The 104,107-nt window shown below is 46.1% G+C and overlaps 1 protein-coding gene and 1 pseudogene across 1 annotated transcript; one reads left to right on the top strand and one right to left on the bottom strand.

Moving 5' to 3' along the window:
- The first annotated feature begins 1,867 nt into the window (after nucleotides 1-1,867).
- LOC128066247 (heme oxygenase 1-like) lies at nucleotides 1,868-2,674 on the top strand (annotated as a pseudogene).
- Nucleotides 2,675-35,467: 32,793 nt separating this feature from the next.
- MTMR12 (myotubularin related protein 12) lies at nucleotides 35,468-101,111 on the bottom strand. The gene is made up of 16 exons (XM_052659171.1): nucleotides 100,944-101,111; nucleotides 73,713-73,773; nucleotides 71,153-71,295; nucleotides 69,724-69,796; nucleotides 68,763-68,893; nucleotides 66,901-66,994; nucleotides 63,134-63,263; nucleotides 56,381-56,456; nucleotides 51,725-51,831; nucleotides 50,659-50,783; nucleotides 48,627-48,705; nucleotides 47,020-47,090; nucleotides 44,470-44,642; nucleotides 41,926-42,093; nucleotides 40,878-41,039; nucleotides 35,468-37,784 (listed from the first exon to the last, which is right to left on the bottom strand). Exons 1-16 carry the CDS (start codon nucleotides 101,109-101,111, stop codon nucleotides 37,215-37,217), a joined length of 2,331 nt encoding a protein of 776 aa, XP_052515131.1. The 3' UTR covers nucleotides 35,468-37,214.
- Between the last annotated feature and the right edge of the window lie 2,996 nt (nucleotides 101,112-104,107).

The following is a 104,107-nucleotide window of genomic DNA, read 5'->3' as shown; positions in this document are numbered from 1 at the left end:
TTTTAATTCTTGCAGCTCTACTATCTACATGTATGTGTGATCCCCTCTCCTTCAGTGGGAGCAGATTTTGTAAATTACTTCTAACCACTGTGTGTGTGTGTGTGTGTGTGTGTGAGTGTGTGAAAGTCACTCAGTTGTGTCTGACTCTTTGCAACCCTATAGACTTGTAGCCCACCATGCTCCTCTGTCCATGGGATTCTCCAGACAGGAATACTGGAGTGGGTAGCCTTTCCCTTCTCCAGGGTCCCAACCCAGGGATCAAACCCAGGTCTCCCGCATTACAGGTGGATTCTTTACCATCTGAGCCACCAGGGAAGCCCCCTTCTAACCACTAAAATATGGCAAAAGGGAGGGGATGTTGCAGGTGTAATTAAGGTCCTTAATAAATTCACACTGAGTTAATCAAAAGAGAGATTATCCTGGGCGGGTCTGCATAATCAGGTGACATTACTTTCTCTTGAAAGTGAAGTCATCTCTTCTTTAATTAGAGAGACTTGAGTCAGCTGAAACACTCTCTTGAGGAAACAGCTGCGTTGTGAACTGCCTATGGAGAGGGGTAATCAAGAGCTGATGGCCTCAATCTTAGAACTAAAGCAACTAAATTATGCCAACAGTATGAATGAGCTTGGAAGAGGACTCCAAGTTCCAGGTGAGAATATAGCCCAGCCAACACTTTGATCACAACCTTGTGAGACTCTGTGCAAAGAATCCAGTTAAGCTATGCCAAATTACTGACTGATAGAAACTCTGAAATAATAAATGTATGTTGTTTTAAGACACTGAACTTATAATTTGTTATGCCACAGATGCAGGTAGGTTGGGAAAAATAGAGTGGTAAACTATATATCATGCAAAGAGCAACCATCACACAAAATAGACTTTAAGACCACACATACACACAACATTGTAAATCAACTGTACTTCAATAAGAAAATAAGCATAAGACCACACATACACTAGAAATACACTCTCACAAAAGTTAATAGAAATACACTCTCACATTTGTGGTCAGTCAATTTTTAATAAGGTTGCCAAGACAATTCAATGGGAAAGAACAGTCTTTTCAAAACAAATGGTACAGAAACAACTGTTTATCCACATACCAATAAATAAATAAAGTGGAAACCCTACCTTACACCATATACAAAAATTAAAATGGATCAAAGACCTAAATGTATAGCTAAAAATATAAAGTGTTTAGATGGAAATTGGCATAAATCTTCCTGCTGTTGTTTTCGGCAATGGTTTCTTAGATATAACCAAAAACCCAAATTAGAAAACAAAAAGAGATAAATTGAACATTATTAAAAGAATACCATTAAGAAAATGTGCTTCAAAGGACACCATCAAAAAAAATCAAAAGTCAACTGGTGTAATGGGAAAAAAATTTTATAAATCATATACTTGATAAAGAACTTATAACTAGAATATATAAAGAATTCTTACAACTCAATAATAAAATCACAAGTAATCCAATTTAAAATAGGCAGAGTAGACAGTCGCCCTGTTGCCTCCTCCGTCTGAGTGGTTAGAGCCAGAGTCCTCGAAGCCGTTCCAGAGCCGGGACGAGTGCAGCCACAGGAAGGAGCACCTGTAGGCCAACAGCATGCCCCAGGATTTGCAGAGGCCCTGAAGGAGGCCGGGCTTCCCAGGTGGCTCTGGTGGTAAAGAACCCACCTGCCAATGCAAGAGACTTAAGAGACATGGGGTTCATCGCTGGTTGGGGAAGATCCCCTGGAGGAGGGCACAAGCAACACACTCCAGTATTCTTGCCTGGGGAATCCCATGAGCAGAGGAGTCTGGCGGGCTACAGGTCACAGGGTGGCAAAGAGTTGGACACGACTGAAGAGACTTAGCACGCACACACATGAAGGAGGCCACCCCGGAGGTGCACACCCAGGAGGAGAATGCAGGGCTCATGAAGAGCTGTCAGAAGGCCGAGGGTGACCCCAGAAGCCTTTAAGCTGGTGATGGCGTCTCTGTGTCAAGTCTCCTTGGCCCTGGAGGAGGAGATGGAACACAACCAGGAGAACCTGGTCTACGCCCCACCTCAGCTCCCCGAAAAGCTGCACTGCAGGGCTACCCTGGAACAGGACGTGGACTTCCGGTACGGGTGTGCGGGCAGGAGGGCATCCCATATGCACAGGCCACCTAACACTCGGTGCCGAGACTCCAAGAGATCAAGCTGCTGGTGGCCCATGCCTATACCCGCTACCTGGGTGACCCGTCCGGAGTGCCACGTCCTCAAAAAGGTCACTCAGAAGGCCCTCGGCCTGCCCAGCTCCAGAGGGTCTGGCCTTCTTCACTTTCCCCAACATCACCAGCGCCACCGAATTCAAGCAGCTAGTTCTACAGCTCCCTCATGAACATTCAAGGGGACCCCCGAGGTGGAGCAGAGGGTCCTGCACGAGGCCAAGACCACCTTCCTATGCAACATGCAGCTGTTTAAGGGGTTGCAGGGGCTGCTGACCCCACAACGCCAAGGACTAGGACCATTTGTGGACACCAGACCTCCACAGGCAAACAGGCAGCAAGGTGCAAGACTCCATTCCCACCAAGGTGGACCAGAAGGAAGCCCCAGCCCAGCGTCATCTCCCAGGCGCTGCTTGTGCGATGGGTCCTCGCAATCAGCTTTCCAGTGACCACGGTCAACTTGAGGCTTTATGCCATGTGAATACAAGCGTGCTGGCTCCTGGAGGCCATGAACTCTTTCTGGGGAGGGGCTCAGCTAACTTTCTCACCGTGGGCATGGGGCGGGGGAGGGGCAGCCGTTGGGGCCCCTGATGTTTCCCTGCGTCCCTCTCTCTGGAAGGAGCCTGCGACATCTCCCCCAACCAAAAGCACTCCAGTCAGTGACCTGAACTTCAGAGTGGGAGGAGGGGTCCTGCCCAGCCCCTCAGCAGCCTCCCCTTCCTGTTCCTGCAGCAGAGCCCAGAAGATGTAGCCAGAAGGAACAGCTAGCTGTCCTGAACCTCTGAATGGCCTAGGTCTGAGGTCTCCTTTTGACCCCTTGCCCTGTGGGCCATGGCAGTTGTTGTTAACTGTTCAAAGATGTTGTGTCTTGTGTTTCTGTCTTGTTTTTGCTGGAGCCACTTTTTGTTCCCATCTCAGACTGAACTGTGGTATTTTGTTGTGTTCTATTATGTTTTTATAGCAGGGTTGGGATGGAATGTGAGGGCTGGGGAGGGAGATGTTTAACAGGACCATGGCCTTGGTTGCTAACGTTTATGCCAAATAATAAGCTACATGACCTGATTGAAAAAAATAGACAAAGTATAGGTATATACTTTCCAAAGAAGATAAAAGAATAGCCAATAAGCAAATGAAAAGATGTTCAATATCATCAGGAAAGAGCAAATCAAAACCGTAATGAGATACCACTTCACATCCCTGGAATGGCTATAATTTAAAAAAAGAAAAACCTATATTAACAAGCGTTATAATGTGGAAAAACTGGAACCCGAGCAGTACTTGTTATAAGATAAAACTGTGCACCACTTTGGAAAACCATTTGACAAATGTTTTAACATCATGTTACCATATGACCCAGCAATTCCATGTCTACGTATATACCCAAAATAAATGAAAACATATTTTACACAAAAACCTGTAAGTGAATATACATAGCACCATTATTCATAATAATAGGGGAAAAAAAGTAGGAACAACCCAAATACATCAACTGATATCGATAAATAAAATGTAGTATAAGTACATCATGAAATATTAGGCAACAAAAAGCAAGTGCTGATACATGTTACAGCATGGATAAACTTTGAAGACTTAATGCTATCTGAAGGAGCCAGTTACAAAAGATCACATACTGTGCAGTTCTCTTTATAGGAAATGTCTAGAATGAGCAAATCTATAGAAATGGAGAGTGGATTAGTGATTGCCCAGGGCTGGGGAGACTGGAAGGGCATGGGGAATGACTGTTAAATGGGTCCAAAGTTTCTTTGGGGGATGATGAGAATGTTCTAAAACTAATAGTGATGGCTGCACAATTCTGTGAAGATACTGAGAACCACTGAATTATAGAATTTAAAAGGATGAATTGTGTGGTATATAGATTATATTCCAATAAATCTGTTATTAACAAAAGGTAGGGATCTTTGAATTAGGTCTGGCTACAAGCATGTTCCATACATTATTGAGAAAAATATTTTTGGATTTTTAAAAAATGTACTTTTTGTAATAGGGGCTTCTTAATTTTTCAGTTAAAATGTCTTGAACAAGGTTTGCTCTTTGGTGATGAATAATAAACATACTTTTGAAATAATAAAACATAAGCTCATATTTTAACCAATAAATTTGGATGAAGATTTAAAATTTTAAACAAATGTAGAATAAGTTATTTTTGTTTACTTCATTGAAGATTACAAGTAAGAAAACAGATAAACATCAAAGAAATACACAGACTAGATAAACTATAAAAATATTTTTAGTTCTTTGTGTAACAGTCTGTCACACAAATTCTAGGATTATGTGGTTTAAGAAACTCTCAAGGGATCAACGGAGAAGGCAATGGCACCCCACTCCAGTACTCTTGCCTGGAGAATCTCATGGACGGAGGAGCCTGGTAGGCTGCAGTCCATGGGGTCACTGAGGGTTGGACACAACTGAGCAACTTCAATTTCGCTTTTCACTTTAATGCATTGGAGAAGGAAATGGCAACCCACTCCAGTGTTCTTGCCTGGAGAATCCCAGGGATGGCGGAGACTGGTGGGCTGCCATCTATGGGGTCGCACAGAGTCGGACACAACTGAAGTGACTTAGTAGTAGCAGCAAGGAATCAAAGAATAGCAAGGAGAGATAAGAAAGCCTTAAGTGAACAATGCAAAGAAATAGAGGAAAATAATAGAATAGGAAAGACTAGAGGTCTCTTCAAGAAAATTAAAGATACCAAGGGAACATTTCATGCAAAGATGGACACAATAAAGGACAGAAACAGTAAGGACTTAACAGAAGCAGAAGATTAAGAAGAGGTGGCAAGAATACACAGAAGAATTGTACAAAAAAGATCTCAATGATCCAGATAACCATGGTGGTGTGGTCACTCACATAGTGCCAGACATCCTGGAGTGTGAAGTCAAGTGGACCTTAGGAAGCATTACTACCAACAAAGTTAGCGAAGGTGATGGAATTCCAGCTGAGCTTTTTCAAATCCTAAAAGATAATGCTGTTAAAGTGCTTCATTCAATATGCCAGCAAATTTGGAAAACTCAGCAGTGGCCATAGGACTGGAAAAGGTCAGTTTTCATTCCAATCCCAAAGAAAGAAAAAAAAAGTGAAAGTGTTAGTCACTTAGTTGTATCTGACTTTTCGTGACCTTGTGGGCTTCAGGCTGCCAGGCTCCTCTGTCCATGGAATTCTCTAGGCAAGACTACCTGAGTAGGTTGCCATTCCCTTCTCCAGGGGATCTTCCTGACCCAGGGATTGAACCTTGGTCTCCTGCACTGCAGTCAGGTTCTTTACCACCTGAGCCACCAGGGAAGCCCAATTCCAAAGAAGAGCAATGCCAAAGAATATTCAAACTACCACATAATTACGCTCATTTCACATGCAAGCAAGGTACCGCTCAAAATCCTTCCAACTTAGGCTTCAACAGTACATGAACTGAGAACTTCCAGATATACAAACTGGATTTAGAAAAGGCACAGGAACCAGAGATGAAATTGCCAACATCTGTTGGATCATAGAAAAAGCAAGAAAATTCAAGAAAATCATCTACTTCTGCTTCATTGAGTACACTAAAGAGTTTGTGCAGATCAAAACAAATTGTGGAATATTCTTAAAGAGATGGAAATGTCAGACCACCTTACCTGTCTTCTGAGAAACCTGTATGCAGGCCAAGAAGCAACAGTAAGAACCAGACATGGAAAAATGGACTGATTCAAAATTGCAAAAGGAGTATGTCAAGGCTGTATATTGTCACCCTACTTATTTAACTTCCTTGTAGAGTACGTCAGAGAAGGCAATGGCAACCCACTCCAGTACTCTTGCCTGGCAAATCCCATGGACAGAGAAGCCCAGTAGGCTGCAGTTCATGGGGTTGCCAAGAGTCGGATACAACTGAGCAACTTCACTTCCACTTTTCACTTTCATGCATTGGAGAAGGATATGGCAACCCACTCCAGTATTCTTGCCTGGAGAATCCCAGGGACGGGGGACCCTGGTGGGCTGCCGCCTCTGGAGCCACACAGAGTTGGACACGACTGAAGCGACTTAGCAGCAGCAGCAGCAGTAGAGTATATCATGTGAAATGCTGGGCTGAATGAAGCACAAGCTGGAATCAAGATTGCCAGGAGAAATATCAATAATCTCAGATATGCAGATGACATCACCCTAATGGTCCCATCACTTGATGCTATGTAAGATGATTTTACAGAATAAATGCAACAATAATAAATACATGTAAAAGCATCATTGTACTTACCAATCCTGCTGCATACATGGGCACTATAACAGGTTGCTTCTTATTGCCCGTGAAGAGAATGTTTCAGGTGTCTACTCCAACTATAATCCTGAAACCTTCTGTTGCACTAAACATTTTCCCTTTTTCTCAGCTCAATGGAATCTGAATAGCTTACTTACTGATACCTAGGAAAACAGTTCCTTATACACATATACAAATTTAATGTGTTTTCTGCCCCACCTTTGCTGAATAAATTATCCTTAGTTCCCTGAGTCAACCAGGAAAATAAATGCCTTTCTTATCCAAGATTTTAAATAAATCACAGTGTGATAAGAAAGAACTGACCCTTAGGAAAAAAAAAATTATTGGAGTATAGTTGATTTACAATGCTGTGAAGAACTGACCTTCTAAAGAAGGTCTCCCTCTTTCCACAAACCACAAATTTTCCTTCTAGGAACAAAGGTTGCTTTCCGGTCAAAGGATTGAATGCTGATGCTTCCTGAGCAGCTCTATTAGCTTTCTGTGCTGTAGAACAAATAGAAGACCTTTCAATATTATCTCACAGTTTCTGTGGGGCCGGCATCAGGCACAGCTTAGCTGGATTGTCTCCTCTGGGACTTAGAGGGAGGCCATCACGATGTCAGCTGAGGTGCATTCTCATCTGAAGACTCAACTGGGAAAGAACTGCCTTCCAAGTTTGCTTGGGTTCCTGGCAGAACTCATTTCCCGACGACTGTAGAACTGAGGGCTTCTGTTTGTCGTTGGCTGTTGGCTGAAGGCCACCCTTGGCTCCCAGAGGCTGCACGTGACTTCCTGCTGAATAGCCTTCTTCAGCGTGGCTGCTTACTTCATCAAGCCAACAAGGAGAATGCCTAGCGTGAATCTGTCAGCATCATGCAGTTTTATAGAATGTAACATTGTCGTGGGAATGACACCCTGACACTCTTGCCATATTCCGTTGGTTAGAAACAGTCATTAGTTTCAGCCCAAACTCAGGAGGACAGGATTACATGAATACATGAATACCAGTAAACAGGGATCACTGGAGATCACCTTTGGGTCTGCCCAGCACAGCCGACTTGAATCCTTTCTTCATAGAGATGGAGTATGTGACTGAACAAATTAATACAGAAAGGCTAACCTATCTTTCAGTATTTTATCTATTTTCTTTCTTCATTACTCCTCAGAATGGCATTTATATGAGTTATTTATTGCTGTTTAACAAACCATGTCCCCCAAATAGTGGCTTAAAACAGCAACTATTTGCTTATTATTCTGAGGGTCAGCAATTTGGGCTGGCCTCAGCTAGGCTGTTCTGCTGGTCTCCCATGGGGTTACTTGTATGGCTGGAGTCAAACTACAGCTTGATGTGGGTTGGTTGTTTTAACACAGACTCACTTGCATCCGTGGAAATTGGTGCTGGCTGTAGGTCTCCAGTAGGCTGGCCTGGTCTTCACATGGAATCTGAGTTCCAGGAGGCAGAGAAGCTACAAAACTCATATGTTGTACAATATTATTTCTGTCACATTCTATTGATCAAAGGTGAGCCCAGATACAGCAAGTGAGACAATAGACTCCACCTCTTTTCCTTTCTAGACTTGTGTGAATTTCAAAACTGAAATCCCTGCAAGATATTTACCTGAGAGCTACTACAAACTATCCATCCTCACATACAGAGCATTTCTTAGCTGGTTAAAGATTCAGTGGCATTTAATGTTTGTTATTGCTAAAGTAGTTAATTGATCTTTGCTTAAATAAGCTACTATCTCCATATATCTTCACATGTTAGTCTGAAATGTTGCTAGGTTTATTCTTAAAAAATGTCCATTTTAATATTGCTAGTTGTTTTCCTTTTTCTTTCAACTTTTTATTTTGATAAATACTTCTAAGCGTTTAGTAAATAAACCATAAAAGTTTTAGATGAACACTCTGTAGGTGAACTCTTTTGTAACATTGAAAAGGAGAATCTTTTCTTACTATCACATAAAATCCAGAATCATAAAAGAAAACATTAATAAATTCAATTCCATAAAAATCACACATTTCTGAATGGAAAAAAAAATCACAGTCAAGACACATGGCAAACAGGAGCACAACAGGTTAACAGATCATTCCCATAAAAACAAAGAGTTGATTCTTAAATATGACAAAAAGCTAACTTTATTAATAATGAAGGAACATTAAAAATACACCAATAAAACCATTTCACCAATTAATTTGGAAATATAACATGTAGACAAAAGCATGGTGAAACCATGTATGAAATGACATATGTAGGTGGTTGTTCATTGTAACGTAGAAGTGAAAGACTGGAAAATAATAATCAAATGGTTCCTCAATGGGAGAGTGATTAACACACAATGGAAGACCATATCCTCTGAAAATGAGTGAGGAAGCTCTGTGTGCTAAAAAGAAAAGATCCTCTGATATACATTGTATAGAGAAAAATACAAATAGCAGAAAGGTTTACATAGTATGCTGCCTTTCCTGTAAGAAAGGGAAGAACAAAAGAATACATATTCATATTTTGTTTATGTGTATTGTTAAAGCCCTGGAAAGATACAGACAAAATTAACAAAAAGTAGTAGTACATGATGCGGGAGAAAAAATAGGACACTGTGGTGACAAGTAGATGACGTATTAGGTTTTTCTATGCAGCATAACACTTTTTTAAAAATCTACACATACATGTATCTTTTATATATATTCAATTTTAGATTTACTTTTTCAAAATGTCAGCTCTATTGAGATATAATTCATGTATATACAATTTACCTATTTAAATCGTACCAATTCCTATTTTTTAGTGTATTCACAGAGTTGTACAACCATCACCACAATCCATTTTAGAACTTTTTCATCACCTTCACCCAAAGAAGCACCTATTCATAGCAGTCATGCCCCTCTGCCCCCAAACTCACTCCCTTGGCCCTGGACAACCATGAATCTACTTTTTAAATTTTACTTAGTTATTTTTGACTGTGCTGGGTCTTTGTTGCTTCATGCTGGCTTTCTTTAGTTGTGGCAAGTGGTGGCTCCTGTTCGTTATGGGGCAAGGGCTTCTACCGAGGTGGCCTCTCTTGCTGCCGAGCATGGGCTCTAAGTGCGCAGGCTCGGTAGTTATGGCTTCCAGGCTCGAGAGCACAGGCTCAGTAGTGGTGGCTCACGGGCTTAGCTGCTCCAAGGCACATGGGATCTTCCTGAACTAAGGATTGAACCCATGTCTTCTGTCATTGCAAGACAAACTCTTAACTACTGGAGCTCCAGAGAAGTCCTCCTACCCATGTTTTAAAAGTTAAAATTGTGGTATTATTTTGCATTTATGTAGCCCCTTTTCTAGAAGCTCATGATACCTCTTCAGTACCATGTGTCAGTTTTTACAATATCCTCCTGAGGTTTACCACAACATTTCTTTCATATTTGTTGCTACTCTCTTATCCTCTCCCCAACAAAGCCCCTCCCATCAATTCACAAACAAAATTCAGAAAGTATTCCACATAAATTGAACAGGGAAAGCTCTTCTGAATAAAGCATACTGACCATATGAAACAAGATTCAGATACAAAACACTAATTTTACCAAAAGTTAACCTACTCAAAATAGAAATGATGACTTCGACTAGATTATTTCTTCCCACCAAAATGAATTGAGAATGCAAGAAAGTTATCTTAATAGGTAATTTAGCAATGTTCATAATAATCCTAATAATGACTACATCTTCTTTAACTCAAAATCCCAGTAAAACTTTACTTTGTAGTGGGATGTAAGTAACTCTATTTCCTCCTTTTAAGAAAGGGATGTTCAGATAAGTCAAAATTTAAAAAGTAATAAATAATCCTAAATTTGACATTGAAATTGGGGTCTTTGCTTTTTTTTTTTAACAGTTGCTTGATTAGGTAGGTTTGGGTTTTGGTTTTTAATTATTATTCTTTTTGCATTTGTAGAAGAAATAGGCTTCGGAAATTTTATATCAACCAACTACAGAAGATCTGGTTGAGGAAGACCTGGGAAGATCAGTTTCTCCGTCTCTGCATTGCTTAACTGCTATTATAGTCTATTGATATTTCAGATCCAGTCATCAGCTCTTCTCTGCTACCTCTCAAAACCAAGCCGTAGACAATAGCTGGCCTACATCTGCCCCCCCCACCCCCAGTCAAGAGAGGGACTCTATAGCTCCTCTTCTTAAACCTGAGTAGAACTTGAGACCGCCTCAACGACTAATGTGTGTGTACTAAGTCATTTCAGTCGTGTCTGACTCTTAGCGACCCTATGGACTGTAGCCCTCTAGGCTCCTTTGTCCACGGGATTTCCGAGCCAAGAACACTGGAGTGGGTGGCCATGCCCCTCAGCAAGGGATCTTCCCTAGCCAGGGATTGAAACTATCGCTTACACCTCCTGCATTGGCAGGTGGGGTTTTGTTTTTGTTTTTTTACCACTAGCAATACATACTTCTGCTTTGTTCTCTAAGGGTGATTGTTCTTGGAATCAACCGCCATACTGTGAGGAAATCCAAACAGTCTAAACTGTTCAGAGGTCCCCTAGAAAGAACAGAGGTCCCTGGTCCACGTGTCTGGCTGAGCTCCCAGTTAGCAGCACAGTTTGCAAGCCATGTGAGGCGTCCTGAAAGTGAACTCTGGCCTTCAGCTGAGCCGTCCCAGCTGATGCCACGTGGAGCAGAGACGAGCCATCCACTCTTAAGAAACAGAGAACTGAAACACCAGGTAGGAAGGATTCTCCTGGCTGGAACTGCTCTAGAGTGGAGTCTGGTACAGATTCAGATTCACAGGACTTCCCACTTTCTGAGGTAAATCAACCAAGCCAAGAATCAAGAGGAATTGCTAACTGCCAGTAGAACTCTGAACCTTCTGTCAGCCTTCCTCATCCCAACAAGTAATTTAGTGAAAGTTGACCCTCTGCTAATTTTACAGTCCGGAGGTTTTAAACAGGAAGTGAAGTCATCAATGGACACCAGGGCCAGGAGCAGTCTGCCTGAGAAACACAGGCAGGTTCATGAGGCAGTCTGGAAGAGAAGAAAGTGGATAAGCTCTCAAGAGACGGGGTGAGACCCCTCCAACTGTGAGGGCAGGACCGAAAAAGACAAGCTAGTTAAGTCACCTCAGCTGATTTTGAGTAGCTGCCTCAGAAACCGTCTCTTGTTTTTTAGCTCTCGAAAGCGGGTGTGGGTGGGATGAAGTCAGATGCCAAAGAAGTTCAATGAGTTTAGTACTTCTTGTTTTTAGAAGATTGCCTGCACCAATCTTTCGAAAATTACGCAAGTAACAAACACATTCTTATGATAAAAGATTCAAACTAGAATCAATTTCAGAGAGCACCTTTCATCTTCATCCCCATTTTCACATCTCTGCTCCAAATCAGCCAGGACTGTGGTGTGGTCCCCATCCTTCCATCCCCATCCTATGCGTTTATGTGTGACACATACATGTATGTTATACAGATTCATGTAAAAGGGTTGTGTTGTACCGGTTGTGCTGCGTGTTGTTTTTTTCACATAACAGTGTGTCTTCGGAATCTCCCCATATCAGTGCGTTTAACTCTCTCATTCTTTTTATTTTTTAAATTACCTCTTATTGGTGTATAGTTGCTTTAGAATGTTGAGTTGGTTTCTGCTGTACAGAAAAGTGAATCAGCAATACATACATCCGCTCTTTTTTTGGATTTCCTTCCCATTTAGGTCACCACAGAGCACTGAGTAGGTTTCTCTGAGCTATACAGTAGGTTTTCACTGGATATCTGTTTTATACATAGTATCAATAGGATATATATGTCAATCCCAATCTCCCAATTCATCCCACCCACCCACTTCCCCCTTGGTGTCCATAATATTTGTTCTCTGTGCGTGTCTCCATTTCAGTTTTGCAAATAAAATCACATATGCCATTTAGATTCCACATATATGCACTGATATACAATATTTGTTTTTCTATCACATATTTTTTGCTGTACTGTATTTCACAGTATGAGCAAACAGTTTAATCTGTTCAGTAATGATGAGGACACCTACCTTATTTCTCAATGTTTACTATCCCAACAGTGCTGTGAGAAACCCCTCTGTGCAAACATCTGCCTGCCAAGTGTTTCTGTCAGATTGATTCCAAATCTCAGATTGAATGTGGGCTCATGAATAAAGCAGCTCATGTCCTGGTTTATTTCTCTCATTGACATAACATTCACATAGTCTCTAACATCCTTTTCTTCTCAGCCTTTAAGGACTGTTTCTTGAGTGACTGCTCCGAGGAACTCTAGAAGGGCTACTCCCTAAAGAAACAGAAGACTCCAGTGACAGGAAAATTAAACCCTGCAGAAGCTGAGGTTAAATAAGACAGAGAATTTGAGATGAGCCACGGGAAAGCAATTTTGGTCTTCCCAAGAGTTTCTTAAGAAAGATGGCCTTGACATATGTTTACCTTTCTTGGTTCCCCTACTATTTTTAGTTATTTGGGCAAAGTTAAGACTTGATTATAAATATATCCTTTTAAAATAAAAGAAACCTTATAACATGAATGTAGAAGGTTTCAGCTAAAAGTAGCCGTCTTCTGCCCCTGTAGATGACCATCCGGGCTGAATGGCATATACCCTCGGAAGCATCATTAACTCCTTTACCCTGTTAACCTCCTCTCAGACAGATATATTTGCCTCATGGTACTAACTGATGCCTCATGACCTTAGAATCTTAATGTCTCTTCCAAAGATCATCTGGCCAAGTCTAAATCTAATCACCAGGCTTCCCAGGTAGCTTAGTGGTAAAGAATCTGCCTGCCAATGAAGGAGACACAGGTTCGATCTCTGGGTTGGGAAGATTCCCTGGAGAAGGAAATGGCACCCCACTCCAGTATTCTTGCCTGGAGAATTCCATGGCCAGAGAAGCCTGGTGCTCTACAGTCCATAGGATCACAAAGAGTCAGATATGACTTAGCAGCTAAATGTTAACAAGAAAATCATAGCTATAGCAGCCTTTGGATCTGGCTTACCAGCTTTATTTATTTAACAGTTTTTTGGTTTTTTAATATGTATTTATTTGGGTGCACCAGGTCTTTGTTGCTGCAAGTGGCATCTAGTTCCCTGACCAAACCTGGGCCCCCTGTATTGGGAGCATGGAATCTTAGCCATTGGACCACCAGGGGAGTTCCGTTTTCAGATCAGTTCAGTTCAGTTCCTCAGTCATGTCCGACTCTTTTCGACCCCACGGACTGTAGCATGCCAGGCTTCCCTGTCCATCACCAACTCCCAAAGTGTGATCAAACTCATGTCCATCGAGTCGGTGATGCCATCCAACCACCTCATCCTCTGTTGTCCCCTTCTCCTCCTGCCTTCAATCTTTCCCAGCATCAGGGTCTTTTCCAATGAGTCAGATCTTCACATCAGGTGGCCAAAGTATTGGAGTTTTAGCTTCAGCGTCAGTCCTAATTTCATGCCTGCAGTCACCATCTGCAGTGATTTTAGACCCCAAGAAAATAAAGTCTGTCACTGTTTCCATTGTTTCACCATCTATTTTCCATGAAGTGATGGGATCGGATCGCATGATCTTAGTTTTTTGAAAGTTGAGTTTTAAGCCAGCTTCTTTACTCTCCTCTTCACACTTTTACCAGTTTTACTTTTATCTATTTGTCTCAATAAGGCTTGAGGAGGGGAGGTAGAAAACCAATAGGTTAGGTTTGCCTTTTGCAAAGGCCAGACCAGTGGGAGGTTTCAAAGGCAAAGCTAATTATAAGTCAACCTTTGTTCTGGGGCCTGACATAACTGAATTGAATTCCACCTATCATGTCAGTAAAACCATAGCATTTCATCCAGTTATGTCAAAGATACAGCTACCATTCTAAGAAGGGTTTTCTTCCTCAACCGTAATTCCTCAGAGCTGTGATAGTCCCACTCCAGCTGCCACAGACGTCTTCTGTCCCTCATGAGAAAAGTCTCTTTGTAAAGGTGGTCCATTTGTTTGCTTGTTTATTGAGAAGCATCTTTCAAATTGTCTAACTCCAAAAAATTGTTTGGTTGCTTATAGTAGAAAAATAAACCTAAAAAGGCCATTGCAATTTGAACTAAAATTCATATCTCGGGAATAGGAGCTTGGTTAGGAATCAACATTTCGAGAGATGACATTGAGGACATCAGTTTGCTGTCTAACAGGACTGATACTGAAAGAAAGGAGATGAAGTGGCCGACATGGACTGGCTGTTGTGCTCTCACCACTGTGCTTAGCGTTTCATCAGGGGAAGAAGAGACGGGAGAAACAGGTGATGTACTATAAACAAGACCCCACCGTCTTCCATTTCCTTTTTCTCTTTTTGACAATGAAGAAATAGTAGTTTTATGAGACAGTTAAGAAGCCACTAAGATACTTCGAAGGTATTACCTTCAATGATGCTCCCTATCTTCTTTTCAGGGAATATTCATCCCCTACAGCTACCACCAATGCAGCAAACCCTCATTTGAATTTTTTTAATAATGCACCAACAAAGAAAACATCATTTGCAAAGTTGCTCTGGTATCCCTCAAGCTTCACTGTGGCCCCACAGATCCCTTAGCCCTGGGGGCCAACTTCTCTTGGACAGTCTCGAGTGGGGTTCCTTCTATCTTCCATTATTTATAATCAGAAACTTTCACTTTATTGTAACCATGTTCATATCCACATTCATGGGCCATGCCTAACCCATGGCAAACTGACTTCTCAGAACACTCAATATTCAGTCCCCAGCCAGAGCCACCATATTCTGAGACCCATTACCATGCTCGTTCATTAAGCAAGAGCTGTGAAGTGAAGTGAAAGTCACTCAGTTGTGTCCGACTCTTTGTAAACCCACGGACTATACAGTCCAGTGGAATTCTCCAGGCTAGAATACTGGAGTGGGTAGCCTTTCTCTTCTCCAGGGGATCTTCCCAACCCAAGGATAGAACCCAGGTCTCCCACATTGCAGGCAGACTTTTTTTTTTTACCAGCTGAGCCACAAGGGAAGCCCAAGCAAGAGCTGTAATGCTCCCAAATTATCCTTTTGCTCTTCCTCAGGCATCTCTTCCCACATGGCCCACCCAACCATCTACTCTTACACCCCTGGGTGGACCTGAGGGGAGTTCTCTGAAACACACCTCTTCCTTAAGTTACAGAGGGGCCTAAGACATAGGCCTCTTCTCCTCTCTTGTGTGCGTGCTCAGTCGTGTCTGACTCTTTGTGACCCCATGGACTGTAGCCTGCCAGGCTCCTTTTGTCCATGGGATGCTCAGATTCCCTAAATCAATGTTGTGGGTTCTGGGGGAGTGGAGTCCCCACCTTCCTCTGCTCACACTCAGGGAGTTCAATGGGTAGGAGTGGGGTGCTTCCCCCCATCCCTTGCTCTCTGCCGACTCTTTCTTCCTAGCCAGGGGAGCTTCAGTCAAGAGAGGCTGGGGAGGGTATGTTTGTGTGTATGTGTGTGTGTGTGTGTATGTGCCATGAATTCTTCAGGGTTTGGCCACTTGGAGTGGCCAGCAGAATTGCACATGGGGAAAAAATATCCATTAACTGTATAAAGTAATCTTCTCTCTTTTTATTCTGTGCTCAGCTGTTTCCAACTCACTGCAACCCCATGGATTAGGCCCACCAGTCTCCTCTATCCATGGGAGTTTTCAGGCCAGAATACTAGAGTGGGTTGCCAATTCCTATTTCAGGGGACCTTCCCAACCCAGGGATCAAACCCACATCTCTTGCGTCTCCTGCATTTGCAGGCAGATCCTCTACCACTGAGCCACTCATTGGAAAAGACTAAAAGCAAAGTACTAGCCACCACATTTTCTCCAGTGGTTTGAATCAGACAAGGCATGACTTACCTCCTGTATGAGCTGTTGGGTCCTACTCTGCCCAGGATTTGGAGGGGAGGCATCTGCTGCCCTAAATTCCATATCATCATGCAGTGTTCTTCAGGCAGATTACTGCAAACTGGTTCACTCAACACCTTCTCCAGCCTCCTCCTAGCACACAAATACTTATAGAATCCTAAGTACATGTTACATGCTATTTTAATTGCTTTATATTTATTTATAATAATAATTATTATTCGCCATGCAACGAGGGATGTGGGATCTTAGTTCCCCAACCAGGGATTGAACCTGTGCTCCCTTCAGTGGAAATGCAGAGTCAACCACTGGATCGCCAGGTAAGTCCCACTTTATTAATTTGTGCTCTCCTCATAAAACCCCTATGAGGTGGATACCATATTATCTCCATTCTCCAGATGGGGAAAGTGAGGTCAAGAGAAGTTAAGTAACTTCCCAAAGTCGCAGAGCTAGTAATTCTAGTAACAAATAACTCTAGTCACCAGCTAGTGTCAGAGTTGGAACTGACACAGTTTCAGGATTCCGAATCTGTGCCATTGATCACTGCACTGTGCTGCCATGGGCCAAAACCAACCATTAGCTGAAAACAGGGAAAATCAATCTTCCTAAATATTTAGTCATTAGACTCAAAACTATTTTACTTCACAATTTTCCTTAAACAAGAGCCTTGTTCCCCAAAGCATCATGCAAAAGCAAAACAGAACATTTTAAACTAGGAATTCCTTGGAGATCTGCTGATAAGAATATGGCAAATTCCTTATCAGATTTGTAGTAACTGTTCTACTAAAAAAGATCTGTCAGCTCTTGAAAGATCATTCTCCTTTAAATTTCTCTTTCAGCTTATGCATCCAGACTGTCTCCAGCTCAGCAGTAAGTAGCCTTTAAAAAATTTTTATATTTTATTCATTTATTTATTATTATCGGCCCTACTGTGTGGTATGTGGGATCCTAGTTCCCCGACTAGGGACTGAACCCACAACCCTGCATTGGAAGTGTGGAGTTTTAATCACTGGACCCCAGGGAAGTCTCTGCTACTGCTGCTGCTAAGTCACTTCAGTCGTGTCCGACTCTAAATTTGTGACTTGTTCTCCATATAAGGAGCTTCTGACTGAGTGTATTAGCCAACTATTGCTGCATAACACATGATCTCCAAATGGCAGCTTTAAATGACAAAGCAGTTTTATTATCTCATAGCTCCTAAAGATCAGGAATCTGGTCATGGCTTAGCTGGGTGCTCTGCCTCAAGCTCTCTTGCAAGACTGCTGGTTTCCAGTAGGGCTGGACCTTAATATTCAGCTGGGGGACGGAGGGTCTGTTTCCAGGCTTACCCCTGGTTGTTATCTGACCTTAGATCCTCAATACCATTAACCAGAGACATCAATTTCTTGCCATGTGGACCTCTTCACAGATAGCTCACAAAATGACAGCTTGCTTCCCTAGAAACCAAGTGCTCCGAACATGAGAGAGAGAGGAAGTCACAGTCCTTTGTAACTAATCCCTTTTGCCATACCCTGTTTGTCGGAGGGAGTCGCTAGGTCCAGCCCACACTCAGGGAGAGAAGATTCACAAGGACATGACCATTGGGACCCATTCTAGAGTCTGTCTGCCACTCTGAGTAATTTTCTTCTTCCCGATCCTTGTTGTCCTTACCATCTTGTCTTTTTAAATTCATTCATTCATTCATTCATTCATTTGGCTGTGTTGGGTCTTAACTGCAGCAGGCAGGACCTTCACCGCATCATGCAGGATCTTTAGGTACAGTGCAGGAACTCTCCAGTTGTGGCCCACAGGCTTAGTTGGTCCCTGGCATGTGAGATCTTAGTTCCTTGACCAAGGATCAAACCCACATCCCCTGCATTGCCAGGCAGATTCTCAACCACTGGACCATCAGAGAAATCCCCCATCCTGTCTTTATAGAATAATCTAGGTCAGGTAATTTGGCCAACCAGTCAACCCAGGCCTGAGAGTCCATACTTGAAGCACATCCTGCATCCTTCCACAAATACAACGGTGTGCTTTTTACAAATGAATGCATAATGAAGCCTTGCGGGGATGGGGCGGGTAGGGTAGTGGTAGAGTCTTCCACAGCCATCTCCTTGTTTGGATGTGTTCAGGTATTAGACTCCTAGATCTACAACCTGTAGCATTTAGAGGCAAGAAGCTCCCCTGCCTCAGAATGTGCCTGTATCCTCTCTGGCATATCCTTGGAAGCCCTTTGTCCTATGGGTGCTTTACTGAGCAACACGGAGTTAGAGTAATTGGGCAGGAAAAGACTCAAGTTTTCCCAGTGAGTGTCTAGGTCTAGCAAAGGCAGCTGAATAGAGAATAAAGCAATGGGGCTGTCAGGCTTGCTGTACTCTTAATTAAGCCTTTGTTCTGAGTAGTCTTGGAGACACAAGTTGAGATGTGGAGAGGGCTTATGAAGGCAGGTGGTTTGGGTAGAAGAGAGGAAACGCAGTGGACAAGAAAGGTGAAGATGACATTCTGTTATTCTCCTGGGGGAGCTCAGTGATTCCTGTCATCCCTCTGGGCTTGAGTTTGTCCTCTCAGAAATAACAGGGCTGAAGCAGATAATCTATACATTTTATGGGTAAATGACCAGCAGGAAGAATTCATGAGAAGGCTAGACAGGAATGTGTTTAGCTGTTGCAAAAAGGAAAGGGGGATAAGTCAGTGCTGAGTTACAAGGAAGCTACTGAAAATAGTTTATGAGATTAAAAAAATGTCATACTGTATACTTTTTCTAACTTTAATAAAATTTCATTTTGGTGTGAAGATTTTGTTTTGTAAATACAGAGCTCCTTTCCTTCTGGAAACAACCACCTACTGTTACCAAAAGGTACGTGTGGGGGTTCCGGCTGCTCACCTTTCAACAGCCAGTAAACAGGCCGGCTTGGTGGTAAGGAAAGTTTGCCTTATTTCAGATGCCAGCAACTGGGGGGAAGGGTGGTAGACATCTGTCCAAAGGCCGACTCCCCACCCTGACAAGTAGGGGTTGAAAGCATTTACAGGCAGAGTGGGGGATGGGCAACATGCAGAAACAGCACAGTCATCTTCAAATTGGTCATCAGTGGTCTGACTAACATCACCTTGGTTGTTTTAGGTACAGTTAATCTTTAGTTCTGGCGTGCACTTGTTCCCATTTCTTTGCAGTCAGTTCTTGGAATTGTGGTAGTTCAAGTCCTGGGTACAGTCCGGTCCTCACGTAGTTAACTTCTCCAACCTGGTGTTTTGGTATCTATAAGACAGCTCACAGGATATGGCTCAGAGTATCATCTACAGCCCTTGAGAAAGAACTAAAGGTCCTTGACTGCGTATAATGACGGCATTAGTCTCCTTAGTGTTTTTCTTTGTTTCAGCATTTCTCACTTCTCTGATTAAACTTATTTTTTAACTAAAGGTTTCCACCAGTAATAGGTAGGCAGAGGACATGTTGGAGGGGCCAAGGACCATATGGTCCTGCTCCATTTCACTACTTTTTTTTTTTCATTTCATTTCATTCATGCTGCATGGCATGTGGGATCTTAGTTCTTTGACCACGGATTGAACCTGTATCCCTTGTATTTGATGCACAGAGTCTTAATCACTGGACTGCCAGGGAAGTCCCAACCACCTACTATTCTTCTTTTCAATCCTTTCCCTACCACACACACATATACACACCACTCACATGATAACCAGGGAAGCCACCATGTTAGTGCATCCTGCCTCTGTCTGCAGGGGACCAGTGCCCTTATCTGAGCTGGGACAGTCCTACTCCTTAGCTGATTTGGATCTAGAGACAGGTGGGCTAGTCTGTCTTAAGAATCCCAGGACCATGAACTGTGAAGTCAGGGCATTCAAGGTCTACATTTTCTCTTACTGGGACCAGAGAAAATTGGTCTGAAAATTAAGGATGAAACTAAGCAGACATACAGAGGAAAGCCACTGAGATGGAGAAAGAACATAGGCAATGTTTGCATTTCTGGTTCCAGTCATGGCTGAGGCTGGTTGGTTTCCAGTCATTTAGTTTCGGAGATACAACAGGATTCTCATAACTTCCCCCTCTGGTTAAAGTATATTTGATTTGAGTTTCTGTCTCTAGCAACCAAAGTGGGGAAAAACTCCTGATTTATTCACAAGTTCATTATAGAAGCAACTGTCAAATTTTTAAAAATATAAAGTGAAAGTGTTAGTCGCTCAGTCATGTCCAACTCTTGGTGATCCCATGGACTGTGGCCGCCAGGCTCCTCTGTCCACGGAATTCTCTCATGCAAGGAAACTGGAGTGGGTTACCATTTCCTTTTCCAGGGGATCTTTCTGACCCAGGGATCAAACCCAGGTCTCCTGCATTGCAGGCAGATTTCTTACTGTCTGAGCCACCAGTGAAGCCTATAAGGAAGAATATAAAAAATGACCAATAATTCTACGGGTTTGAGTATTCCTAACATTTTGGAACCAGTCCATTCTAAAGGAGATCAGCCCTGGGTGTTCTTTGGAAGGACTGATGCTAAAGCTGAAATTCCAGTACTTTCTTTGGCCACCTCATGCGAAGAGTTGACTCATTGGAAAAGACTCTGATGCTGGGAGGGATTGGGGGCAGGAGGAGAAGGGGACAACAGAGGATGAGATGGCTGGATGGCATCACCGACTCGATGGACGTAAGTTTGAGTGAACTCCGGGAGTTGGTGATGGACAGGGAGGCCTGGCATGCTGCGATTCATGGGGTCGCCAGGAGTCGGACACGACTAAGCGACTGAACTGAACATTTTGGAATATTTCTCCTGCTACCTTTTCCATGCATTTTTGTAAAGGAAATTAGAAATGTGACAGAAGTTTTAAATTCAAGCTTTTTTCACTTAATGATGATGTTGTGAACATTTTCTTGTGTCAATTAATATACTCTTCATAAACAACATTTTTATGACTGTATGACAATTTATGTTCATGAGAAGTGACTGGATTTGGTTGACATTTTGGAAAGATTCTGGCTTCAGAGTGGAGATCAACTTGGAGATTAACATCCATAAACACAAAATGAGAGACACTGAGAGAGCAGTCCAGGTGCTGCCCAAGCTGGTTAAGACGCGTGTGGTGACAGTCAGGATGGAGAGAAAAGGAAGGCCATTCAGAAGTCACGTAGTAGGTAGACTCCATAGGGCTTGGGTTTAATTAGGGTCAGGGAACAGGGAAAGAAGACACCCAGAGCAGTGAAGTGAATGGCACAACCATTCATGAAGACACGACTCTGGAGGAGAAGCAAGTTTGGAAGGAATATAATGAGTTTAATTTTGGATATGTTGAGTTCTAAGTGCTTTGCAGACATTCAAGTCTTGCTACAGGGTAGCAAGCAGGATACAAAGATATGGAGTAGAGACAGGAGATAAGGACTCGGGAGTCATTCATATCCACACAGTGATTAAAGCCACAGGAATGAATGCCATCATCCAGGAAGAGGGTTAAGAGTGAGAAGGGACCTGAGGAGGACAGAAGAAAGAATCTCTGTCAAGGAGACTGGGAAGCAGCAGCCGGAGGGGTAGGAAGAAAACTAGGAGAGTGTATTATCATGGCACCCAAGAGAAGAGATTTACTCAAGCAGGAAATGGCCGACAGTGCTGGCCACTGAGGGAGTCAGTCAAGGTCTGGCAGGTGTTGATGGCCACCTCCCCAATGCCCACTTCCCCCTTCTTGGCTTGTCATGCTCAGTCCTAACTGCTCCACAAGATGAGAACTGAAAAGTGTCCTTTGGGCTTGGTGACATAGAATTCACTGGGTTCTTGAGATAACAGTCTTAGAAGTTTGGGGTTGGGAACTTCCCTGTGGCTAAGGGAAGTCCAGTGGCTAAGACCACATGCTCCCAATGCAGAGGGCCTGGTTCCATCCCTGGTCAGGGAACTAGATCCCACACATCACAACCGAGAGTTTGTGTGTCACAATGAAGATCGAATATCTTGCGCGCGGCAGCTAAGACCCGGCACAGCCAAATAAATAATTTTTTTTTTTAAAAGGAAGTTTTGAGTGGACTGAGAAGTGAATGTGAGATGGGACAGTACTGGAGGGCAGGCATGGGGGTGGGGAACATAGGTGGAGGAGGAAGATAGGATCAAGACATGGGTTTTGTTTGTTTTGAGATAAGCTAGAGTGGGGCTCATTGTAATACTGATGGACAGGATCAGTAGGGACTAAATGACCAGTGTAAGTCACTCTGTTGTGTCCAATTCTTTGTGACCTCATGGACTGTAGCCTGCCAAGCTCCTCTGTCCAGGGGATTGTCCAGGCAAGAATACTGGAGTGGGATACTCCAGGGGATCTTCCTGACCCAGAGATCAAACCCAGGTCTCCTGCATTGCAGGCAGATTCTTTACTGTCCAAGCCACCAAGGAAGCCCAAGACCGTCTCCCTAAACTAAAGGACCAGGGAGACAGAAAATAATAGAGAGCAAAGGTTCCTGAGAAGATAATAGGTAATGGTAGCCAGTGTTCAGGTCATGGAGTCCTGGGATTCCATGTGCGTAGAGGCAGTCAAGTCTTCCAGAGCAACAGAGAGAAAAACAGTGGAAGAAAGGCAGTGGAAAGCCAGGAATGATGGGGAGTCTAGACTGGGAGCCACAACCTCCCTGAACAATGCTGAGTTAGGCCCATAGAGCTAGAGGATTTCCTTCCTATCTTCTCTATAATAAATCCTATCTTCTTGATGCGGTACACATATACAGTGGAATATTACTCAGCCAGAAACAGGAACAAAATTGGGTTATTTGTAGAGCTGTGGATGGATCTAGAGTCTATCATACAGAGTGATATAAGTCAGAAAGAGAAAGACAAATATTATATATTAATTCATGTATGTGGAATCTAGAAAAAATGATACAGATGAATCTGTTTGTAGGGATGCAGCCATACAGAATGGACATGTGGGCACAGGGGTGGAAGGGGTGGTAGGATGGATTGGGAGAGTAGCACTGATGTATATACACGGCCGCGTGTACAGTGGAGAGCTAGTGGGAAGCTGCTGCATAGCACAGGGGGACCAGTTGGTGCTCTGTGACAACGTAGAGGGGTGGAGTGGGGGGCGCTGGGAGGAAGGCTCGAGAAGGAGGAGATATGTGTGTACACGTAGCTGATTCACTTTGTGGTACAGCAGAAACTAACATCACATTGTAAAGCAATTATGCGTGTGAGATATTACTTTGCCGACTAAGGTCCGTCTAGTCAAGGCTATGGTTTTTCCTGTAGTCATGTATGGATGTGAGAGTTGGACTGTGAAGAAGGCTGAGCGCCAAAGAATTGATGCGTTTGAACTGATGTGTTGGAGAAGACTCTTGAGAGTCCCTTGGACTGCAACGAGATCCAACCAGTCCATTCTGAAGGAGATCAGCCCTGGGATTTCTTTGGAAGGAATGATGCTAAAGCTGAAATTCCAGTACTTTCTTTGGCCACCTCATGCGAAGAAGTTGACTCATTGGAAAAGACTCTGATGCTGGGAGGGATTGGGGGCAGGAGGAGAAGGGGCCGACAGAGGATGAGATGGCTGGATGGCATCACTGACTTGATGGACGTGAATCTGAGTGAACTCTGGGAGTTGGTGATGGACAGGGAGGCCTGGCGTGCTGCGATTCATGGAGTCGCAAAGAGTCGGACACGACTGAGTGACTGAACTGAACTGATGCTCAGCTGTGTCCAACTCTTTGCAACCCCCTGGACTGTAGCCTGCCAGGCTCCTATATCCATGGAATTTTCTGGGTAAGAATATTGGAGTGGTTTGCCATTTTCTCCTCCAGGGGATCTTCCTGAGCCACAGATCACACCAGCATCTCTTGCGTCTCCTACACTGGCAGGTGGATTCTTTACCACTATGTCACCTTAAAGCAATTATACTCCAATAAAAAAATTCCTATCTTCTCTGTTAATCTCCAATGATGGCTCTACTCATAAATATCAAAGCCAGTCTTTCATAGTACTAAACAAGTCCGAGACCAAATTTAGACTAACTTCATCTCCTCCTGAATTAACTTCTTCAACATGTATTTATTGGGTTAGAATTATACAGTAAGGTTACAATGTCCAGGCACATCACTTCTGTATCCTATTGAAAGTCTCTGAGTAAAAGGAACCTCAACTGCCAGAAGCCAGAATGGAAAGAGAGAAGCCTCAAAAAGAGATCTGCTGGGCTTCCTTGGTGGCTCAGTGGATAAGAATCCTCCTGCCAATGCAGGAGACACATCCACACACTGCATGGATATCCACATGGAAGGCAGTGAAGTCGGATCCTTACCCTATTTCTGGGCGTTCTATTCTCTTCCATTGATCTGTGTGTCTGTTTTTGTGCCAGCATCAAGTCATATACCTTATAAGGGGCTGGTATCTAGAACAAACAAAGACTCTTGACTCAAAAAGACCACACGATTAACAAATGAACAAAGAATCTGAACAGACATTTCTCCAACTTCAAGGAAGATAGACCAATGGCCAACAAGCCCATGAAAAGATGCTCAACATTGCTAGTCAGTCATTAGGGAAATGTAACTAAAAATACCACTTAATATCCACTGCTGCTGCTGCTGCTGCTGCTAAGTCGCTTCAGTCGTGTCCAACTCTGTGCGACCCCATAGACGGCAGCCCACGAGGCTCCTCTGTCCCTGGGATTCTCCAGGCAAGAACACTGGAGTGGGGTAACTCAAATAGGAAAGTCTGATAATAACCAATACTGGCAAGGTGTGGAGAAATAGCAATCCTCATATGTTGCTGAGGAGAGTATAAAATAGTGCAGCCACTCTGGACTACAGTCTGGCAGTTCCTCAAGAAGCTAAACAGACAGTGACTATGTGACCCAGACATTGCATTGCTAGATACCTATCCAAGAGAAATAAAAACATATGTCCACAAAAAAACTCGCACAAATGTTTCTAACATCATTAGTCATAATAACGTGGAAGGTGCAAAAACAACCCAAACTAAGGAATGGGTAAACTTGGTGGTTTGGATGGACAGGGACCCATCCAACAGGTGAAATGCCCAAACTAGTGAACAGATAAACCAAATGTGGTATATCCATACAACAAGCTATTATTAGGCCATGCAAAGGAATGACGTTCTGATACGTCCTATATATACTGATGAACCTTGAAAACATTCTGCTAAGTGGAAGAAACTGATCACAGAAGACCACATACATGATTCTGTTTATATGAAATTGTCCAAAATAAGCAAATATACAGAGACAGACAGACTAGTGGTTGCCTAAGACCAGCAGATCATAAGTGGTTGAGAAGTGATAGCTAAGGGTAAGAGTTTCTTTTGGAGGTGATGGAAATGTTCTGTAATTGTGGTGATGGCTGCACAACTGTGAATATATTAACAACTATCGCTTGGTACACCTTAAATGGGTGAATTGTATGGTATGCGAATTATATCTCAATAAGGCTGTTACCTGTTACCACCTCCAAAAGAAGAAACTCTCAGCTAAAGACGCTTGCTCCTTGAAAGAAAAGTTATGACCAACCTAGACAGCATATTGAAAAGCAGAGACATTGCTTTGCCAACAAAGGTCCGTCTAGTTAAAGCTATGGTTTTTCCAGTGGTCATGTATGGATGAGAGAGTTGGACTATATGGACTATCCACATATGGATGTGAGCGCCAAAGGATTGATGCTTCTGAACCGTGGTGTTGGAGAGGACTCTTGAGAGTCCCTTGGGCTGCAAGGAGAGCCAACCCGTCCATCCAAAAGGAAATCAGTCCTGCATATTCATTGGAAGGACTGATGCTGAAGCTGAAACTCTAATACTTTGGCCACTGATGTGAAGAACTGACTCATTTGAAAAGACCTTGATGCTGGGAAAGACTGAAGGCGGGAGGAGAATGGGATGACAGAGGATGAGATGGTTGGATGGCATCTCATGTCCACCAAAGGACATGAGTTCCAGTCAATTCTGGAAGTTGGTGATGGACAGGGAGGCCTGGCAGGCTGCAGTCCATGGGGTTGCAAAGAGTGGGACACAACTGAGTGACTGAACTGACTGCAAGGGCAGCTTCCTTCTACCCAGCCTATTCTCTCTGGGAGTCATGAATACTCTAAACCACCTGGTCTGAGAACAGGGGTACCCAAAAAGGCGGCTCACTGGGACACAGCCATGGAACTGTATCTCTGAACTGAGAAGCCATGGGTGTCAGGCTGGAGTTCATGGAGCTCAGTTGCCCTTTGTCTTGACAACTTGGCTCCCTTCTGCCTGAGTTGGCCCAGGATAAGTTCTCCTTGTGCCGACAACACACTGAGCCCTTATTCCCTGGCATGTGCTATGTTATTGCGAAGAAAACCGACAAATTTTGAAGCTGCTCACACAGTAGAAGCATAGATCAAACTGGTTAGGCACAGGCAAGAAATGCCATGTGTTACATTACGTTTTTCTTACCACCTACTATAAACAGAGGCTGTTTAATGTCTTGGCATTTTGCTCTTTTTTTTTTTTTTTTTAAATCACAAAACATTTATTTCTTGAATTCTGGTTGTTGTTTCCTGGTGTCTCATAGCTCAGAGGATTTGGGGGTGGTGGTGCATGTTTGAGAATGTTATTGCACTTGAAAAGGCTAGTGGGGCGCCTTGGAACTGGATGAATGTATGGGTGCTCTGGGAATTGAAAACACTACAGTTATTTGATTTTATTTAAGTAAACAAAAGGTTCTAATTCATAGTAAGGACTGAATCACATACTCATCTAGTTTAATTTCGCCACTTCCTGGGAGGCAAGGGACAGGGTGGGTCAAATATTCAAGAAATCTGGGAAATCAGGCCCTGTAACCAGAAGCTCTGGGGCAGGACGAAATTCAGCCTCCCAGTAGAAATAAGAAGGGCATTTAGAAATGTCCACAGGCATTGAGGATATATAGAAATAGTACCCCTTAAATAAGAGGGGAGCCACAGGTAGTCCCACATTTGGAATCTGGGGAGAAATCAAGGAATTTATCTTGAGGTAGGAGAGAGCAGAAAGGGTTAGTTGTTACAAAAGCCCTTCATGATGCTCTTTGAGGTGCTATTATATAAAATGCATTGGAACTCTACCTCTAATTTAGAGGAATTTTCACAAGACCATGCTGAGTGAGGCAAGATAAGGAGATACGGGGACTTCCCTAGTGGTACAGTGGATAAGAATCCTTCTGCCAATGCAGGGGATGGACACCGGTTCAACCTCTGGTCTGGAAAGATTCCATACGCTGCAGAGCAACCAGGTCCGCACAGCACAGCTTCGGAGCCCACACATCACAACTATTTGGAGCCAGTGTGCTCTCGGGCCCAAGAGCCGCAACTACTAAGCCCGTGTGCTGAGGCTACTGAAGCCCATTGGCCTAGATCCTGTGCTCTGCAACGAGAAGCCACTGCAATGAGATGCTCACACATCACAACTAAGAGTAGCCCCCACTCGCCGCAACTAGAGAAAGCCGGCTAGCAGCAACAAAGATGCAAAGCAACCAAAAACAAATTGTTTTTTAAAAAGAGATATGGGGGAATTCCCTGGTGGTCCAGTGGCTAAGACTCTGAGCTCCCAGTGCAGGGGGCCCAGGTTTGATCCCTGGTCAGGGAGCTAGATCCCACATGCTACAACTAAGACCCAGAGCAGCCAAATAAATAAATAAAAAATTTAAAAAAAAAAGTTTAAAAAAAAAAAAAAGAGAGAGATGGGTATAATCAACACCCTCCTAAGTTCATATGGTCTCTCAGAGGGTTCCTAGCAGGGCTGGGCCCCATTGCTCGCTGCAGTAACTTACGTGAACCTTTCCTAATTGCCCACTCATTCACGCTGTTACTTGGGATCACCTGCCAGATAAACAAGTTGCATTCAAACATTTGTCTCAGAGTCTTGGCTACTGGGTAAATCCAAACTAAGCCAATGAGTAACTTCCCTGGTGGTCCAATGGTTAAGAATCTGCCGGCCAACGCAGGGGACACAGGTTCAATCCTTGGTCCAGGAAGATCCCTTCTGTCACAAGGCAACTAAGCCCGTGCACCACAACTACTGAAATCTGTGTACTCTAGGGCCCATGTGCTGCGATTACTGAAGCTCATATGGCCTAGAGCCCGTGCTCCATAGCAAAGAGCAGTCTCTGCTCAGCACAAGTAGAGAAAGCCCAGGTGTAGCAACAAAGACCCAGCACAGCCAAAAATTAATTAATTAAAAAAAAACAAACAAAGACATAGAGACCTTAGGTGGCAGCCACAATGAACCAAAAACTGCAGGCTGACTTCATATGCCCTAAGCCTCCCATATAACTGTAGGGAACAGGGAGGAGTTCCCCCAGATACGACTATGACTGAACACCCAGTAAATCTTAACTACTGATATATGTAATGACTGAAGTCATGACTTGATCCAAGTCAATTTGGCCATTATATAATTGTGACACTCTTCTGCTAAGTCGGTAGATTCTGGAAATCAGCAGTGGGCAGAGGCAAGAGTATATCCCAAGTACTGACACATCTTACTGCCAGAAGATGCTCAGCAAACCTTTGGAGGTAGATTTTGAACATCTGAAGTGCTTACGTAGCCACCTTTGGAACTTGGATTCCTGTTTGGGGTATTTCAAATGTTAACTGCTCCTGGTTAAGTTTACACACACACACACACCTCTGTTTACATAAAGTATTTAAATGACCACATAACAATAGCTAACATTTGTTCAACATCTACTATGTAATAGACACTTAAGAGGAACTCATCATTAATCCTCCAAAGCTTCAATAAGATGGGTTCTGTGAATGCTGCCATTTTACTGGGAGGGAGGGACAGTAACTCCCTCAGCCAAGTCCCACAATTCGTAAGTTGTGAATCAGGGGTTCAGAAATTCAGGTAGTTTGGTTCTAGAGAGGCCACCCCTTAACTATCCCACTCCTCAGCCCCTGATAAGGGCTGCTGTCAGTCAATGTAAACACAGAAATGTGACATTCACAATATGACGAAACTTGAGAATTTGACAGGGAATGATGGCCTCACAATTAATAAGCAGTGAGTAGCTGGCATCTGTGCTGGGCAGGCAAGCGCACAGCACACTCAGAGCTGGGGGGCATGGCCCAGCGAAGACCCCGCCCCACAGCTGGCTGGCCCATACTCTCTGCCCTGGATCTGGAATGGGACCAAGATTCCAATTCAATCTTACTGGTCTCTTGAAAAGTTGCTGTGGGAGTTTCATTCCACTTCATCAACCAGGAAGACAAGAAAGCTAGTATGCAGACCCAAGAATAGCAAAGAATGCTCAGAATAGACTACATGGGCTTCAGGGAGAATTCCCTGGTCATCCCATGGCTAAGACTCCACACTTTCAATGCAGGACCCAGGTTCGATCCCTGATCAGGGAACTAGATCCCACATTTTGCAACTAAAGATCCCATATGCTGCAATGAACTCACCTGCTCCAACTAAGACCCAGAGCAGCCAAATTAAAAAAAAAAAAAAAAGACTACATGGGCTTCAGGAACAGAGATCCAACAGCATCTCTGACCCCCACCTTCAAACTCACGGTCTCTCTTTTTGCCTTAAGATACTGTAACCCAGAGCTCTAATGGATGCATCCATCACATGTTTTCAGGTCAAAAAGAAGAAAAAAAAATCACATGACTACTTTAGGAAGATTCACTGGCAACATGAGAGAAGGGACCAAAAGCAGAGAGAAAGGAGTTTAGAATGATGATCCCGGCAACAGAAAATGATGGTGCAGAGATGCTGGAAACAGAAATAGGGGGCTGTGGGCGGTGGGGGGAGGGAGAACATGAACATTCCGGTTCCGTCTCTGAGTTTCATTATATCTTCCTGGTGGCCAGGTAGTTTTATAAGCATAGGGTTTCTCTTCTCTCATAAAACACTAATATAGTCCTAGGCACCTTTCCCCCCTTGTTTAGAATTAATTCTTGTAGGGTTTATTCTACAAATTTTCCATGGAATTCCCCGGTGGTCCAGTGGTTAAGATGCCACACTTCCACTGCAGGGGGCACAGATTCAGTTTCTGGTTGGAGAAACAGGTTCCTGCATGCTGGAGGCGTGGCCTCCTCCAGAACAATCCAACTTTTTTTTTTTTTTCACTTTTTGGCCACGCTGCATGGCATGTGAAATCTTAGTTCCCTGACCAGGGATTGAACCCATGGGCCCTGAATTGGAAGCAAAGAGTCTTAATCACTGGACTGCTGGAGAAGTCCCCAAAATCCAACATTTTATTACAAAAACTTCCAAACACAGTCAGTTTTAAAGAATTTTGTGGACACTCATACTCCCACACACCCAGCTTGAGATAACATCACTGTCATTTTATCTACTGTTATTCACTTTATCACATATCCGGCCATGTCCATCCCTCTACCCAGCCTCATTGTGTTGATGCCACTCAAAGTAAAACGCAGACAACAGAGCATTTCCCCATAAATAATTTGTTGGCAGCATCATTAACTAGAGTTCAAGATTTGCTTAATATTCTCTCAATGCAAAATTTAAATACAGTGAAACACACAGCTTAAATGTAATTTCACCGAGATTTGTCGCACACCTGTATAAGCCAAATGCTTATCAAGATGTAGAATGCTGTATACCCTGAAGAAACCAAAATTGAAAAAGACACATATACCTCAACGTTCACTGTAGCACTATTTATAATAGATAGAACATGGAAGCAACCTAGATGTCCACTGACAGATGAATGGATAAAGAAGCTGAGGTACATATACACAATGGAATATTGCTCAGCCATAAAAAGAAAGGCATTTGAATCAGTTTTAATGAGGTGGATGAATCTAGAGCCTATTATACAGAGTGAAGTCAGTCAGAAAGAGAAAGATAAATATCATATCAGTTCAGTTCAGTTCAGTCGCTCAGTCATGTCTGACTCCTTGTGACTTCATGAATCGCAGCACGCCAGGCCTCCCTGTCCATCACCAACTCCCGGAGTTCACTCAAATTCATGTCCATCGAGTCGGTGATGCCATCCAGCCATCTCATCCTCTGTCATCCCCTTTTCCTCCTGCCCCCAATCCTTCCCAGCATCAGAGTCTTTTCCAATGACTCAACTCTTCGCATGAGGTGGCCAAAGTACTGGAGTTTCAGCTTTAGCATCATTCCTTCCAATGAACACCCAGGGCTGATCTCCTTTAGAATGGACTGGTTGGATCTCCTTGCAGTCCAAGGGACTCTCAAGAGTCTTCTCCAACATCACAGTTCAAAAGCATCAATTCTTCGGTGCTCAGCTTTCTTCACAGTCCAACTCTCGCATCCATACATGACCACTGGAAAAACCACAGCCTTGACTAGATGGACCTTTCTTGGTAAAGCAATGTCTCTGCTTTTGAATATGCTATCTAGGTTGGTCATAACTTTTCTTTCAAGGAGTAAGCATCTTTTAATTTCATGGCTGTAATCACCATCTGTAGTGATTTTGGAGCCCAAAAAATAAAGCCTGACACTGTTTCCCCATCTATTTCCCATGAAGTGATGGGACCAGATGCTATGATCTTCGTTTTCTGAATGTTGAGTTTTAAGCCAACTTTTTCACTCTACTCTTTCATCAAGAGGCTTTTGAGTTCCTCTTCACTTTCTGCCATAAGGGTGGTGTCATCTGCATATCTGAGGTTATTGATATTTCTCCCTGCAATCTTGATTCCAGCTTGTGCTTCTTCCAGCCCAGCGTTTCTCATGATGTACTCTGCAAATATCGTATACTAACGCATATATATGGAATCTGGAAAGATGGTATTGAAGAATTTATTTACAGGGCAACAGTGGAGAAACAGACATAGAGAATAGACTTATGGACACGGGGAGAGGGGAGGAGAAGGTGAGATGTATGGAGAGAGTAACATGGAAACTTACACTGCCATGTGTAAAATAGATAGCCAATGGGAATTTGCTGTATGGCTCAGGAAACTAAAACAGGGCCTCTGTATCAACCTAGAGGGGTGGGATGGGGAGGGAGATGGGAGGGAGGTTCAAGAGGGAGGGGACATATGTATACCTATGACTGACTCATGTTGAGGCTTGACAGAAAACAACATAATTCTGTAAAGCAATTGTCCTCCAATTAAAAAAATTAATTAATGAAAAAAAAATGTAGAGTGCTGGACTTCCCTGGTGGTCCAGTGGTTAAGAATCTGCCTGCTAATGCAGGCAACACAGGTTCGATCCCTGCTCTGGGAAGATTCCACATGCCCCGGAGCAACTAAGCCTGTGCGCCACTCCTGAGCCTGCACACCCTGGAGCCCGTGCTCTGCAACAAGGGAAGCCATCACAAAGAGTAAGTAGCCTCCACTCACCACAACTAGAGAAAGCCCACTCGCAGCAATGAAGACCCAGTGCAGCTAAGAACAAAAAAAATAAAGATGTAGAATGCTGCCATCATTCTGGAACAAGTCCTCCTGCCCCTTTCCCAGCCCGTCCCCGCCCCCACACCTGCACCCTCCTCACCCCAATCTGCTGTTCTCCTCTCTAGGTATAGTTTGGCTTGGGCTGTGTTCAGCTCCCCCTGCAGCAATGCATTCCAGGCCAAGGTCCTCAGGTCAGTCTGAGGGATGAAATGTCGCCCTTTCGCATTCCTTCCCAGCCCAGGAATGGCACGCCCTATGCCCTTTCAGTGTGGGAAGCTGTGCCCTTTCAGTGCTGGGAATTAGCAGTGCACTTGCCTGCCCCAGGCCTCTGATTATTTGAAAAGTTCTCCGTTCAAGACTAAAACAAACAAATGTCACATAGCTTTTCACAAAAGGAATATTCAAACCTAGTTTTTAAAAAAAAAATGTTAACAAAAACTGGACTGACCAGCAAAACTAGATTTTTTTAAAAAGCCACAGACTTCTCTGGCTGTCCACTGGTTAGGAATGTGTATATTTCCATATGATTACATACCTTCATATCCTTAAACTGCTAAAGGCAGATGGTGTCATGGGAGGATTAAAGACGAAAGAATTTAAAAGAACCTGGGCCTGAACCACAAAATAGACCAAGTTGTCTGTTTTTAGAGATACAGAACCATCATTCTAACAAATAACTTTCCTGTTCAATATATAAATGACCCTTAACCAGTTATTTTGTTATTACCCATGGCCGGCCTGATTGTCAGTACATTCCCATATAAGCCCTTGCACAATACCTGGTTACACCGGAGCCCAAGGCACAAACAGGGCCTTCTCTTTCCCACCCCCATCTAATATTTTTATGTTTGGGGATGGTTGCTAGAAGGGTCCATGTGGAAGGACCTGTCACTGAAGGCCCTGTCCCCTGGCCCTGCAGTGGTCCTGCCCCGGGGTGGGCTTCACAAATGCCCTAGGGCCCAGCAGGGCACAAGCACAGCTGAGGAGACTGTCCTCCTGTTAAGGAACAGTGAGCACAACCACGGGAGGGGCTCAGAAAACAAACGAGAGTCCAGGTTCCCTCTGCCCGTCCACTCGCCTTCCAGGCCAGGAGGTGACACAGGAAGTAGGCAGTCTGTCCTCAGCAGGAGCCACCTCTCCCCGCTGTTCTGTTTCACACTGGATGGGAAATGAAATGCTCACTCTTTCCCGCCCTGCTTTCCCTCAGTCCCCCCATGGCCCTCACTTGGAAATCCAGGAACAAGCAAAACATGGAGACAGGGAGTCCCCCCCAAGACCAAGAGCCAGTTAGCAAATGTGGAAAACAGGACTGGAGTTGGCTAACCTCAGGGCTTCCCAGGTGGCGCTAGTGGTAAAGAACCTGCTGCCATGGATCCCTGGGTCGGGAAGATCCCCTGGACAAGGGAAGGGCCACCCACTCCAGTATTCTTGCCTGCAGAATCCCATGGACAGTGGAGCCTGCCAGGGTCACAGTCGGACACAACTGACGTGACTTAGCATGCACGCACTGCTAACTTGTAGAGGCCGGAACTTCTAACAGGAGTTTAATACAAATATCAAGTACCTGGCACACGTGAGGGCAACGTGGCAGCAGGGGGAGCACACGGAGTTCCAGGGATGGCTCAGAACCGGCCCCGTGCCAGGCCTGGCCCAAGGCAACAGAGGGGTGAGCAGAGCCAGGGGAGAAGGCCACGGGCAGGAGCGGGCAGAGAACAGAGCTTCTCAACCAACAGCGATAGGTCTCAATCTCGCACACAAATGCTGAACAAATGAATGAGGAAAAAGTCCTCCTTGTACACACCATCCCGCCCAGGCCAGCCTGCTTACTCTCTGAGCCAGGAAATGAAGCCTTTTCTCTTTCATCAAACCCCTTCCATCGACAGTTATTCTCATTTTATATATCCCCACAAAAGCAAAGAGGCAGTGATATTTCAGGGATTAAAAAACTCTCTCCCTTTACTTACCCTATAGGCATGGATGCATGCCGTCACCTCAGCTGTGTCCAACTCTGTGTGACCCTATGGACCGTAGCCCACCAGGATTCTCTGTCCATGGGGATTTTCCAGGCAAGAACACTGGAGTGGGTGGCCATGGCCTCCTCCAAGGGATGGATCTTCCAACCTGAGACTCTTGTCTTCTGCACTGGCTGGCAGACTCTTTACCACTAGCGCCACCTCCTTACCCTATAGGGTCCTACCTGATTTTATTTTTGTCATAGTATTTTATCACCTCCTGAAATTTTAAATCTCTATTTGGTTATTGGTTTTCCATCCACCCACTAACCAATCAACCACCTCCCCCCATGACACACACAATGACTAAGTGAAAATAATTATTCCATGTTATACCAACCACACCAAATACAGTATTGTAAATTGTGCTTTAATTTCTGCAATCAGATACGATGCAGTGAAATACAAGTATAAACTTTCATTGTACATCCAGAAAATAAAAAGAACATTTATACAGATTTAGCCCAACAGCTTATTCCCTTAAAAAAAAAAAAAGTTTCTAATGTAATTAAAGCTAATTTATCTTCAGTGTAAAAACTTGGAGGTATAAACAAACTCAAGATATTATATACAGGAAATTAATATACATTTCCAAACGTGCACAGTGCAGCATTTTAGACAAAGTAAATGATCCCATTTTAGCTTTTACTGTTAACCATAATCCATATCTCAATCTTGAATAAAAATGTCACAATATATAAATCCACTGAGAATTCTGTACACAAATACAAGTTTATAGAAATCTCATTTCAGATATAAATACATAAACTGTCATGACCTTACATGTTAAAACAGCTTATTTTTCTATTGTAATTTTATTTTTTAAAAAATCATAGAAAAATATTTCAATGCACATTCAACTGCTATGAGAGGGGCCATGACCTTGTGCCTTTGAACCACTTTATGGACTGTAAAGCATCACACCGGGCATTTTTGGAATGAAAATTACTAAAATCTTAAGACTGAAGAGGCTACTGTATAAATATTCCCATTATAATATGATCACAACACTAGTTAACTCCATAGTGTATCTGGGAGGCAGTGGGGCAGAGAAAGGAGGTTAGTGCTAATTTAAGAAGGCCCACAGACCATAGCCAATGAATTAGGGTCATTTTAAAGTCCCCACTGCAAGCCTACACTGACCTTACTAGTAAGACTCTTAAGGCAACCAAGACTGGGCATGTGTTTGGCCCCAGATGCATAAACCCTGCCCTCCCCTCAATCTCCATCATCTTAACAGACCAACAAGGCTTGAGCATCAACTCAGCGTGGGGAGGACTGCAAAGCAATTTCTTGTGGTGTACAAAAGACGATTCAGTGCAAACTGAGAAATTCCTCTTTGTCAACAGTTTCAAATTTTCTTATTGCCCTTCAGCAACTGAAAGCTTTTCTAAATAGGTAATGTTCAAATTGGAATCCATACTGGAGAGCAAACAGATATAAAAGGCAAACTTCTGATAGGGAACATTCTGACGTGAGATCGATCATTTTTCCCACTTCCTTTTGTGGAACTGAACAGGTTTCCACGGAGAATGAAAAAACGGGTCCTCACTAAATGTGCTTTTCCGGCACTTAAAAACTATAGATCATTTAAACAGCAGATCCAGGAAGGTTACCAGGCATAGTCAAGTTTCTTCTATGGCTTTTAAAATCGCTGAGGTACTATGTGGTCACCATCACTTCTGAGACTTATGCTTGACCGCTTCCCTATGATAGCTGCGTTTGACAGTGATCTTCTTCACTGGTCTGTAAGGTAGCAAAACTGGGGAAAACGCCTGAGGACGGCGGCCACAGATGCTCTGAAGCCTCGGCATGCTTTTGGAAAAAGGCGAAGCAATCTCTTTCAAACACTGTGAGCCTCCGGGACAATGGAGGCTCCTTTGGGCAAACCTAAGAGATTCCCCCAGTTTGACCCACAGGCTTAGCAGCAAGATCCCAGGACGAGGTACACCAAGGCGGGGATAGCGAAGGGACAGTGGAAAGCAGTGCACAGCCAGTGGCGGGGTGGGGACCTGGAGCTGTCGGCCGCGAGCCAGACCCTGCCCCCACATGAAGTGACACAGTCTGAGGATGGTCGGAAACATCAGGACGGTGACACGCATGGCAAGGGGACAGAGGAAAACTGCTACAGTTTGGAAATGAAGGCTGCACATCTTAACACCGCTATCTGAATCTGTTAATCCAACACACACACACACATCTACACATCATATAAAGCTGAACACACACACACACATATCATGTAAAGCTGAACTTCGGGATGGGCTAGAGAGACGCTACTCCTGACGACTGGATAAAGCACGTTGGCACAGGAAAGATGTGAGGACCGTACGGCATCCAAGCACAGCTTACCAAAGCCCTTTCTAAGTAGTAAAGTGGCTACCGTGGGGTCTGAGTGATGCTAACACAGAGGACACTGGCCACAGCTGTATTACGGGTCACGTACTAACTCCTTTCAATAATACTCGAGATACGGGTTTCAACTGCATAGTCTTTCAGAACTGGGGGGCAGAAATGAGAACCAGCTCTTTTCCAGAAGACCCAGGCTTCCCCTGGCAGTCGGCTTTAGCGTGATACACCGACGTGGAGAGCCGACGTGTCCAACCTCCTGTCCCAGCCTGCGAGGGTCCTCTCTCACCGCCATCGAGCAGGCCAGTCACACGTCCCCTAGGTCCACAAATTCATCTTCTCGCTTGGCCAAGTCGTCTTCATCTCCCAGGGCTTTCCACCCGCTGGTGGGCAGGACAGGCTTAGAGGAATGGCGCTGCAGCAGCGCGAAAGGGAACAAGGAGGACAGGCGGCCCGAGGTCCTCGGTGGTGAGGCAGCCTCCGCCTGGAGGGCTTCCTGGCTGTGGTGTCTCGCCTCGACTTTCTCCTGTAGGCGCTGGACTTCCTCCATCATCTCCAAGAGTTTGCTCATGGTGGCCACTCCACCGCCACCCAGGATCTGGGCCTCCGGAATCCAGCGCAAGTAGCGCTGGGCCCAGACTTTGATTTCCGGGCCCTCGAGGCGAGGCAGCAGCAGCCCCTGGTAGCTGGGGGGCCTGCTGTGCCAGCCGTCATAGAACTCTCGGAAGCCGTCCTGCAGCTCCTCCGAGGAGTTGATCAGTTTGCTGATTCTCTTGCCCAGCAGGTTTTTAATTAAGTGATCCGTTTCTTCCCTGAAAAATCCTCTTTTGGGAGATGATTTCGATTGGGTGAGGGGCAGAGAAAGTTGTCTTTGATGCTTTGAGAGAGAACACATATAAAAAAGTCTCTGGTTAGCCCAAGAGCACAGTGACGGTTGTTTCCATCCAAAAAAACAAACAAAAAGCATAATCCTACTTTAAGAAGAGTCATGAGAACTGCCCTGTGAACGCAAATTCATTACAATGCCGTCACACACAGAGAGAAAGCAGCAGTGGGTGGGTGAGGGATACCTGTTTATTCCACGATGAGCATATCAGATGCACGCTGGGTTGCTAAACAAATGGGCGAGACCAGGCGCAGGGTATTAAGGACTCGTGAAGAACAAGCTGAAGTTAAGACAGGCAGATGAGGACCTCTCTGGTAGTGCAGGGGTTAGGAGCTCGCCTGCCAATGCAGGGGACATGGGTTCGATCCCTGGTCCAGAAGGATTCTACATGCCAAGAGGCAAGTAAGACTGTGCACCAGGCTCTACAGCGCCCAGGCTCTAGAGCGCTGCGACTGGAGAGGCCATCGCAATAAGCCAGAGTGGAGCCACAAAGACCCAGCGCAGCCGGTAAATGAGTGAATAAGAAGAGAGGCAGATGATGAGTCAGGGGAGTCTGGAGATGAGGCCTATTCATTTGTGAAGGGAGCAGAATGTTCCTTCTCTGAAAAACTTAGGGGGCTCGCTTCCACAATATTCTGAACACCTGTGAGGAAAGTGCCAATGCCCTGAAGAGCCTGTCGCTCCAACGAAATAACTTACAGGCTTAACTTGTGGGACGTCAGACATCCAGGGGGAGGTCAAGCCTAAGTCAGAAAGGTTCTTTTGGACAAAGAGACAGATGGGAGCAAAAGGAACTTGAGGACTGTCTAAATGGGCCAGGTGTTCTTGTCGACGAGCTGCACAGGGTGGAAGATGTTGAGAGCATCTATACGCTTGTCCTCCTCAGGAATTCGACCTGAAGCCAAAGCTAGGTGCTGTATTTTGGGATACACTGGGAGAGGGTTGTGAGGATGGTCAGACGGTTGCAACAGATCCTTGGTGCCTGAAGATAAAGGTAAAAATCTGCGGAGGAGCTGTTTCTCCCCATCTCTTTTACTCCTGAGGTGTCATGTGAAATAAGACGAGGCAGAAGTTTTATTTTGGGGCTACGCTCCTAACTCTGTAACATGTTCCTACCAGTGCTTCGTATTTATTATGGAGTGTAGAACAAACAATAAAAGTATACCGTAGAAAGCAAAGCCACTCACAACACCCCGAGTCAGAGACGGCCAGGATTCCCGACTTTCCATCTGGGGGCAGGAGAGCTGGGGGCCGGCCTCTCCTGCCCAGTGACCCAGATGAGTCAGGGATAAGGGAAGCAGGCGGGACCTTCACTGCCTGCCGGGCTCCACGCTCAGTGCTGAACATGCAACCACTCACCCGGTCCTCAGAGTCACCATTACTGCCCCCATTACACACCAGAAAACTAAGGCACAGTGGTTAAGTCAACTGCAAAGGCCCCAGCTACCAAGTGCCAGGTGTGGTTTCACACAGACTGGCTCCGGAGGGAGCCTGAATTCTTAACAGAGCCCTCCCTGTCTTGGAAGCCCTTCTCTCAAGCCCAGAGTGAATGGAGCATTCTGGACAGGCCAGGTGGGGGCAGCACTGTGTCCCTGTAGCCTGGTCAAGGCCTGGGGCTGAGGCTGGGACCCCACACCTGAGCGGACCCCACAGTCTTGAGGGATAATTCCCGGGGCAGCCCATTGGGCATTCCCAGGGCAGCTGTGGTTGGCCATGGCTCTTTGGTTTCTACAGAACATCTCCAAGGCTGCCTGTCCCCCCAAGAAGAGGCCCCAGGCCTGACACCAGGACTCCTTACCCAACGGCCTCAAAGGTTCTTGTCGGCCCACCGCTGGCCCTGCATAAGCTAATACAACCTCAGATGCCCTGACCTGTGGCTCAAGCCTCTCCCACGGGCCAGCTCCTGCAACCTGGGCCCTTAGGTTCTCCACTCCCACCTATGAGAAGGGACCCTCAGAAAAACATGGCCTGGGCAGAGAAATGGACTTACAAGTGGAGCTTTCATTTCTTCCCTCAGACCTCTGAGTGCCCTCGCCCCTCTGGTGGGGGCAGCTGGGCCATCGAGACCCGGCGGGAGGTGTGTGTGCAGCCACCAGGGGGCACAGCACACCGACAAAACTAACCTCTGGCTTGGCTATGCCGGAGCACAGGGCGGTTCTGGCCCAGCAGACAGAACAGAGGTTGAACCAAGAGCACTAACACCCAGCCTGGGCCTGCGGACCCTTGAAGGGGTGAAGCGGCAGCCAGCAGAGGCATCTTCTGTGAGTGTTGGCGTTGACTCATGGGTCCCCAAGCCCCTTTAGAATGGAGAACTGGTCAGGCCCCCAGGAGCCCCGCAGGACGTCTGAACCAGAAAGATGGTGGTGGAGAAGGCAGTGACATGCTGACTTGCGAGTGACCACCACTGAGCACCCTGCTCTCCTCTTTGTGGGGGGCTCCCAAGTCAGGAGGCAGAACAAGAAATGCCATGTACATCATACATCATCTAGGGAATGTCGGAGTTTCAATAAGTAGTAAAATCAGGAACAAATATCTAAAGGGAAACCCAAATAATTTGATGTTTGTCATTTAAGCCCAGGTCCGCAAATAACAGCCCACGGGCCCAATCTGGCCCGTGCCAGCCTCTGTAAATACTGGAACACAGCCAGGCCCGTCTGCTCACGTGGTGCCCATGGCTGTCTTCCAGCTCCAACAGAATGGAGCGGGGAGGTGGTTGTGCCAGAGCTCTGTGGGCCCTGACAGAACATGTCAGTCACAAACACCATTTTTAGCATGAAGAGAGGCCTTGCTAGTGAATACCTAAGCTGGTACAGATGACACAAAACCCACCCTGTGATCAGCGTTCCCTCTGCTCTGTCAATCACACTGGGGCAGGGCTGACACCCTCGATTCCCCGTGGCATCCCCAGTGACACTCAGGACAAACGTGCATCTGCCAAAGCAAGGATGCTCAGGGGCCCTGACAACCTGCCCATCACAGTCTCAACTCTGTGAGACTGTGCCCAGAATCCACAGATTAAACGTAATCCTTCCAGACAAGGAAATCTCTGCACAGACGAGGGGGTTAGACATGCACAAATCTTACTTTGAAATGCGTTCCTTTCCGCTGGACTTTCTCCAGTTTTGGCTTCTCCACGTAAAGAGGGTTTGTGAACAACGTCTGGGCTTTGGGTTCAAACTGCACGGACCAATCCCACACGGTGAGAAGATTCAAAGGCTTGCTTTGTGAGTCCTGGCTCTCCCTGCCCTGCCAAAACAAGCATAGGTCACAGTGTTTCAGGGAGGGCTGAGCAAAGCAGACCGTGCGGAGAGACAGGCTCCAGGACGGCGCACCCGGCCTCTGTGGCGCCGCATGTGAAGGCTGTGGCCGTCGGTGGTCGCTCCCCGATGGCTTTCGGTGGGGAGGAGGCAGGACACGTTACTTCCAGCAGAACTTGTGCCAGCCACTGTGCTGCACACGCTCACCACACCCCTCATGAGGTCGCTCCTATTTTTCCAATTTACCTTTGGGGAAATGGAGGCTGGGAAAACGAAGTGAACCACCTGAGGCCATGAGGCTGGTGAGCAGCAAAGCTGCGTGACTGGAGGCCCGGGCTCTGTTTCCCACTCCCTGTGGGATGTGGTAAGATCCACCGGGAGGGCAGCTCCAGCAAACTCCAGGCCCCCAGAGGGCTAGTCGGAGCCCTGATAGTGCCAAGTTGAAGCCCCGGGAGCAGGGCCTCAAGAGAGACTATAAAGATGTTTAAGGCAGAGAGCGAAAGCCAAGCTCCCCTCCTCCGCCTCTACTCTCTTCTGAGTCACTCCTGGCATCCGTCAAGTGGAAGAGAAGGCATCTGAGCTGTTCATAAAGACCACTTTTAACGTGCTTAATCCCCAGCTCTCACACTGGCTCCCAGCCCCGATATTTACCCTGTGACCCACAGTGACAGCCTCACTGTCTCAGTGACTCACTCTCAGAGATAATAACAATTCGGACTTGAGGATTACATATCAATACCCAGAGAGCACTCAGAACAGGGCCCTCTGTGTAATCACTGTTATAAAGAAAATATTATTTTCATCATCGCTCCTCTTACGTCTTACTTGTTAGACATGGCTTCTTCAATACACAGGTTCCTAAGAGCGACTCTTACCACGTTTGTATCTTTTTGATGAGGCGAATTGAAGAAGAAGGTGCTAAAAATAGGTATGTACAGGCTGTCAGACAAAACAGTCAGGTACGTCTCTGTGAACTCGAACGCTGGAGGATGCTGGTGCACCAGCTGCCACACGCAGTCCAAGAAGAGCAGGAACACGGGAGCCTACGTGAAGAAAAGACGCGTGTGATGGAGGGGTGCCAACGGTCCGAAGCCAGTGGTCCCGGGTACAGTGCAGCCACCTGGACAGCTGTGGAGTGGCCTCTCTGGGCACTGCATGCTCAGGGAAGCACATTCCAGGTGACTGCCATTCCCAACTGCATCCCATCCCCAGAGACAAACATGCTTGACTGAAAAACCACACACCCGTGGATTAACCTCGGGACTCGGCAGTAGCTCCCTATGTGAAAGACATTCCCAAGATGGAGAATCTCCTTGCCCACCGACACTGGCAGAAGAGCAGTTGCAACTGAGCCTGAGGACAGGAAACGCTAACTCTGAACCTCAAGTGAAACACTATTCCGCACCAAAGAATGCCACTCTCCTCACTAGTAGCACTGTATTACCAAAAAAAAAAAAAAAAAACACAAACTACTCGGTTTCTTTAAATTTTGTGATTACTCCTTTCTCCGCCCTGACAACAGGGCTTCCCTGTTGGCTCAGACGATAAAGAATCACCTGCAATGTGGGAGACCTGGGTTTGATCTCTGGGTTGGGAAGATCTCCTGGAGAAGGGAAAGGCTACCCACTCGAGTATTCTGGCTTGGAGAATCCCCATGGACAGGGAGGAGCCTGGCGGGCTATAGTCCATGGGGTCACAAAGACTGAGTGACCGCCCAGACAATGAGGGCCCAGAAGAGAAAGCGGATGGGAGAGAAAGCAGAAGCGGCAAAAATGAGTTTCTAACATTTTTCACAAATGCATTTTTTTTTCATCGATGGCCTCTTTTATTAGCTTCAGAGGCAAGCTCTTTCTTAGTAGAGTTTCTGAGGGCACCCTGTCGTTCCCCAGTGCTCCTCCTCAGTCACCAGTGACCCCGTCAGGTGGACAGGCAGACTGCGTTACGGTCTCTCCATTTCTGAGCCAGGCTGAGGTGTCACACACAGCTCCTGAGAGGCAGGAGCTGGCAGTCCAGCTCTTGACTCAGTCCAGTCAATTGTGATGTGTCAATTACATCATAAACTGGACCACCCAGTTTTCTGTCAAAACTCCATGGTGTCGATGTTGAGATATGAAGAAAGGTCTACGTGGCAACTTTATCTCACACCTCATTTTACGTTCAGTGGCATTAAATAAGAGTCGAAAATATTTGAATCTCATAGCATAGTCAGGGAAATGGGCTCAGAAAGTACAGGTGATTCCTCCCAGCCCTGGGTGAGCGGGTGGATCTGTTCTGGGGCTTCTTCCCCTTTAGACACGGTGCCCGTCAGTCCCCCTGCTCTCAAGATACACAGACTACACAAGACGTGCAAAAATACCCTCTTCCCAACGCAGTACCAACTCTGTTATTTGAGTGCCATCAACCTTTCGAATTAGTGTCTCAGGAAGGCAAGTCCCTTCTAAGACGAAAGATGGTGATGCATATTCATCATCAGCCTGACGGGACACGGATGAGTGCAGACCAGTCCTCAGAGAAATCTGCAGGCCCAGCAAGGGTGGCCTGGTCTCCCAGGACACACCAAGCCTTTATGGGCAGAAGCCTCAGCTCTGTTTCCAGAGCCGCTGTGTCAAGCTGCCCAGCACCGCAGACAGACATGCCTATTATCTGGGGGAAGAAAAACCACCAGCCGCCCTGCTAGCATCTGTTAGCTCTGCAGGTGATTTAATTACAGTTTACATGTTTTCATTTTTCCTTCCATGGTTGCTAATAATGCAGCCAACACAGTTGGCACAGCTGTAACCAACACAAGTACATCCCAGTTTGGGGGTGGGGGGACACTCATTTTCACTAACTGAACTGTCTCGCTGTCTCTCCAGTGGTTGAATTCAGAAGCCCAGGCCTGCAGCTATCATGGCGAAGGCCCAGGTAATGGATAGCATTCACATAACCCTGGGCTTTATTTTGAAAGGGTTCATTGCAAGGGAAATTTACTTTGTGTTATTATGTATTTTCTTATTATTATGTGTTATTATGTATTTTGTATGTATTATTATGTATTTTCTGGTTGGTATGCGTTATTATGTATATACAGGGAAACTTGTACCCTATTTACTTTTTGCAAAGACTAACTTACCAGAAATTGTGGGAGTCCCACTGAGTTCATTTTTATTTAAGTTTTACAAGTCAGCATCACTTCCACCATGAACTACAATATACCCTTGGGACATACAATTTAGAAGAGAAGTTTCTGAACACACTTCTTAATAAATATCCCTTTTCCCTAGGAAGGGTTTCCAGTGTTTAAATCATTCACACTCACTGACCAGTGACCTGTCCTCGCCTTCCTGACAAGCTCCTAAGGTGTGCGCTGTGCAGGTATTTAAGGAGAGATAGGGCTCTGTGTGCCCGAGGCTGCCCAGGTCTGTGCCGAGGACACTCACCTCCTCCTTGTCGCTCTGACGGAGGTGGTTGCAGCGGTCCAGGAAGCAGTGGCCACCCATGATCCATTCCTTTTGGACAAGGCTCTGGAAACCGAAAACCGTTCGGCAGTGGGGGTCCATCATCACTTGCGCCAGAGACGAAACGAGGCAGCAGAGGTCGGAGGCGCTGTCCTCTGTGGTGGTGGGGGTGGGCGGGGGTTGCCGGGCAACAGTGCAGAGAGGAAAGAGGGGACCAAGTGTTAAAAGAGCTGCGGAGGGCACAGGCAAAAGCAAGGCCCCCACACCACCGTCTACCCCAACAGTCAAGTTCTAATTCCCAAAAATAGCTGGGCCATTGGTGGCAAAAGGTAACATGTTCAGCTTGAGAGACAAACTTCTAGCCTGGCTGGTACCGGCTCCAAGGGACACTGGCACTAACGAGGGACTCCTTACTGGTGAATAGACGCAACTCAGCAAACCCAGAGTCAGCATGGGGGTGTCAGATGCACCACACAATGAGGGCACAGTATGGCGGCTTGCTGGGCTCCACAGACCAAGTTTAAAACCCTTCCAGCTGGGGCATCAGGATCGCCATCCCTGAGCTCATTGTTTCATGGCTCAGCTGCTTCTCAGCCACCTTTCCTCCACTACCTCTGCTTCGGAGAAAGGGTAACACTCTTGGACTGCACCAAACTGCTCTGATTGTCAGCTCCAGGGCTCTTGCCATTTCCGTCTGAGCACAGACGGGCCTGCCTAGCCTGGAGGTGAAACTCTCCCTGGTAAGTATAAGCCACGTGTCCACCCCTTGGGCGACGGTACAAAACTCACATGATGAAAACTCCGCTCACATCCTTGTTCACCATCCACCACTCATAGCAAATAACAACATACGTCTACATCTGGGCATCTGTCTTAAGAATTTCCCAGTCCTGAAAGTCAAGGTCTACATCCTCGTAGTTTCTACTTTACGAAAAGAAGTGCCACTCAAGTTGCTATTTTAAAACGTCCATGAGGACGATGGTTCTGGTTAGAGAAACTTCAGAATGAATCCTAAGCAGGGAGGTGTTTGCACTGTTAACCTCTCCTGTGACCGCGGGGCCAGGAAGCATTCCAGGGCCAGGCTTACTGTGCTCCTATATCTCCTCCAGAAAATAAGTCTAAACTATGGGAACACCAGGGTTTAGAAGAAACAGATTTTTATATTCATCTTTCTTTTGAAATAAGTTTTGGTTTTCAAGAGAATCTTCCTTCCTGTGTATGAAGTACGTTATCAGTACACCTACAAGCCCCAGGAAGAGTGGCTAGCGAGTGAGATTTCAGAGAAGACACAGCTCCACCGTCCGTTGGGGAGTGAGGCACAGCTCAACCTCATCCGCTGACCATTCACACCTCACTTTGCGCACCTCTGGGGTTGGTGCAGTCTGGCCTGGGTACTTGTACTTCTCAGCACCCCCAGCCTTTATCTCTCCTTTTCACCAGTTACTCAGTACTCTGTTCGGCCGCTGTAAACCAGATCTTTTTCAATAACACTCTTATGCCAGCTCTCTCTCAAACTCAATAGGGTGTAAACTTTTAGAAGGCAGAAGCATAGAGCTCTGTATGTGGGAGGTGCTCAGTCCACGTGTTCAAATTTAAGTCAGAGGATACAGAAGCCACAGGCTGACACATTTCCGGTCTGCTCACAGAAGCTAAGTCCCAGGAGTCAGACACTCTCCTAGAGAGTGTCAGAAAAATGATAAAAGCTTGAGGGTGTGGAAGCATGAGGCACTCTGCTTAAAGCATGGGGCCACAAGAAACTTCAAATATTCAATATGGCAGACAATATTTTAGCTCAGATCTAACCAATCCCAGCAACAATCTTTGTTGAACGAGGCTTATACACACTGGGTGTGCATGTCCAGCCCACATGTACAGCAACTTCAGTCCACTGCGGAAAAGGAAATCGTGGACCACAGTTTCTGCAACAACTGCACAAAGTTGTCAGACACAAAGATGCAGAAATAACAAACTATCCATGGGTGTCTTCATACAAAAAAGGTCATCCAAACTTTAACCGAGTTAGTATAAAACAAAACCCCAAAATATCACGAAATGTGAGCTTTGGTAAAGATACCAAACAATTCCTTCTTGGGCTGCAGATACGTCTGCCAAGTTCCAAGTGAAGGAATGTATTTTTAAACTGTAACAATGAAATCCAAGGCAAGGATTCCAAGGTCAGGGTAAAAAGTATGAGAAGGATTTCTACACTAGCTCACTCCTTTTATAAGACAATCTTCCCTGGTGGCTCAGATGGTAAAGGATCTGTCTGCAACATGGGAGACCCGGGTTCGATCCCTGGGTCGGGAAGATCCCCTGGAGAAGGAAATGGCAACCCACTCCAGTACTGTTGCCTGGAAAATTCCATGGATGGAGGAGCCCGGTAGGCTACTATCCATGGGGTTGCAAAGAGTTGGACATGATTGACCGACTTCACTTTATAAGACAATTCCACTTACATAAATCTCTATATACAGAAACAGAACCCCAAGTAAATGAAAAAGGAAACCACCCTTTGTGCTTTAAATGTATTACCTAAAAGAAGAACGTTCATGTTTTGGGCTTCTAGACATTCTATAATCTCTACTGCTTTTTTCAGGCAGCGCCTATAAGGAGAGAGACAAGTAAAACAGATAATAGATCTTGAGCTTGGTATTATGAACAACAAGAAATTTAGAGGCAATCTAACTTGATCTTCAGTTTTCCATTTCACTTACTGTATCATACTAAAATTCTCTAGAAAAGAAACAAATTATTGTTTACACTATTCAGGTACTGCAAGACATTCATCTGCTTATAGTTTTTATATAGTTTTTATATAGTTATTATAGTTTTCAGAAGGGAATTCCAGAGTCGGACGTAAAAATGCTCTTAGACGACTCCTAAACTGGGAATTCTTACTGCAGATTTATACCTGAGTGTGGCAGTGAGTCCTATTAAGACCCTAAAATGTCTATATCTGGAGGCTGTGCTACAGGCCCATTTTGTTTAATTCAGGATCATTGGCTAAATGTATCTGCCTGTCTGGAAAGGCCCATGTGTCCCGAAATCCCTTTGTCTCTCTAGACACACTATGCCCTTTGAAACTGTTGCCACCATCAGCAGCTCCATCTGCTGGACTGATAACCCTGCCACGGGGGTGCCTCCCCCAGGCTCTTCACCTGGTTAGGGACGCACACCTTCTCTACAAGCCCCACAGAAAGAAAGGGCCTCTTATTTTATAACATCTATGACAATACTTGCAATTACATATTCAAATTATGGGACATGCAGCAGGCTCTTCTAAACCTATTCACTAAGAAGGGTTTGGAGGCCTGCGGCTCCTCTGTACAAACCAGGCAGGTCGGAGGGAGAATGCAGAGCGAGGGGAGAGGGGGGCCCACCCTTTCCTCAGAGGTGCCCTGGGGCTGGAGCCAATCTCTCACTGGCTCTCACCCAAGCGTCATATCTGTTCTGCGCCTCCCTCTGCCCTCGCCACTGTTTAAGGGCAATGGAGAGAAGCTATTCAAAATAGGAAGTAGGACAGGGAAAAAAGTTTTGTTCTCTCAGAATCTCTACTTAATCCCCCAAATGAGAAAGACTAATTGGCACTCATTATAGTAAAAAACAATTTAATACGTAAGAGACATAAAAGATAGAGAATTCTTTTAAAAAGTATGCAATAAAAACTCAGCACCTGGGAATTCCCTGGCTGTCTAGTGGTTAGGACTCCGCACTTACTGCAAGGATGCAGGTTCAATCCCTGATTGTCACCAAACCACACCCTGCCCAAAACAAAAACCAAACCAGAAAACTCAGCATCCCCCCACCTTCCCAACCCTCTGCCTCCTCCCTGGAGGTGAGCAGAGCAGCTCAGTTAGAATGCTGGGGTCCCACACCCCCTTTTCCGCAGCCTTCCCATCCCTGGTCCATAGTCTCAGGAGCAGATCTGTGTGGGCAGGTAGCATATTCGTAAATTCTGATCAGACATGCACAGAAATAATAAATAACAAATGCAAAATCCAGCTGAGCCCTGAACAGAACATGTGACCTAAGAGTATTTAACTGTGAAATAGAAAACAGTTAAATTATTTGTCAGTTTGCTTTACTACTTTGGTTTACAGATCTGTGAAATTTACAAGCAAAACAACACCTTGAAATACCTGATTATGTCCAGCCAGCTGCTACTTTCCAGCAGGGAAAACCATTTGATGTCTGTGTCCCAAAATTCAGTACTATTATCTGAAAAGAAAGGAAACAGAGCGAAGAAGTCGGGCACTGTTTGCGGACACGCCGCTGTGGAACCTGTGCTGCTCAGTGGTGTGGCCCTCCGCTAGGCTGAGAATCCAGCACCGGGCTCCAGTTAAGTAAAGCGCATTCCAAGCCTTCAGCTGAAGTGGTTTTTGAACTGTAAACCTCTGGAAGGGTGTGGTAGTCAAAAACAGACTTTTTTTTGCACAAGTAAAAAAGTGCCCTAAAATCTGTCCACCAAGTCACGGTCACCCCGTAACTTGAAAAGGAGAAAAATATGCATTAGGCAGACACATCGACATTCAGCCTGCTGCTCTTAGAAGCGGAAGATGCAACACACCAAGTCCTATGCCGCTGAAACTTCCACTGGAGTCTTAAACAAACACACATTTATCCTGCACACTGGACACAACCTCCCAATCCAACTGGAGACAGAAGCACTGCATTTTACAGAAGTCTACTGCATGTGAAAGCTGCAAACTCAAATCAGTGAGAAGGCAGATACCCCTGCCAGTACTGGATGGTGACAAAAGAAGTGGGAAATCACAGTCCTGGGTCAATCAGTGCAATTTCTTACTTCTCCTCCACATGCCTGCTTTTTGTCGGTGTGTTCCAGTTAGAGGTGTACACTGGTTTCCCTTGGTGTCACAGTCATCTTTGTCTCCAATGCCTGGCATAGCTGGTGTGTATAATGGAAATGCAATACACGTTGGCTGAATGACTAAGTAAATCCTAAGTCAGACCACTAGGCTAAAAACGAAAAGCTGAGAAACTGGCAATAAGCGTGACAAATATCAGAGGGGAAACACGCGTTCAAGAGTAAAGAGAGAGGGGGACATATGTGCGTCAGTGGCTGAATCATGTTGATGTACGGCAGAAACTAACACGACACTGTAAAGCAATTATCCTTCAATTAAAAATAAATACACTTGAAAAAAAGAGCGAAGGGAAGGGACTTCCCTGGTGGTCCAGTGGCTAAGACTAATCTTTCCCAGTGAAGGGGGCCTGGGTTCGATCCCTAGTCCAGGAACTAGATCCCATATGTTGCAACTACAGAGTTTGCACACCTCAATTAAGAGTTTGCATGCCACAACAAAAGATTTCACATGCTACAAAGAACAGCAGAGATCCTATGTGCTGCAACTGAGATCCAGTGCAGCTAGACACATAAATCAATGAATAAAATATCTTTAAAAAAAAAAAAGAGTGAAGAGAATCGGGAATTCCCTGGCAGTACAGTGGTTAGGATTCAGTGCTTTCACTGCTGAGGGCCTGGATTTAAGCCCTGGTTGGGGAACTAGATCCCACAAGCCACGTGGTGCCACCAGAAAAAAGGAGTGAAAAGAATCAACAGGTGACCAACCTTGATTAAATCTGATCCAAGGTCTGAACCCTTCACACTGGGCAGCCTGGGCAGGGAAGGAGGATGGCAAGGATGGACATATTAATTTTCTACTTTGTACATTTCTGATTAACTGGGATTTTTTACACTGGAGTTTTATATATATATATATATATGCTCAATCAGAAAAATAAAATACTTCCACTCAGTGGAGGAGGAGTCCATTCAATAAGTGACTAAGAAAAATAAACAGATCATCGACCTTACAAAACAGCTGGGGAATACAGGTACTGCATAGTTTCACAGCTTCTAGAGGAAGAAGCCTAACGCTCACTGCTGGAGAAGGAAGAGAGGAGAAGGGTGGCTCTGTGTTTCTTGCTCTGAGAAGGGGCAATGGGACAAGAGCCCAGGGGAAAATGGTGGGAGGAAATGTGGCAAGGGCCACCAGCCCCATGGTAACCAGCCCCTCTGTTCTGTGACACCCACCCCTATAGCCGTGTCCGACCACGAGGAACCCAGGGACAAGGCACCACCTTTCACCCGAGCCATGTAGCACGTCTTTTTCCAGGTAACAGCGAGTTTTGGCTCAGGGTTCTTCTCACCTATCAGAAACAGCTGTTTGAACTTAGAGTATGCCATCTGGATTTCCTGCAGGGACAGGAAGTTGCTTGAGAGGTCTTCAGTCTTAGCAGTTTCATAGGGGGGCCTGTGGACGGTCTTGTAAATCCTAGGTACCAGAAAGGAACGAGACATTAGAAGAGCAGGCCTGAGTCAGAAACAGTTTCTCCTGAGCACTTCCTAGGCGCCAGGATCTGTGTGCAGAGCTCCCACCGACTCCTCCCCAGTGAGGTAACTGCTGCCCAGCAGCGGCCACTCCTGGTCAGCCGGGGCCAGGAACTCAAGAGACAAGGAGCAGGACCACCAAGTCTATAAACTGAAAGAGCCAGGATATGAACCAGGGCAATTTAACTCCTAAGTCCACTCCTTTTCTTGTTTTTAAATTCATCCAGTTTAGGGGTGAATAAAAACGTTTAACTTTTTTATTTTGAAAATTTTCAAACATGCCAGAACAGAATAGCACAGTGACATCTATACTTTGCCCCAAATTTGACAACTGTCAATATTAAAGCCATTAGACTTCTGTTGCTGCTGCTGCTGCTGCTAAGTCACTTCAGTCGTGTCCGACTCTGTGCGACCCCATAGACAGCAGCCCACCAGGCTCCCCCGTCCCTGGGATTCTCCAGGCAAGAACACTGGAGTGGGGTGCCATTTCCTTCTCCAATGCATGAAAGTGAAAAGTGAAAGTGAAGTCGCTCAGTTGTGTCTGACTCTTAGCGACCCCGTGGACTGCAGCCTACCAGGCTCCTCCATCCATGGGATATTCCAGGCAAGAGTACTGGGGTGCCACTGCCTTCTCCGAGCCATCAGACTACTTTCCCCTAAATGCTTCAGCCGTGTGTCTCTCAATACAATGCAGCTGATGCACTTCAGGATCATGTCATCCCGACTCTTTTCAAATTAAAAATGACCTCGCTGAGCTGTATTCCCAGCACTCGAGGGCTTTATCAGTAAGTAAACTGAAATGGACTTACTCCCGAGAACTGTTCCCAGCTTCCTGGAAAAGAACCAAGCCAACTAAACAATACCAAGATGCGCGACAGTGCTGACCTATCCGAGAAGTTCTTCTGGATCTGCAACACGCCATCATCCTGTTCTTTGGGCAGGGCCGACATTTTCAAGAGGGCACATCCGTTGTGGCATGACCAACACCATATCTGCAGAAGAGAAGGAAGGTTTTCCAGACATGATGTAAACCACCTTACAGAGGACAGGTAAGCTTAGCCATGAACTTCATACAGGGAAATTATACCTTCAATACAAAAGACCTGAATATGGCCAACTCTGTTATGCCAAGGAATCAATGTGTTACACTCACAACATAAAGGACTGATCTAGTCTTAACACCACCACCACCACCTCAGGTCTAAGTAGTCACATTCAGACTCACTGATGGTCTAACATATACCTTATAACTTGGCTTTAGTGCTGGGAACCTGGAGGGATAATAAAATCATCATCATCATTACTGTTACTGTTGTTATTATTATAATAGAGACTATTATTACTATAATCATAGAGGTTATCACTGGGGTAAAGCTATTTCAGGATTTTACATGAATTAAGTCATTTGATTCTCACAGCCACACTCAGACAGGTTATGAGTACTAGCCCCAGTAACAACAGGAAATAGGGCTGGAGAGACTGAGAAACTTCCCCAGGTTGCACACAGTACAGCAATGACTCTGAAGGCCCTACTCTACTGGGATGGTCAAACGCGGGCCGCTCCCGTCATTACAGAAACTTCAAACTAGAAAACACGGACAGCTGGTTACTCAGCATAACACTGCTAAGAGACTTGCGCACGCAAGACACTGAATTTGGTTGTGAGAGGCTGGAAAGAAGGCTATGATGCTTTGTCTACCGTCAAAGCGCTTTATACTCCAAAAAGAGAAAGAAGTTTGCAAATCTAATAGGAAGCAGAATGTGGTAAACCACAGGAGAAGGGAATTTCAATGAACAACAAAGGGTGGCAACAGAGCAAGAAATCAAGTGACTGCGCATAAGTGACAGAGTCGACCGTTTTAAGCATTTTGCTAGAGACAGGGCGAGTTTCCTTTGTTTGTTCTGTTGTACAGGCCCAGAAGGAGATTAGACGTGATTTGAGGGCAAAGTAATGTAATCTGCCAGTAGAACCTGAAATGGAGAAGGCAGGCTGGTTGTAGCAGCCTGTGTAAAGGTCTGGTTAAGGGTTTGACAGTGGCTAAAGCCCAGCCCTGCTCTGCTGACCAAGCTTTCGGGCCCGAGGTCAAAGGTCAACCAAGAGGATTTCAGCTGTCTAGAGAGGGCATCCTCTTGTGAGTCACCTGCAATGTAAGTATCAACCATACACGGGAATACCAGCAGCAGCCTGGGCTGGAGATGAGCATGCAATCTAGCCGATACTCCGCACTACCCTCAGAAAGGGGAACTGGTTTGGGGTTTCAGAGGAAGATGGTAAATTAGTACTGGGTGTGTTGGGTGTCTAGTGCCCACAGGACATCTGTGTGGAGAGACCGAGGGGGCGCCAAGGTGAGAGGAAGGCCGGGCTGCCACTGCAGACACAGGAGCTGACTGCTGGCTATGGAGGGAGAGCTGTTGAGGGACACAGACCTGCCTCATGAGCTGCCAAAGTGAGCGCAGACCCTGTAAGACTCCTGGCGAGGCAGAAGGACTCCAACACAGACAAAGCAGAGGCCCCTCGCTGCCCTCTTACTCCCCTCTCCAGGTCACACTCCGCCCTAGCCCAGGCACTCCTGCCTGCTGCAGGGAGCGGCTCACTCTGAGAAAGGGGAACCCTCTCAAGCCATGACTGGTGACAGGTTCTAGGAAGTCATGTGTTCTCATCCTCTTTATCTTCTCTCCCGGGGCAGAAAGAATATGCTCTTGGTGACAGCCAACCATAGCTCATTTCCCCACTGGGGCTCAACTGTAACCATCTCCTCTTAGCTCAGGCACGGAGGGGCCTTACATTCTCCATTTGAATCAGTAAATAGAAAGCAAGCAACATTCCTGGTCAGAGAGAAGACTTCTCACAGGAATTCAGCAGAAGACACATGAGTTCCCCTATTATTATCTGTACAATTTCTGTCTGGGGAAGGGCCACAGGTTCCTCGTATGAAGGACTTGACAACAGACAAGAATTAGTTGGATGATCCTGTTTATCTTAAAAAGTGGATAAATCCCCCCATTATTTGCTAAGTCTCCTTTGGTATCGGACTTTTTAACTGAAGTATAGCTGATGTACCATATTAAGTTACAGATGCACAATAGAGAGAGACAATTTTTAAAGGTTATACTCCATTTAAGGTTACTATAAAATTTTGGCTATATTCCCCATGGTGTACAATATATTTAATACTAATATCTTTTATGTTCTGTGTGATGGAGTAGAAACCAAGCATGAAAGTGTCTGTCAAAGGGAAAAGCACCCATGAGACTGACTGAAGAGCTGAGGCAGGTGCTGTCTTCACGGAACTGAAAGAGTGAACGACAGACAAACCAGGGGCGTTTTGACTTTGGTATCTGGCAGACATGCATTTTTAGAAAAAAAGAAGAAAGCCCAACAACTTTAAGGAAAACATCTGCTCCTCGTTCCTTGGGAGAAAAGCTAAGACAAACCTAGACAGCGTATTAAAAAGCAGAGACATCACTGCCGACAAAGGTCTGGATAGTCAAAGCCATGGTTTTTCCAGTAGTCATGCATGGATGTGAGAGTTGGACCACAAAGAAGGTTGAGCACCGAAGAACTGATGCTTTCGAACTGTGTGCTGGAGAAGGCTTTTGAGAGTCATTTGGACAGCAAGGAGATCAAACCAGTCAATCTTAAAGGAAGCCAACCCTGAATATTTATTGGAAGTACTGATGCTGAAGCTATAATACTTTGCCCACCTGATGTGAAGAGTTGGCTCAATGGAAAAGACCCTGATGCTGGGAAAGATTGAGGGCAGCAGAAGGGAGTGACAGAGGATGAGATGGTTGGATGGCATCACTGACTCAAAGGACTTGAGTTTGAGCAAGCTCTGAGAGACGGTGAAGGACAGGGAAGCCTGGTGTGCTGCAGTCCATGGGATCACAGAGTCAGACACGACTGAGTGACTGAACAACAAGGAGAATAACTGACAATTTGTTGCCAATGAAAAAAGCTTAACTTTCAAGCAAAAATTAGAATTTTGGAAGACTAGTCTCTGCCTTTTTAGCTGAACAAATTCCCAATATTCAAAGACTTTTCTAATGAGACAGGGATGATATTAACAAATGTGATCTGTATCTAAGAAAGCATGTCAATATTTGAACATAACCTAGTGAGTTAATATTTTATAAATGACCAACGTATTATGCTTTTAAAATCATGCATGGTTTAAGATCCATTAAGAGTACAAGACAGACCAATGGATTTAATGCAGTGAATGAAAAGTTCATTGATTATGTTTTCAGATTCTTTATTGCAATTAACCTTTACAAAACCACCATTTATCAATTTTTTGTGTACCATCATATTATCTGACAAGGCTATTAAATACACCTTCCTTTCCTAAATACACATCTATGTGAGGCTGGATTGTCTTCATACACTTCAACCACACCCAACACAGCACAACAGACTGATTGAAGGAAAGGGGATAAAAGAAAGCAGTTGTCTGTTTTCAAAAACGTACAACAGTACTATCCTACTTTTTTGTTTTGGACGATATAGTTATTTATTATAGAAATACTTATGTTAACATCTAATGAGTTTACTACTAAAATAAACATTAAACAATTTTCCAATTTTAGTTTCTAATATGGCAAATATCAACAGATACAACCACATAAACAAAAACTCTTCGAGATCCTCAATGATTTTTCAAGAGTGTAAAGAGTCCTGAAACCAGAGAGTTTGAAAACAGCTGCATACATTTAGAAACAGGGAAAACTCACATAAAAACCCACATCTCTGATTTCTCCTGAGAAGTCCAAGCAACTGGCAAGATCAGGCCCATACTCTGACATGGCACAAACAGGCTGGCACAGAAGAGCAGGCAGCCCTTCATGCAGGCAGAGGGTCTCCTTGCCTGCCCAGCCTGCACGCACTGCTGGGGCTGGGGACGCTGCTGAGACACCTCACCTCCCATTACAAGAGTGACCTCGGAGGGGCACCAGCCATGTGCATGGCCCAGCATTTATCTGTGATTCTCATTCTGTACTCAATTCCCTGCAGGCTTGGCAACTCCCAACCACCAATTAGAAACTGAAATAACTGCCAGAGTCTTGCTTTCTTTGATCAGCGACACGTGAAATATGGCTCCCATCCCAGTCTGTTCTGTGAAAACTAAGTAAGTCTCCACGCTGTCTCTGGGTGGGAACTCAGCCATGCCCATTCAGGATTAATGGAGAGGCCGAAAAGGATTTGAAACCCTACAACCCTTGGAGGGGACGGTTCAGCCTCGAAACAATTTAGGTGTTAAATTAGGCTGGCTTTCAACACCAGCTGGGCCTGGAATCCTCCTAAAGCTCTTTAAAGATGTCTCTGCTAAGAGCCCCAGGGCCTCGGGAAAACTTCAGAACTCTGTTCCCCGGGAGCCTCCTGTCGAAGGGGCTCCTCTGGGGAGTCCCGAAGGTATTTTTAGATTGCTCTCGGGCTGAGGACAAACTGTTTAATACCAAAGCCAAGGGCTTTAAGTAGGATAATCTGCCAGAATGGACCAATGAGTAACCCGTGCTTTCAGGGTTTCCAGGTGCACTTACTGGTATGCCACGACCCTGGAAGAACACGATGTCCTCTTCGAGAAGAGCGGCGGGGACGACAAAGTATGCTGGCAACCTAGAGGAAAGAGATGTCATTGGTTTTCGTACCCAAGTTAATTCATTAAATATGAACGCTCGCCGTCGATGAACACAGGACGTTGAGCAGACTGTCTTGACATGGACTGTATCTCCCTGTTAAGAACTAGAGCAGATAAACTGTCTCTGTCCAAATCAGTCAGGAATCTGAGTTCAAATCCCATCTCTGCCTCTGATTCTGTGTAACCCTAGGTAAGTTACCCCACCTCTCTGGGTCTGTTTCCTCATGTATAAAATGAAGTGAATTGGACATCTGATATCTAACAGTATATGAATTCTTAAAAAAATTTTTTTTAAACTGGAGGAAAATAATTTTACAATATTCCCTCCCTCTTGAGCGTCCCTCCCTACCCCCCATCCCACCCCTCTAGGTCATCACAGAGCGCCAGGCTGGGCTCCCTGTGTTTCATAGCAACCTCTCACTAGCTACCAATTTTACACATGGTAATGTACATATGTTGAGGCTTCTTTCTCCATCTGTCCCACTCTCTCCTTCCCCTACTATGTCCATAAGTCCGTTCTCTAAACATCTGTGTCACCATTCCTGCCCTACAAACAGGTTCATCAATACCAATTTTCTAGATTCCTGAGTATAGGAGTTCTGAAACTGGGAGGGATCTTTCTCATCATACAGAGACAATATACCTGTGTGGATCTGAGTCAGACTAACATGAAAACCAATAATTATGAAGACTACTGCCCAGACATTTTATCAAGTGCTCGGACAACATTTAACTGCTTACCGTATGTCAGACTGTTCTAATTACTTAACGTGAATTATTCATTGAATCCTCCCACCAACTCTATGAGGTATGTGTACTATTATTCATTCCCATTTCACAGATAAAGAAACAGAGCTCTACTCAGGCCCTTCCCAGGTTATACAACTAGTAAGAATTAGTGGAGCTGGAACCGGGCCCCAAGCAGTATGACTTCAGTTTCTAAAGAATAAAATAAATTTAGGTTCTAAAAATAACAAATCCGTTAATTAGCAGGATGTAAGAGAGATAGGTTTTTAGAGCTGCAGAGGTCAGAGACATACAGGGACACTATCTCTTCCTCTAATTAGGAGATGTAGGTTTCTATTAAAAAGACCTCCTGAGTTCTACCATTGTGGGGCTATAAACAGCTTTCACTCAAAAAGCTTGAAGGAAGGATGAGAAGGCACAAGGTGCCTATAGTGTAAAAACTACAATGGCAAACAATCAGATGGTATTTGTGTGCACATCCCTAGTTTGAAGTAAGTTTCTTAAGTACCAGGTCATGGAAAAGATGGACTTTCCGAGTTGAAGAGATCGGAATTTGAATGGGATCAAGTCATTAGATCTAATCAATTCATAGGGGGGTGAAGCAACAGTTTAAACATCACCATGGTGATGTAATCATCAAATCCACACTGTAGGGAAATGATCAGACAAATGACCTGGTTTCTTCAAGTAAACAAGCAAGAAAAAGATAACAGTGTGAGAGTCTATAGATTATCTGAAAGTTGTAATAGTGTTACAATTATGTTTATAAAAAGTCCTTAATTCTTAGAGATGTAAAACTGAAATATTTATGAATGAAATATGATGAGCTCTAGGATTTATTTCAAAATAGGGCGGGTGGTGGGGTGGGGGCAGAGTAGGTAGAGGCAGAGACTAGCCATGAGTTAATAACTGTTGAAGTTGGGTGATGGGTAAAAGGAATTCATCAAATTCTCTTTTATACTGTTTGAAATTTTCCATAAAAAAAAACAACAATTCTTAACAGTGATTAAAAAGAACAAAGCTTCTATAATATGTGAGGCAAAATCAGGTTGAGAACTACAGGTCGAGGCTAAGATATTAGCACATCAAACCATTAAAACTTAGAATTATTTGACTTTTTGAGATTTTGAAGTGTTCAGGGTATTTCCTTCAGGTCCGCTGAGTAGGTGGGCTTCTTCAGGTGCTGTTACTGACGCAAAAACATCTTCACAGATCAACAGCTCTCAAACTCAAGCTACCCATTAAAGTCACATGGGAAGACCAAAAGACTCCTAGTATCCAGGATCCACTCAGAACTACTAAATAGCAGAGACGTAAAAGCTCTCCAGGTGTGCACAGAGGATGAAAGCTGTTGTTCTAGAAGCTTCTGCACATCAGGGGTGCACAGGGGAAGAGAGCTGTTGTTCTAGAAGCTCCTGCACAGCAGATGTGCCCACAGGATGAAAGCTGCTGTTCTAGAAGCTCCTGCACAGCAGGGGTGCACACAGGATGAAAGCTGCTGTTCTAGAAGCTCCTGCACAGCAGGGGTGCACAGGGGATGAGGGTGCTTAGAAGGAAGCAGATTCTTCAGCCCTACCTGGACCTCTAGAATCAGAAGCTGTGCTTTCACCAGCTCCCAGGTGACGGGGCCACACAGTCAACCATGAGAAGCATGGCCCTAGATGGCAACTTACAAACAGACCACTGTTCCCCAACCCTTTCAGGAGAACCACCCGTGGCCTTCATTTATAAGCAGGTTCTCAGCTCCTTCCCCAGGGGCCCATGAGGTGGGGCCACACTGCTTTAAAAACCTACGTGCCCTCCTCTACTATGGTGGGGGTGAATATTTTACAATGCTGGTGAACCAGTTAATTTTTTCTTCTAAAGTCTTTCACGTGGGGGAAAACGTCAGAACCCAGTGTATCAGCATGTTTACATGCAGTCGCTGGGGATTCCCATGTGGCACTAGTGGTAAAGAAACTGCCTGCCAACACAGGACACATAAGAGGTGTGGGTTTGATCCCTGGGTCAGGAAGATTCCCTAGAGGAGGAAATGGCAACCCACCTGTTTTCTTGCCTGGAGAACCTCCATGGACAGAGAAGCCTGGTGGGCTACAGTCCATAGGGTATTAAGGAGTCGGACATGACTGAAGCGACTTAGCATGCAGTCACTGAGAAAAGAGGCTGCACAAATGGGCAGCTCTGCACCACTGGGGGGGGTTCTGTGACATCCCTTCCTGTCCCAGTGAACTCGAGGTGGCTCTACGGAGGCTCTGCCGTGAGACTGCCAGCGTTTACAGGCAACTCACCCTCCTCCTTGGAGAGTGCTCATTTTGTCATTAGGATGAGTTCTGAAAACAAAGTAATCAGCCTCTCCAAACACAAGCTGACTTCCTCAAGGAAAGTTGTGCGATCCTCTTAGGCACCACCTCCAGCAGGGTAAGGGAACCCCCAGACCAACACCCTCAGGCCAGCAGTGTCTTCCTTAGCCGAGTCAACTTCTTGGCTCCTCTGTGTCACACACTCCCTACAGGGCTGGGGACCTTCTTCTGCCTTCTCAGGGAGGTGGGAGGAAGAAGGCTTTTCAGGAGAAGGCGAAGCAGACACTCAGTTCCTGATTCTTATCCAAGCTGATTAGGGTTCCTCCTCTAACCACTGGGCTTTTGTTAATTTATTCATTCTGGCCCCTAAGTGGGTCTTACGAGTCAGGCACTACATGTGGTACTGAGGATAGAAAGATGAATAAAGACAGTGTCCTTGATTCCCCAGAACTGCTGGGCTGCAGAAACAAACATGAACCAAATGGTGATAAGTGCTTCAGTTCAGTTCAGTTCAGTCGCTCAGTCGTGTCCGACTCATGTCCAACTCTTTGTAACCGCACAGACTGCAGCCCGCCAGGCTCCTATAGATAAAAACAAACTCCAAACCAGAGGAGCTGCAGGGATAGAGGCACATGGTGCAAGGAAAGCTCTCCCAAAAGACCTCACCTAGTCCTGGGAAGACTCCCTAAAAGAGATGCCTGAGCAGAGATCTGACTGATGACGTGGAGGTAACTCACTTGTGCATCCCAAAGTGAAAGGAGCGTCCCAGACAGGAGACCACACGGGCAAGGCCCACAGGAGGGGTCAGGGGGCTGGAGGGGTGGTGCACGGAAAGCTGATAGCTAGGCAGGAATCCAACCACGAAGGGCCTTGGAGGGCCTGTCAGAAGTTTCATCTTCTCTATCATGCACAGTGAGGAGCACTGATGCAGAGGAGAGGACGGTGAGAAGCCTGCTGGATCCACCTGCTCAACGTGCTCCATGGAGCACGGATGCTGGGGCCAGAGTGGCTGGGGGAACCATGCAGGCAGCTACCGCGTGGTCCAGGTGCGAACCAAAGCATAGCTTCTCCTGTATCATTCCAGTGGGGCAGAAAAGGGGAGTGGTGCTGAGTGTGTGTGCCGGGAAGGGGAACCTGGCTGGGGCAGTGTGGGGGAGTGTGTTTGCACTGAGTGCTCTGAACACCAAACCTTGCTGTGGCTCCATCTTCCCTGCTGACCACTAATTAGAACCCCCCACTCCAACCCCGACACGCTGCTCTGCCCACCTTCTCCACCTGGTGTGTTTCTGCTGTGCTGAGACCTGTGCCAATACCAGGGACTCTAATCAGTAGGCGGCAGGATTTTAAAAAACAACCCTGGGAGTGGGGCTGCCTTCTCTCAGTCAACATCACATTATAAAACATCACCTCCGAGGAGCAGGGGTTTCTGACCTCCTTCTAACCAGCTCTCCCTTTATACGCTTTGTGACTGTAAAGAGAGGAAGAGGGGCAAGAAGGCGTGAGGGCTGTGTGTGATCCCACACTTGTCCCGCAGGCCCCGCCCCACTGCCACCCTGGTGTGTGCCGCAGCGAGAGGGCTAACCGTACCAACGTTTAAGACTGATCAAAGTCAGCACAAAACACCAATACAGTGTATTAACGCACATATATGGAATTTAGAAAGATGGTAACGATGACCCTATATGCGAGAAAGCAAAAGAGACACAGATGTGAAGAACAGACTTTTGGACTCTGTGGGAGAAGGCGAGGGTGGGATGATTTGAGAGAAGGGCATTGAAACATGTATATTATCATATAATAGATCGCCAGTCCAGGTTTGATGCATGAGACAGGGTGCTCAGGGCTGGTACACTGGGATGACCCTGAGGGATGGGATGGGGAGGGACGTGGGAGGGTGATTCAGGATGGGGAACACATGTACACCCATGGCTAATTCATGTCAATGTATGGCAAAAACCACTACAATATGGTAAAGCGATTAGCCTCCAATTAAAATACATAATTAAAAAAAAACTGATCTGCTGACGAGGCCCCTCAGAATCACGAACACGAAATGCTCTAGAAAAATATGGATTTTTGGAAAGTATTAGCAGGGTGTTGAGGAGTGTGTTCCAAAATGATAAGATTCAAGTTTCCAAAAAAAGGGTGACGCAGAGTCATCCTTTAAAAATGTAGGTCAGACCACATCAAGCCTCTCTGCTCAAGCTCCTCCGCTCTGCCCTCTAAACTCTGGAAACTGCTCCAGCCATCAGCACCCAGCTGGCCCTCTCCTCCCTGATCGCACCCTCTACCGCTTCAGCCGCTCAGTCCCCTCCAGCCGCTCAGTCCCCTCCAGCCCCTGGGCCCCTCACTGCTTCTCACGCCACCAGACTCAACCCCACCTCAGGCCCTCTGCCCACACTGTCCCTCTGCCTGACCCACCCTCCCACCAACACCTCCAGCGTGCCCCAGCCCCTCGCCTGATCTACTTTTTTCTCCATAGCACTTGAAGTGAAAATGAAAGTATTAGTCACTCAGTTGTGTCTGACCCTGTGACCCCATGGACTGTAGCCCTCTGTCCAGGGGATTTTCCAGGCAAGAATACTGGGGTGGTTTGCCATTCCCTTCTCCAGAAGATCTTCCCCATGCAGGGATCAAACCCAGGTCTCCTAAAATGCAGGCAGATTCTTTACCACCTGAGCCACCAGGAAAGCACTTATTACCTTCTAATACACTGTCATTACTCTTAAGGGTTTCTTAAAAGAGCACAGGATCGATGTGGAGAAAGTGGAACCCTCAATTGCTGTGGACAGGAGTGTAGAAATGGTGCAGGGGCTGTGGAAAATAGTCTTGGCAGTTCCTCTTAAGGTTAAATGCGCAGTTACTATATGACTCAGCAATTTCACCCCTAGGAGTACACCCAAGAGAACTAAAAATACGTCCATATGAAAGCTTATACTCATGTTCACAGCAGCATATTGATAATAGCCAAAAAGTGAAAACAATTCCATGTCCCTCAACTAATGAACAGATAAATAAAATACGGCACATCCACACCATGGAATATTATTCAGCAGTAATAAAAGAATGAGATTCTGATATCTGCTATGACATGGATGAGCCGTGATAACATTTGTGTTCAGTGAAAGAAGCCAGGCACAAGGGCCACATTCTGCACAGCTCCATTTACGCGAACTGCTGAGGACAGGTAAACCTACAGAAACAGAAAGTAGATGAGTGGCAGCCTAGGGCTGGGGCAGGTGGGTAGGGATATGGGGGTTTCTGGGGATGATGAAAATGTTCTCAAATCAACCAGGGTGATGGCTGCAGGAGATGTGAGAAACGCAGGTTGGATCCCTGGGTCGGGAAGATCCGCTGGAGGAGGGCATGGCAACCCACTCCAGTGTTCTTGCCTGGAGGATTCCATGGACATAGGGGCCTGGTGGGCTACAGTCCATGGGGTCACATGGAGTCAGACACGACTGACTGAGCAGCTGAGCACACCCACTTGCACAACCCTGTGAATGTGCTAAAAACCACGATACACATCACGGGGAGGAACTGGCAGGGCACGTGAATTAAATCTCAACAAATCCGCCAAAAAGAAAAGCATGGTGCCGAGAGCTTACCTTTCACAGACTTTATAGCCTTCATTGACACTCACTGCCTTGTACTTCATGTTGCCTTTGGTCCGCTCCAGCTCCTGACACCAGTCCTGAAGTGTGTCAAACATTACGGCGTGCTTCTTGGGGTCCGTTGCTAACAAAACAAATGGAGAAAGACAGTAAAATTTTGTTGTGAAGCCTGGTGTTTTAACGCTGTGAAAGTGGCTCCTTGGGCCCCTAGTTCCTCCACAAAGCCCATTTTTATCCCTGCAGAATGAACTCACTGCTTCATCCTAACCTTGTTCCTTTCTTTCTGTCATTCATCCAAAATTATAAGCGAGGCTCTGTCTCTTTGTACCAGGGGAAAGGAGCTGTTCTCGTTCCATTCCTTGCAAAAGTAATTTATAGCTCCATTTGCAGTCATCTGACCATGAGATAATTTATATAACATAAAAAAGATCCCGTGAAGCACTAAAAGACTGGCTTGGCACAAATGCTAAAATAATAAAATATTTTTAGCCCTACCCATGTGTGCATAAGATGGCAAACTCATTTGAACAGCATGTCAGATTCCTGAGTCTAAAGCCTCCTTGCCAAGAAGAGGAGTCCTCAGTGTGACACCTGGCTCCTGAGGGCCACAAACGAAGGAGACGGCCACGTCGAGGGTCGGGGCCCATAGGCCAAGGGCCACATCTCGCTGATGGGGACTTCTGCCCCTCACCCTGCCACTCCCTGCAAGGAGCAAGGGCTCAGGAGTGCTGCTCACGCAGCCCAGCAGGTGTGCCCGCGGTCCTCCCCACAGCACCGCCTGATGAGGGTGACATGCACCAAAACACCCTTGGGTGGTCACACGGATCAGTTCGTTCCAACCTGTGCACATCTTTAAAAAGCAGGCCTTCTGGGGAAAACAAAGTGTTAAATTAAATGCCCACCTGCTCCTTTTAATAAAACCACATCATAGTACAAAGAATGATAATACAAACAATGATTAAAAACAACAGCAACAACAGTAGTGAAGCTTATATAGCACTTACGATGCCAAGCACTATTCTGAGCACCTTTCATGTGCTCAATCCTCCCAACCCTACAGGGTAGGCAATATTATTTCCTTCATTCAGGCATGGCACAGAAAGGTCAATTAACTCGTCCAAGGTCACACAGCTAGGCAATGGAAGAACTGGAATTCAAACCTAGGCAGCATAAATTTCCCAGGTTAATAGATGCAAATAAACTTCCCCACAGACATAAGTAATACCAATATTCCTATTCAAGCATACTAGGTCATTTTCTTAGCAACACAGATAAGTTCTTCCCTAAAATGCCACGTCACAAACATTTAGGACCTTTCAGCCAAAGCACATTTGTGAATTATTAAACCTGAGAAAAATGAAAGATGTTCCGATTGCAAAGCACCCATTTCTACAAACCCCTACACAATAAAAAAACTAACTGGTCCACTTGCACCTCTCAGTTATAACCTTTACTTTATCATAAAAGGAGGCTGGAAGGAGAAGAGAAGGATGCTGGAATTTGAATAGAACACAAGATGCTACACAGCCTGGACATTCTGGCACAAAAAAAACCTCCATAAGGTAATGAAACTGCCAGGGTCAGTCAAGGTAAGGGTTTTGGCACACAGATTGACACCTGCTGGGGAGCTGGGATATGTCCTGTGCTGGTCCAGACCAAGAGTCAGGATACAAGGGAGAGGCAGAGCTCCTAAAAACTGTATGATTTTCACATGTAGACCCAATAAACGTTTATACGAAGTACAGCAATCAACAAAGAGGTCGTATTTTGTACAGCTCATACTGCAACACGCTGTTGTCAGCCAGCGCCCAGCTAATCAGCACGTACACGTATTGCTACCGTGAAAAGATCATTCACAGACAGGAACTTACTACATGACGGCACAAGTTTTAGGCTCAGACTACTAGTAGTGCTGAGTACATTTTCATGTCAGTGTAATTCTCTGGGCAGAATCTGCCCTGAATAAGCAGTTACACTCTCAATTAACCCTCACTCAATGACTGTACCCTATTTGCCGTGCATTTAACAATCTACAGTCTTCAAAACATTCATGGGAAGCATTAACACTACTGTTTTTTTAAATGAGAAAACAGAGGCCTCAGGAGTTAAGCGCCATCCCCAGGGTCTACGCTACTAGGCAGCTAGACAAAGATTTGAACTCAGGAGGGACAGACCTGGAAATTCACACCTTTTCTTTAAGATCACCACAGTTCCCCAAACGCAGCCTGCTCTCCCAGATAGCTTCATCTCTGCACACGCCAGTCTCACTTCCTCAAACACTCCTGAGTGCCTTTCGGATACAATCTCCACCAGCAGCTCAGGCCCGACCTTTGCCCTCTGACAGCCCTCCCTCCCCAGCGTGGCCGGTCCCTTCCACCAGAGCACACAGCACTCTGACTGGTTGCTTATTTCTTCTTCTGGCTGTGCCGTGTGGTGTTCAGGATCCTAGTTCTCCAACCAGGGATTAAACCCAGGCGCCCTGCAGTGGAAGCACAGTGTCCTAACCACTGGCCCACTGGGGAATTCCCTGACTCAATGCTCTTAGAGGGCAGGGATTTAGTCCTGTTCATATTTCCAGGGTGCCTGACCCATAGCAAGCATTCGAGACACATTCACCAAGTGAGCAGTTGGTGACAAAGCAACTGTGCATCCCACAAAGCGTGACATGTGCAGGTAGGACACGTCATGTCCCTGAAGCAAGGCTCATGACACACGGGATTGGTCAACACCAACTTCACGTTCAGAGTGACGGGCAGATAGGGACGTAATGTACAACAGGACGAATACAATTAACACTGCTGTGCGTTTATGTATGGAAGTTGTTCAAGAGAGTAAATCCTAAGGGTTCTGACCACAAGGAAAAAATTTTTCTGTTTCTTTAATATCAAGTCGATGTACGACGATGGACGGTCACTAAAATTACTGTGGGCATCATGTCATGACAATGGAAATCAAATCGTTATGCTGTGCACCTTAAACTTATACATGCTGTGTCAATTATATCTCAGTAAAACTGGAAGGAAAAAAAATTAAAATACTAATTTGGAATTAAGAAAAAAAAAAAAGGAACGGGAAGAGCAAGTGAACAGACGGAGGGGAAAGATCCAGAGAAGGATGAAGACAAACATCTGTGGAATCACTGTACAACACTGGGCATTATTAATAATAGCTAGTTCAGCTGACCACAGTTTCTTACTAAATAGATTGCTCTCTTTTTCAGGGAACCAAATGGAAAACATTTGGAATTTCAAGTTTTCGAACCAAACTGGTTTTCGGATGTGCTCTCTTCTGTACAAGTGTTCCCTTCCCCACCCCCAAATATTTGCTATAAAGCATGTTCTGGCTGTTTAAAAACTTTCTAGAATGCAAGACATTTTTGTAGGGTCTTATGAAATGAAATCAAGCCTATGAAAGTGGAACAAAGAACCCAGGGACAGAAAGGGTGATTTTAAACTTGTCTCAATTTTCTTTCTCTATAGTCTCACATTTCCAATGACAATCTATTGATTTTAATCTTTCATAAGAACCCATCAAATAATCCTTCACAAAAAGCAAACAAACCTAAAAGATAAGTTAAAGCAACAAAGATCACAGGAAAGAAACAGAAACCTTTTTTAAAAAAAGAACTTTGAATCAATCACCCAAGTAAGAGGTGACCCATTGCTAGAAAAGATGGGGAAAAAAACCCACGGATGGGTTTTCTCCCATGAGCTGCAGGTAGGAACTGGAAGGGTCCTGCCTAACTGCGGATGAAAGCTTACCTGGGCTGTTTCGTGCTGCAGTCGCGTAGGAAAACAGAAACAATCGTTTAAGCAGTTTAGGGGCCTGGGTATGATGAATTATGCCACTGACAATCTACAAAGAACCAAGTAATGGATACAGTCATGCTTTTGGCAAGTAAACACTGAGAGACAAGACCCAAGTTGTCTAGGTTTTCAGTAATGCCCACGGGCTCCGCTGAGCAACATGCTAACTCTCACTGAGGTCTGTATCTGTGATATTATCTCTTGGAATAATGCCACACAAACAGAATGCTAACTATTTTGTCAGGTTTTTTAAGAGCTTTGAATTTCTAGGGAAATTTTTAAGACATAATCTAATTTATCAAAGACAAAGTGCTAAAAAAAACTTAAGTGCCATATTCAGACACTCCAAAAATCTGACATGTCAAAAATGTAAAGTAAAAGAAAGTGAAGTCGCTCAGTCATGTCTGACTCTTTACAACACCATGGACTGTAGCTCGCCAGGTTCCTCTGTCCATGGAATTCTCCAAGCAAGAATACTGGAGTGTGTTGCCATTTCCTTCTCCAGGGGATACCATCGACCCAGGGATTGAACCCGGGTCTCCTGCCTTGCAGGCAGACTCCTTACTGTCTGAGCCACCAGGGGAGTCTTTCCAAAGATGTAAAGCTGATATCAGATAATAACCAAGACACTGAGCTATTCTGATCTATGTGTTATGGCCTTAAGGATCTTCTTCTAGAAGACAGCCTTCCCATGGTGGCTGACGGTAAGGAGTCTGTCTGCAATGCAGGAGACCCAGCTTCAATCCCTGGGTCAAGAAGATTCCCCTGGAAAAGGGAACGGCAACCCACTCCAGCGTTCTTGCCTGGAAAATCCCTTGCCTGGACGGAGGAGCCTGGCAGGCTACAGTCTATGCAGTCGCAAAAAGTGGGACACGACTGAGCGACATCACTTTCTTTCTTTCTTTCTTTCTAGAAGATGAGGAACTCAATCTACCATGCTTTTTGTTTGAAGTTCCAAACAAGAAGTATATTTGGACAGATGATGAAAATCATCATTCAAATGGAAGTTTCTTGCTTCTTAGGGAATTTTCCATATCTATACCACTTTTTTCTGCTCAGAACAAATACTGGGGTCATGTTCATTATTCTAATCAAACTCCCGTGCTACCTGAAAGAAGATTAAGGGGATATCTAAAAAGAATGTCTAATAACTCACTGTAGCCAAAGCCAACAGATAAACTGACCTCTCGCTAAAGGTTTTCCCTGATGCATTTACTGTGACAGTGGCAAGTCTGAGACCTTCAATATCTTAAGAGAAACCTTGTAACTTAAAATAATCACTGTAACCAGTTCACCCAGTTACACACCTCAATTTGCTGCAGCAACCAGATTAAGTAAGTGACCAAAAGCACAGGCTTACTTGGTGACTCATTTTGCCCATGACCATGTACCTCCACCTCCCTCCACATGCAACCATGACCCTCCAGATGTCAACTCCTTCATGTGGGAGTTGGGGGTCACTGCTGCTGCTTTTGGAAAGGCTGGTGGGGCTGGGGAAGGGAGTTGCTTCTAGCTGCTCCATCCATCTTCCCCTCCCTGACTGCCTTCTGACCCTGGTCTCCCACCTCCCACCCTCTGAAGGCTCTGGGAACAAACATGGTATGAATCGAAGGACTAAACGTACCATGTGCCAGGACAATACAGTCCTGCTCTACCAAGTTATCTCTCAATTCTAATCAAAGTACATGAGGTTATAACCAGTTTCAACTTTACAGAGTGAAAGGCTCCCCTCAAACTTCGTGCAGTGGAAGCAAGAACTGAGTAAGCGGGGAAAACCTGATGGGAAATAAAACCTAAAAACACATGCGACTAGTTACCCTTTTGACTTCCTCTTCTTTTGTGTACCTCAGACAGAAGTGGAACACCCGGAGGTCTTTACAGTGGATGACGAGCTTCTCAGGGTACTTCTTCAGCTGTCCAAAGAGAGTCTTCTTTTTCTCATCAAACACTACAAAACAATGAAATCAAGAAGGGAAATCATGCTATAAGACAGGTTAATGCTAAAGAAACAAGGTAAACTGCTAACTTCCAAGGAGGCCTCTCAAAAGTGAGCGGAAAGGCGTCATCTTCTCAGTAACCATTAGCACGGCCCCATCCCACCCAGCCGGGGCCTGTCCCACCCAGCAGGAGCCTAGGACTCTGCAACAGCCAGGGCTCCTCACTCCTTCAGAGGAAGTACAAGACCAAAATGGACCTGCCACTGGCAGCAGAATCAACTCCTGCAGAAAACCCCGCTCTGAAAGCTGAGATTATGAAAAATGGGAGATCATTAGGGACCTGACCTGGGACAGCCGACTCCCGGGTTTATGGCTAGGGCCCCTCCTGACCCTGACCCTGAGTTTGGACATCCTGGTGCTGGGAACTCCATAAACAGCTACCGAATAATTGCTCACAAAGCCTTGACTACCAAAATAGAGAAGTGATGCCAAGAGAGGCTTTGTGTAATCAGCAGAATAGACAGCTGGTGTGCTACAACAGACTTTTATAGGTTAGCCTTTAAAGTAAGACCTGCATGGCTAACACTGACATATGACCAACACCTAGCCTGTAATGGCACCATGGTGTATTAGAAAGAACAGGTTCACGTTCAAGTCCAAGCTTCGCCAGCTAATAAGCTCCTCCTCAAATAAGCCACTTCACATCTCAGTTTTATCATCCATAAAACTGATTAAGATAAATGGGTGAAGAAATTTTAATAAACTATAAAAGGCCAAAAAACAAAACCAACCCATCATTACCAGCTATACATTCAAAGGCCTGGGGAACACAGATACTCACCTCCATAAATCTGATCAACACAGTGGAGGGTAATGTCATTTTCTCCTATGACCTTATTCTTAAACTGCGTTTCCTAAAAAATTCAAAAGGAAACAACTGTGATTCCTTGCTAAGCACTGTTAGACATTTACAGGCACAATGAATTACTATTCCCAACTTGCATACTAAGAAAAATGAGGAGCGGGTGGGGGAAATGGGCAAAGGTGGTCAAAAGGTACAGACTTAGGTTATATTATAAAATAAGTAAGTCCTGGAAATGTAACATACAGCATGGTGACTATGGTTAGTAACACTGCACGGTACATTAGAAAGTTGCTAACAGGCTAGATCTTAAAAGTTCTCACCACAAGAAAAAAGTTGTACAACTACGTGAGGAGACGGATGTTAACTAAACGTATTGTGATGATCATTTCACAATACATACGTATCCCAAATTCATCATGTTGTACATCTGAAACCACTACAATGTTGTATGTCAATTCTATCTCAATAAAACTAAAGAAAAAAATAAATGAAAAGGTATACGCCCTAAACAGACAGGGAAATGTCACATCCCGAGGAAAAGGACAATGAAGTAGCAAAGTGTGAGAAATGTTGTGAACGCTTGTTTTCAAACCCAGGCAGGACATGTCAGTCCTGGGCTGCTCCCAGGCCAACAGGCCAGGCAGCTGCACACGCGCTCTGAGAGGTGCTGGGAGGTGGCAGGCAGGTTCGGATTTTTCTACCCAAATGTAGGTGAGTGATAGGTGAGTGACAAAGCTGTGAGAGGGCAGGAAGAAAACCCCAGGAGATTCACATTTCTGCAAATGCTCTCTCTGCACAGGACTAGGAACTAGGCTGCTAACGCAGTGGCAGCACCGGGGCCCACACTGTGAGGCAGCGAGATGCTGCCATGGCCGGGCTGACCGGCTTCCAGGGCCGCACAGTGTGCTCTGAGCGGCACAGACGCTCCTTTTCTCTCCTCTGCTCACTCTTCATAAGGCAGACAAGTCTTACACAAGAACACTGCTGCTCGGTGCAGAGCAAACACAAACCCAAACTCAAGTGCCGCATTCAGCACCCGTCTCATAACTGAACTTAGCTGCTAAATCTGGGGAAGAGTTCTGTGCAGAGAAAACAGGGGGAACTAGTGTTTTGGGGGAGCTGTGATTCCCCTGAGTGATATGTACCGCACTGAAATACAGAAGAAAATAAAAGAGTTGATGGTGTCAACCTATGAGGTCCAATGCACGCCAGCATGACGAGAGGCACTGGTGGAACTGCAGAGTGGTCCTCCCACCAAAGGAGGGAGAGCAGATCACAGTGAGAAGGACTCTGGCCTTTGTGTTTACATGCATTAAGGGCAAGTTACTGAGAAGCTGGGGAAAAAGACAGCGGGATCACAGGGGCAGTGCTACCCCAAACTCAGCCAAGTGCAGCTCACACGCACATCATTATCCAGGGCAGATTCATCGTCGCCCAAGAAAGCAATCTTGAAGTCTGTGCAGACAAGCCTCCCGTAGATTCCACGCTGACAGGAATCTTCCTGGACACACTTCAGTACTGTGCTGGCTTCACACAGCAGCTGTTCACCTGATGGAAACCAAAGCAAAGTGTCCTGAGAGTCCTCAAGCAACATACAGAAGGCAAGCAGTACAAGCTTCCCTGGCTCTATTCCTGTAAAGACAAACACAGGCCACGACACGGCACAGAGGAGCTACAAAACCCAGGGGGGGACAAAGCAGCGTGGGGCCCACGGAGAAGTGGAATCACAATGACTCAGATACACCTTCACATGGGGCACTTCTGTCTTCTCACTGCGAATAATGGACATGTCCAAAGACGTAGAAACGACCTAGGCTGTACCAGCAGGCACAGATCTTAGTGCTTCTATTACTTGAACCCGAACAGACGTTCTGTACCCAAGCAGAAGCGGTACCCAAGCGAACAACGCCAGACGGGCTGGCCCGCAAGCTGTGGAATGTCGTTCTCGCGCTCCCCTTCCTGCGAGAGTGGCCATTCCTTACCCCGGAAAGAGGACGGGGTGTGTGCCTGGTCCGGAGCTCTCAGGCAACTTCCTCAGGCCCAGGGGGTACAGCATGACCGCACTCGGTCTGGCTCCGCAGACAAGGATGGGAGGAAAAGGGAGGTCAGAGGTTTGTGGGAAAGCAAGCCTGTTTCCTCCCTTTCTTCGCTGAGCGTGTTTCCTCTCACTATGTCACCTTTCCTGCTCTCTCTGCAGACGCCCAGCAGCACGGGAGCTGTATTTCCTGGTGACAGAGAGAGACAACTTCCGTCTCCAGTCAAAGAGATGAGGGTTTAGGGATAGGCAGGAAGCGGAGAGGCTCATGAGGGCCGGATGGTGAGGACAGAACAATAAAAGGAGGATAGAGGGAAACAAAAAACTGAGTATAAAATTTTTTAAAAAAAGCAAAAAACACCTAAGTGTAAATACTTTGGGACAAGAAAAAACGGAATTTTCTCCTCATCTAACAGACAACCATCGTCTTAAAATCTCCCTCTGGATTTTCCCTTCAGTGTCTTTAAATTTACCATTTGGCTCAAAATTAATCTATTCTAACTTTCAATATGAAAACAAAGAAGAATTTCAGATACTAAGACTATGAAGGGACACATAAAATGTTCCACCTTGTGTTTTTCTCTCTTCCAAGCTGTTAAATACAATAGAAATACAGGAAGATGGTTCTGTCACCAGCTCAGCCTCTACAGAGAGGTCAGCATCTTCAAACCACCAGGCTTGAAGAAAACAATGAAGTGAGTTTAAAATAGTCTCAGAAAAAGTGCCTTAGCTGAGTTCAAGGTAGAAGGCACGTGAGCAAGGCTTTCTATGCTTTCAACCCCTGGTGTAAAACGGCTTTAAAAATAAATAAATAGAACAGCTTTAATAGTGAACCTGTCCCAAGGCCAGGCAAGCCATATGGGTCCATGCTCAGGCACTCGAGGCCTCGCCACACCTGTCAGCCACTACAGACAGACAGAGTCTCAGGTCACATGAGGCACGAGCTGGGAAAGATCTTAATCTAGTCTAGGAAACCTGGGCTGCACAGCGAGACGAGACGTCAGGAATCCAGGGAATGCGAGAATGTGTGTAACACTAAGCTGAAGACAAAAGTAAGCTTCCAAATCTGTACCCCAAGAAGAGCAAACAGAATATGATATATGGATTGAGGTTTAGGCCATTTTTAGAGGGAAGAGCCTTTGACACTTAAAAACATTTTTTTTTGAAGTTAGAGATTTCTGATGTTTATCAAATAAGGTGGATCAGTCAGGAACTTGTGCATATTCATACTGTCGCAATAAAAGGGAATAAAATTAAAAGAACCAGAATGAGGCCTCAATTGTTTTGGGAAATGTACCCAAAAATACTTATGAAAAAAGCTGGAAAAAGAGAAAGCAGGAGAACTGAAAGCACAACTCACAGGATAGCCCCATATATGGAGAGCCTACACCACCAAGTTTGTTTCTGAATTCAGAAATGATTAAAACTCAACTTACGCTATAGACAGTCACTCTCCTCCATCTCAAAAAAAAAAAAAAAGAAAAAAAAAATCCAGCCAATCCAGTCTCCTCGGTGATGACAAACAGCAAGCCCTGGCAGCCCAGGGTTGGGGAGTTGGTTAAGCCGGGTGGGATGTAAGGATCTAGAAGGGACCAGAATCTTCCAGATAGGGACCAGAAAAGTTGATGGGGCCAAGTAAGGCAACCTGAAAAAAGACCTCATTTGCTTACAAAGAGGTGAGAATGTCCCGCCTTTATTTTCATTCGCTGTGGGTAGGAGGAAACAAAAATTCTTTGCAGATGGTGTAATATTCAGTTCCAGGTGTGCAGACACTGAACTAAAGACCCTGATATTCTGGTCCAACTCATTATTGTCACACACTGTGTGGATGAAAACAAAGGAGTTTATATATAGTGCTACTAGAAATGACATAATTTATTGCTGGCTTTGAACTGCACATGAGGAGGTGCGACGCTAACATGACTGTTACCTGGCAACAAGTGAAGAGTTACTTCCTTCTCGGTTGCTTCCTTTTCGTTTGTGTGAATTTCCTAAAAGAGAAGAGCAAAGGGTAATATATTTAAGGGCTCAAATGAATAACATAAAGCCATACTTTCGGAATACATGCTAAAACATCACGTTCAGCAGCTTTTTGTTTATTTGACAAGCTAGGTGTTTTTTTTAATTGAAGTATAACTGATTTCTCAAATGGTAAAGACTCCACCTGCAATGCAGGAGTCCCGGGTTTGATCCGTGGGTTGGTAAGATCCTCTGGAGGAGGGCATGGCAACCCACTCCAGTATTCTTGCCTAGAGAATCACCAAGGACAGAGGAGCCTGGCGGACTACAGTCCATGGGGTCGCAAAGAGTCAGACACAACTGAGCAACTAACTAACACATAGCTGATCTGCAATGTTGTGTTAATAGCTTTTTAAAAGTAATTAAAAAAAACTTTTAAGAAAATAGGTACATTTGGTTTATTCTTTTTTGGGGGCAGCACAGCATGTAAGATCTTACTTAGTTCCCCAACCAGGGACTGAACGCCAGCCACCTGCAGGGAACACAGAGTCTTAACCACTGAATCACCAGGGAAGTACCTAAAGTATCTTTAACTAAAGAAGCCAGAAAATTTCAGCAGGTCAGTTCAATGGGTTACACTAACGATTCAGAAGTGACAATGCTTAGGAGGAGCAGAGATGGGCACTCCCCACATACAGGAACAGCTGTCACTCAGCAAGGCAAGGCAGCTCGAGCAGAGTCTGAGAGAGAATGGAAGACAGCCCAAGAATGATTCCCTTCTTCCTCCAGTGAGAATCAAGGATCAAAACTAAAGTAGACTGCTGTGTTTCTGAGAGAAAATGGACCTGTGTAAAGGGCTGGAAGGTAAAAACAGGAAGCTATGGACGTGTCAAGTCAATACTGATTCATCCATCCACTCTGCAGCATGTGCGTGTGTGCTGAGTCGCTACAGGTATGTCTGACTCTGTGATTCTATGAACTGCAGCCCACCAGGCTTCTCTGTGCATGGGATTCTCCAGGCAAGAAGACGAGTGGGCTGCCATGCCCACCTCCAGGGGGTCTTCCCGACTCAGGGAGCGAACCCATGAACCCATGTCTCTTACGTCTCCTGCACTGGCAGGTGTGTTCTTTACCACTAGCGCCCCCTGGGAAGCCCTGCAGCACACTAGGGCTCAGAAAAGGTGGCTGCGAACATACCTGCTCCTTCTAAGTTACCTAAAACCACACAACAGTGCCCCAGGATGCAATCATTTCTAGTAAAGAATCAAGGCCAGGTTCTTTTCTTTTTTTTTAATTTACTTATTTTTGGCTACACTGGGTCTTCATTGCTGCACGCAGGCTCTCTAGTTGTAGAGAGCAGGGGCTACTCTTCGCTGTGGGTCACAGGCTTCTCGGTGGGCTAGCTTCTCTTGTCGCAGAGCACGAGCTCTAGGGAGCACGTGTTTATTGCTCTGCAGACTGTGGAATCTTCTTGGCCGACGGACTGAACCCATGTCCCCTGCACTGGCAGGAAGACGCTTATCCACCGGACCACCAAGGGAAGTCCAAGGCGAGGTTCTGTGTCACTGTTTCTCAATTAACAATGTCTTCAAAGGCTTCTATCCAGGGGTTCAGTGTTTACCCGATAGTCAAAGATAACTAGCAATCCTTAATGAGTGAATGGACCAAAACAACAATCATAAATGGCTGCTAACTTTAAGACTCAATGGGGGTTACTTCTTTATATAGATTTTCACTACTTTTAAAAACAATTTATCCCCATACTAGAATATTCATGTTAGACATTCTTCTACTGGCATCTATAATATCACCTTTTAAGTATCCAAGTGCATGCTTATTTCCCTCTACGTAACAGTATTTTTCCAACTAGGGCTTGTATCTATCAATGGGTTGTAAATCAACTTAGTGGGTCAAAATCAAATTTTTCCACAAAAAGAAAGAATAAAAAATATCATATAGTAAAACACTGGGGAAAAACAAAAAGTGTTGTTGGGCCCCCTCATCAACCTACCACATCACCTATGAAGAATTCTTGCCAAAATATCTCACTCCATCTGCTTGAGCTGCTACCTACCAGTTTATAAGAACACTGGGACAGAGAAACATGTTAAATGACACCGCAGGGACGCAGACAATCAAATCCTGACTGCAGGAAATGCTACAAAACACAACCAGTTCTGTCAACGTATTAAAATGAAATATTTTTACTTTGTTTTGGGTGGAAGTTTCTGGGTGGTATGAGTTTCTGGAATCTGTTGATTCAGATTGAAGCCCCCCAGTACTAGAAGAAACCACAGTACAGCTGAGGCTGGGAGAGGCCAGACAGCCCATCTTGAGGCTGCAGAATGAAGTCGTAGTGTCTTCAGAGAACCCGCTTTGTGCCTGGTCGGTTTTGGAGATGACTGATTTCCATCCTGGGAGACGCCAATAAATGAAGCCTCCCTGACGCAGCGCCTCTCAAAGCTGTGGAGCATCAGGTCATCTGGGGAGCTTGTTCTTCACCTCCGCAGACGCTCAGGCCCCACCACAAGCCTGGGGAATCCGAGTGTGGGGGCCGCAGCTGAGTCTCTGTCTGTAAACACTCCCCAGATGACTCTGACATGCTGCTCCAGGTTACACAAGAGAGACTGTTTTTTGCATATGTAAATGCTTGGAGTGGATCTGGTAATTTAGAAATTCTCATTGAGAGGTTTCATCATCTGTCATTGACAAGAACTAAATTAAAGCACAATTATTTTTGACAGGTTTATCATCTGTGTCTGAGGAAAGCAAAGCTATGCATTAAATTCAATCAGCTGTTAGAAAACTAGCAATCATCTTTAGTGCTTGGAATTCAGTTGAAAAACTGAAGCCAGGACAGAGAAGACAGCCTTACTGTTACGCTGTCCACAGAAGTATCATCTTCCGACTTAAAGATTTTATACTATCCCAAATTACCGACGTACATCAATTCTTGAAATGGTTAATGAAATCCTTTAGTTTACATCCCATGAACAAGGCAATCAGAGGACATCTCTCAGGATGGTCCCACCCAAAACTCCCTTGTCCTGGACAAGTGTTCCGTGCTTCCCTAACCTCCTTCCTGGAGAGAACCACCTCCTTCCCACCACCTGCATGAGCTAACAGACAAGACATAGTTGCAAATGGCTGATCATTTTATCTCCCCCGTTAATTCGGCTGAAGGGCTAAGAGAAGCTAATCAAGCTGGCTACTTCAACTACAGGCTTTGTAGCATGTGTGCTAAGTCACTTCAGTGGTGCCCGACTCTTGGCGACCCTATGGACAGTAGCCCACCAGGCTTCTCTGTCCATCAGATTCACCAGGTGAGTATAATGGCGTGGATTGCCGTGCCCTCCTCCAGGGGATCTTCCCAACCCAGGGATCGAGCCTGCATCTCTTCTGTCTCCTGCATTGGTAGGCAGGTTCTTTACCACTAGTGCCACCTGGGAAGCCCACAGACTTTGTAGATTTGGCTACAAATACGCGGCAGCAGAGAAAGCTGTTCTGTAAAGAATGACACACATGAAGAAGATAGGTGGAGACAAAAGACCGTCCCCCAAACAAACAAGCAGTCCTGGCCTGGTCTCCATGGATTTCCAGGCTCTGGTGATGCCCAACCACGCCTCTGGCCCACAGTTCCAAGCATCACATCTGTATCTTTATAATAGACTCCCTTGTGAGCCAAAGCTAGCTACAGCGATTCTGCTGACCATCACCAACGGTACTGACTTCGGTCAACTGCACCAATAACAGAAACCAGAGATGAAGGAATCATGTCATGCAACATGTCAGTGTGCAGTATGTCCAGGGCTCTAGGATTAGGAACCGACATCAGAGACACCGTCTCACACGAGTAAGACTGGCGGGAATCACACGCCAGACCTAGCACCTGCCACTTCCAACTGTGTGGATTTTAGGTGAGGACGTATGAGGCCTCCAGGCTGTAAAGCCTCACAGGGTTTCACCATTGAGAGCCCCCCCTGAATGGCGTGCCTTGGCGGCTACCCCCACAATCTCTGCATGACTTCTCAGGGTGTAGGGGCGCATATTACTCCCTGCTCTACCCTTTCCCACATACCAGGTAAAGCAGAAACTACCTTAAAAACAAAACGCCCCATGGACTTCAAGTGGTTAAGACTCCCGCTTCCACTACAGGGGGGGCAGGTTCGGTCCCCAGTCAGGAAACTAAGATCCTGCGTGCTGCATGGCGTGCCAAAAAAAATCCCATAATGTTCTTAGCCTTGTCATTTCCAAACTAAGTCCTACAGTGTATGTATTTGTGCACACACACACACACACACACACAAATATATATGTATATGTATTGTTCAGTCACTAAGCTGTGTCCAACTCTTTTCGATACCACGGACTATAACCCGCCAGGCTCCTCTGTCCATGGGATTGTCCAGGCTCTTGCTGGACAGAATGCTGGAGTGGGCTGCCATCTCCTTCTTCAGGGGTCTTCCTGATTCAAGGATTGAACCCGTGTCTCCTGCATTGGCAGGGGGGTTCTTTACCACTGAGCCACCTGAAAACCTATATATATGTTCAGAAGTATATAAAAGCAGAGGATGCTAGGCTTCTAAAGATAATTGAGGTTTGTACGTGAAAAAGAAGGAGGAGATTTATAAGAAACAAAGGTAACTGAATGAATCTCTAGCCAGTGCTAGGTAAACAGGAGCTCACAGCCCAGTGGGGAGACAAGACAATACTAACACACTGTACCGCCATATGCGACAGGATGATGCTTTAACGAAGGCTCTGACGGGGGGCTCCAGGAACACAGAAGTGGGGACCTAACTCAGTAGAGGGATCAACAGAGGGCGGGGGAAGGGCAGACTGTTCAAGCAGTCTCCCTGGAAGTGGCTCACAAGGAGAGTGCAGGAGTTCAACAGACGGACCAGCAGAGGGAGGAGGAAAGGAAAGAGAAGGTGCAGACACGGCGACAAGGAAGGCCGTTTTAAGGAGCCTGGGCTTCATCCCATGGGCTGTGAGGAGCAAGGAGGTTAAGCAGACTGCACTAAACACATGGTGTTTCCTATCTGCAACAAGTGTCTCTCAGGCAACAGCACAGGACCAAGTCAGAAACCTGGGTGGGTTCTGGCCTCCTCTGGAGCAAGCGGGACCATCTGGGCAAGTGTCTGGCCTCGGGGTGCCCGCTGAAGAGAATGGAGTCAGGAGCTCACTGCCTGCCTTATGACCACATCGTGACAGCGCAGTGAGCCTCAGTATTTGTGCTCTCAAAGGAGGCGGGGTCCATGGTGGCTCGCCCTCACTAGAACGGCAAAGGAAGACCCCTGCAGACCAGCCCTCCATTCTAAAACACAGGCAAGACAGGGCACTCCGATCTCAGAGGGGAGAAGATAAATCTACCAGAAGCATTTCCTTGGAGAAAAAAGGAAAGGACTGGAGGCCTCTTCCCCTCATGGAAAAAGGGAAACTGGAGACTCACTCTTGTTTTTTTCAAATGCCCCAGAAGCTTATTACACATTTTTCACTTTAACAGTAGGGACTCCTTGGTACTTCCCTGGTGATCCAGTGGCTACGACCCAGTGCAGCCAAATAAATAAATAAAAATAAATATATTTTGTAAAGAGTAGGGACTCCTTCTCTTCTCTGGAATAATGTTAAATACATTCTGATGCTGGCAACAAGTTGCTGACCAAAAACTGATCTGAGAGAAAGGAAAACCCACCGAGCAGCTAGGTCGTGGAGGAGCCAAATATCTCATGAAGTGTGTGGGAAATTTCAGCATGAGAGGCGGCAGCAGAAAAACCACCAAGATTTCTAACAGTGCTTGACTTCCTACTAAAGCTGCCACTATTCATCAGACTTCCTTCAGCTGCAGACAGGGAGAGGAGAGGTCAGAATAATGCAGTAAGATACACACTGCTGCCGACAAGCTAGTGTTCAACAAAAAGGAGTCTAACCAACCAATACATGCGAGCCCTTGCCTCGAATGCCACTAAATAACTTTGTGTGAGTGTGCTGTTAGCCATTCAGTTGTATCCAACTCTCTGCGACCCCATGGACTGGGACCCGCCAGGCTCCTCAGTCCGTGGGATTTTCCAGGCAAGAATACTGGAGTGGACTGTCATTCCCTTCTCCAGGGGATCTTCCCAACCCAGGGATCAAACCTGGGTCTCCTGCAATGCAGACAGACTCTTTACCATCTGAGCCACTAGGGAAGACTAAACAAGTAAACAGCTTTATTTGTCCAAAACACAGATCATACAGCAACCTCAGCTATTTGAAACACTGCTGAAAATCCCAAAGTGAAAAAAGAGTTCTGAGCAGTAAAGACAGGTGTGTTCAAGTCCGTACACGGCAATCAAGGCCCTCCACAAGCTGTCCGTCTCAGCTTCCACTTCAACTGCACATGTTTAACTATAATAATAAGCCACATTTATTAAGTTCTATGATGTGTCAGATAAGTACTCGTCATAAGTATCTCATTAATCTGCATAACACCAGAATTGGTACTGCTTCCATTTTACAGATGCAGAAACTGAGGCTTAAAGAGGTTCAGGAACTTCCCTTTAATAGGAAAATAAGTCGCTAACCAAGGGTTCGGCCCAAGCCCTGACTAACTCCAGAGCCCACATTCCTTGCCGCTGTGTTCCAACAAACACGGTCTCTAGTTTCCTACCACAAAACATCCATTGCATGCAACAGAAACCAGTCTCCTGCTACAAAACTCATTAGAACAAATTAGAAAAATTCCCTTACGAGAACCGTACTCCACTGTACAAGGCTTTGCCTCATACAGGACAAAAGCACGTGAAAGCAAGTGTCAGCTGCGTGCCTGAGAATCTGCTGAGAGACTGCGGGGCAGCCTGGTTGTTTCACTCCACTGGTTCTCGGAGTTTTCTCTAGTGTCTTACCAAGTTCATATTCAGGATGTGCACATCTCAAAAGTGTGGAGGACCTAGAATCTTGGCAAAGGGGGAAAAAGGGACCTTGAAAAGAATGGGGCGGGGGTCTCTACCATGAAGTTCTCCTAGGCCAGATGCTTGTAAATGTTCATGTCAACCCTTCACTGCTTACAAGGGCTCTGAGTCAAAAACCAAAGTTGTTATTCTCAGTTTAATTTCATCCAGGCAGAAGGGCAAATTCCAAGAGGCAACATAACATCCCTAAAGGTTCCAAAACACAGTTTCTTTCGATCACATCTGGCACCAAGTGCTAAAAAGACACAATACAAACATTTTTATTTCCTCCAAGTCGCTCCAGTGCTCTAAAATAGACACTTAATACTCTGCTTTTTCCGCTAGAATAGAAAATCAGAGGGGGAAGATGCATTTGTGGCTATATATTAGGTGGCAATCCACGTGTATCTCAGAACAAAATTTACCTTTTTTTAAAGCAGAGTTGTAGTTTTAAAACAGCATAGTACTAAGAATTTAAGTTTTGTCTTTCCCCTGGTTTCTCCAAACTTCTCTCTGTGCATGTATTGAAAACAAGTAATAGAGACTTGAGGCAACAGTCCAAACCCAGCTCTGGTACCTACAGACATGCATTTGGGCTTGCCATTTAACCTGACTGAGCTTGGTGCCTCCTGTGTGAATGGAAACAATACTACCTAGTATGAGGTTATCAACAGAAATGGGTGTAAACATCTGGCATACATATTCAGTAAATGAGATCTGTTACAACTATTGGACTGAGCAGAATCTGTCCTTCTTGATTCCTTTCTTTTTCTCTTCCTTTCCTCTGATGATTAAATAAAGATTTCAACATACTACTTAAGAGCTACAGTTATTTAAGATTCTGCATGAGCAGAATAATTTCTGCTTCTCTTGTCAATCCTATTTCCCACATTAAACAAAACTGACTCCACTCAGGAGACTTCTCAATTCTTTTTTCTGTGGATCAGAAAACTGCCATTAGCAACATCCAGACTGGTCCTAATTCCACTAGATTTTGACTACACAGGACTATCTGAAGTCATGGAAAAAGAAACGGCCTTTTTCTATTAATAGGACTTGTTTTCTACAATGAGTTAGGTCTGGTCATTTGGTGTCTTTTTCTTCTGCAATAGAAAGTACTCTGAACCCACTTACAAGACCAAAAGAATAAACTAACAGCTTCCTTCAGAGAACACCACATCTGAGGAAGAGACTGCTCAGGCACAGAGACAAAAGGAGAGTTTTCTCAACTACTGAGTTTATTCAAAGTAGGTTAAACTGAGAATTCCCTGGTGGTCCAGTGGTTTAGACTTGATACTTTCACTGTCGTGGGCCTGGGTTTGATCTCTGATAAGGGAACTAAGATCACGCACACACACACACAAAGTAGATTAAGCTACTGAAAGTTGGCGACAAGCTGAGAATAAAAACTTAAATTAAGTACTTCTGCACTGGAATTTAAAGAGACATACTGCAGGCTAATATCAATAATATCTAGTATCTACATCACTAATATCTTACCTGTTTATCACTTCAAAAATGGTACCATCACCATCAACCACCCCTTCACCCCTGAAATCAAAATATACACCAGTCCTGAGAAGAGAAATTATCTAGGGGACTCCAATAAATCAGGGTGTGTAAACAAGAATGAAAAGGAAACCCTCCCCTTAGAGAAAAAGTGGAATTCTCCCTTTCCTCTGGGAAGCCACCTGTACAGGTCGGGGAGCAGGCGGGGACACAGAATGGAGAGTTCTCGCGTCTTACGTCTCTTTCCCTTACATGTTTTTACAGTATTTTTTTTTTGGACCCCATAAGAAAAACACAGAAAGAACTAAAATATGGAGATAATATTTTAATATTTCAAAGTGTTTTCTCTTTTTTTGAGAAACAAGAGTTGGAACATCTGCTGTTGCTCATCCTGGGGGAATGAGCATAGCTGAATGGAGAAGAGGGGAAGTGGTTAACAATAAGGCAAAGCCCATGTCTGGATGCGCCAAGGGTTACGGGACACAATAAAATTCCCACGTGTACATCCTCCTCTTGATCAAGCTGAGTTCTCAATGCGTAATAAGCTGCTGTCTTCATGGGCAAATTTACTGGGCGAGTGATTAAAGGCTATCCAACTTGACCTTTACAACTGGATGAGAAAATACAGTCTCTTCCTTACTGACATCACAAATTACTCCATCGTGACTCAGGGGTTGCTGGTGGACTGCAGAAATCACAAGTGTCCATTCTATGAACGTCAAAGCGGCTACTCTCAAGGGCCAGCCATTACGGAGGCTGAGAGGAGAATAAGTAACAAACATTTCTAGAGCCTTACATACCAGGCACTGTTTAAAGGGCTTTATACTTATTAACTCATTTAATCCTCACAGCAACCCTTGAGGGAGGGCTCTTATCCCCACTCTTTCCTCCACTCTGCAGGTGAAGACACTCAGCTAGCATGTGGTGCAGGCGGAAGTCAAACCTGACAGCTGGCTCAACCTCCATTCCTACACGAGGCCACATTACTTCTTCTGTGGAATGAAGGAAACAAAGGAAAGCAGCACAGGAAGGTCACTGAATGTATCTGCTAGACAAGCATCACCGGAAGAACCCAAAGCGTTCGGGTGTTCAGTCGTGTCTAATTCTTTGCTTCCCCATGGACTGTAGCCTCTGCCTGTGGGATTTTCCAGGCACGGATATTGGAGCGGGTAGCCATCCCCTTCTCCAGGGGATCTTCCGACCCAGGGATCGAAGTTGGGTCTCTCACACTGCAGGCAGATTCTTTACCATCTGAGCCACCTGGGAAGCCCCAGGAAAAGCCTCAAATTGTTGTGGAGAGGGAAAGAGACTGAAAGAAAAAAAAAAATACATCTACCCCCAGGAGTAATGGCTGCTGTGTGGGAAGAACTCAGGGGCTTCCTCAACACCAGCTGAGAGCTCACCTCTTACGACTCACTCCAATCCATCCTTCAAGGCCTAGGTCTCTGTCAGTCCAACCAACTCTCGAGAGTTCCGTGAGAACCTTGTGCGGTCCCACACTCCATGAAAGCCCCCAAGGCAAATAACACAGTATGGCCTGGGCTACCCTGTGCTTCCCTTCAAAAGCATATCATTTAGGAGTCCCCTTTACACCTCCTTCCCCTTCACCCTCGGTATCCAGTCTTTGACCAAATCCTATCGGTACTGCCTATTACAGACACCCAGAGCCCATGCTCCTCTCTCACCTCCACCAGGACCAGCCTAGTCCAGGCTGTCATCATCACCCACGTGGACCAGTGCAGCAGCTTTCCAACTGCTCAGCCTGCATCTGCCCCTCTGGCACCCACTGCCCACCGTGGAGGGGCAGTGACCCCTCAGGACACAGCCTGCTCTGGGTGACCAGTGGGAGAAGGACAACGACCTGACAAAGCCCACCAGGTTCTGCACAGCCTGGTGCCTGCCTCCCTGTCCAGCCTGGTCTCCCACGCCCTCCTCCTCAGCCTGCATGTCGGCCACACCGGCCTTCCGTCAGCCTCTAGTACCTGCCAAGCTCCTTCCTGCCTTGAATCCAAGCCCCTGCATGGAATGCTTCTCCTCTCTGCCCTGTGAGTTTCTGTGTATCCATCAGACCTCAGGACAAGGGTCATTTTCTCCGGGAAGCCTTCTCTGCCATCAGGCTCTTTAAGCCCTGTGTATCTTTCCCTTTTAGCACTTGTCACAATTGCAGTATCACATTTGTTTATGTAATTATTTAAGTCTATCTCCCCATCAGTTTATAAACTCTTTGAGGGCAGGCTCTCTGTTTTTCTGTTCACCATATTGCCCCAGAATCCAGTGTGTGTGTGCGTGTGGGTGCTAAGTCGCTTCAGTCGTGTCTGACTCCTTGTGACCCCATGGACTGTAGCCCACCAGGGTCCTGTGGGTTCATGCCCTCTTCCAGCAGATCTTCCTTACCCAGGGATCAAAGCCATGGCTCTTATGTCTCCTGTATTGCCAGGCGGGTTTGTTACCACTAATGCTGCCTGGGAAGTCCCAGCACAGGCCTTGCAAACAGTAAGTGCTCAAAAGATTTCACTAAGTAAGTTAGTTAATAATCACTTTAAGTAATGAGAGGTTTTTAAACCACTCCAGCAGGGGCCAGGGAAACATTTGGAAGATTAAGAGACAATATCTAGGCTTGGGCATTAACACGGGCGGCATCACCAAATGCTCTCATATTACTGGAAAGAACATTCCACTGAAGACTGTCATGCATATGATATTCATCCAGAAAGAAAGTCGTGAAGCCTGTCCAGTGAGAGGCAGGGCAGCAGCCACCATGGATGGACTTGGTGTCCTCCCAGGATCTCACAGGCAATTCAACCAGCACCCAGGGACGGCTGCTTCTATCCTCTCCCTCTTCTCTGGAGCAGTGGGAGCTTCTTAACTGTCACCTGGTTTCAGCAAAGGGCCCTGGGCTTCCCCTTAACCCTCTGCTCCTTCTGCTCTTCAACTGTGACACTCCCTGTCCAGCTGCCTTATCAGCAAATGGCCACAGTCTTGTTTCCAGAACTGGACACATGGGATAAAATCCCTTACTGACCCCAACTGCGTATCATGTTCAACGCAAAAGAAAAGAAGGTTAGGAAAGTACAGTTCTTTTAACAATCAAGCAGAACTGGTTCTACTAGTTATGCTGACAGACTTTTTTCTCTGCCACAGGCCAAAAAGGAACTCAATTGGAAAGTGATGCAAATTTTCAACAAATGGGGTGTTAACCAAGGCCCCTGTGGTTTGTGCAGCACCTCTCTGAGTTCTGACAGAGCTTGCTATTATCATAAGAGTGTAGCAGAGACTGCCAGCTGGCGCTGGTCACAGAACATCCAAGTCTTCAAACCTGGGAATCCTAGAGGCCTGCATTCAGTCAGAACAGCAGCTTGAAATAAACGGAGGGAGGGCAGTTATGCCAGAGGGGTGGGATCAAGGTTGGGGTTTTTTGGTAAATTGCTTATTTCAATATTTACCCCAATGCTATGGCTACCTTTGTTTGTTTTAAAAGGGGATAAGGGCATAAACAGCAGGTCTTCCAGTTTCCGTACATTTTACCCTACAGCTCAAAAGGGGCTACCTCTGTTCCTGCTGCGCTTGGACAAGCAACAGTTCCCAGGACTTGCTGCCCCGACATGGCCTAGGAACCCCGCCCCACGCTGAGCCAGAGGCACTCCCATTCTGGCCACTTGTGTGCCAGACAAGATGTGAGAACTGCCACCCATTCTCCAGCAAGCTTGCGGACCAAAGGAGACACGCCCTCTGGGACCCACCTCACACAGCTGGCCCAGCATGGATTCCTTTTCCATTTTTTTTTTTAAAATTATGGCAACAGTCACATAATATAAAACATAATATTTTAACTATATTCAACTGCACTGTTCAGTGGCACTAAGTACATCCGCCTTGTTGTGCAACTGGTCCAGCATTTAAAAGGCGTCCACCTGATCGCTCAGACTTTCATCTCTGAGGAGTGGCACAGATCACAGGGCTGCAGTGAGCCTGTGGAGCGAAACCAGTGAGTCAACACTCAAGCTGTGTGTCTGGTTCCTCAGGGCCGCAAGGTGGACCTGCCTCCAACGAATACCGACTGATTCCAACAACCAGCTTCCAGGTAAGCTAACCACCAAACACCCAGGATAAAAGATGAAGAATTGACTTCAGCATTCAAGACATTTAGATGGACACATAAAAAAAAAAAAAACTGGAAAACTGGGGAATCAGTGCTATAAATATTCATTCATTATGCTAAGTCACTTCCATCATGTCTGACTCTTTGTGACCCCAAGGACTGTAGCCTGCCAGGCTCCTCTGTCCATGGGGATTCTCCAGGAGTGGGTTACCATGCCCTCCTCCAGGGGAATCTTCTCAATCCAGGGATGGAATCTGTGTGTCTTACATCTCCTACATTGGCAGGTGGATTCTTTACCACTTGTGCCACCTGGGAAGCCAGTAACATATTAATATTAGACACCGACAGAAGGTTCTCTTTTTACTCGTCATCTCACTTAATCCTCTCCACTCTTGACTGACATTACTGCTCCCATTTTAGAGATGAGGAAATCGAGGCTGACCAAGGGTAAGTGAAGTGGGACCTGAGCCTGGGCCTGCCTGCCCAGCACCGTTCCCTTCGCTGCAACAATCCTGGGCCTGCCCACCAACCACATCCTCCCAGGCAACGCTGTCTCCTCCCCCGGCCTTTCAGAGGCTTTCACCGACTGCACTGTCCTTTCTTAGGCACCCGCTGTACCAGCACAGCGAATGCGGGCGTGAACACCACGCACAGCCCCACCCTCCCCAGAGCGAACGGTCCGACCGCAGCAGGGGCAAGCGTGAAGCCACGTGTGCAAGGCCACGCCGGGGGCGGGCAGGCCACGGCAGGGACGCGGCACCAACACCAAGCACACGTGGAGGGGAGGTCAGAAAAGATGGCTACCCTCAGGAAGTGTCATTTAGGCTGAGACCTGAGAATCAGCAGAAATGAGTTCCGTGCCAAACAACCGACCCGCTGTCTGGCTGCTCTTCCTCATCTCCCTCCTGGGCATCTCCTCACAGGTCCTCTGCTCCTTGGGGAAACTCTCCAGCAACCCATGCTGATGGCCCTCCTCCCCTCAAACGGACCTTTACTCCAGACTCCTCTTCAGGGATCCGGATCTGGACCCCAGACAGCCTCCCGGCCACTCGCACTGGAAAGGCCCTCAGACTCTCCAAATTCCCATTTCTAAATCAGCTCATCACTTCCCCTGTCCCTCCCTGAACCTGCGGTCCTCTGGACTCCAGCCCTGCATCCACCCGGCAGTCATTCTCAGCTCTCCCTTGCCTCTCGTATTTCTGTCTGCTCTGCTTTCCCGACAGCTCCAGAAGCCATCTGCACCCGTCAGCCCTGGCTGCTGCACTTACCCAGCCACCATCGGGCGTACTGCACACTTCTGATTACCCTTGCACTGCCTTGCCACTATCCCACCCTTGGACCCACAGGGCCCCTCATCCCCCTCGCCAGTCCCACCCAGCCAATTCTCCATCCAACCCACTGCCACATAGCTCAAGTCCTCTGCAAGCCTTTCTTAGACTGCAATAGTCTCTTTCCTTGTCTGTCTGCCCGAGTGATGCTAAGTAGGGGCTGGAGCTGTACTTTTTGTATTTTTAGCCTCAACAACATATATCCTCCTAGATAGCAAAATGCCAGTAAAAGTCTACTGAAAGCATGCATAACAAAATACAAAGAGAAAAACAATTCTTGACCCTGGTAATATTTTTTAATCCTAAACACAGTTCTTGAGACAATTCTATTCAAACTGACTACCTAATACTGTTGCACACCTATAACTCATATAACGTGTGTGTGTGCTTAGTCACTCAGTCGTGTCCGACTCTTTGCAAGTCCATGAACTGTAGCCTGCCAGATTCCCCCATCCATGGAATTTTCCAGGCAAGAATACTGGAGGGGGTTGCCATTTCCTTCTCCAGGATCTTCCCAACCCAGGGATCGAACCCATGTCTTCTCCACTGGCAGGAGGATTCTTCACCACTGAACCACCTGGGAGGCCCAACTTCTACAATACTGTACACTGACTGTACTTCAAACGAAAAAAAACTTTTTTTAATTTTAAAGCTTAAGAATAAATGAACAAAAACTACTACCTAAGTCTGTGATCAGTGGTAAGTATCACTGACCTTTCCTCACACCTCTTCCTTAGCTGGCTTCCTGAAACACGCTCTAGTTTCATCAGTAGGGCAGGGGCATGTTCAAAAACAGACTCTGAATCGGAAGCCTGATCACTAAGGATAGAGTTTAGAGACTGAGCGAGTGTACCTACTGTTGAGGTCTAGGAAGCTGGAGAAATCAAATTAGGGTTTGTTTCCTGGAGCTGATTTCCAAGGCTGCTGGCCCCCCACTCCTGGACAGACGACTCTGCACCCTGCCGAGTCAGCCTGACCAGGTACCAGCTTTGCCGCTGACCACAGCTCGACTCTGCTAACAGTACACTGCCTTGGCAGGTGGAGACAAGCAACAATTACTGTTACAATGAAGCACAACGTCAGCATCTGAGGTCCAGTAAGAGGCAAACTGACGCTCTCTGTCTGGACTCAAGGTCCCAGACCACAGACATGAGGCAGTTCGAGACCAGGTTTTAAGGACTCTGCTCTTTACACATCATGCAAATCAGTTCTCAGCCACAAGCAGTGTTCATTTCACAGGGCGAGCTGGGAACTCTCAGGAGCACTTCAGGCTAAACATCCATTATCCACAGAAACAGACTAACTTAAACATGTAAATATGTAATTAGCAGAGGTTTTACTATGTCCTATTTCACATGCTCTGTGTCGTTTGTCTTAACAACAATCCCATAAGGAATTTTCATTCTTACTTCACAGATAAAACCAGTGAAGCTCCAGGAGGTTAGATGATGTGCCCGGCCTCAGAGGGCTAAATAGGTGGTGAAGCTAGAACTCAAGACTTCAGACCCCAAGTTTGGTCCTTCTGATTCATAAACTGTGATTCCATGAGTTTATTAAGACATAACTCCCATACCAAACAATTCACCCATTTAAAGTATACAAATCGAGGTGTTTATCAGTCCACTCACAGGATTGTACAACTGTCACCAGAGCCAACTCTAGAATATATTCAGGTACCCAAAAGTGCCTTTACCCAACAGCAGTCACCCCATTCTTCCCACAGCCCTAGGCAGACAATCTTAAACTTTTCTCTTATTACAAAATAGTACTATCAATTGTCTCGTCAACTCTGACAAGTCTCCAGGGCAGGGGAAACAGGCAACGACCTCCCACGGCGCCCTTACCACCGACCCCCCCCCCACACCCAACAGCTGAGCCAGACCTCATTCATGTATCATTCTAAATCCTTTCTCTCCCATTTAGATCTCCTGCTAGTCCCCCTTATCTCAGATTTTTTTTGAAGGAAGAAAGTAACTGGTCACCAAGATGATCCCCGGTAAAGCCCTCACCTGTTTTGACAGCTCATCACCCACTGCACAGCAGTGGAAGGTTTACCAGTGCTTCTTAGCAAGGATCACTCTTACCAGGCACTCGCCAGGCCTTTAAATAATCCAAACCCTTTATCACATTCTCCCTGGTAGGAAACTCAAGCTAGAGAGGAAATGGTGAGACCGTGGGCAGCGTAAGCCTCAAAACCCACAGATCTGACCTCTCCAAAGAGCTGGCTCAATTCCAGAAGACAGGGCCTGAGCCCAGGAGCTGCCTGAGGAAGCTAAGGGCGGCCCAAGACACATTGCGGGCAACAGCGGGGCTTCAGGCATCCATGCAGGTCAACAGCCTACCAACCTCAGCACCACAGTGACAGTGAAAAGGAATATTTTTAGGCAAAACATCTCCTGCCAAAGCAGACTCTTGGGGCACAAAGACCCAGAGTCAAATCAGTGATCACACCGAAGTTCCTCGTATAGTTCTCAACCTCAGCCCCCAAAGCTCACTCTGCAGGAGAGGTGAACACGACCTGAGTGAAGGGCCCTCTCCCATGATGGCCGAGCCACCGCCCATTCACCCTCCCTGAAGCCACCGTGAGCTCCACAAGGCCACGCTGAGTGGTGGGCACTACAGCCCTGCCCTGGAGGAGCTTACAGTCCTGTCGGGGAAATAAGAGCCGCAGACACAGAGCACAAAGGAGTCGACAGTAAACGCTCGATGGCGCCATCAAAGCCCGTAGCCACAGTCAGCCTGTGCCACAGAGGCAGAGCAGGGAGGCTGCCAGGCACGAGGAAAGACTTGGGAACACAAAGGGGCTGAAGGAACAGGAGCCCTCGGCTCGGCCTGGCCGGGGGCCTTCACCCTGCACCTCTCACGCCCTCTCTCTTCTGGTCTGTCTCTATTCTTGGGCTTCCTCTGTGCTTTCATCCGAAACAGCAGTTCTTAAGAGGGGCTGAAGGAAGAGATGCTAGTGAACTGAAAAAAACTACAGGTTCCTACTGCAGGTCTCCCTCCCACTCCCCATACTCCCCCACATACACCCTTCCCACCACCCCCAGGGGTCATATCTGAATCTCTAAAGCAGGACTGGGGACAGTGAGTTTTGAAAAAGTTGTTCAAGAATCATGCTGTGGGTTTTTTTTTTTTAAAAAAGCTCCTTAAACAAAATATTGTTTAAAAACACTTGCCTAATCCAGGAAATGAGACCCAAAGAGGTGAAGGGGCTTCCTCGAAGACACTCAGATAAGAAATGGCCACAGCCCAAGGTTCCTGAATCCAAGCTATTGCTCTATCAACAAACCAGAAGCAGGCAGAATCTGGGTGAGCCTGGGAACGGTGCTAAAGTTCGGACCAGTGAAAGGGGCAGGGGGCATGAAAGACCCTTAAATAGGAAAATGACATGTCAAGGCAGTGTCCAAAAGGAGCCTGGCAGTGATGTGAGGGGTGTCTGGGGGAGGGGGGCTCCAAAGGGAGCAGTGGCAGGTGGGAAAACCTGTGTAAGGTAAGCAGCTGCGGTTGGTGGTCCCGGGCATCAGAGGAGGTGCTTGGTCTGGACCACACAGGACTGAGGAAATGAGAGAGGTGCTGGCAGCAGCTGGGAAGGAGGGAAGCGGAGCTGAACTGGAGGCAAAGTCCCAGGACCTAAAATGCTGCCCAAACCCCAAGGCCCCCAGCCCCGAGACAAGGGAATATACTGTTACAGGATGGCAGAGAGGGCATCCATGACAGCTCACTGAGAAAGAAAACCGTGCTGGAAGAGAGATGGGAAGGGCGCACACTGTGGGTATGGCAGGATCCCACAGGGGGGATGGTGCCCCCAGCTCCAGACTCACGCCTCTCAGAGGGCGAGCGAAGAATGATGCTCAAGAGGAACCAAGTCAAGTCTGGCCGTTATCGGGACCCGCTCTAGTGGCCAAAGACAAGGGCACATGAATGAAGACACACAGCTGCGACTTCTGGGGTGAAGACTTAACAGCAAGTACTGCAGTTAACATTTCCGAAGCATTTACTACAAGCCAAGTTGTACTGAGTTAGCAACTCTCCATGGAGGGACTCACTTGAGACTAACGACACTAGTATGGGCTGGATACTACGACCTTTATTCCCATCATACAGACTAAGAAACTGAGGCTTAGAGAACTTACATACCCAGCCTAAATCCAAACAGTGAGTAGCAAAACTCTGATTCCAAAGCCATGCCCCTCATGACACTGAGAGTGAGGAGGGCAGTGCTGGAATGCACACAAGCGCTAGGAGAAGAGGTCAGGGGGCGGTCACGAGACCACCAAAGTCTATCATTTAAGCTAACTGATGGGCCCAACAGCAGCCGCAGGAACACACGGCACTGCCTTGTGTGTGTGCCCTCCTTGTCCCCCTCCAGGGCTGTGCTGGGCTGTGCTTAGTCACTCAGTTGTGTCTGGCTCTTTGTGACCCCATAAACTGTAGCTCATCAGTCTCCTCTGTCCATGGGGATTCTCCAAGCAAGAATACTGGAGTGGGTTGTCATAACCCTCCTCCAGGGGATCTTCCCCACCGAGATCGAACCCAGGTCTTACACACTGTAGGCAGATTCTTTACTGTCTGAACCATCAGGGAAGCCCAGGAATACTGGAGTGGGTAGCCTATCCCTTCTTCAGGGGATCTTCCCTAGCCAGGAATCGAACTGGGGTTTCCTGCATTGCAGGCATATTCTTTACCACCTGAGCTACCAGGGAAGCCCCTCAGGGCTGCTATGTATAGATGTCAGGTCAGCAGAGGAGCTGGCAAGGAGCTGAAAGCCTTGGGGCAGTAGCTCTTCCATGATCTTGGAACAAGAGGAACTGGGGCAAATGAGAAGTTGCCTACAGGCTCACCAAGAGCCAGGCTGACCTACACAGCAGCATCCACAGAAAACAGGGAACAAACTGCAGGTCCCAGCGGTACCCCCGGATTCTACTCTTTAAGACCTGCCACATTCACACGGCCCACATGCACCTTATATAAGAGATGACGACAGATGGTCCGACCACCTGGTCCCCACGCACCTGTGAGTCTTCCAACTTGTCCCTCTTGCTTGCAGCCTCCTCCTCCCCACACCGGAGCCCATGTCAACGCTGCCCTTTCCAAGTCCCACGCAGCCTCCCAATGAGGCCAGATGCTGCTGTGGGGCCGCAGCGGGCCCTCCTCCGTGCCCGGGAGTGTCATGCGCTCCTCCCTTGTCAACAGGCAGCACCTACCTCTGTGCAACACAGCCATCTGTCGACGTGCCATCTCGCCGGCAGAATGTGGGCCTCCCGACTGCACAGACTGCTTTTTTCTCTCATTCCTAATTCTAACACAGTGCTTAGCAAATGGTAGCAACACTCAATAATTCTCCCAATTCAAGTTATTGTTTGGGCGTACATGGTGTTTCCGCTCATGCTCAAAATAAGCCTGCCAAGAAGATGGGCACCCAACGTTAGATGAAGATCAAAGGGAGGCTCAGAGAGGGGAAGTCACACCAGGAAGCAGATCTCAAGGGATTCAAGCAAAACAGGGATACGATCTTCTGTATGGAGAAAAGGGTAGAAGAGTGAGATTTTTCATCCAAAAAACTGGGACCATTCCCATCAAAGGCATTCTCAGGGATCTTAAAAAAAAAAAAGCCCTCTCAGCAAAAACAAGAACAAACAAACAAACAAAAATCCAGCAGTTCAGGATCACTGCCTGAAACAGCGGCTGAAAATCTGTGACCAGGGAAAAGGCAGACTTCAAAATATGCCACCCCTGTGGTCAGCGCTCTCATGCACAAGCCCTGCTTTTCTCCTGGCCGAAGCCACCCTCTCCCCACAAAGCAAACAAGTGAGGGCTCAGACTCCTCCTCTGAAAGGCCGCCCACCAGCGAGGTGTACAAGGACTGAAGCGTTTAACGTCAAAACAGCACTCGATCTGGCTACTGCCTTTGGAGCACGTAAAGAGAATTATTACTCCCAGAGGTGATTTGATTTTCCTTACTCGTATCTTCAGTAAATCATTGACCAGATGTGATAAATGCATAAAATGTGGCCTATGATGGAAAGACTCAGAAATGAGGAGAGAGGAAAAAATAAGTCCACAGAATGAATCCAGCAAAATGTCAAAGGCCAAATGCTAACAATGAAAAAAAGCCGACCGCTCAGTGTTCTCATCAGGTTGGAATTTTAAATATAATCAAAGCATTCTCAAAAGTAAAAAGGAAATAAGAAAAGAGGAAAAGAAACTTTCAGAGATCGTGAAAAACACTCTAAGAAAGAGTTACCACACAGAGAACTTTCCGGGAACGGTGCCATGGCAACAACGGCAACAACTAAAATACTCCACTGTCATTAACACCTTAGCTTAGGGAAAGATTTCTGTATTCTAAGACTGGTGACTGAGTACTTTCTGGAACCCTCCAGGGGGCTCCTGAATAACAGTAACAATGAAAACCCACATCTCCTGAAGGTTACCCAGCTAGTGGCCAAGTTCTATCTCCTGAAGGTTACCCAGCTAGCGGCCAAGTTCTCTGCTAAGCAGCACCCGCTGTGCACAATCACAGTTCAGATTCATAAATGTTCACATACACCTATCAGATAAGACAGATGTCATTATTTCCACTTTTCCAGTAAAAATACAACTGAGGCTTGGAAGGACTGGCCTCATGCATAGGTAGCAAGACGGAGGAATGACAAGGGGTTGCTTTCCCTGGAGAGTGATGCCCAGGTACGCAGAGGGGACTAGGGGAAGGGGGAGGCCCTGGGGCCCTTCCAGCTACTGGAAAGGTTTGCTCACTGCTGGGGCCCCTCTCCATGTCTACCTCCTCTCTTCTTCCTTCCGAAGCAGCAGCAGATTAGAGGTTGGCAAAATTATTCCGGTTCAATCCTACCTCCCAATCTACCTCAAGAGGCTGATTCTAAGTGATTTATTAAACGACAAACCCTCTGTTCTCCTTGGGGTCTCAAAAAAAGCACATCAGAAGTCACTAGTGTGGACTTCCCTGGTGGTCCAGTAGCTAAGAATCCACCTGCCAGTGCAGAGGACATGGGTTCGATCCCTGGTCTGGAAAGATCCCACATGCTGCAGGGAGGCTAAGCCGTGCACCACAACTACGGAAGCCCATGTGCCCCAGGGCCTGTGCTCCACCACAAGAGAAGCCACTGCAACGAGAAGCCCTTGGACCACAACTGGAGAGTGGCCCCCACTCACCGCAACTAGAGAAAAGTCCACATGCAGCAATGAAGACCCAGTGCGGCCAAAAGTAAGTGAAAAAAAAAAAAAAGACGTCGCATTAAAACCTGAGGGTGGCTCCCTGCTGGAAAACCAGCTCTTAAGTGTCTGCCCTGCTGACAGGAATCAGTGGTACCACCTTCAGTCACGACTACCACAGGGCAGGCTCTAAGTCTTCACACATACTGTGTTTGCAACCGTGTAAGACACAGACCAAGCCTGGACATACTAAAAGAAAAAATGGAAAGAGTCACTTTGGCTATTAGGGTAGCATAATTAAGGGTAGCTTCATTTTCCTAACTTCCAAAGTCGGCAATATTGTCTTTATCGTAAAAATAAGGTATACATCTTTTATAGTGATTAAAAAATTTTTTTCTGACCCCCTAAAAACTGAGTTCTCTCTGATGCACACTGTGACACAGGACGGTTTCCTGTGGAAGTAGTCAAAGGACACCAAAATCCTGCTGAGCATGTGCAGAGAAGGACCCAGAACGTCTAAGTTTCTAAGCATGGGTGTCCCACAGCCTGAGACTCTAACAGCACGGCTGGTTTTAACGTCAGAGACAGAACCAGGGTGCGGAAGAGTGGTGGCCGCAGTGGGGGCTGTCGCAGTGGCCACTGTGCTGCTGGCTGCAGGCAGGACTGCCTACATTAGCCTCCTGACATCTTCTGGTGCTCTGTCTGCAGAAGCTGTGTGGTGCTGGAAGGGACCCAAGGAGATGCCGCAGGAAGCACAAGCAGCAGAGAAAAAGCGGAAGCTCTGGACAGATCATCAGGCTAGAGCCACAGCTAGGAAAGTGGTCGTTTCAGGAAGAACTCTTCATGTCCTTCAACAGCCTGTGAAGTCACTACCGATGATCTCGAAGCTCAAGGAGAAAATTGTGCCCTTAGAAAAAGCAGTTGGGAATGGAGAAGAAGTCACAGGATCTAGATTTTGCTTTCAGAGGTATTCCTTTCTTGCTAGAACTGAGGAAGGAGGTCTGTTTTAGGATAAGCCAATCTCTTCTTGTCATCGACCCATCAAAGTCATCAAAGTTGGTATTAACAGTTCAATACCATCGTGTTCCACCAAAAAATAATCTCAGTCATTTCATCTGTTCTGGACCCCCAACATCTAGAACAGTGCCAATCACCACCCGGTGCTGAGTAAGTACCTGTTGAACAAATTTATCATATCTCCAATGAGCCCCATATCTGCTCATGATCCCCTGGTGGACAAACTAACAAAAGCCAAGAAAGAAACTGCTGCCAGAGAACAGGAAAAAGCACTCTCATGTGCAAACACCAGGCATGCCTACAAGTATGCTTCACTAACGATATCCCCAGCATTCACAAACAGAGGGATAAGAGAATGGCCCTGGAGTCCGACCACCCTAGTTTAAATCCTGGCACCAACCCTTGCCAGCTGTGACCCTGAGCAAGGAACTCTCTGGGTCTCACTTTGCACGTCTGGACACAAAAAAGAGAGGTCATGGTAGTATGCACCACATAAGACATATGAGGATGAAATGAGATAAGGAGTTTCTGGGACACAGAAGTGCCTAATCAATACCAGTAAAAAAATTTTTCAATTTTAATATATACCCACAGTCCTAGCTCTGGGAAGCACACAGGATCACAGGTTCACTTTCCCCCCACCAAAAGAAACAGCCCTAAGTGAGGAAGAGGCAATCAGATGCATTATTCTCCCTGGGGGAATCAATGCAAAGCATCGGCTCTTGAATCTGGATTTTTTGGACTTTTCTCAGTCTTCACATCTCTTGTCTGTTCTCAAATCTACGTAAAACCTTTCCTGAACTCCTGTGGGTCTGGCTTAGTCACAGGCACTGCTGGCCTCAGGAGACAGCTCTTAACCCTGCTCTGCAAAAGCACTGTACCCGTGGGCAGGACAATTAACCCTAAGGGCCTCATTTCCACATCAACAGAACAGACCAAGAGTTCACGGGCAGACTGGGTCATCTCTATATTTTCTTCCAACTCTAAAAATTCACAACTAAGTAACTAATAACTATTACTAGTACGTTCAAGTCAAACACTGACCTAAACTCAACTAGAAGGACATCTTAACCATATTTGGCATACCACACAAACACGGGCACAAGTAGAGCAGACTCTCAAAGCTGAATTCTTCCTGGTCTTAGTTTCAGAAGGCAACACACAGCACCCCGAGGCGTTTATTGAGCTCTCTCATCACGAGAGAACCTGTTCTTATTAAATCAGAACTTTCTCCTAGGACCACCATTTAATGGGGTTTCCCTGGTGGCTCAGCAGTGAAGAATCCGCCTGCAGCGTGGGAGACCTGGGTTCAATCCCTGGGCCGGAAGAGCCCCTGGAGAAGGGGATGGCTACCCACTCCAATATTCTTGCCTGGAGAATTCCATGGACTGAGGAGCCTGGCGGGCTACAGACCGTGAGGTCGCAGAGAGTTGGATATGACTGAGCAGCTGAGCACACACACCGTGGTGCTTTATTTATTAGCACAAGCTGCCAGGTACAGACAGTAAGCATTTCTAACCACTAAGAATTACCAAAGCAGAGTTTACAACCTCAAGGTAACTGAGCAGAGAACTGACAGTCTTAAGGAAATCAGTTGTCCTTCGGTACCAGAGAAGGTAACTGACCAGAAAACCATTTTAAAACCATACTACCTTCCTGGCCTTTTTGTGCTACCTAACATCTCCCATCACACTGTCTGTCTCTGTTGAGGAAAAGGGGTCTAATTTAAAAAGAAGTTACAGTTAACAACTGACAAGGTAAGACATTCACAATATACATTTCTGGTGAAATGGGCAGATTATAAAATAATGTGATCAGCAATATTAATCCCATTTTGGTAAAAAAAAAAATATATATATATATATATGCATGCCCTACACACACATCTGACAGGATAACACTCCAAGTCACTAATCAGCTTGCAATTTTTCCATTAAAAAAATGTTTGCTTATCTACATTGTCTTATTTTTCTACAATGAACACTAATCGTTTCTGAAATCACCATAATTCAAACACGTGTTTTCTGTACAAGAAAAGAAGAGCTGGCACCCAAACTATAAGCTAACACCTCGCTGAAGCAGAGCTCAGCATCCAGGGTTCCATTCACAGAGGCACCTTGTGCCTGGGCCTATGCTGGAGTGAAGGTGCGGACATGTTTTCAGGTACCAGCCATTGGGTACCACCAAGACCGGCCCAGCTCTCTCCCTCCTGTTCACCTCAGCTTCCAAAACCATCGACTTCCTATTTATCAAATTCACTGATGTGCCACCCTTTGGGCAGAGTTTACAAAACGCGACCGAAGTTCCTAAATTACAGCTCAAGATTTTAACTTGCTTGTTCCCTGATTTAGGAGAATCAGTGACAGAAGAGCCAAGTTACCGTGGCAGAGATCCAATGTTAATGGAGGAAGTAAACTCCTATCCCTCATTTTAGGCCGTCCAATGCCAACCCTTTCTGATCACAAGAGAAAAAAAAAAGCTATTATGTGTAAAAGCATCATCTTCAAATACTCTTACCCAGTTAAGCCTTCTGCTTTTGATACAAAGTGCTAACTCTTGATAGGCTCTTTGGCATACAGAACATAGATCCTGTTAAATCTTACAAGGTCTGATCAGTCAAGAACAAGTTCATCACTGGACACAGGGACCATAAGGCATCTTACATCCTGAAGGTTGTTCTGGTGGCTTAGTGATCTACCAGCAAAAAGAGCTGTGAGAAATTGCGACCTCCCAGCTCACAAAAGCAAAGCGCGTACAAAGAAGTGATGGGGAAACACATGAAAAGCACTGACAATGAACTCGATATGAGGGAGAGGAAAAAGAACAGCAGAATGACAGTCGTCAGAAGGACTTCTATTAAGCGAGCCAGCGGAAGTTCATCAGGCCCAGGGCTCTCAGAGACACATAGCTACACCTCAAAACCGTATTTCCGATAATGTAATGGCTAGCAAAAGCTAGACTAAATGACAAATTGATTCCTCACTCTTTCATTCCCTTATCTTCTAAAACTCATCGACAATTTAGGTCAGAGCCTTACACTCTGTCACAAAATATCTTTAGAGACAGATTTCAACAAAGAAGCATAGTGTCTACATAGCATTATTTTATTGTGAGGAAAGAGAACTGCCAAAACTATAAGGATCTGAAAAATGTGACCACTTCAGGCTTATTTGGGGGTTGACCCACTCCCCTTCCCTAATATCCCTCAAAGGAAATATATCAGGAGCTGAAGGCAAAGAGGGAAAACATGCCTAATTACAACATGTGTGCTTGGTGGATAAAAAATTGGAACATTCTTGAACTCTGGCCACATTTCAGAAGACTTCCACTCACATTCGAATCTCACTAAAGAGGAAAGGTTAAAAGATCAGTTGCATTTCAACCCAGGCTCAACCAAAAAGACACAAAGAGAAACTGACCACATTACTTACCCTCGATACTAAAAAGGGAGCCTGCTGAATATTCAAGATGACCCTGACTCTTTATCAGGCATTTACAGAGGAAGTGGTTTTTATTTTAAAATTAGGACTAAAAATAAGAAGAGTACTCTGCACTGGAAAAAAAAGACACACATTTGAATTTAAAGATACACATGCAAAGGCTTCAGGCCGCTGGTGGTTTTATAGAAGCACTCCCTGATGCAGACCTCTCCTCACAGTCCACCTGCCTTTGCTTTACAGAGGTGGGAAGACAGCCCAAGAATTTGCCAATGCTTCTGCACCCGTTGCTGATTAAAGTGCTAAGAGAGGAGCAGGGGAAAAAAACTCTTCAGAAATCAAAAATGAAAATGCATCTAATCAAGCATTTGGATCAGGAGCTCAGCGTGGCCTACGAGTTGCAGCCTAACTTCCTCTCCGGGGACTCGGGCATCCCCCTCCCTCACTGGATTCTGCAGGGCTGGTTTCCTTGATGGCCCTCCAACACTCCAGACTCTACCCTCAGATCCCAAGCATCCTTCAAGTCTTTGCTCAGATGCCCAAGTGCAAAGAAGAAAAGGGGGTCTTTTCTTTTCCCACCATACTTTCCAACTTCCAATATACCATATAATTGAAAAAAGAAAAGTGTTAGTCATGTTCAATTCTTTGCGACCCTAAGTACTGTAGCCCTCCAGGCTCCTCTGTCCATCAAGATTCTCCAGGCAAGAATACTGGAGTGGGTTGCCATGCCTTCCTCCAGGGCATCTTCCCAACCTAGGAATCATACCCACGTCTCCTGGGTCTCCTGCATTGGCAGGCAGGTTCTTTGCCCCATGGGCCATCAGTCAATCCCTATTTTTATCCCACTTGCAACTTCTAATATACCATATAATTACTCACATCTATTTTACCAATTGTTTACTCCTCTCTCCCTCAGATAAGCTTCCAGAGAACAGGGATATTTATTCTGTTTACTGATGTATACCCCAAGCAGTTTAGAACAGTGTTTGGCCCTGAGTAGGAGCTCAAAAAATATCTTCTGAATGAATGAATGAACTTGACACTAAAACTCCAGGAGGAAAGTAAGAAGGAGGTGGAAAGGCTGATGCTGAGGGAGTGAAATGAAAGGGGAAAGAAGCGACAGAGGGGAATTTACAAGGAAGAGATAGATACTGATTGAGGCCGGGACCGACCCCACTTTCTCCCAGTAGTGCTGATGGGAAGCGGGAAGCAGGGCACCGGGTCCCGCCAGCGGCGTCATAGCACTCTTAGAAGCAAGCAGCTGAGATAAGCAAGCTCTACAGACTCACTGAGAAATGCCGAGAGCAGGGCAGACCCACCCGCCGGGATTGCAAGCTCTACGCAGGTCCCCGGAGCTGGGGCGGGGGGTGGTCAGTCCCCCCAGCCCTTGCCCTCCCGTGGTGCCCCAAACCCAGCTCCCCTCTACTGTAGCCAGGAGCCAGCCGGGCCGCAGGACCTTCCCGGCCAGGGCCCCTTCACCTGGTATCCCGGTGAGGTGGGCCCTGCACTCGAGCACCTGCCCGCCCGCGTCGGGGAATCCCACCCGGGCCCGCCAGGAGTCCCAGCGCGCCCCTGGGCCTTCATCCCGCTCAGCTCCCCTCCGGCACACAGGCAAGAAGCGCTCGCGGCCCTCCGGAGGCAGGGAAGGGGCTCCCGGCGCCCCCCGCCCCTGCCACTCCAGCACGACGCCCCGCCCGCGCGACGCCCCCTCACCTCGGGGCGCACGTACGACACGAAAGAGGGCTTGGGCGCCTTGGTGCCGCCGCCACCGCCGACTACCCCTTTTCCCAGCATACCGCCACCCTGGGTAGCAGCAACGCGCGGGAGCAGAGGCGGCCGCTCGCAGCGGCCACCAGCACTGGCGGCCGGGGCTCCGCCCATCCCCAGGGCCGCCGCGGCCGCGGCGCCGCCCGCATCCGGCTCCGCCGCCGACACCGCTCGCCCCGCCCAGGCCCGCCCGGGCCCCACCTCCTCTGCGCTTGGGCCCAAGCAGTAGGGAACCCGCCGCCGGAGGCCACGCCCCCTCCGTTCGCAACAGGCGGATCTGATTGGCGGATAGTCGCCTTCAGCTAGGCTCCATTCCACCCTCTTGCGGCCGAGCCCGCCCCCATGCGTTCTCTGATTGGTCAAAATGCTCTGCCGGCCGCGCCCACGCCAAGCCCCTCCTTCAATGAACCTGGAGGGATGTTTTCTCTGACCAATCCAGAGGGTTTTCTCCAGATTCCCCGGCGATTGGATAGCAAGAATGTCGCCGTCGCCCAGTGATCCTGCGGTCACTTAAGTTGTGAGCGTTGGTTCACTGCAGTTCTCTTTCCTGTCCGTTTTGGAACAAAACTTCCGAAAGCGTACTGTATGGAACCTCACCGAATGAGTTTCAAATCCCCATCAGTGATGTTCAGGCTTACTATTTTGAAAAGTGAAAGTAGCTCAGTTGTGACCGACTCTTTGCAACCCCATGGACAGTCCATGGAATTCTCCAGGCCAGAATACTGGAATGGGCTCCAGGGGATCTTCTCAACACAGGGACTGAATCCAGGTCTCCCACATTGCAGGCGGATTCTTTACCAGCTGAGCCACAAGGGGAAGCCTTACTATTTTAAGTGCAGACAAAAATGAAACAAATCAAGTGCTAGGCACTTAGGAATAGGTTTGGATGTTTGATCGTGAAAGGCCTTGTAGACCTCTTTTTTCCTAACTTTTTTGCTTTTTTTAATCTATGGTTCTAACAATATAAAAGCCCTTAAGAGATTTCTTTTATTCACCCTCCCGAGTTAGTGTGTTAGTCGCTTAGTCGTGTCTCTTTGTGACACAACTGTCACAAAGAGGAGTCTGCCAGGCTCCTCTGTCCATGGGCTTCTCCAGGCAAGAATACTGGAGTGGATTGCCATTTCCTTCTCCAGGGGATCTTCCTTACCCAGGGATTGAACCTGGATCTCCTGCACTGAAGGTGGATTCTTTACCATCTGAGCTATAGGGAAGTCCTAAGTTAGCAATAAAACCCTCACTGTTAGCGTAGATTGCAAAGAAAATTCATTTAAATTAGACATTTGGCTCCAAGCATTGTATTAGACACAGGTGAATACAACAGGACCCAACTCTCAAAAAATTCAGTCTACTGGAAAAAGCTACTAATAAATATTTGCAGTTACCTTTGTTGGTGTCAGACACTGGTAAGCACTAGTCTCATCAATAATTAATGCTGTTTACCCTCTTTGTCTCCATGACTGCCCCACCACCAGCATCCAAGTCACTTCAAGTAAACACAAAATCTAAGCGAAAACAAATGTGCTTACTTTTGCAAACATAGTGTTGTAGCCACGCGTTCCGGGAAACAAATTCACTCAGAAGGACAATGCAGATAGATAGTGGAGTGCAGTTTATTACACCAGCAGGCCCAAGGCAGAGTCTTCTCTTACCCAAGGACCCTGACCAGTTTTTGTGAAAACCTTATATACCCTAAGTGTACTTGCTCAAACCCACCTCCCTAAATTCCTTGAAACTAGTCTGGACAAGGTAAAAGAGAGATACGATCAAAGTTAATCCATGATTCAAGTGTCATAAGCCTAGAGAGTTAACAGTGGACATTTATCAATAGGCCTGTGGTCATATCCCGATAAACATAATGGAATTTATGTGTTCTGTTACAGAGATAATTAGCATATTCTTTTAGGTGACGGAGAGTCCAAGTTCAAGTCCTAAGGCTCTTTTATCCCGGGGGTCTGATTTTCCATTGGTATGCCATTTCTATAGATACGGGGCACAAAGTTCAGAGTCCATTGGGAGGGTGACCCTGCGTGTAGCCTAATGTTCGCAGCCTGGCCTAGGATGGAGTCCAGCTCTGTCTGTTTCCTCCTTCACTAGGTTAGGAAAGTCCTGTGGCCTCATTTCCACCAGACTGCCATCCTTCAATCCATCCAGTACAGCAGTGCTGGAGCCACCAGCATCGCATTGTCCCAGTTCTCAAGCGGAAGAGCAGACGCTAGGAGTTAGCCCCAGTCTCACAACAAGTTATTGACAGAGCTGGGATTCCAACTCAGGTGTTTCTGATTTCAAAGCCCAAGTTCTAAACATTATAATTACACAAATTAGGAAGGAGCACCATAAAGTGAAAATGTTAGTCGCTCAGTCGTGTCCCACTGTTTGCGACCCCCGTGGACTGTAGCCTGCCAGGCTCCTCCGTCCATAGGGATACTCCAGGCACGAATACGGAGTGGGTTGCCATTTCCTTCTCCAAAGGATCTTCCTGACCCAGAGAGCGAACCTGGGTCTCCTGCACTGCAGACAGATTCTTTGCCATCTGAGCCATCATGCAGGGATGTGGCCATTTCATCTGCTGGGCAGCCTCCCAGGAGCACCCTGAGTCTCTCTCTCCTAATTACTTTCTAGGTCTCATTCAGGGGCCGTGGAAAACTGTGGGATTGAACCCAGGTCTCCCACACTGCAGGTAGATTCCTTTCTGTCTGAGCCTTCAGGGAAGCCCTGGCACAATAAAAGAGTGGTCAGTTCTATTTGAGAAGGTCAAGTCAGGCTTCATAAAGCAAGACACTCCTTAGGGAGGTGCTGGGAATGAAGTTATCTGTGGGGACTAAGAGCATCACTTTATATTTCACAACAGTTTTTACTTTTCAAGGTGAACCAGCAGGGTAGATTTTTAGTAGTCTAAACGAAATTTTAATTTCTGACTTCTTCAAAGGACTTTGAATTTTCCAGGGCTTTCCCAGTGGCTCAGATGGTAAAGAATCTGCCTGCAATGTGGGAGACCTGGGTTCAATCCCTGGGTTGGGAAGATCCCCTGGAGAAGGAAACGGCAACCGATTCCAGTATTCTTGCTGGAGAATTCCATGGACAGAGGAGCCTGGCGAGCTACAGTCCATGGG

Source organism: Budorcas taxicolor, chromosome 20 (assembly GCF_023091745.1).
Source record: "Budorcas taxicolor isolate Tak-1 chromosome 20, Takin1.1, whole genome shotgun sequence".
Taxonomy (NCBI): Eukaryota; Metazoa; Chordata; class Mammalia; order Artiodactyla; family Bovidae; genus Budorcas; species Budorcas taxicolor.
Note: the sequence above shows the minus strand (reverse complement) of the source record. Positions and strands in the feature narration are given on the sequence as shown.

What these genes read in the sequence shown, in the direction of transcription:
- MTMR12 (XM_052659171.1), bottom strand. Translation starts at nt 101,111, where the DNA reads ATGGGCGGAGCCCCGGCCGCCAGTGCTGGTGGCCGCTGCGAGCGGCCG. An exon ending in TGTCGTACGTGCGCCCCGAG is followed by an intron (nt 73,774 to 100,943) that starts GTGAGGGGGCGT and finishes CTTCTCTTTTAG; the next exon opens with GAAATTCACACAAACGAAAA. An exon ending in CAAACAGCTGTTTCTGATAG is followed by an intron (nt 48,706 to 50,658) that starts GTGAGAAGAACC and finishes CTTTCTTTTCAG; the next exon opens with ATAATAGTACTGAATTTTGG.